Source organism: Ursus americanus, chromosome 35 (assembly GCF_024610735.1).
Source record: "Ursus americanus isolate L20-20 chromosome 35, mUrsAme1.1.p, whole genome shotgun sequence".
Taxonomy (NCBI): Eukaryota; Metazoa; Chordata; class Mammalia; order Carnivora; family Ursidae; genus Ursus; species Ursus americanus.
The window spans coordinates 12,016,395-12,160,573 of record NC_142161.1 but is presented as its reverse complement, the minus strand read 5'-3'; the positions used below and the strand labels follow the sequence as shown (position 1 = coordinate 12,160,573).

Genomic DNA, 144,179 nt, shown 5'->3' with positions numbered 1-144,179 from the left:
TATTTAAAATAGATCAAAAAAACAAATAGCGATATCCCGCAAGGCCACATTTCACAGCACCATACACTACAGACATCTTCCCAAAGTGCATAATGTGGATGGTGGGTTTTCTAATCCTGCCATTTAAAGGAATATTCTACGTTTGAGTTTTAATTACTGGAAATGTGTTACACACAGCTCATCTTTGTAACTAATTTGTGTGCAAGACCAGCCAATTGAATCACCGGGCCTACTGAGACATGAGAATACTGAAAATGGCAGAAATGAAAGAGGAACCCAGGAAGTGCCATTCAGATGACACTCCAGACCCACCCCACCATGGTGTGAAGAGCTTGCCAGAAACCTCCTTATGAAGAATTTAACTTTAAAACAAAGAAAGTGCCCATACTTGGCAGGGTTCCTCCATGTGTATGTTACACACCTGCAATATTGAGAGGACCCAGGGGGTGCCACTGTTCAACATAAGGCCTGAGGTAACTGGTTCTTAAAATACCTGGAGCACAGAACTGCATCCAGAAATTACAGCTGGGAGAAAGGAAAAAGGTAGGAAAGACAATTTTTTTTTTCAAAGATTTTATTTATTTATTCGACAGAGATAGAGACAGCCAGCGAGAGAGGGAACACAAGCAGGGGGAGTGGGAGAGGAAGAAGCAGGCTCATAGCAGAGAAACCTGATGTGGGGCTCGATCCCACAACGCCGGGATCACGCCCTGAGCCGAAGGCAGACGCCTAACCGCTGTGCCACCCAGGCGCCCCTGGAAAGACAATTTTTTTTAAAGAAAGGTAAAAATCATGCCTTTCATACAGATATAAAATGAACACGGATTAAAGGTTTCATTGAATGTATTAATCAATGAAGGTAGATGTTGTAGCAACTTCAAAGGAGAAATTAAAAAATCACAAATCTGTATGAAGTAAAGCAATGCTGAAATGAATGTGCAAATGGAAGCAAAACTAACTTCTTCCATAGTGATAGAAGTCAACTGAACTACTGGTCAGGACAAATTTTGCATGTCTATAAACAAGAATTATTTTGCACCGCTATCAGTTATCTACAATTTACAGAATTTCCACAGAATTGGAATCAGAAAAACCAGGAGGGTATTCTCTGAAGCCTAGACAATGGAGTTGTCCACTTGGGCACAAGTTTTTCTTATACAAGGGATATCTCTCCCCTGAATCCAGAAGACAGGAAATAGAGAAGCATGTGTATGTAGGTAAATTTGTATTTAGGACAAGAAATTAAGGAAGCTCATCTCTGATAATCTCTCTTGGTCTTTTTTGTTTTCCTTCATTGAAAAAGAACATGAGGTTATCTGCTACAAATTAAAGGAACTCGTTGCTGTGAAAGGAATCCATGCATAAAAATATCTCACATCAGCCTTACCACAGCGACTTTCTCATTTCATTTAAAGTAGCCTGTAAAACACAGGTAAGTCATCTGGGAGATACGCAGGATCATGCTTTTAATGCTTTGGCAGAGGCCAATCCTCTGGACACTGTAAGAAGTTAGGTCTAAGAATCTATCACTAGGCCAGTTTGGGAAACAGTGCTCTAGCATATTTTACTTAATGGGGTTCACTAGCAGAGGCCTGAAGAAATAAAACCCAGGACTGGTGAGTTTTTAAAGATCCTTGGAGTTCTTTCTACGTGAGACATTTAGGAGAAGTACTGAGTACTGAGCACTCAATGAGTACAACATGAGAGGAGGAAGAGCCATAAAGGAAGGGAGTAGCAAAGGAAGGGGCCCGGTGGGGAACTCACACAAGCTTCACCTGATGCACGGTGTGTCCAGTGGAAACGAAAGGAGACAAGAGCAAGAAAAGGACGCTGATAAGCCTGAAGCAGATCTGTGAAGGCTGAGAGCTCACAGTAGAGAAAGACGGAGAAACGGAGGACAATTAAATCAGAATTTTCAGGGGAGGGCTCTGGCACTGGTATTTATGAAGTTCTTGTGCTGATTACAACCTGCAGCCTAGGTTGGTAACTTCTGCTCCCCAGCTGGAGTTCACCAAGTAAAGCTGATCATTGATGCTGTGGTTCTAGGTGATTCACCTGTTCCCTACTCAAGAGAATGTGAAGATTTGGGTTGAGTTTCTTCTTTTTAATTAGAGCAAAATTCCCGAAAAGAAAATGACTTGTGGTTTTGCACGTTTCAATTGTGTCATATCACTGAATGTTCTCTTTCTGTGAAAAAGAAAAAGAATAGGTAGACCTTCCACTTATCAGTGAGTACTACTCTTGCGGTCAAACGAGAATTCAAAAATGTGGTTGTAAAAATAGCAGGCTTTAACTCTTTTCTTTCTTCTCTAATAGTAACCTATTACTAATACTACGAATGGTACAGTGGAAAGGGCAATGGGTTTGGCCTCAGAAGATGACAGAGCCACTGACAGTATTGCCCAGAGAAATCATGACACACTTATCCCAGTCTCAGTTTCCTTCTCTGAAAAATAAGATACTACATCTCTTTTGATCTAAAATGCCACTGATTGTAAGATACACCAGTTTTATATACCACTAAATTAGGACAGACATTATTTTATTCCACTGCTAATGTAAAGGGTTGGAATTATTATGACAAGATTTTTGGTAAAGTCCAAATGTTCCAGAATATAACAACAAAACTCTCATTTTTTCTTATTAAAAAATTCGATGAGCTGAGAAAAATCTTATTTTTTCTCAACAAATAAGTAAATATTCTATTACAGTCTAATACATCTCCCCAAAAGGGAGACCCACAGTGATATTTTATTTATTTTTTCAAGATTTATTTATTTTAGAGAGAGAGAGCATGCATGCAAGAGCAGGAGCAGGAGCGCCAAAGGGAGAGGGAGACAAAATCTCAAGCAAACTCCTGCTGAGTACAGAGCCCAACACAGGGCTCACTCCCACAATCCTGAGATCAGGACCTGCTCTAAAACCAAGAGCCAGAGGCTTAACCGACTGGGCCACCCAAAGTGATATTTTAATTGGTTTTTATAAAGTAAAAACTTTTAAATCAATCTCTCCTAAAGTCAATTTGTTAACAATGCCTACTGAGACTTTCTTCTTAAGAGTCAAATCTTAACTCAAGACACAAAAGATTATCTAAATAAAAGATTATCTAAATAAAAAACCACCTCTCTTTTAACTTTTCTATATGACTTCCAAAGATGTGATGAAGAACACTATCTTCCCCTAAGAAAGTGAAGATTTACATATGCCTAACTAGTGATAAGAGCAAGAATTGTTTTTGTCAAAATGTAAATATGGGATCTTAAAGATTTCTTGGCTTAGCAGAAGCCAATAGTGTTAATGTTGCAAATTTGTATTGTGAAGACATGAGAGTAATTATAAATGCAGAGGTGAGCTGGATAACTGTGTTCAGTAGTAAGGTATGCAACTGAGATGGGAGGAGGTACAGGGGAAGAAGAAACAGGAGGAACAAGGCTGTAGGGGAACACAAGAGTGGAAAAAAGGACATCTGTGTAACAGCAACAAGACTAGAGTAACGAAATCTAAGATGTTAAATCTGAATGCCTCTAACACACTGTCCTTCTGGATGAGGCTTTCAATAAAGGGATAGGACAAAAAGCAACATTCATAAAATATCCAGAAAAACACACACACCTTCAAACCTTCAAACAGGGATGGGGCTGGGTGGAGCTATTTTTCTTAACGAACTGATTCTGCACAAGAAAGTATAGCTGAAGGATAAGCAGACCGTGAGGGAGGTGGGACCTAGAGACCCAGCACTCAGGACCAAGGTTAAGTGGCTTGGGAAGAGGCTCTCAGCAGTCAGGAAACAAACAAACAAAAAAAAACAACTTCAATCTGGCCCACAAGTAATTTGTTAGCGCACTTTAAATTATGAAAAGCATAGAATGATCCGCAGACTCAAACAACATCTACCTTCTTCAGTCATTTCTTTTCCCGGTCTTATTCTCTCGTTTTTCTTTCTTGGGGCACAGAACTTGGACACCAGGGGCTTGGGATTTAGGTCCTTACAGCTGATGAGCCAAGGATGAAAAACAAAGCCACAAACGAACCTCCAGACCCTCCTCCTAGACAACGTTCATCACTACACTAAAACCATTCAGTTAAAGATTTCTGGGAAACTATAATGGAGGGTCAGGCGGATGACCTCCCCTGAACCCACTGGTTCAGCCGGAAATTACACGCCTTAAGCCGAGATGGAATAGGAAGTAACACAACCTACCAATTAAGCTCACATGACGAAAAAATGGAACCAGGATCTAATTAGGCCTTTACAGCTAACTAAATTTTCAAGAAACATAGAGGAAAGAGACACGTGTTAAATATCATCGGTAAGAACTGAGCTAAATGCAAGAATTGTTACGGTCCACAGGGTAAGTATCCTGTTTCGCCAATGAGTCCACGGCTTGAAGAGAAATGGGATTTATTAAGAGGATAATAGAGACCTATCGGTATAGCGACCAAATACAATGTGGGACGGGGTCTCCTGTGCGTTATCTATGACCAACCAACAATAAAACGCATCTTCGAAACAATAGTTGAACGGAGAGTGAATATTAGGTGATATTAAGGAATTACCTTAACTTTTCGAGGTGTGATAATGGCGGGTGATTATTTATTTATATATTTTTAAGTACTCCTCGGGATAGTTTTAACAGGAAACGTGCTCTAAAAGCGCGGCGCCGCCCGGACAGGTCGCTCTTCGCACCACAGCGGCCTCACAGCCCGCTCGTCTCCCACTCGCCACGAGGCGCCCCGCTCACTGACGCTTCCGCCGTGCTCGCCGCTCCCGGCATGCTTCGCGGGCCCAGCGCGACGGCCACAGGACCCACAGTCCCAGGCCTGGGTCCCGCGAACGGCCCCCTTACCCAAGGTGCTCCGGGCGCGGCGTTCATTTGCATGTCCCTCCCGACAGGTAAACTCGGCAGGTCGTCGCGGTCTAGCCAGCGTAGCACTAAACGTGCAAGCCTCATGGGTGGCTCCTTGTCACCACAGTTCCCCCCAGGCGGTCCGTGGTCACGGGGGAGGCGCGCATTTCGGTCACCCTAACTTAGAGGGGTGAGAGGTTCTCCGAGCCTTATATATCTGGTGGACGAAGCTAGAACCGTGCTCGCTTCGGCAGCACATATACTAAAATTGGAACGATACAGAGAAGATTAGCATGGCCCCTGCGCAAGGATGACACGCAAATTCGTGAAGCGTTCCATATTTTGGGCACTTTCCCCGCGACCTGCCCTTCTGTGCGGAGTAACTCCGAGGAAAAGGTAATTGGGCAAAATACGTGAATAATGAAATTGTGATATTTCAGTAGAAAAATACTCCTGTACAGCAGCTTATGGAAGGCAAACCAAGCTGAACTGCACATGTAAATTTATGTGCTAACGTGTCTTTTCTACATATCTCGGAAATGAGAAAACTTGCGTTCCCTTATAGAATTAAAAAAATTCTGAAATCGGCTTAGTGTATGATCTTGTCTCCCTCAACAACACAAACTCCAGAGGGGCCAAGAGTATTGGCTATGTTGGGTAGTAGAACACTAGGACATGAATTTGTCCATGAGTCCTTACGAAATCACTTCTAAATTTTTAAATTGCTAAATTATTGCTAAATTAATGAATCCTTGCTAAAGGAAGTAAGCAACATTAGTGCACATTTCTTGAGCCTACGTTGTGACATTCTTCGGTCGTTCTAGACCTGAGCGTAAACGCTGTCACTGCGAGAGGCACTAAAGCAGGGACTTTTACCAAGGAGTAACGGTTACACCAGATGAGATCAATGTTGGCGGCGGCCTGTGGGCCCTGGAGCTCGAGGACTAAGTGAACTGGCTAGAAGCGGCAAGGCCATTCGGATCTGCTTTCACGAGTCTGAGATCGCTTTTGTACGCCTGTTTTCACCTGGCATCTAGGGAGCACTCAGAAATGCTGGTTTGCCTAAATCAGACGGATTCTGTGATGGAAAATTTGACTAAGAGGAAAGTTAGTTGCCCAAACCAAAAACAGATTTTAACCAACGACAACAGGTTTTCGGACGCAGATACCAGAACTGCCTCGGTAACTTAATAGTAGTAACGTGAGGGGCAGCCACGAAGATACCAGGGGGCGGTCGAGGTCAAGTCCCTTCTCCAATGACGGGTTCTGGAAGGCCCGGAGAACCTCGCAGGTGTGCTGGGCTAGTAGCTCCTTGCCCGAATGCTTAATTAAGGTGGAAACAGACCTCCACGGACGTCTTTTCCGAAACCCGTTTCTGGGGCTTAGCCCGCACAAAAGGGCAAGTCGCGGGGAAAGTGCCCAAAATATGGAACGCTTCACGAATTTGCGTGTCATCCTTGCGCAGGGGCCATACTAATCTTCTCTGTATCGTTCCAATTTTAGTATATGTGCTGCCGAAGCGAGCACGGTTCTAGCTTCGTCCACCAGATATATAAGGCTCGGAGAACCTCTCACCCCTCTTAGTTAGGGTGACCGAAATGCGCGCCTCCCCCGTGACCACGGACCGCCTGGGGGGAACTGTGGTGACAAGGAGCCACCCATGAGGCTTGCACGTTTAGTGCTACGCTGGCTAGACCGCGACGACCTGCCGAGTTTACCTGTCGGGAGGGACATGCAAATGAACGCCGCGCCCGGAGCACCTTGGGTAAGGGGGCCGTTCGCGGGACCCAGGCCTGGGACTGTGGGTCCTGTGGCCGTCGCGCTGGGCCCGCGAAGCAAGCCGGGAGCTGCGAGCACGGCGGAAGCGTCAGTGCGCCGGGCGCCTCGAGGGCCGGGGGAGCGGGGGACGAAGAGGCCATCAGTCCGCCGTGGTGCGAAGAGGCGACGGGTTGATGCGACTGAGGCTCCTCTGAGAGCTTGCGAATCGGTGACTTGCTGAGCCACCTGGGCGCGGGGTCGAGCACGGATCCTCCCAGCAAGTCTGTATGTAACGTCACCGATATTTCACCCGTGACATAGGGGACTTATGCCAATTCCTGAAGACTGTGTTGAAATAAGCTCAGCGTCCAACACTCCGGGAGAACAATCTCACCACTGTCTTCGAAACACTGAGCATCACACTTTAGGTTGCCCCGGGCTCTGTGAGGACCTGCACGTGTCTCGGGCCTGAGTTCATTCTGCGCAGGCGCCACGGGGAACCGGGAAGGGCGTGCGGAGGAGCCCTGATGGGTGGCCACGCCCTTCACAGGTGTCTTCTTCCTAGGTCGTCTTGGAGCCAGGCCTCCAACCCGCTGGAACACCGAAGAACGCGATTAAGAGCACCTGTTTGACCTGAAAGGTGGATTCGAGGAATTACACTATGAGAGTAGAACTGGAGAATCATTCTTGTACTTCCTTATACTTCCCACACCCTAACCCTAGCTCTATTATGACACAAACATCAGGACAGACTTACTGGCAGGGAATACTGGAATGTTAGTGTTAAATATTTTAACTACTGCAGAAGCCATACTGCTCAAGTCACAGCCTTGTGTATTGTGAAATGACGGCCAAAGGTGAAAGCCTCTGGTACTAAGGTTACAATACTCCATATATTGAAGTAAAATGAAGGGCATAGGTTTGCCAGCATTGTGTTAAAATGACATCCTTAATTAAGGAATATGCATATTTATATACAATAACTGGAGTTTTGCTTTTTTCTCCTGCTTGTGGTCGTCCTACCCTTTTTCCAAAAATATGATACAATATTTTGAAGTAAAAGCCTGAGAAAGATCAGTAATATTGAGAAGTTTTTAAATTGGTGCCCAATTTTATGATGTACTAAAAGAAAGTAGTGTGAAACCATGTGAAAGTTTCTGGTATTGCTGAGGCAAAAATAGAAAAGAAACAGCCTATAGAGATTATTGGTAAACCTATCTTTCCCTTTATTATTATAATCCTTTCTTTCACAGCTTTTGAAAAGTAATAAAAACACTATGTTCTTCTCCCCCTCAAAAAAAAAAAAATTAGGCAAAAACGAAATGCCTGTTGAGCTAAATTGCCCAATTACAAATAAAATATGCTTTGATATATTTCTTCCAATGGCTTGTCTTTCCAATAAGCCAGTTCGGATTTCAAAGCTATTAAAAAACTAAATTGATGTTCAATTGTATGATTTGAAGAAATATATCAAAACTCTTTCATGTTCTTGCTTTCCTTGGAAACCTTACAACCAAACAGTTTATTGCTGGTTACATGGTTACAGGAATCTATAGTTGGAAGGATGGTCAGAGCTCTAGGGTCATGAACTTGAGGTCTCTACCAATCATAAGCTCCTCCAGTCAGGCCATACTGCAGGATGACCACGTTTAAACACTTTATATTCTAAAAAAGGAAAAAAATGTTGACATATACAGAACAAAAAGCTGAATCTTGACAAGAGATCAAATCGTTTGGGAGAAAAAAAAAAACTTTATAATTGCTTTGAATTATCAGATGTCAGGGTTCCTGAACAATGTGCTGTTAAAGAGCTAGAACAGAATTTCTCAGGCAATTTATGTTTGATCCCTTTTAAAGCAATAAATTCTCTCTAGACCCCTAGTATTCCTAGTATTGCTGAAACTCTATTTTTTGTTGTTGTTTAAATATGTATAAACATAAAACTGGGTATAAACTCCTTATTCTTATAGCTGTTATAAACTCTAAAACCAAAGCAGATTTACAAATTAAATATAAAACTACAAATCACTGCAAGTCGAATTAACAACATTTATTTATTGCAGTAGATGATGTGTTTGGCTGAAACTAAATTACCATTGTTGGGTTTGTTAGGGGAAAGATGTAGCCTCAGGTTCAGTTCTATACTTAATCTGTTTCTGTGTGGTGACAATTGCAGAGAATACTAATTCATATATGTATGTTCTGAGAAAAACAACCTTTATTTACAACCAAATTATACAGAAACTGGAACATACATTTTTTTTCTTAACATCTATGAAATCAGGACACAGTATACAGTAGATGGGTGCTGACAGTCTATGAAATAAGGTAGTTGAAGAAAATCAGGCCTCATACTTCACACTCTGCTAGTGAGAAATCCTTGAATGCCAGTATATTACTTGATGACTCTGTAAAGCTGTATTATTTATTTCAACAAGGAGTTAGCATAACAATATAATTGAAATCACTAAATGTATAATCAAATTTTGCTGAAATCTGAAACAAGAAAAGAATATCCAAAGTTAGTTTTAAATTCATAGAAATATTTTTTAATACTGTTGCTTGTTTTGCTTCAGTCCTGAGCTCATAGTCAGACTGTTGAAGATAAAGACAGAACTAGGCCTCTCACAGTGTTTTATTTTATATCTGTTTGGGACTACATTGGCTAATATTTCAACAATTATTGGCAAGATAGAAAAGAATTAACAGGGAATCTGTATAATCAGAAATGCCCTCTCACCCCCAAAACAAGGCAGACAGGTTCCTACAGCAGAACAAGTCTGACACAGGCATCACAGGCCTTGTGGTTTTTCAAACAGGCTCAGCACTAGGTTTGCCATGAATGAGGCTTGAGAATGCAGAGTTTCACAGAGGCAATTAGTTTTTCATTTACACCATTTCAAAATTGATCATAAATCAGATTTTATTATTATTGCTTCCACTCAGTTTTCAATTTAGAATATTCAAATTACCATTAAATCTTTATTTGTATAGAATGTCCTGAAAGCATTTGGCTTTCACTTTGTAGAAATACATCATTTATATTATTTAGTCTGCCTCTGTTCATTTCCCATTAGCCTCTACAAAATAGTACATTACTCAGTGGCATGTCATTTTCATGATGTGAAATCAAAGTATTGATTTGTTAAAAACGTAAGAAGCTAAAATCTTGGTCATTGAAAATGCTATTTATATTATCACTAGGAAATAGAAACTTAGCCTTCATAGACAACATAAGTATAGTGGCAGGCACTGACCATTGCTATCATTTAACTAGTAGGACACAATAACCAAATACACTGTCACATTGATGGCCCCTTAGCTCAGTAAGATGAAATGGCAAATGTAAATGCAAATTCACATTGGAATCTCATGGCAATGCTTAGTTATAAGCTGAATATAACTTATTCTGATGTGTCAGATTCTGCTTATTTCAATATTTTAAGACAATCATCCCAATAAAAACAGTTTCTTTTAAAAATCCTGTAGAACATCCTTTGACCCTTAAGAATCTGTCTGAAGACTCCAAGAGATTCTAAATATCAATTTTAGAAACACTATAGACTGATGTAGAAAAGTCTAATTTCCAGAGTTTGTGTAGCCTTATATGTATTCTTTCCTTAAAAGAATAAGTCAAGAATTAGAAACAGAAGTTTCAGTAGTCTCAAATCAATCAACACGATACCTCATATCAATAACAGAAAGGATAAAAACCATATGATGATTTCAACAGATCCAGAAAAAGCATTTGACAAAGTACAACATCCATTCATGATAAAAAAAAAATAAAAACCCTCAACAAAGTAGGTTTAGAGGGAACACACCACAGCATAATAAAGACCTTATGTGAAATACCCACAGTTAACATGCTCAATGGGAAAAAACTGAGCTTTTCCCCTAAGATCGAGAATAAGACAAGGTTGTCCACTCTCGCCACTTTTATTCAACATAGTACTGTAAGTCCTAGCCACAGCAATCAGACAAGAGAATATAATAACAGGCATCCAAATAGGTAGGGAAGAGGGAAAACTTTCACTATTAGCAGATAACATAATACTCTATAAAGAAAACCTGAAAGACTCCACCAAGAAACTACTAGAACTGATAAATGAATTCAGTAAGGTCATAGGATACAAAAATCAATGTACAGAAATCAGTTGCATTTCTGGGGCACCTGACTGGCTCAGTCTCTAGAGCATGTGACTGTTGATCTCAGAGTCATGAGGTCAAACCCCACATTAGGTCTGGAACCTACTTTTAATTAATTAATGAATTAATTAATTAAATCTGTTGCATTTCTATACACTAATAATGAAGCAACAGAAAGAGAAATTAAGAGAACAATCCCATTTACAATTGCATCAAAAATAATAAAATACCTAGGAAAAAACTTAACAAAAGAGGTAAAAGATCTGTATTATGAGGATTGATGCTAGAAATTGAAGATAACACAAAAAGTGGAAAGACATTACTGCTCATGGATTATTAGAATTAATATTGTTAAATATTTATACTACTCAAAGCAACCTACACACTTAATGCAATCCCTATCAAAATTCCAAAGGCATTTTTCACAGTACTAGAACAAACAATCCTAAAACTTGTATGGAATCACAAAAGACCTTGAATAGCCAAAGCAATATTGAAAAAGAAAAACAAAACTGAAGATACTGCAGTTCCAGACTTCAAGTTATATTACAAAGCTGTAGTAAACAAAACAGTATGGTGATGGCACAAAAATAGACACATAGATTAATAGAACAGAATAGAAAGCCCAGAAATAAACCCACAATTATATGGTCAATTAATCTTCAACAAAGGAGGCAAGAATATATAATGGGGAAAAGTCTTATTTGCAATGACATAGATGGAGCTAGAAAGTATAACACTAAGCAAAATAAGTCAGTCAGAGAAAGACAAATACCATATGATTTCACTCATATGTGGAATTTAAGAAACAAAACAAATGAGCAAAGGGGGAGAGAGAGAGAGAGTGATAAACTAAGAAAGACTCTTAATTATAGAGAACAAATCAATAGTTATCAGAGGGGATGAGAATGGGGGCAGGGTTAGACAGAGATGTGTATTAAGTAGTACACTTGTCACGATGAGCACAGGTGATGTATGGAATTGTTGAATCACTATATTGTACATCTGAAACTAATATAACACTGTATGTTAACTAACAGAGTTAAAATTAAAACTTTTTAAAAAATGATAGTCTCTTCAACAAACAGTGTTGGGAAAACTGGACTGGAACATGTAAAAGAATGAAACTGGACCACTTTCTTACACCATACACAAAACTAAACACAAAATGGATTAAGGATCTAAGTGTGAGACCTGAAATCATAAAAATCCTAGAAGAGAGCACAGGCAGTAATTTCTCTGATTTTGGCCATAACAACATCTTTCTAGATATGTCTCCTGAAGCAAGGGAAACAAAAGCAAAAATAAACTATTGGGACTATATCAAAACAAAAAGCTCTGCACAGCAAAGGGAACAACAAACAAAACTAAAAGACAACCTACTGAATGAGAAAAGATATTTGCAAATGACATATCTAATAAAGGGTTAGTATCCAAAATATATAAAGAACTTTTACAACTTGACACTAAAAAAAAAGCAAATAATCTGATTTAAAAATGAACAGGGGGTGCCTGGGTGGCTCAGCCAGTTAAGTGTCTGACTTTGGCTCAGGTGATGATCTCAGGGTCCTAGGATTGAGCCCCAGGTCCGGCTCCACACTCATCTGGGATTCTGGTTCTCCCTCTCCCTCTTCCTCTGCCCCTCCCTCCCCCCCACTTGTGTGCACTCTCCCTCTCTCTCTCTCTCTCTCTCTCAAATAAATAAATAAATAAATAAAATCTTTTAAAAAATGAGCAGAGGACATGAATAAACATTTCTCCAAAGAAAACATGCAGATGACCAACAGACACATGAAAAGATGCTCAACATCACTCACCATCAGGGAAATACAAATCAAAACCACCATGAGATATTGCCTCATATGTCTCAGAACGGCTAAAATAAAAAACACAAGAAACAGCAAATGTTGGCAAGGATGTGAAGAAATAGGAACCCTCTTGCACTGTTGGTGGAAATGCAAACTGGTGCAGCCACTGTGGAAGACAGTATGGAGGTTCCCCCCAAAATTAAAAATAGACCTTCTTATGATCCACCAATTGCACTAATGGGGATTTACCCAAAAAATACAAAGACACTAATTCAGAAGTGCCTAGGTGGTTCAGTCACTTGTTCTCAGCTTGGGTCTTGATCTCAGGGTCATGAGTTAAGGCCCGGCATTGGGCTCTGTGCTGGGTGTGGAGCCTATTTAAAGAGACACACACACCAATTCAAAGGATACATGCACTCCTATGTTTATTGCAGCATAATTTACAATAGCCAAATTATGGAAGCAGCCCAAGTGTCCAGCAATAGACGAATGTATAAAGATGTGAGATATATATAAATACACACACACACACACACACACACACACACACACCACTGGAATATTATTCAGCCATAAAAAAGAATGAAATCTTGCCATTTGCAACAACATGGATAAATCTAGAATATAATGCTACATGAAATAAGTCAGTCAGGGAAAGACAAATACCATATGATTTCACTGCTATGTGGAATTTAAGAAACAAAACAAATAAGCAAAGAGGAAAAAGAGAGAGAGAGACAAACCAAGAAACAGACTCTTAACTATAGGGAACAAACGGGTGGTTACAAGAGGAGAGGTGGGTGGGGAGATGGGTGAAATAGGTGAAGGGGATTAAAAGTACATTTTACTCGACGAGCACTGAGTAATATATGGAATTGTTGAGCCACTATATTGTACACCTGAAATGAATATAACACAGGACGTTAACTGCACTGAAATTAAAATTAAAAAAATTTTTTTTTAAAGATTTTACTTATTTATTCGACAGAGAGAGAGACAGCCAGCGAGAGAGGGAACACAAGCAGGGGGAGTGGGAGAGGAAGAAGAAGCAGGCTCACAGCAGAAGAGCCTGATGTGGGGCTCGATCTCACAACGCCGGGATCACGCCCTGAGCCGAAGGCAGACGCTTAACTGCTGTGCCACCCAGGCACCCCTAAAATAAAAATTTTTTAAAGAATTAGAAACAGAAAAGGTGGGAGGGGAGTAATACTTATTGAACAACTACTTGACAGTCATTAAACATAAAAGATTGCATTAAATATTTGCAATTATTCTGAAAGAGACACCCAGGTGACCCAGTCAGTTAAGCATCTGCCCTTGGCTCGGGTCATGACCCCAGGGTCCTGGGATCAAGCCCCCCCATCAGGCTCCCTGCTCAGCAGGGAGTCTGCTTCTCCCTCTCTTTCTCTCTCCCTCTGCTTCTCCCCGTGCTCATGCTTTCTCTCTCTCAAATAAATAAAATCTTTAAAAAAAATATTCTGAGAGGTAGGAATTATCCCATTGTGTAGCTGAGGAAAATAATGCTCAAAGGAATTATGTGCCTTGCTTAAATTCATACGGGTAATAAAAATAGATCGGGGGAGAGACAGCATTCAAACTCAGGATCCTCAGAATCCAAATCCATGCTGTTTCTATTATTCTGTGACTTGATTTAACATTAGAGATATCCTAATATAGCTTTACCCAGGAAAATCTTTATGAACTCTTTTGAAATTCTTGGACAATCAATACAACAGAACATGAGAAGATGAAAAATTTCAGTCAGCTCTAGGTGTACTGTTCTTAGATTATGAAGGAACAAAATTCAATCTCAGACCAGTTCACTTCTATCTTCCAAAATGCTTGTGGGTTACCTTTTCTAGACTAGCGAAGCTTACTAATGAAATAAAAAGTAGTACAATTGTTATAGTCAGAAAATAAAAACAGGAGAAAAAACCTGCAACTATAAAAATAATAATAAAATGACCCAAGACAGGACTTCTGTGCCCCGTTGTCCTCCACTAAAACAAATGATTCAGAATTGTCTTTAGTGTTCATTTCTTTGATAAAATAAAATAACATAATAAAATAAAATGTAGTTCTTGAAAAATAATTGGACAAAATAAATAATAATTCATTATTTTAATGCATGTTTTACCAACAATCAGCCAAATAATTTTCATTAAAGAATCCCAGTAGAGTTATACAGTTCCAGCTTTTCTGAGAGCTCCTAAAAAGGTAGGTAAAACTTGAATGTTGTTTTTTAAGCATGTAAGAAGAACTAATTAGAGATGGAGATACTGAAAGAAAACAGGAAAACATTTTTGCATCTATGGGATTAGCAAAGATTTTGAAGACAGGACACAGAAAGCAGAAGCCATTAAAAACTGATAACTGGACTTCATCAAAATTAAAAATTTCTGCTCATCAAAATACACTTTTTTAAAAAAGTAGGCAACCCAATGACTGGGAGAAAATATTCAGGAAAATTTTGCAATCAAATATCAGGGAAAGGACGTATATATCCAATAAATCAGGAATTCTTACACCTTGACAATAAAGAGTACAAAACCCAAATAAAATATGGGCAAAAGACTTGAACAGACACTTCACACACACACACAAAGATATATAAATGGCTAATAGGGAGGGGCGCCTGGGTGGCACAGCGGTTAAGCGTCTGCCTTCAGCTCAGGGCGTGATCCCGGCGTTACGAGATCGAGCCCCACATCAGGCTCTTCCGCTATGAGCCTGCTTCTTCCTCTCCCACTCCCCCTGCTTGTGTTCTCTCTCTCACTGGCTGTCTCTATCTCTGTCAAATAAATAAATAAAATCTTTAAAAAAAATGGCTAATAGGGAAATAGATGTACAATATCATTAATCATCAGAGAACTGGTAGTTAACACAAAATTATTACTTTTTCACACCTATTAGAATGGCTAAAGTTTAAAAGATTGGTAATACCAAACATTGGCAATTATGTGGAGCAACTGGAACTCATACATTGTTGGTGGGACAATACATACAGTGGGTGGGAGTGTAAACTTGTATAAATTTCAGATAATTGTTTGGCAGTTTTTTTACAAAGATGACATACATTTACACTGTGACTCATCAGTTCCACTCCTACATATTTGTCCAGGAGAAAGTAAGGCATGTGTCTGTGAAGATTCATCTGAGAAAGTTCACAACTGCTGCATTCATAATAGTTCCAAACTAGAAACAATCCCAATGTCCATCAACAGAAAAATGGACAAATTATGGTATATTAATACAAAGAATACTACTCAGCAATAAAAAAGAACACATTACTAAAAAAACACAACAACCTCGATGCATTTCACAGGCGTACTGCATAAAAGAAGCCAAACATGAAAGTGTACATATTGAATGATTCCATTCATATGAAGTTTGAGAACAAGCAAGGCTAATTTAACAGTGATCGAAATCAGAACAGAAGTTGCTTAGGGGAGAGGAGGAAATGGGGAATTGACTAAAAGATGGTATAGAAGAACTTTCCGTTTTTTGTCTTTTTTTTAAAGATTTTATTTATTCGACAGAGATAGAGACGGCCAGCGAGAGAGGGAACACAAGCAGGGGGAGTGGGAGAGGAAGAAGCAGGCTCATAGCGGAGGAGCCTGATGTGGGGCTCGATCCCGTAACGCCGGGATCACGCCCTGAGCCGAAGGCAGACGCTTAACCGCTGTACCACCCAGGCGCCCCAGAAGAACTTTCTGGAATGATGTAAAGTTCTATTATCTTGATCAGTGTGTGAGTTACATATGTATATGCATTTATCAAAACATATCAAGTATACACTTGAGATGTGCGCATATCTCCCTTATAAATTACACTGCAACAAGACAGCCTGCTTCAATGAAAAGGAAGAAACATTGTGGAGGTCCCTTAAAAAGATAAAAATTGAGCTACCCTGTGATCCAGCAATTGCACTACTGGGTATTTACCCCAAAGATACAGATGTAGTGAAGAGAAGGGCCATATGCACCCCAATGTTCATAGCAGCATTGTCCACAATAACTAAATCGTGGAAGGAGCTGCGATGTCCTTCAACAGATGACTGGATTAAGAAGATGTGGTCCATATACACAATGGAATATTACTCAGCCATCAAAAAGAACAATTTCTCAACATTTGCTGCAACATGGACGGGACTGGAGGAGATAATGCTAAGCGAAATAAGTCAAGCAGAGAAAGAAAATTATCGTATGGTTTCACTCATTTATGGAACAAAGGAAATAGGATGATCGGTAGGAGAAGAAAGGGAAGACTGAAGGGGGGTAAACAGAAGGGGGAATGAACCATGAGAGACTATGGACTCTGGGAAACAAACTGAGGGCTTCAGAGGGGAGGAGGGTGGGGGATTGGGATAGACCGGTGACGGGTATTAAGGAGGGCACATTAAGGAGGGCATGGTGCACTGGGTGTTATACGCAAGTAATGAATCATGGAACGTTGCATCAAAAACTAGGGATGTACTGTATGATGACTAACATAATATAATAAAAAATATTATTATTAAAAAAAAAGCATCAGCAACAAAATAACTGTTGCTGAAATCTCATGCTGAAGAGCTTGCTGTTTCTAACCAGTGTAGTATGGCTCCTGGAACTTTATACTCCAGCTATACTCCTTTTCTAAACATATCAATTCCATCTAGTAAGAAAGCATTTAGTAAAGCTGATAGGTGTTGCCACTGTGGAGACTTCAACAAGTTGATTTCAGAAATACATAAATACACTTCTGAAGTAGTGCACTGAATATTTTTCAATTTATATTCATTTCTTCCTGCAATGAGTATTTATTGAGCACCTATTATGTTCTAGGCAATGTGATAGGCTCCAGGGTATGGTAATGGCCAAGTCACTACACCCCTTGCTTCATGGAGTTTCACTTGAATGTGGAAGAGACAGACAATGACAAAGTACACAAATAAGCAAATGAAGTGATTTCAGGTGGTGATAAAGGCAATAAAGAAAATGAACTATTCGGCCGCATTTCATTCATTTCTGAGAAAGCATGTGTGAATTACGTATTTACATGTCAAATTACATGTCATGTTCCGCTCCATTATAATTTCAAAGATCAATTCCTGAATGCTTTTGTTCCCACTATGTGATGAAAACACACTTTCAAAACATGAGAACACGAAGCCCCGTTTCATCCATGCACATTTATGTACATTTTAATTTCTCACACACTCTTAGAAAGGACAGATTGACAATTCACCAGATCATTACACACAAATGATAGAGCATATGGACTGCACATTTAAGTAAAGTACACCACACTGTTAAGATCCACCATCATAATTTCACTGGGATCTCACTTTCTCCTCAAGGCCTGAATATTTAAGGAGTTATACCAATAAGGAACTGGGAATTTTTTTAACACACTAGCTTAAAATGACCCACGAAACTCAGGTTACATACCAACCACTCATTCACCACGTCAAGCATAGTATAGAGTAAAAGTTTCAGACTCTAAAAGTCTGCTGGCATCTAGCACCTTGGAATTGTTTGAGAGTCAAGCAGTTGAGCCGCAGGATTTCACTGGTTTAAGCCTGTTACCATACAATAGTTTTACTTTTGATCTTTAAAGGTTATTTTTGTTCTCATAAGTGGAGAAACAGAAAGAGATGCTAACCATTAGTGTTTTAGCTTTGTCTGACATTGATGAAAAGTTATAACTGTAGTAATCTCAACTATGGCAGATCAATCCCCATCATAAAGCCAGCTTTTGCAAAGCCAGGTAGACCTGTGCAAGTCAAAATGTGGGTGAGACTATTTCCTATAGTCTAGTTTCTACAGTGGTTTATACCATTTTGGAAAATGGTGTTATCTTTCATAAGCAAACCTGCTCAGCATTTTAGGGAAAACAACAGGTGACAAGCATCGCTAGTCGTCACCTGCTTCGAGTCAGAGACTGTTTATTTTGTACAGCCCATTAGCTAAGAATGGTTTTTATAATTTTTAATAATTGAAAATATCAAAAAAGAATAATATTTTGTGACACATGACAACTGTATGAAATTCAAATCTCAGTGTCCATAAATAAAGCTTAATTAAGTTAATAAAGCTTAAGTAACACCACAATGCCTATTTATTTATGTATTTTCTAAAGCGACATACAGCAAAATTGAATAGTTGTGACAGAGATCATTATATACTTCGTAAAGTTTTGTTAACCATGAAACCATTTTGGGGGGACAAATTTGGCCTTCTAGGAGTCCTGCCCCCCTTTTACTGGGGTAGGTGCCCTTTTCTGAGCCCTCACATTCCCTGGGGGAATTGTCTTCAAAGTACTTATAACACTGAATTGTAATTGTCTCCTTACTGGTCTGTCTTCCTCCCTAGATCATGAAAACTTTGGGGATCATGTCTTAGTCTTTTTCTTTTCTTTTTTCCCTCTCTGGTTCCTAGCACAGCACGTGGAACAAAACTGACATATAATAGAATTACATATTTGAATAGAAGAATTAATTTCAGACTCAGTCTATCATACACATTACTGACTTAAATAAGGCTTCATCAATAATATTTAGCCATGCCTGGAGATTAACTATTAAAGCACAGATCTGAATTTGTGGTGAGAGGTTGATAGTACAATTAAACTGAATATCCTGGAAGCAAAACATGAGAGAGTATTGCCTATTATTTGTATAATATGATTTCTGGTAATATGAAAAACAGATACCCTGAGGAACTGTCTCAGTGTATCACACATATTCACACATGCACAGAGAGAGAGAGAGAGAGAGAGAGAGAGAGAGAGAGATGGATAAATCTTATTTAAAAGTCTCCATAAATGCAGAGCTGAACTGGCAAGAAAGTTACCTCCAGATAATGAGCACCGGGGATGATAGCTGCCTGAAGCATCTGACAGTCCCCGGTGATGTAGAGCTTTTGGCTTTAACTGATTGCATGCAAGAGACAGGAGACAAAACTGAGGGCTTATGTAAAGTGGCAAATCAAAATAAGACATTGGCATATAGTTGAGACTCTGAAAAGTGTCATTCTAATGGAAGGATGAACTTGGGGCAAAATCCCTCTACCTAAAGGGAGATAATTAGGAAACACGCCAGTCTCAGCTTTATTTCTGAGCACAGTGGGAAAAACGTTCTCTTGAGGTTTCTCCTAATCACACATCCACCATCATTGGGTACAGGCCAGAATTCACATTAGATAAACTAAAATTACAGTTTAAAGTGATGCCAGATTGTAGTGACTTGTTTAAAAAAGCAAGAGAGTTTTAAGAGTATGCCCAAAGAATAAGAGACTAAAAAACAAGATCAAGAGACTAAAAAAAATGATCAGGTTGATCTGGAAAAAAAAAAAAAAATGAAAGGCAAAATCTAAAAATGAAAAGTGTAACTAAGATAAGAAATTCAATAACTGGGTTAAATGTCAGATTGTCCATAATTAAAGAGAGAATTACTAAAATGGAAGATAGAATTAAAAATCACACAGAATACCGCACAAAGATATCGTGATGGTTAATTGTGTGTGTGTGTGTGTGTGTGTGTGTGTGTGTGCGTGTGTGTGTGTGTTTGATGGTTAATTTTATGTCTCAACTTGACTGGGCTATGGTGTGTCCAGGTTAAACATTATTTCTGGGTGTGTCTGTGAGGGTGTTTTGGGATGAGACTAGCATTTGAATCAATGGACTCAGTAAAGTAGATTGACCTCCCCATGTGTGTAGGCATCAGGCAAACAGGTGAGGGCTTGAATAGAACAAAAAGCTGAAGAAGGTAGGATATATCCCCTCCCTGTTTGCCTCTTTGAGCTGGGACATTGATTATCTCCTGCTCTTAAACTGGGATTTACACCATTGACTTCCCTGGTTCCTAGATCTTTGGACTCCGACTAGAATTACACCACCAGCTTTCCTGGATCTCCAGCTTGCAGATGGCAGACTGTGGGATTTCTCAGTCTCCATAGTCACGTGAGCCAATTCTTCATAATAAATCTCTTCTTTCTCTCTCATTGTCTCTCTTGATCAATATAAATATAAGTGCATCTTATTGGTTATATCTAGAGAGATGGATAGGTAGGTCTTATTGATTCTGTTTCTCTGGTGAATGCTGATGAATACAGATATTAAAATTTATGTAAAGTTCTGGAGGCTAGAAATCCAAGATGAAGGTGCTGTTGGTTTCTGCTGGGGTTTCTCTTCCTGGCTTGTATATAGCTGCCTTCGCTCTGTTTAAGTGCAGAAAGTGAGTTCTGGTCTCTTTTCCTCTTCTTCTTCTTCTTTTTTTTTTTTTTTAAAGATTTTATTTATTTATTCGACAAAGATAGAGACAGCCAGCGAGAGAGGGAACACAGGCAGGGGGAGTGGGAGAGGAAGAAGCAGGCTCATAGCGGAGGAGCCTGATGTGGGGCTCGATCACATAATGCCGAGATCACGCCCTGAGCTGAAGGCAGACGCTTAACCGCTGTGCCACCCAGGTGCCCCTCTTTTCCTCTTCTTAAAAGGACACCAGTCCTATTGGATTAGGGCCTTACCCTTTTGACCCTATTTAACCTTAATTACCCCTATAAAGGCCCTATTTCCAAATATAACCATACTGGGGGCTAGCACTTTAATATATGAGTGTTGGTGGGACACAATTCAGTCCATAAAAGTAGGCAAGACTAGATAGAAGGGGGAAGAGAATATTCAAAGACATGATTGAGAACTTTTAGAACAAATGTTCAGTAAACTTAAAAATCCAAAGCAGCATAAATGACAAGAAATACATGCTTAGACACATCATACTAAAGCTATGGAACACCAAAGACAAAAATAACGTTAAGGGCAGATAGAGAAGATTATTTACAAAGATTAGACTGACAGCTGATTTCTCAGCTTCAACAACATAAAAAGATAATGGCATGATATCTTTAAAATCAACTGTGAACTTAGAAATGTATATTTAGTGAAATATTTTTAAAAAAATAATAAATGCAAAACAAAGATATTTTCCGAAAAACTAAGACTGAGAATTCTCACTAAAAGAAGTCATACAGAATATATTCCAGAAGAACGAAAATGAACCCAGAAAGGTCTGAGATGAAAGAAGGAATGGTGAGCAAAGGAAATAGTAATTATGTGGGTAAATAAAAACAAATGTTTACTGTATAAAATAATAATACTGGGAATTTATTTATAGGGCTATAAATTAAAAACAAAATACTGGAAAACAATAACGTATAGGTGGGGTGGGGCTGATCAGAGTTACAAAGCAAACATTCTAACCGCCTGTGACAATCCAGAAAAGGATAACTGCATTGGTTAACTTTAGAATTTGTTTAAAAAGCATGTGAAAATTTTGAGAATAACACTGAAAGAATAGACATAGACAAAATTTTCCCATTAGTAGAGGCGGAGAAATTAAAAAACAAAACAAAAACAAAAAAAAACAAACCCTCAGTCAAAGCCAAAAGAATGAAAGAAACAAAGACAGAAAGTGGAACAAATGGAAAACATGAAATAACATGATAAAAAGAAATTCAAACATATAAATAGTTACAAAAAATATGGTAGTACATTCCAACTAAAATACAAAAACTGCTGCACTAGGATAAAAAGAAATCCATCTCTATGCCATTTACATAATAAATATCTATAGTTTGAGATAGTGTCAACACAAAGGTTAAAAGTAAAAAATTAAAGGAGAGCCTGGCTGGTTCAGTCAGTAGAACATGTGACTCTTGATCTCAGGTTGTAAATTCAAGTCCCACATTGGGTGTAGAGATTATTTAAAAGAAAATCTTAAAAAAAATATATAAGTAAAGGATTAAAAAAGAGAGAGAGAGACATACCCAGTAAATGCTAACCAAAAGAAAGCAGCAGATCTGTATTAATAAATAAAATAGACGTTAAGGCAAAAAGTATAAACAGAGATGAGAGACATTATAAGATGCTAATAGTATCCACCAAGAAAATTTAACAGCTCTGAACTTTTATGTACCTAATAAATGACTTTTAAATTATGTAAAGTAAAAATAGAACTTTAAGGAGACACAGGCAAATTCCATGTCATAAGGAAGATTTTGACACACTTATCTTAGTAATTGAGAGCAATAGATCCCCCTAAAATCACTAAAAGTATTAAAGATTGAAGCACCACAATTTCATTAAGTTTAGTACAATGAACATGTATAGAATATGAATTGTACCCAAGAATTAGACTCCCCAATTCTTTCCAAATGCCTATAGAAAGAAAATTCATACTATCCATAAAATAGATCTCAACTAATTTCAAATTAGTGTTGTTAGAGAGACTATGATCTTTAAAAAATTCAATTAAATTAGAAATAATACAAAAACATAACTACAAATATTCTATATATAAAATATTAAAAATACTTCTGTATATCAAAATGTGTAGAGTACAGGCAATATGCTACACACAGAGAAACTTGTGGCTTTAAATGCATATTAAAGAGAAAAACTAAAAATGAATGATTTAGAGAAAAATAATACAATAAGCCTAAAGAAAGTAGAAGGAAATAATAGAGATTAAAAGTAGAAAATGAAATAGAAGACAAAGACATCATAAAAGAACCAACAAAGCAAAAAGTTTATTTCTTTGAATATACTGATAAAATTGATAAGCTTTAGACAAGACTAATCAAGACATAAAAAGAAGAGGTATGATTAAGCCATATTCGGAATGGAGAGTGGGAGACATTACAGATAAAGCAGGAAATAAAACAACAATTAAAAAATATGGGGGCACCTGGGTGGCGCAGTCCTTAAGCGTCTGCCTTCGGCTCATGGCGTGATCCCGGCGTTATGGGATCGAGCCCCACATCAGGCTCCTCCGCTATGAGCCTGCTTCTTCCTTTCCCACTCCCCCTGCTTGTGTTCCCTCTCTCGCTGGCTGGCTATCTCTGTCAAATAAATAAATAAAATATTTTTTTAAAAAAATATGAATGTGCTGATGGAATTGAAAGTTTAGATGAAAAGAAAAACTTGGGAAAATATCAGTCATATCAGACTGATATGATTACAGAATGGTATATATTGGAAACTCACTAAGAATATTCAGGCTCATACCAACCAGGGGTGATTTTTTAGATGACCCTTCCAAGATTGTTTGAATACCTCCTGACCAGAAAAAGGAGGACTCTCTGAATTCTCAAATTTCATGCTAAGCCTGTGATGGTATGGTGAAAGACAAATTAAATATTATTTACATAGGCTGGGAGTGGGGTGCGAAAGAGCTAAATATCAGCACCCTAACAACTGTGGAAAGCAATATGAAGTGTGGAATTATATTAGTTTCTATTAAAAGAATGCCCCTACTGCTCGTTTTTATTCATTACTTTGTGCATCAGAAATTCAAGTCTCCGGTGATACAGCATTAACTTTGGAGTTGGAGTTTTTCCCAGCTTGATCAAAACTGGAGTAATATCAACTTTCTAGGCTCCCTGGTGCAGTAAAAACTCATACCACTATGGACTTCACGTGACTGAGAGTTTTCACCACCTTTGCCCAATTAACAAATCAAATGACTGAGAACAGATGAGACTGTGCAAAAACATGGGCTCTGAAGTTAGAACAGCCAGGGTTCAAATCCACCACAGAGTCAGCATGATCTTAAGAAAATTACATTTAATATATTTGCCTCTCACTTACCTCATCTGCAAAATAAATATGGGATTTTTTATAGAGGTACTCAGCCCAGTACAATAACTTTTATAGAGAGTGTTTATTGTAGGGACTTTAGGTACTCTATAATACAGTTCTCATCCCTGACCCCTTCTCAGTGTTGGTGGGTAAAACGTTTCCTTTTTTTTTTTAGATTTTATTTATTTATTTGAGAGAGAAAGACAGAGAGAGAGTGGGTGCACGTATGCACCTGAGGGAGGGGAGGGGCAGGGCAGAGGGAGAGAGAGAAGCAGACTCCCCACTGATCAGCAACCCCAACTGAGGGCTCAATCCCAGGACCCCGAGATCATGACCTGAGCCGAAGGTAGACACTTAAACAACTAAGCCACCCAAGTGCCCCAAAACATAATTTCTAAGTGGATATAACTCATATACATTGAAAATGCTTCTCCCAGGATGTGGCTTAGGAAGTTCTAAACATCATAATCTTTTTGTTTGGACCAAAATGTTCAGTTTTGAGAAATTTTGCATTTTTGGCTTATCATACTTTCCAGGGGGGCTGATCAGCATTTTAAAAGTCTAGGTTTGTATTATGAAAGAGAACGTCCTTCTTTGAAATGGCCGGGGAAGAAGACAACAGAAGGTATCAGGCCATCAGTGAAGTGGTTGGCTGCCCACCCCGATTTGCTGCCCTACTTATGTCTTGCTCATACGTATAAATATATGAAAATAAACTGTTGTGAACTGGCTTGCTTTATACCTTTAAAGATATATTCCCCCAGTGGGAAATGTATTCTCATGCAAACAACTGACTTCCAATATTCATATTTGACAAATTAATCTTTGACTATATATTGATTTTATTGTCTAGAATTTCTTAGATGGTATTTCTCAGCATCGATGTTTTGGTTTCTTTTAAATTTTTGGACCTAACCTATTACTGTGTTGTGAAATCACCTGCTCTGGAGGACTGCAGTAATGATTAGTTGGTTATGATCAATACTGAAAAAATATATAGAAAATGTTAGGCAGCGTTATATACAGTAAGGGATATTTAGGAAACTTTCACATCTGTGTTAAATGTGTGAGTGTCGATGCGAGGATGTACGCACACACAGTGGGTCATGACGTGAAGAGTATCTCTTCCTCTGGGTCCTGGTCAAAATGAGAATGAAAGCTGCTGTCCCGTGTGAACTGGTAGAAAGGTATGGGGCGGGAGCAAAGGGTAAGATTCTCTCCTGGTAATCTGAGACCGCACGGCATACCTCACACACAGACCCACACACACAATAGGCACTTCCTAGTGTTCAAGTTTGTTTTGTAGGTCAGTTTTTGAGGACTCAGAATGCATCATGTAAGAGAAAGACTTATCAAACCAGCTAGAAAATCTTCTTTAACTGGTAATGTACTATAGTCATAGTACTAAACACCCCAACAATTGTGTGTAACAATGCAATCCTTTTCGTTTTATGAAGTAAGATACTGAATAATGTGGAGTAAAAGAGACCTAACTTGGTTGCCACAAACCTACCGATGACTTTGAGTAAAACAGTCATATCTTTGGATTCAGCTGCCTCAGGGGTGAAATGTGGAAGGTCTTTATGGTTTCTTCTTGCTCTGTAGTATGAAGATTCAGTATCTTCCTTAGTGTCCCACCTTCGTCCCTACAGCAGAATAATAGTGGGTGGAGGGAATAGCACAAAATTCACAGTAAGAATAACCTGCCCAGTCTCTGGCTCTTTGGCATTGATCATATCACCAAATCCCTCTTGGCCTCCATCCCGTCATCCATAAAGTATAGATAATAACTTTCATCTATAAAGGATTAAATGTAAAAGCACTTAATAAAATAGTCAATGTTTCCTTCTTTACTTCTGTATTCCCTCCTCTTCTCCACCTGCCAGGCTGTGGAGATGGATCTTTGCTCTCCAACACCCCACCTCTGCTTAAGCAGTGACACTGAAGTGAAAGAAGGGGCTTGGTGGAGGGGGAGGAGCAAAAAAGAAGAAGGAGGGGGAGTGTGGGAGGCCTATCCCAGCAGAACTGAGGGTAGCTGGAGGATCCTGATTGCAGTGGCATCCCTTCAGGGCCTGGCCCTAGATGCCTCCCCAGCTCTTTCCTTCTTCAGGACTACCTCCCTACCCCCACCCCTTGTGTCTGGGCCATGACAACCTTGCAGTAGGAGAAGGAGGACTTGGTAGAAACAGGAAAGGGAAGGAAAGATCCCAGCTGCAGTGCTGGGGAGGGTCTTTATGACAGCCTCTATTTTCAAAGGACTGAGTATTTGTCGTCACCATCCTACACCCTCAAACAAAATAAACAAAAGCAAACAAACTCAGCGTCTCCACAAGCACCAGTGAGCAACAGAGACTTTTATTGGTCTCAGTGAGGGAGATGAGGGAGATCACTAAGGAGGTTTACCTCACAGTGAGCATATTACTGGTATGACAAAAGTCCCCAGCAGACTTCCAGGTTCTTCTCTGAAAGCTCTACGGAGGTTACTGGCTACTTGGTCTCCTTCTCTCCCCTGGTCTCCATTGAGGCAGCCTTTACCTCTCCAGGGCCTCTCTGAGACAGCATTTTAGTTCCTCCAATTTTGTCTCCTCAAACCTATCACTTGACAACATCCTCAGTGAAAAAGCAAATAAACTGCTCCTGTCGTCGTGAATCATTCTCTTTAGAAATTATAAATAATAAACCATTATTTTTCTTAACAAATTTATATACATGTCTGCAAAATCATTTGTTGTTTGCATATTTGGTTGACATTGCACATCAAAGATACATGCTGGAGGAGGAAAGGATGTGGGATAAGAAGCTCCAAGTACCTAAAAAGCTGATAGCATGTCCCAGATGGATGCAGTGGGGCTGGTGGGCTGTTGATATGGGCATGAAGGAGGGCACATTCTTTGTGATGGTCTCAACCTAGACAACTCCCATGCCTAGACTACCACCTAAAGTTCCAGCAAAGTTCCATTACCAAATTAATCTTCTTATAGTCTTCATCTGTTAAAATAAATAATGAATCCCAATTCCCTTTAAAGGGATGGAAATTCAGGCTTAAGGCTCAATTTCACCTGTTGTCTATTTTATAATAAGGTCTTTAAGGACAGGGACTAAGTGATACTCATTTAGGAGCTTACCCTTGCAGGTCTATCATGGTGCCCCTCAAGTAAAAGGCAGCCAAACACTGTGTTGAACTGGATAGACTTTAATATCATAAATATACATAAAATGCTTTTATAAATAGCTATCTATAGAAACCTAATTTTAATTAAACATTTTCTTTACTATTTTCTTCCAAGTTATAATTCAATTTCTAACCTAATCTTAACCCCATTATATGATTACAGAATGCCATCATTTAATCTTTATGGGACTAGAGCTTAATACAGAGAATGCCGTTGGAAGGGCTTTGTCTTGAAACATGGCCCAGATTCAAAAGGAAGGACGTTTATATAACCATCAGTGGCATTAGCCATGAGTCTCTCCGTATATCCACTCTCATTAATTAGTACTCTTCACTCTTTGCACAAAAATCCTGAGTTTTTTTTTTATTACCAATATAAAATGCATTTCTGACTCAAGAGACTATTGCCTAATATGCAGAATCATCAATTTGGCCATATTATAAAATACTTTTGGATAGTGATACTTTAAAATTTTACTTGTATTTAACTAACACTGCCATTCTGGACTGGGAAAATACAAATTAAAGTGCCGGGCATCAAGATTTGAAATGTTCTGTTAGCAAGGAGCTGGGAAGTTTACAAGGCAAGGATAAGAACAAAGAAGATGAAATTAGAATTTGCCCACCTTCAGGGTGCCTGGGTGACTCAGTTGGTTACGTGTCTGCCTTCTGCTCACATCATGATCCCAGGGTCGTGGGATTGAGCCCCAAGTCGAACCCAGCATCAAGCTCCCTGCTCTGCTTGTGCTCTCTCACTCTCACTCTCTCTCAAATAAATAAGTAAAATCTTTAAAAAAAAAATTTCCCATCTTCTAGGCTGGCTCGTATTTCCTGTTAGAAGATAATTGTAAAGAGATTGCATACCTCATGGGTTTGTTATAAGACAGAAATCATTCTGATTTGTTCATGGCCTCACTGTGATCTATGACGCACTAGGATTTTTTATATGAATTGTGTTCTTTACAAACTTGATCCTGCACTCCAGACTATTACCTAAGATGGGCCTCACCTTCACTCTCATAGACTAGGTACATTTAGCTCTCAGGACACTGAAAAAAAACTTTCAATACTCATCATTAGCAGTTGCCTCCCCCTTCCCCCCCCCCCCCAAAAGCTCTCTAAATCCTACAACCGGTGTCATTTAGTTTATGCCTACAGGTTCAGCTTTGCCCCAGGCTCAAGGACAGATGAATTACAGAACCCCATCACTAACATACAACAGTTTTGAATTAATCCAGTCTTACAGATTGTACTACCCCAAATTCTCCACAGCTTCTAGAAATTAGGTCCATACTTGGATCCCTGTGATTAAGCTAGTGCCTAAATTCTAGTGATATCTAAATACATGTGTCCTAGGGACACCTGGGTGGCTCAGTAGGTTAAGCGTCTGCCTTTGGCTCAGGTCATGATCCCAGGGTCCTGGGATTGAGTCCCACATCAGGCTCCTTGCTCAACAAGGAGCCTGTTTCTCCCTCTGCCTGCCATTCCCCCTACTTGTGTTTGCTCTCTCTCTCTCTCTGACAAATAAATAAAATCTTAAAAGAAAAAAAAAAAAACTCTTTCTTTAAAAAAAGAAAATATATCTTTTCTAATCAAAATAAGTCACTTCCCCTTCCAGAGTGGAAAGGGGTGCAAAGTAGTCAACATGCCACCAAGTGGCTGATTGGTTTCCTTCTGAGATGGTACTGGGGGACTCACTGTTGATCTCTGTTGCTGGAAATCTGGACAGGTTGGACTTTTGGAAGTGGTGTAGTTAGATCAGACTTGGGAAGTGGAAGCTTATATTATTAGGCCTGTGCATAGCTTCCACCCCACCATCTTGGTAATTCTGTTTGTATACTCATTGTGTCAACATTGGATAGCTGATGATAGAGCCTGGCTGATGTTAACCAGTCAAGTCATTCTGGCTAATTGGTTGTTTAGTGCCTCTTCCATGGTGTATGCACTCTGGTGAGCATTAACATCCAACACAAAGATCTTCACATCTTGTGCCCACTCTAGTAAGTCCATCCAAATGTTTCTCCCCCAGACATTCTTGCTCCTAAAAGTCCAGTCTTTATCCTCTCTTCTTTCCATTCTGATCATTTGCCACTGCCCATGAGTCTGTATGTACGCAAACTGAGTTCCTTCTCTTTCTATGAAAGTGGATGATCACGTATACCACTGAGTCTCTCTGCTCACCAGGAGGATATCCTCTCATCGCCGTTTAAGGTCATGTCCGAGTGAAGCTAAGGTGAAGCTATAGTCCATTTTTGGTTTGTAGCCACATTCCAAGACTATCCACTTATGAAAAAAAGCCTAGATTCTTTTTTCTCTTCCATCAGCTGATCACAAGTGACCCTCCTACAGAGCCTGTAGGCTCTTTCAGATCCCTTGACCAGTTTGCCAGGCTATTCACCACTGCCTTTATATCCACAGATTTTCTCCCTTCAGATTACTTTTACAAAAAGTGAATGAGCAGGAGCACCACTCATAGTTCCACCCATTTGGAACATTTTCTTATATCACTGTCTTTCAAGACCACTCCCAATGGTGGTTATAATGTAGCCGCATCTATTATTAATTTGTACTCACTTACTGAAATAGCCCATTTATAAACCATGCTTGTGTTTTGTTTTGTTTTGTTTTCCTTCTCCTTCAGCTGGTCATTGGAGGCCCTATTTAGCCATAGGTGTGAGCTGTGCTGGGTAACACAAAGATCTGAACTACTTGCTTAAAAGCTTACTTGTGCTTTCTAGTTTCTCAGGTATGATCCCAAATATAGTATTTCTTACAGTAGAATGCTGCTGGGCCTGCCCATCTTTATGAATTAAGGATCCGACAGAACCCACTCATAATGGGCAGTCCCAGATGCATGGTCACTTGGTGTCCATGGTAGATTGCTCCTTTCTCTACCAGAGCCCAGGAACATGCCGGGAGCTATTTTTCAAAAGACATAGTAATTTATATTCTAGAAGGCATGGCTTTGCTCCAGAACTCCAGGGACCTGAATTCTAATCATCCCTTTAAGACTTTCTATAAACTCTACATTATTATATCTTTCCCACTATTGTTACCTCCAACATCATAGGTCTGCTGGATAGTACGGCCCAAGTAGCAGAGTTGCATATAGCAAAGCCTGTACCCTCTATGGAACTCTTTGGTCTTCAGACCACTCTGAAATCTGGCAGTTTTCCCTTTCACTTGGTATGTGGGTCAGAGCAGAATTTCTAGGTATATAACAATGGTTGTAAACCAGGAATGATTTTGCTCCCGAGGGGCATTTGGCAGTATGAAGCCACTTTTCATTTTCATGACTAGAGTAGGAGTAGTACTATTGGCATCGATTTAGGTAGAGGCCAGGTATACTCCTAAACATCCTGCAATGCACAACTCCCAAAGAATTATTTGGTCCAAGAGTGCCAAAATTGAGAAAATCTGGGGTAGAATATGTTGCCTTCAGAGCATGAAGACTACCAGGTGCTGTTTCCTTATTTGTTGCATGGGATATAAGATGCAGCAAATTTCTCTTATTTTGCAGGGAATATTCAGCCTGACCACTGGACTCCTAAAAACTCTACTGAAGTGAGAGTTCCCTGATCCTTATTGGGTTTATCCCTTTCCTCTGGAGTATATTATCTAATCAAGGACTCCAGCATACTAGCTATCTTTCAGTCAACCTGCCTGATCAGCATGACATCAATAGAATGGATCAAAGTGATGTTCCATAGGATGTCCAGACACTCAAATCTCTTCAAAATGCATTATAACAGATGTTAAGAGAATTAACATCATTTTAAGGTAAAACTGTAAATGAATATTGTCTGCTGTACATGAATGCAAATGTTTGATTCTCTTTCCTAATTGGATATATTCTCATTCTTGCTAAATCAATGTCCACATGAATATGTATCACAAGCCATACTAATCTGCTCCACAATTATATAATGCCTAACATAACAGCTGTTATTAGGGCTACTACTTGGTTGAGCTTAGTAAGTCTACAGTCATTCTTCAGCATCTACCTGGTTTTTTCAGGAGCCAGACTAGTGAATTCAATAGAGATTTTATAGAGACTACCACATTTTGCATTTTTAAGGGTGGCACTAGTCTCTGCTATTCCCATTTCTGGGATGAGAGAATGTATTTTCCTTACTATCTTGGCTAAAGTTTGAAGATAGGACCATATCCTGGCTTTCTCACTATAGTAACTCTTACTCCACAGGCCAAGGACCACATGAGGGTCCAACCACCAAGTATGTCAATCCCAATTACACACTTAGGATCAAATAACCACTGTGGGCGTCTGTTGAAACAGTGGACCCACTATAAGCTGGGACTTTGGACAGAGTACCTCTTGTTACTTGGCCCCTATATACCTCCCATCCTAACAAAGAGGTCTTTAGGCATCAAACATCAACTCAGACCTTGTGTCTAATATTCCTCAAAACGTTTAAGATCCTCCATTTTCCCCAGTGTACAATCAGCTACCTAAATATATTGCTTAGGCCATTTTGGGAAATTACAAGGAAGATCTTCTAATATATACTTGCTGGGATATTGTAGGGTCTTTCCTCGTAGAGATCTGTTCACCTTTTAGGCAGTGGGTTCTGGGTCTGAACACTGGCTCAGTTCAGGGAACTGAACAAGGGATTTTAACTTTTATTGGAGAAATTGCCCTTAGCCTCTGCTTCTCCATACTTGCTCTTTAGGAATATTGTAGATCTTAAGTAGCACCATCACTGAATGTTCATCTCTTTTGCCCAGAGAGTTGCCATGTTCTATTACCAATCTTCACAATTTCCTGGTTAAGCCTTCATGGCTATTTCTCCAACCTTGCAGGTCATTATGGTAAGTATGGCTCTGTGGCTTCTGGAAGTCGAGAGTGCTACCTGCTTTGAGATGTCATTATTCCTATTGCTATGAATGAGCTCAATTCTGTGACCACCTCTCCTACTATCACATCACCTCTACTACTACCAGCCTGTGGATGAGAAAAACCACCAATAAACTCCCTGTGATACCGGCGTCCCTCTCATAAAAACATTCTTGACAGTCAAGAGGCACCTGGGTGGCTCAGTCAGTTGGGCCTCTGACTCTTGGTTTCAGCTCAGGTCATGATCTCGCGGTCGGTCATGGGATCTGAAGCCCTTAGCATGGAGTCAGCTTCAGATCCTTTCTCCCTTTGCCTCTCCCTCTGTACTCTTAGCTCACTCTCTCTCAAAGAAATAAAATCTTAAAACAAAACAAAACATTCCTGATTCTTATAAAATCCAAGGCAACAGGGTCTTTCTTGGTGAATACAGAAATGTCTAGCTCGTAAGATCTGTCCATGCCCACCCACTACTTGATCATTGGCTATAGGTGCCCAAGAATAGTGTGTCTTGGGTTGAAATGTTGCAGTGAATTCTGAGAGTGCAGCAGCTGAGAACAATCAACTGACTGCAATCCTAGAGGCAATTCTTGAATGATTTGAGCAATGCACTTCTATGGCTGCCATCTGGACATGATTTTTAACTGAGAAAGAGGCATGTGGGCAACGGTAATTGTTGAGCTAGGGATCAGGACTACTTGCTTGTGCAATTTAATTGCGTCCTCTGGCATTAATGCCCAATCACAGATGTACTACTTCCATCTTTTGATACATTGCTGCTGGGTCCATCTGACTTTATGACCTGACAGATCTGACAGAACCTACCTTATCTTAGTTCTGGCCACATGGTTACTTGATAGCCATGGTCATACTCTTTTCCAGGGTGTAGAAGCATACAAAGAACTTCTTGAACGGTATATAATTCTCTATAGGAGATGGTGCGATTGCTCCAAAACCCTGAGTCTATGTTGTAATTCTACTGTTGGGGAATTCCATAAACTTCACATTGTCTTTTCCCAACACAGATTCCTCCAACACCATTGAATGTGCTATCGTTGGGGTCTTTTTAAAATATAGGCAACTGCTTATTCTTCTCATACCTTCTCATAACTCATATCTTCTTAAAGATTTACTCTGTACACTTGTTATCTACTTCATTTGTTTTTACTTTTTTCTCCCTGCTGGTATGAATTCAAACCTATGAACTCTGCTTATATGTATGCAAAGCCATAAATCTCCACAATTCAACATAACACAAGATTTGATATTGTCATTATCTTTTAGTTCAAAATATTTCCATTAATTTTCTTTTTCACCCATGAACTTTTTTTTTTACAAATATACGCTTAATTTCCAAACATTCAGGGATTTTCTTATCTTACTGTTAACTTTTATCTTAATTTTAATATAACCAGAGAACAAACTGATTTTAATCCTTTGAAATTTGAGATTACCTTTGTGGTTCAGCATATATTCAATTTTATAGTAGTTTCTTGTAATTATCTACATTTATTGGGTGCAGTGTCTAATATGGGTCCTTTATGTCATGTTTGCTTATCATGTTGAATCTTTGATACCTTTACTGTTATTTTTTAATTTGATTGTCCCATGTGTTAATCTCCTACTGCGATAGAGGAGCTCTAGCTCTCCTTATATTTCTAACATTTGTTTTGGCTTTATTTATTTTAATGCTATGCTACTCGGTGCTTACAAGTTTAGAATTGCTATCTCTTCTGCTGAATTAAACCTGTATCATTATTAAGTGTTCTCTATCTCTAGTAATGCTTTTTACTTTACATTTTTACTGTCTCACAATAGTATGGCAACATCAGCTCTTAGTATTTGCATGATATAAATCTTTTTTATTAAGTGCTTTATACTTATCTATTGACATAGTCATATACTTTTTCTCTTATTCTATAAATGCACATTACAGTGACTGATTTTTAAAAGTTAAACCAACTCTGTATTTTCCTTTTAACATCTTGTTAAATATACTTAAGATTTTTCACTTATATACATTATAGTGCCCTATAATTATGTCATTGCTGAATTTACTTAGCATGTTAGCCTCATAAAATCAATTCAAGTGTTTCCTCTTTTTCAATTTTACTAAAGACATTATAAAAAATTTGTGCTATTTTTTATTTAGTAAAATTCACCAGCAAAGCTATATGGGTCTATGAATGCATGTATACTTTGAAGTTATAAATTCATTTTAGTAGATATCAAACTAGTAGGAATTCCCACTCTTTTCATGTAAGTTTTAATATGTCGTGCTTTGGGGGAATTTTTCTATTTCACTCAAAGTTTCAAATACATTGGCATTCATTTGTTTATAACACCATCTTTTTCCTTTTACTCTTTCTGTATGATTTTTGGTGTGGCCCTTGTAAATGTGATTTTGTCATTTTCTGAATCCAGTCTGACTTCCCATATCACTTATTTAGAATATTAATTTTTCAAATTCAATGTACTTAATGTTTGGATCTAAATGTACCATAATATATTTTTGGCCTATTTGTCTGTTTCCTTTTCTCTTTTTAGGCATTTATTATTCCATTTTCCCCCCTTTCTACTGGCTTCAATGTTAAACTTTCTACTTATCATTAACATTAGATTTACCCACATATTTATCGTTGTTGTTGCTTTCCATTCTTTCCTATATATTAACATTCCATCTGGGGATAGTTTCATTCTGCCTGAGAAACAGTCTTCAGTATTTCATTTTAGGACCATTTTCTACTTTATCTGAAAATGTCTTTTACTTTTATTTTTAAAGGCTATTTTTTTTCTATTGAATTTTAGGGTATTTCACGTTGTTTGGTTTCTAATACTTTGAGAAAGCAGCTTGTAGTCTAAGTGATACTCTTTCAATCCTTTTTTTGTTGCTTTTATCTGATTTTCAGTCTAATTTTCGTTTTATTTTGATCTGCTTCAGTATGTATTTTCCTGCTTTCTGTTGATTCACAGCCCTTGAGTCAGTTGTTTGTGGTCTTGACAGTTGTGGAATGATCTCCACTATTATCTAGTCATATATTGCTTCTTTCTCTCTCTGCTCTTTCCGGAAAGTTCAATTAAACTTATGACAAGGCTTTCCTCTCACTGTATTTTTAATATTTTCAGTTCTCAATCTTTTATTCTATTAACCACTTTCAATTCATGAATTATATTTTCAGCTGTGTCTGATCTGCTGTAAGCCAATCCTTTGAGTCCTTAAATTCAGCTAATATATTTCTGGGTTCTTTAACTTCCACTTGGTACTTTTTTGCACTTTTACAGTCATCTGCTGAAATTCTCCATCTTGACTTTTATTTCCTTGGGCTTAGCATAGAGTCTGTTAGTTTTAATTCATGCTGTCTGTACACATCTTGTTATTTTGTGTAGGTCATCAAATTTGCAAAACTGTAGACATACTTTGAGGTCTTGAAATCTAATTCCTGTCCACTGGTAACTACAGAAGGCCATCAGAAGCATTATTCAGATTCTCAGTTACCTCCTAAATAAGTGGGAGGCCAAAAGCAGGTTTATCTATGTTGCCCTTTTTTCTCCCCATATTGCTGGCTGTAATCCTTCACTATCTTGTTAGCTTTTTTTTTTTTTTTCTTTCTTAAAGTAATCTCTACAACTAATGTAGGGCTTCAACTCATAACCCTGAGATCCAGAGTTGCACACTCTACTGACTGAGCCAGCCAGGAACCCTGATCTTACTAGTTTTTTGATGGCCTTCACATTGATGTTTTGAAGCAAATTTGTCCATTTTTCCCCCTAGGTGTCCTAAGCTGGAGGATTGGTCCAAATGATATCACCTGGCATTACAATAAATCAAAATCCCTTCTTGTTGCTTTATGCCACTTACATTCTAACTATATAGGATTCGGACTTTCTGTAAGGCAAATATAGCATAAGAAGGGTGGGAACTTTGGTAAAAAAATAAACTTGTATAACTAAATTTGGCTACTTCCCTTTCAAATTTCATGTGTTACGTTCACATAAAATGCTTGTTTTCTCTCTCTTTTTTGGAGAGATGGCCCTTGGAGTTATCTACTGTGCCAATTTCACTGTTATTTTATAAATATTTTTTGAATGGTAAACCAACGCTCCATCTTTGGTCATAGCGTATTATCTTTTTTGTATATTGTTAGTTTCAACTTGCTAAATTGTTGGTAAGATATTTTTTTTAATCTATATTCAGGAGATATATTGGTCTGTAGTTTTCTTATAATATTCTTTTATAGTTTTGGTATCAGGGTAACACACTGGCATTATAGAATTAGATGACACAAGGCTCCTCTTCTATTTTCTTGAAGAGACTGTAGAAATAACATGCGGTGAGTTAATGAATTCATGTTTACAGCAGCCAAAGAAATGCGTGCAGAGGAAACTTGTTGAAGACTATTAGCTTTTGGCGAGAACAATTGCTTAGTTTAGAACACTAGGTAACCTCCATTTAAAAACAATGCAAATAATTCCAAGTGGTTTTCTTTGAGTCACAGATCTTACTGATACTGCTCAGTTACTATCTACTCAGTCAATGCTGAGTTTGAACTGATTAAATAACCTTTATGGATGTTTTGTGAAACAACCAAAGAAAGTTGAGAATATGTTCAATACAACCTTAAATAGAATCTGTTCTTACAATTGATGGTGGTAAAATATAGGCAGAGAACAGAAAGCAGCTTTGTTGGACAAATTTATCAAGATTGGCAATGTTAAGGCTTCAAATTTGTGGTTATTCATTGTATTATTTAATAGCAGGTCCTTTACAGAAAATATTTGAACCTACCATGTGTTATTAACCAGCAGTATCAGTGGTGGACTTCATCAATTTTTACACATTTATCCACTGTAAATTTCATGAATTTGTCAGAAGCCACATGCCCTGATTTGCCCTTCCACACAGCAATTCAATTTCTTAGCACTGATAAAGTTTGATTGTCGTTTTTTGAGGTCAGGGCCAGGACTTGAAATTTTTCTGAATGAGAGGACCCACCCCAACCACCACTATTGAACACCAAACTGTTTTCAAAATAAGCTGGTTATTGCTGACTTGATGTTTCTCAATGAATTCAACCTAAAATCACAAGGCAAAGTAGATAATATACAAAATCTATGTTGCAGTGGTCATTTCATGATAATATTGTCTGAATCACAAGCAAATCTCAAGGTGCTTTATACATTTTCTGTACAATCAGAAATTAAAATGAAAAAAAATTCAATTCCAAATTTGTATTAGACATACTTTCCCAGCTCACACTAGAATTCAAGCAGTTTTTGGACCTTGACGGACTTGCAAAGGAAATTTATTTTAAAATCTATCTAACCATGTGGTTGTGCAATTTCGACATAACCTTTAACTGGAAATGGTTAATTTGTAACATGACATCTAAAATTTTTGTCAATAAAAAATTTATGGACATTTGTTTTTTTCTAAGTGTCTACAGAATATCCTTTTTGGCCTCCTGGGCTGCAAAGTATAAAATATTTACTATCTCCTAATGTAACACTGTTTGTCAACTATATTTCAATTAAAAAAAGTATGTTTACCATCTGACCCTTTATAAAGTTTGCCAGGCCACATCCTAATATTTCAAACTGGCAAGTTTTTCCAATGAATTATTACTTAAGAAAAGTGTGGTAAGATGCCCCTTCCTCAAAACATTCTTAGATGTCTCCTCAGAATTTTTCTCACAAGTATATCCAAATAATTTCTGAGCTGCATAAAATCTATGTGTAATTTCATCTGATTCTGTGAGAAGCTTTCTCACCTTAAATATAGATTTTTGTTCATTTATGAATTCTGATATATGCTGCAAACTAATGACAAGGCCTCTCCCACAATAAATGCACCAACAGGGACTCAGGTACTATGGTCCTATCAATCTGTTGGGAAAGGCCTTACACACACACATACACTTTCTCCTGTCAATCTGCTGATGCTGTTATGGTATTTTCTTGAGACGTTATTATATAGTCAGTACATTCTCTTGACATGTATTCAGAACAAGATTTCTCCATGAAAGTGCTCTTATTTTATAAAAACATGTTTTCCACTCCAGTTTTCTTATACTGAGATTTAATCAAGCACTTAGTGTTTTCCAACTCACTAGGTTTCACTGTGTGAATTTTTTTTTTTAAGATTTATTTGACAGAGAGAGAGAGAGAGAGAGAGAGAGAGAGAGAGACAGCCAGCAAGAGAGGGAACACAAGCAGGGGGAGTGGGAGAGGAAGAAGCAGGCTTCCAGCGGAAGAGCCTGATGTGGGGCTCGATCCCAGAATACCGGGATCACGCCCTGAGCCGAAGGCAGACGCTTAACGACTGAGCCACCCAGGCGCCCCCACTGTGTGAATTTTCTGATACACTTGGCATTGTGACTTGAAAATGAAGGAATGTACCATGCATTCATAAAGTATCTCCCCAGTATGAACTTCAGTGTGCAACTATTAATTATCTTTTGCTGTGTAAATTACCCCCAAAACTCAGCAGCTTGAAACACTTAACATTTCTGAGGGTTGAGAATCTGGGAGCTTAGCTCTGGTTATCCTGTGAGATTTCATTCAAGGTGTCAGCCGGGAGCAGAAGAATCAGCTTCCAAGCTCATTCAACATATAGAGTGGGTGCCCAAGAGGGGAAACCACAGTCCTTTATCATCTAGTCTTGGACACAGCATACATACCATGACTTCTGTTGTTTGCTACCGGTCACACAAGCCCAATCTTGGTAGAATGTAGGGGACCATACACACATGCGAACACCAGAAGCCAGGGCCTCAGGGGGCCATCTCGGGAGCTGGTTATCACTCATTAAGTCAGTTTGACTCAAGGTTGATGGACTTTCTAAACTCAGTATGAAATTCTGATGTACACAAAGTTCTGGCTTCTGGGTGAAGGCTCTTTCACTGTCATTGCATTCAAATGGCTTCTTGCCAGTGTGAATTTTCTGAATTCAACCATTGTGTGACTTGAATTTCCCAGTTACCATGTCTCTTTCCAGTACAAATGGTCTCATATTCAAATGGCTTCTGAATGAAGACCTGCTTACATTCTGTACACATGTAATTCTTATATATGAATTCTTCAAAGGAACCTAAACATTGATTGGTGGGCAAGATCTTTCCTACTTTACTTCATCTTGGCCTATTATCCTCAACTCATTTTCCACAGGAGCCTGAAAGAGGTTGGGCTGCCAAGTTTTAAGTTCCGATCAGAGTAGCTGGAAGAGGTGGGTTAGTCTCAGGACTGAGCTCTCGGGCTCTACTTGTTTTTATCTGAGACACCAAAACCTACAAACCTTGAGGGTTTTAGAGGGAACTTGATTTATTGATCAGTCTCTCAGGAACTACAGTTGGAAATCTCAGTGACAAAAGTAAACTGGACTACTTCTGCCTTTCCGTGGTTTTTATTCATTGAAGGCCTACTGGTGATAAGTACCTTACCTTTTGTCTAGAACCATCTTTATTCCACAAGGACCTTTTCTTTGGCAGATACTGCTCCCCCTCAACATACCGCCAGCATTTTAAAGATGTCATTCCATTGTCTTCTGCCTTTGATCATTTCTACTGAGATATCAATTGTCTCATTGGCGCTTCACTGAAGGTAATGTGTCTTTTCTCTAGGTGCTTTAAAAATAAGGCCCGTCTTGAATTTTCAGCACTTTCCCATGGGTACCTAGGCATAGTTTCAAACATTTAGTTCTGCTTGACTGGTATTGGCTGAACTTTAATCTGTGGTTTTTCATCAATTTGCAAAACTGCTAGCCATAACCTCAAACATTGTTTCTGCCCTAACCACTCTCCCCCCGCCCCCTATGACTCCACATTACATCAGACATTTTGAATATATCCTGATTGATATTATCCAGTGAAAATCTTGTCTTATGGTTCACTAATCTTTTTTTCTGGTGCACACTATTTGTTACCTCATTTAGGGAGTTCTTTTCCCCCTCTATTTATGTAGGCTCCATACTCAGCATGGAGCCCAATGCAGGGCCTGAACCCACAAACCCTTAGATCAAGACCCAAGCCAAGATAGAGTTCAAGATGCTCAAATGACTGGGCCTGTCATCTAGGAAGTTCTTAACTTGACTTTTCAGTTCTAGAGGTCCTTTCAAACAAAAATAATTCCTTGATGAAAAATTTCACTATTTTATGTCAACTCTCTCCATTTCCTTTCACATTAAATTACATTTAAAAAGTCATAGTTTTACATAATCTAGATTATTTTGATTCAATCGTACATTTCTTCCCCCTCCTGTTTATCTGTCATATAATTTTGTTGCTTCACATACCTAGTAATCTTTAAACTATATACTGGATATTGTGTATAAAAGAACTGTAGAGGCTCCAAGACAATTTCTTCTTCTTGAAAAGGGATTCCCCTTTGCCTTGTTAGGCAGACTTTTGTTAAGATTTAGCCCAAACTCATCCTTGTGCCTGGAGTACAAGCCTAAAAATTTGGTTGAAAAACTGGATGGACCTTTGCTTCCTCAGTCTTGAAAGATCGCAAGGCATTGTTTTGCCTTTCAGAAATTTTCAGCTTAGTTTTTTAGCCCAAATTTCAATATTTAACAAATACCTTGGTAGAAAAACTGGTTATTCTTTTAAGGCTTTCAAACCTCCAACTTTGCCACTCCTGTCTTATGCAATCAGTAAAAGCATACCTGGTTTCTCTTTCCATAACATGGCCCTTTACCTGGGCCAAATCCAGATGCCCAGACTAAGTTCAGCTTCTATGAAGTATAAACTGGAGTGTAAAAGAGTTTGTGATCTTCCACTAACTCTGAATAGTTCTCCCCTTTACAAGGCTAAGTCTAGTGTACACCTCCTTTCCACATCACACTGATGACTTTAAAGATATGGCTTTTGAAAATTATCCTGCTTAGCAGGTTTTTAGACAGTGTGTTGTTGACCTGGAGTATGCTGTATCATCTCATGTGAAAAACTGAACCTCTACAGTGTTTGTAAGGCAAATAATTAAAAGTGGTAGAAAAATTAAAATGGTGACTTCAGAAAACTCAGAATGTATAAATTTACAATACTGAACACATTCTGCAATGCAAATCACTCTGTATCCTCCAATTCCTTTTGTTATCAGTTTCCTATTTCTTTGATAGAACCTTTTTATTCAAAGAGACTTAAGGGGGAGAAGACACTGTAAACAGTTGAATTTTCTAAGAAATAACAGTAAAAGCTTCTTTAGTAATATGCCCAGATCTTTGCCATTAAAATGTTCAGTTTTGATTGGTTTATTACAACTTATGGTCATAAAATTGCTCAGTAACTATCAAGTCTACATATTGATACAGTTAAGTTTAAATTTGAGTACCAACGCTTTTTCTATGTAACGAACCCTTGTCATATGAACTTTTTCTTCCAGAAACTCCGTTTTGTCTTCCCCAGATGAAATATATATGCACGTAACTGGGAATAAATCTCTTATTCTTGCACCTCAGAGATTTGTATACTTGGATGGCTTCTGGATAGCTTAAATAGTTCCCAGTAGTGATTCTGAGCTTTGGAAACCATGGCTACAAACAGGAAAATACTCAAAAGCCAGCACATTCTTAAAACTTCTAAGGTTATTCTTAGTTGAAGGAACCTGGTTAAATTTGTCTGAATTGTTAAGATTTTGCTGCCTATACACCTCATACGGCACTTAAGTAGACTAAAAACAGCCAAAAAAGATTCAAGCAGAAACTTACATTTTGAAGAGATCATCCAATAAATAGTGGTCGCATACTTCCAGATCCATTATAGACATTTTGGTATTTTAGGGGGAGTAGTTTAAAAATATTAATCATTTCAGTAATGTCACAATTTACTGAAGTATTCAACGTATGCTCACGATTATTGTATAGTGTGTACAAATGCAATTAACACCACTAAAAATATTACTGTAAGGGGCACCTGGTCGGCTCAGTTAACGGTTAGGCATCTAAGTCTTGATTTCAGCTCAGGCCACGATCTCAGGGTTATGGGATTGAGCCCTGTGGTTCTGTGCTCAGTGGGGAGTCGTCTTGAGGTTCTCTTCCTCTCCCTCTGCCACTCTCCCTGCTCATCTGCTAAAAATAAATAAATCTTTAAAAAATACATTAACTCAAGTCACCTTTAAGAACAGAAGGTGGGGCACGCCTGGGTGGTTCAGTCACTTAAGCATCCAACTCTTGGTTTCAGCTTATTATCTCAGAGTCATGGGATTGAGCCTTGCATTGGGCTCTGCACTGGGCATGGAGCCTGCTTAGGATTCTCTCTCGACATCTGCCCCTCCCGGGGCTCATGCTCTGAGTCTCCAAAAAAAAAAAAAAAAAAAAGCAGCTGTGAGTAATTCAATTCTGATATATATATATATATATATATATATATATCACCAGTCCTACACACTGCATGTAAAGTTTTAATAACTTATTATGCTCTTTTAGAGAACTAAGTATTCCACATGGTTCATTTACTTTATTACAACTAAAAAAGATAATCCCTTTGGGGAAAAAGGTGCTATGACAGAGGACAATTATCATCACCCTCTGAAAAATATTACTTTGAGCTATATTATTTGGAGTTAATCTATCATAAATTATTCCACATAATTGGAAACTTGGAAGACTGAATTTTACTAACAATCTATGCCAGCGATCATTTCAGTCAGTCTGCTGCATCTTTTCTAGACAGTTTTACTGGAACAGCCATGTTCATTTATTTCTATACTGTTTATGGCTCTTTTTGCACTACAATAATAGAATTGAGATCATATGGCCTGCTAAGTCTAAGATAACTGCCATCTGCCCTTTGACAGAAAAAGTTTGCTCACCTTGACCTACACCATGAAAATAATTATTTAAATGGATCTTTAAGTAACTTACAACTTTCATTTTTTTAAAATAAGATTTTACTAATTTCTATACCCATTGTGGCACTTGAACTCACAGCCCTGAGATGGAGAGCTGCATGCTTCACCAACGAAGCCAGATGGGTGCCCCACAACCGTCACTTTGTAACTAAAGAATTGGATAAAGCATTTTAGTTTGCATTTGGAAAGGGCATCACTGGTAATCGTTTCTCTCTATAAACCAAAAACATTTAGCAACTGTACCTTCAAGCACCAACAAAGATGAAAAACCTGAAAATGAAATTTCCAAGAAATAAACTTGAGAGGGTATCTAGAGGTTATTTTTTCTCAGCATGGGCTTTGTGTTGTTTTAAAAATCTTTTCAACTACATATTTAAAATAACCTAAATCCTATACAAATAATAACAGCAAGGATAGCATGGATTGCTTCTCATTTTACTTATCATTTTAGGGTATTAAATATAAGGTGGCTTCACTGAACAACTATAAAATTTATTTGGATAAAATGAAATAACAAAAATCTAGAAAAAAAGGGAAAGAAAACCCAGAGCTTCAAATTTAAAATGGGTAAGATCTTTTAAAAACTGGCAAGCACCTAAAACATATTAAATGATTAAGACAAAACATTCAGTTCAAGGTCACAAAAAAATGATCTGGTGAATACAGATACCTCATTACAAGTAACTCGGATGACTTAGTGAAGCATGAATAAATAGGTCAATTGTTAAGCCTACATCACTTGTACTGGAGTAAGATTTAATACAGAATAGAAATAAATCTGAAAAAATAGGTCACAGCACTAACAGAATCTTAACTAAAAATCAAGCAAACTTTCAGAACAGGAGAGCCATTATTAAATTGTTCATTATTTTTACCATGTGAGGCCAATAAAATTCAATAGAAAAATCTACACTGTGGGGATATACAAATGTTATTTCCACAAATTCCATGACAACCACTCAGAGTGTGTATATTGCAGGTCTTAGACTATCTGATCTGTAAAATGACTAAACCTGAACCGCTAGCACTGTATTAAAGGTTTATAATAACTTTATTTATTAAACTTAGTAATAACCGAAATCTTAATTTTGACTATCAATGATTAGCTTTTCAAAATCATTCCTATTGCCTGAAAGATTTCTACAAGAATAATATTAAATACTTTAAGATTTAAATGATATGAGAACTGTGAATCCCCCCACCACCTAAACCCACCTACCAACAAAGAAATAAAACTAATATGGGGTGGAGGGGATAAATGGAATCACACTCATAGGATGATGACAAGGTTCAACTGAATGGTGGATGTTTTTTTGTCCTAAGTTCATTAATTAGATTTTAACTACTTTAAAGAGATCATGGTCCTGGATACCTAATGGCTGGATACTGGGCATGAGATATTAATACTTGTACAGTTTGCTCAACTACACATAAATGTTACAACAAATCGATTTTTGAAGAGTAATTCCTTCCCCTACTAAATCTTAGAAAATTTTATTTCCAGATGTTTGATAAATTGAAAAGGCTGCTGAGAATTCCAAGAGTTCAAATACAATAAAAACAAGACCTATAAAGCACTGACAAAAACCAGAAATTATTCAGCCTAAAAATTAATTAATTAAAATGATTGAATTCAAGATAAACACTAAGATTAAAGTCAAACAAACTTTACCAGATCCATAGAATCTGAGAACATATATCCATAAAGCTGGGCTTAATATTCATAATCCATGAAGAGAAAACAAAAGTATATTCTTCAATGTTAGCAGCTGTTAATAAAATAAAATAGGCTTCAAAATATTTCCAGTGGCTCAAAAGAATGTCTAGCCATAGCTCAAAATTCAGGTCCAGGTAACAGCTGAGTCAGAAATCTGAGCAATCCATCTTTTCTTGAACATTTAAAAATCAAATCTCCACCAGTATGTATACATCCAAAATGAATTTTGGATCTCCTCTCATGGTATAGTAAAAGCTCAATAATATACCTCCCTAATAAAACTTTCATCATATTGACAAATTTATTTTTATTTTCCTATTTTATGCCCAAAAAAAAGGCTTTCACCAATGAAATGGTAAAATCAGAGGCAATTATAACTTAAAATTACACAGCTTCTTAATGTTTTATTCATAGCATTCTTTATACAGAAGCTTCACTGATATTTAATTTACTGCAGCATCCTGTGGGTGAAGCACAAAATTACATTAATTATAAACAAAGAAACAAAGCACTTCTGACTTTTTAAAATTATATATATATATATATACACACACACACACATATATATATATATATATATATCCAGTTGACAAATAGCATCACATTACTGTATAAAAAACTAAAAATCACCATGGAAGCTAAGGCCTAAATTCTTATTCCAATTGTTCCCTTTTGTTTATACCTAAGAGCTATAAGAAATTAAAGTCCAGTACCTCAAAAAAAAAAAAGTTCTACATTATTTACACACAGTATGGAAAATAAAAGCTGCTTTTTGGCTAAGTTAGATTGCTGTTACCTACAGTATATACATCGTAAATTTTAAGGGGGGGGAAGCACTACTAAACAAATACCATTTCAAATGGAAATGTATTCTGCCTAGAATTTTGTTCTAAAATTAATTGTATATCTTAGTGCCTGTCTGTTGAATAGAATGTCTTCCAATAAATCCATTAAAAATTTGAAAAGGAGTACCACTACGCTTCTTTATATTGCTAATCTAGACACTGTTAAGTACAATTATTTTAATAACTATAAGCCCTGAAGCTTAAATGAAACAATGGCAACATGTGTGTAGATGGAATTTTATTTAAAACTGTAAAATATAATGAGCGTTAATATTTACCCATAATTATGAGACTATCTAATATTCTTTTCATCCTTTAAGTCTCATATATAATATGTCCCTAAACAGTGAAACCTTCCAGTAACTTACCAGAAAAAAAGTTTAATTATATTATTCTGTTCTTAAAATTATTTTTCTAATATTTAAAAACATATCTAAACCCTTGGCAAAAACAAACGCAATCAATTCAGTGTAACAGACTGAGCTTTACTGTACTTTAATTTTCAATTAACTGTAACCTACAGGTTAATTGAACCAAATGTAGAATTTTAAATGACCCCTACGAAGGTTTTCAAATCAATCATAGAATGCATAGAAAAGTGGAGATAAGTTTTGGGGAAGGTGTAAGGTAGTTAATGTGGAAAATGGTAAATGCTAGTTTTAATAACAAAAATGGTACTAAATGTACATGAAAGTTAAATTAACACAGTATAAAAGAGAATAGCTTAAATAAACTGGGATTCACATATTACAATAGCAAAGTCATGACCGAATGAACTGAAGAGAAGAACAGTTCTGAAAATTCTCTTTTCAGCCTACTTCCAAAAGAAATAGTCAGGCTTTTTTTCCTGTACATAGTTTTGAGCTTTGTCTATACCATATATAGTAGAAAAATAAATTCTTTAGCAACCTAGAAACAGTTTATAAAACTCTTAAAGTTTAATTTTCTTTGCCAGACATGCCAATGTTAAACTGACAGCTATAAATTAAAGCTATATAGACAATAGGTTATTAAGTAATATAGAACAAGTTAAGAATACTACATTTACCGGATTTTTCTTTTTAAAAATTACTGTACTTTCTTAATTCCTGTGTGCTTTGCAATAGGAATAATAGGGACTTTGTTTTCTTAGAAAAGATAATAACACATAAGAGTATAACACAAATAAGATAATTTATAATATACATGTACTTCAACAGCAGCCTGGTTCATGTTGACATCTTGAATCTGAAATTAAAATTAGAAGTACAATACCTAGGACATAACAATTGGGAAAGACAGTATTTATTTTAGGGAAAAATGAGCAAATCAAACTCTTAGGAGCCTCGAATCTCAAAATCATCTATTTACTATAATACACATAAGACAACCTTAAAATTGTAGTATGAATGAGGATTACAACATGGACCAAAGAATTTCCTCTTCCTACAGAAAAATGTAACCTAAAAATGAAAAACACACCATTTTTTTTTCCTTTCCAGAAAAAAAATGGCATGGTTTGATAATAAACAAATTTTGAATGAAGCCTAAAAATATTTACCTATGCCACCTATTCTGAAATTTTTATCAATAATTTAGTGTTCTGGTTGTATCTTCACTAACAAAATGATTAACCCCCAAAGCAGCAGTCATTTACAGCAAATCTGGTACCACATCAAAAGAAAAAACTGTTTTAAAAAATGGTGCAAAAGCATTTTGATTTTAGTACAACATATCACAGAAAAGAATATGAATACAAGTTTGCAATTTTATATATACACACTCCAAAGAGGCTGTCAGTACCCAAAGTATTTTTATTGCTATATTAGCAATGGATTTTTGGATATGTTTTTAAGGGCCACATAAAAATAGATTCAAGGAACAGATTAAATTGAAGTCCTAGATTAAAATGTTTGGTTTAAAGAATTTTCTACAACAAATTTTATGTTTATGTACGAAAAGTTATATAACCTTATATGAAAATGTCATGAAGTATTTTCTACACTATACTAAATGTATTTCCCAAGAGGGAAAAAATTAAAATATCTAAAATATATTAGATTAAGATTACAAGACCATCATAGATCTTTTGAACATGCATCTGTTTACAGAATTAACAGTATACAAGATGTTTATTTCATTATGGACCATAAAGAAATGAGTTGGTGACAACTATCCTTTGCACAACATTATCAACTCACTTTAGCCACAAGTATGTCCTTGGTATGCGTGTACAAGAAATATGTTCATTTACCCCTCATCGAATCATCCACAGGTTTACTTAGAAGATGAAGGTGCAGAAATATGTTAAGTGTATTTTTCTTTCTTTCAAACAACATCCCAAGCATGGCATAAGAAGCCTGAAATTATAAAATACTTAACTGGGCTTTTAGTTATCTACACAGATTGCTAAAATGTAAATTAAGTTGCTCAAATTAGCACATCAAATAACAAAATCAGCCATAAAGCAGGCTGAAAAGCATTAAATGTTTCATATATGTGAGTTTTAAATCATTTAATTTCTATAGAAAATTTTATTCACAATATAATGTGACAGAAAATGCCACAGGAATGATATACTGATTGCAATAAGGTTGCATGCAACAGCAGCTTTGTATTTTATAGCTATTTTTGTTTATAAAAATTAAACCTCTCCAGTCATGCTTATCACATGGTCTTAGATTTGTAATGTAAGTGAATAAGGAATACCATATAGTTCAAAGAGAAAATGGTTCATCATTTTGAATATGAATTACCTGTAAGAAAAAATCAAGTATACTACTGAACCCTGAAACATGCACGCCTAGATTTGCTTTTTGTCAATTTCAGGCTGTCTGCAATCAATTCCTACTTATATAATACCAAGAGGATCTGTCTGTAACTGTGGTTGAATCAGCTGAGGTTGCAAGGGTGGTGGCAACTGAAGCGGTACCATTGGTTCCACCAACTGTCCTGGGTTTGAAGGTGGTGGAGGAGCGACGGTGTTCACAGTTTCTACAATTTCTCCATTATAAAAGAAAAACTGGCACTGCTGAATGAATGTTTCAACAACAGATTGATGGATCTTAGTGGTAGACAGAAACTCTCGATTTTCAAAATCGGGTCTCATCAAGGTTGGCCAAAAACAGATGGATAAGTTGTCTGCTGTCATTAGGTTGATTTTATTTTGCTGACTAACCCTGAAATTATGATAGGAAAACACAGTTAGAAACCAACCAAAATTCATGACAATTTAAGTATCCTAGATCTCAGATGATTTAGTTTTAAAACTTCTTTTCTTAACTTCAAATTTAAAACATTTTTCTTCTTGTATATTTTAAGATGTTGAACTACATTTAGTAACAGGAGACAGCAATAAAATCCATTCCTTATGAGAACCAAAGATAGTCTTTAAAAAAATGTACCCAGCGGTTTTATAATTTACTTATAGAAGCCTCCTTAATTTCTGTGTGTTTGTGGGGGGGGGGGGAGCCTTTTCCTCAGAGTAAAGAGAACATGTGACAAATTTCAATGAGTTTTTGGCAACAGAAACAGAAAATTCTAATTGCATATACAAATTCCTGGACTATTATGAGAGACAAAGAGACAAACTATGGTATGCCATCTCTTTGAACCTTGCAAAAACCAAACTTCAGAAAAATTACTCTATCATAATGCTCCAACCAAGAGGCTTTTCAACTTACAAAAAAAATTAGGTTCTAGTAATGCAAAAAAGAATTTTTTCAATCATTAAATATTTGTACCTTGCTACAAATTTAATTTGAAAGACAACAGCTCACAGAAACACATTCCACCTTAAAATTCTTAGGATTTAATAATTTACAAATGATCATACATTAGTAACAGATTTACATCTAGTTCTTTAAATATGTGAGCAAGCACTTCTACCATTATCTGTAATAAACAAGAAACATAAAAGGCAAATCTTGAATTATAACTCAAAATTATTAAATTAGGAAAGAATCTTAGTATTTTTATCTGACCCTCTTATTCCACACATAAAGAAACAGCCCAGTATGCAAGGTAGTGGGAAAATCTCATAATTAAGTTTGTACATCAAAATATTTAAAATATAAACCAAAGAATCTCCTTTTCCAAACGATACGAATTGCTCATCTGAGGTAAAATATGTGCCCTAAAAATATGTGTTCTATGGTAAAATTTACTACTATTTGTTAAGAGACAAAATTAGAATATTTAGAATAAAATTAACCTTTTGTTAAAATATAGTGGGCCCAGTCAGGTTTTTCTATGCAGTAGGCAAGTATAGATTCTGAAAAAAGAAAAAAACCCTAAAGTTGAAAGACATGAGAGTATGGGCATCAGGTCTAATTGCTGGGTCAAAAATTATAAAAGAAAGGTACCAAATAAGAGATGAGGGTGGCCAGGGAAGGCTTCTTTTTTTAAGAGGTAATGTTTGATGTTTGAGCGAAGAGTGATGGGCAACTGGTAAAATGGTAGGAAGGAAGTGTAATTCAGTCAAAACAGTGGTTCTTAACTTCAGTGTGTATCAGAACCTCCTGGAGGGCTTGTTAAATCGTTAAGACTGATAATTACGTCTGGGGTGGGACCTGATAATTTGCATTCCTAACAAGTTCTGAGGTGATGTTACTGCTGCTGGCTTGAGGACTGCATTTTGAGAATCGAGGCAGTCACATTAAGACATAATGACAGGCACAAATTGATACTTCTGATTAAGTGTTACTAGTTTAATACAGTTTCCTGATGTATGCTTGGGGGAAATTCAAAGAAGTGTATAACCAAAGAAGTTAGAACCAGACCACTTAAACAGTGTTTTCTACAGGATATAGGATGTTACTCAATCAGAAAAGGTATTTATAGAAAGATCATTCTGACATCAAGATCAAAGGAGGATCAAGAGGAAAACTGGCATGGAGAGCTTAATTACAAAGAGACTAGAGTTACCTAAATGAGAAATGATAATGGCTAAACTAAAGCAGTGGAAGAGGAACAAAAAGTAAAATTAGGAGAAAAAATGGATTTGACACAGTAACTCACAGAATAAGGTGAACGAGAATATAACAAGAGAGTAAGTCCATGGATTAGTTTTTGCAATCTGTCAATCATCCATTATATATTTATTTGTCATTTCTTTTTTTTTTTTTTTAAGATTTTATTTATTTATTTGACAGAGAGAGAGACAGACAGCAAGAGAGGCAACACAAGCAGGGGGAGTGGGAGAGGAAGAAGCAGACTCCCAGTGGAAGAGCCCGACGTGGGGCTCAATCCCAGAACTCCGGGATCACGCCCTGAGCTAAAGGCAGACGTTTAACGACTGAGCCACCCAGGCGCCCCGTCATTTATTTTCTATATTAGAATTTGAGTTCCATGAAATGAGTGACTGCTTTATTCACATACTAGGTCTCTAGCATTTGTAAGAGTATCTGGCACACAGATACACAGATATCTGGCATTACAGTCTACACTACAGAGTCCCACTACAGTCCTTTTAAAATTTAAGTCTGATGATGTTCTTTCTCTGCTCTACTCTCCAGTGGTCCCTCTACCATGAAGAATAACAGGCAAGTAATGCTATTTTCATTGAGAAAGTCTCATTCCCCACATCCCCATAAATGTCAGTTAAGTCAACAATGAGCTTAGTGACATACACCCATGAAGCAACTTCCTTATCAGTAAGACATTTTGAGGATTAAATCTAGTCAAGCGTACACTCTGTGTTAATACTGTCTTATAAGGGGGCGCCTGGGTGGCTCAGTTGTTAAGAGTCTGCCTTTGGCTCAGGTCATGATCCCAGCGTTCTGGGATGGAGTCCCGGATCAGGCTCCCAGCTCAGCGGGAAGCCTGCTTCTCCCTCTCCCACTCCCCCTGCTTGTGTTCCTTCTCTTGCTGTCTGTCAAATAAATAAATAAAATCTTAAAAAAAAAAAAATACCGTCCTATATGACCTCACACTGTCTCTCTTCCCTTTCTGACCTTACCTCTTACTATCTATCCTTCTCTCTACTGGAATCACAGAGTCCTCAGCTATTCCTCAACACATGATACATACTTTTGTTGTGTGGCTGTATTACTGAAGCCAAACACGGAAGTGTCTAAAATAATACGGATTATGGGCTAGCACTGTGATTCTCTGAACACGCTTTTCCCTTTGTCTTTTTTCCCTATTCTTTTAAATGAAGTACAATTCTTACTTCAGCACTTTAATCTGGCCAGACAAGAATATGTTCACAAACTATCCTTACACTCCATATTGGGTAAGGTCTCCGATAGTACCATGTACATACCTGTTATCATTTCAAGAACCACTTGTATGGTAATTTTCAAAAGATGATATTTCACTAATTATATGTCAATACTAGTATGCTGGTATTTTCTCAAGGAGGGAGACTTCAGAGAATGGTTACTACAAATGTGAATATAATTTTATACTACACTGAGTGCAACAATAAACTTTAAACATTGGTTACCATTCTCTTTTAAGAGGTACAAACTGAAATGTACTTGGGTTTCAGCATTGATGTTATTAGTTAAAAAAAACAAAAAACAAACCCCAAACTTCAGTTCATTAAAGTGTCAATAGAAAATATTATGAAGAATAGACTTGAAAAATTAGCACAAATACTAATAATTCTATTTAGTCCCAAGAACAGCTTTGCGAGGTGTTATTTTTCTCATTTTTCATAGTTGAGAAAATGAAGACTTAAGCAAGGTAAGTAATTTGCCTAAGGTCAAAGAACTAATAAAAATGTTTCAAAACCAAGACTGTTTGACTCAAGAGTCTGAGCTTTAAGCTATTATACAATACCGTCTTTCACTTAAGAAATGGCATTGTGAGTAGTATCATTTTAGAAAAAAGAATAAACTTGAAGCTTAACATATCTATAAGGGCTTTTAATACCGGACTAATGTCCTGCATTTCAGGTTAACAGGGTAGGTAATAATATGAATTTAAGTTTCTGACAAAATTTCAGTGTGGGCTATATCCAAACAAAGCAGGCAAGATATACAAAAGCAACACAGTGTGATACAAAAGGCAAATGAAACGTCTTAATAAAGACTCAGGTTCTACTCATAAGATGTGTCACTTATGTGACACTGAGCATATAACGTCCCTCCTTAAACCTCAATTTTTTCAACTTCAAATAGGTTGATTTGGTTAATTATTTAAGAGTCATTTCATACCTAAAATTTCAAGATTCTATAGAAGAGAACTGTTAAAGAATAACAGTAATAAAAAACAGGGAAGAAGTACCTATCATAATATTCATATTATCATTAAACGTACTAAAACAGTCATATACCTTTCTTTAAACAAGTTGATGAAAAATCTATTTTAAAAATCCAGAAAAAACAGAACCAAAATTACTGTATGTTTAAATTAGTCTGCCTCCTTTTCTCTTAAAAAGTCTGAAGTTTGAAATTTATAGTGCATTTGCAAAAACAAAAAATAAAAATACCTGTTTAGATGTGTTATTACGTATCTGAATACATCATAGTTTACAGGATGAAATTTCTTAACAATTTCTTTCAATGCATGAAGACGTTCTGTTTTATCTGGGATTTCTGTAAAATTAAAGTAGAGAGAAATCTGTTGAAACTCATACATTTAAAAATATTTGATAAAGCTTCCTTCTTTGCTTGTTGTAAAAGACAATGAACAATCTCTTTGAAGCACATTAGGATAGGAGGCAAACAAAAACAAAATATTCTAAAGAACCTGCTAAATACATTATCATCTAGTACAACAGACTTTCTGCAAATAAAGCTAATCAGAGAAGGTCTAAGTGACTTGGAGACAGTAAAACAGTAAATGGTTAATACTGACCAGGTACCTATTTTCTCACCTTACTTTTTCAAAAAATGACTGAAGACTCAAGTCCAAAGTTAATTTGACTTTAATTTAAATACACATGTGTACACACCATACACAGGTTAATATTTTACTGAAACACATTACAGATACATTCATTTGAAGAATTCATTTAATTTTCTTAAAAAGCCCCTGAGTTTGAATAAAAATTGCAAATCTCAAATTTCTAGTACAATGATCTTCAAACTTCTAGAAGCACTGAGTCACTTGAGAGAGAGGCTAAAATTAAATATTCCCGAGAACACCCCCCAGATTCTGTTTACCTGGAGGAAAATTGTTAAGAAAGAGTCTTATAAGCTAAATTTTTATTAGGTACATGTTCTAGTGCATGACTGATTTTAACACACAGCAATCAATATATAAAACCCACCATCACCATCCCTCTCCAAAAAAGGAGGCTTATAACTTACTTGCTGCTTCCAGTAACTCTGGATGAAGAGAATATGGAATTAAAGGGTCTGGCAGATCTGCAAAGAAAGCTTTAAGAGCTCCAGCCACAGCATTTACTGTTACTTCCATTGATACTAGACTGATATTATGATCTACAAGACAAAAATTTAAATTTAAATTTATAAAATAAAATTTTAATTTATTATAAGAGAAGTAAGCAAAACAGGTACTTGTAGATTCAAAGACTTTAGAATCTTCTCATCAGCCATGTTTCTTTACAGGCTAATTCATCCTTCACCCACTGTTTTAATATAAGTTTGCGTGACATAAGGGAAGAGAGAACCAAGTAAGTAGCATCTTCTATTACAACGAAAAATGCTGTTAGGCTTATTAGTATGTTGAAGAACATTAGCTTTCACTAACATCTACCTTTTAAAATATTTTGTTTACATAAGCTATTTAAAAAGGCCATAAGAAAACAGACAAGAGACAGGAATTAAGCACGTAAATCCAAGTTTATACGTTCTAGTTTATGCTTAATTTTTTATATGAAATACTTTAATTTCAACACGTATCAGTGAAATTCTGACTTAAACAAACATGGAACATACTAAAGGTGTATCATGAGGTTAATTTGCTATTAAAAGAATATTTTCCTTTCATAAGTACAATGGATACTTAATGATGGAAAATGTACAAACACAGAGCAACTAGAGAAAAAAATTACCTCTGTCACCTAGAGACAATCACTGTTTATACTTTATTTTAGGATATTTCCTTTCAGCCCTTTTCTATTCATTAAAAAAATAAACAAAACAACCAGACAAATCATAAATACATTTTACACTGGGTTTCATTTTTAAGGCACTACCTAAGATTAAAATTTCACAAGCAACTTTTAAAAACTTTTCTGTGTGTTCTAGATAACATTTAACTGTAATATAACTGAAAATTTGAAACACTAGTACTAAGAACCTACATATATCCTTAACCCATTATTAATCTTCTGCCCTAGTTTTAATGATCACAAAACATTCCCCCAGATTTAACAATTTACATAACATTTTATTACTGAACATCTGGATTTCATTTAAAAACATTAAAGATACTATGATAAACACTTTTATACACTAAAGCTTATTTTCTTAGCCTACATTCCTTTTAACAATAGCTATCTGAAGAATATTTAATATGGTCGTACAGAAAACTCCTCATTATCTCATTATTCATCATAGTTCCTCTATCACTCCCCACTGTAAATAAGAAAAAGTTAGGATTTAGAAAAATTAACTTCCCTACAGCAAGAAGACAGTAGTAAGTGGCAGAACCAGAAAACAAAACCAGGAAATCTAATTCAAGAGGCCCTAGTATTGACCACTACCCGTTCCTTCATTATTGTAAGTGAAAATGCACAAATTTGATATTATAAAGTCCAGTTTATCCAACAAAATAGTTTTTAAAAATTAAGTACTATATATATGATATACTTTTAAAGCAAGGCAAACACACACACTACTCAAAAACTGACGTTTTACCATTTTAACACACACAAATCTACGTTATTTTACATGGGTATCTAGTATTCTACTTATAATAAGCACAGTGGGTTAACCCCTCACCTCCTTTTTAAAAAATTTCAGACAATGCTGCAGTGAATACCCTTTCAAGTTTATCTTGGTAAGCTTACACTAAGACTTTTGTAACGTAAGTATTTATAAATGGAATTTCTCTAGCAAAGAGACCTGAATTTTTTTTTTTTTTCGAAGATTTTATTTATTTATTTAACAGAGACAGCCAGCAAGAGAGGGAACACAAGCAGGGGGAGTGGGAGAGGAAGAAGCAGGCTCCCAGCGGAGGAGCCCGATGTGGGGCTCGGTCCCAGAACACCGGGATCACACCCTGAGCCAAAGGCAGACGCTTAACGACTGCACCACCCAGGCGCCCCAAAAGACCTGAATTTTAATAGATCAACATGAATTGCCTCTCAAAAGGCAACATACCTGCTTATCAACAATCTTTTTCATTTATAATAAATCAAAACCAAATCTTTTTGCTTTAATTTTTGTAGCTACAAATCATAGAGACCGAACATATTTTCATAAACGTGGCTGGTCACTTTCTTCTGATGTGAACTGCTTAATCTAGCCTACATAGTATTGCACACCTTCCTCAAGTTTATAGTTCATCTCCTGATTTTGTTTTATCCACTACCTCACAAAGAATTTTTGCATTTTTAGGTAGTTCAATTTATTATCTTGTCTGTGCTTTCTAGGATTCCTATCAAATTTAGGCCTTTCCCTACTCTAAGATTATAAAAATATTCACTCCTTTTTCTCCATAATGCTCACAGTTTTCATTTTTCATACTTAAAACTTTGATTTCTTATAGAATTTATTCTGGGGGCGCCTGGGTGGCACAGCGGTTAAGCGTCTGCCTTCGGCTCAGGGCGTGATCCTGGCGTTATGGGATCGAGCCCCACATCAGGCTCCTCTGCTATGAGCCTGCTTCTTCCTCTCCCACTCCCCCTGCTTGTGTTCCCTCTCTCGCTGGCTGTCTCTATGTCTGTCGAATAAATAAATAAAATCTTTAAAAAAAAAAAAAAAAAGAATTTATTTTGAGTAGGGAGTTGTTTTGTTTTTATTCCTAATGGTTAGTTGGCCCTATAGCATGAAAAAAATTTTCAATTGCATCTTAAATAAGTACTATCTCTGATATACAAAAAGATGCTGGTATGTCATAAGTCAATTTATTGCTTTTCTAATTCTGGTAATGGATTTATAGCTCTTCTATTTCCTGACTGTGATATTTATTCTATCACATACTTCTGTTTCAAAACTCTTTCCCCTCAAAATCCCATATCCTTAGAATATCAATCTTCCCACCATGAAATTTCAATAAGGAAAATACCTTAAAAATTATTTTATTTTATATACCATACCCTGATCAAACTGCTTTTGAATATTGTCTTGATCAGTTTTGTTCCCACTAACACGGTAGAGTCCTTCAGTACATAATCCTAAAAGAAAAAAGAAATATACATATTTATCTACAACAAAAAATATACTTAAGCTTAAAAATCCAGAGATACAATAAGAACTGAAAATTTTAGAACTAAGAAATAACAGAAACCAGAATGGAGATGAGAGAGTAATGAATGAGTGAACTTGAAGATAAATCAATAGAAATTAGAGAGTCTAAACAACATGAAGAAATTATACTGGAGGAGGGGTAGGGAGGGGAGGGGAGGGAAGGAAAGAAGAAAAGCCTCAGGGACCTGTAGACAATAACAAAAGATCTAACATTTATATGTCATTGGCCAAAAGTCAATAGCTGTTCTCTACGTTCAATAGGAAGTTCCTCAAAGCACTTCTAAAAGAATTCAATTTGATAAGGCATTGTACTCTTATGATCACAGGAGTAACAACAACAGAAAACCCCAAAAGAAGCAATCAATGAAAAAGATTATTTCAAACATTCCTTGACCAATGTCACAGCTTTCCTGTGGGATAATGTATTATTAATTCCTTCTACTTTTCCACCTAGTTATTAGAATTACTTTAGTCTTTACAAAGAATACGTAACAACAGGAAAGAACGAAGTGTTTCTCATGCTGGAGGAAAAAAGTTAATATTCAGAACTTCATGAACATAAAAGGGAGCAAAAATCCAATGACAAAAGTTTCATGGGCTAAAGTTGTGTTTTTAAATGTTATAAAATTTTACTGACATAGTAAACATGAATTATTCTGTAATGAATGAAAGAAACCAGACACAAGAATTTATTTTGTATGATTCCACCTCTATCAAGTTCTAAAACAGGTAATACTTACCTGTAAGTGGGGGATGGGGGGAATCAGAAGAGGTTATCTTGGGTGGTTGGAAAACTAATTGGGAAGAGACATAAAGGATGATGATGAAAATGTTCTGTTTCTTGACAGGTAGGTGGATGAAACAGGGGTATGCATTTGTCTCAACTCAATCTAAGTGTATCCTTAAGTTTGGTGCACTTCACTCTATGTAATTGGACCTTAAAAATTAAAAAAAACAAAACAAAACTGCGAGCACTTACTGAACTCTACTTAGGTTTCAAATCTAGAGTGTAATGTATACTTTTTGCACATTCCAGACTTGAGCAAATTAGTAAATATGCAGAGAATAAAAGGAGCAAGGATTCTCAATGGTGGAGAAGGAAGTTACTAATAACAAAAGGGGGACTAGAATTAAATGTACTTTGTGGCATTAGGTTGAAATAAAGTTAACAGCAAAAATTCATGACTTTTAATAGACTGCCACAGAAATAAGCACAGATACAGACATACATATATTTCTTAGCTTTCCTAGCTTTTTCTGCTAAGATGGTCCATAAGCAGCCCCAATACTGGTTTCTAAATAACATTCTCTACTAAAACAAAACCAGAGCAATCTGGAGAAAGGCTGATTCAAAGCTGAATCAGGAAAAGTATAACCCAAGCCTGGTACATCTTGTACCAGAACACTGAAAATCAAGTACTTAAGGAATTATGGGGGCATATCTTAAAAAGACACAGAAGCCATGAAGGAGCCTAAGCTACAATGATCTGAATACCAAAATATATAAAAACATTAATGGATTAGAACTCACGGACTATATACAGTAAGAACAAATGAATCCGTATCAATATAAATAAATAAAAAGTTAATAAAGTTTTAACTTCAGTGATGAAGTCTGGTTGATACAGCACCAAATAATCAAAATTAATATCACCTATATTGGGACAAACTGACATTTTGTCTCAACAGATATGATGTACTTAAAAAGATCTATCACCCTGGTAGTATTTCTAACAAAAAAGCATAAATCAAATCTAATAATGAGGAAACATTACACAAACTCAAATTGAGGAAGAAAGAGGAGTTCGTTTGTATAGTGAAATGTCAACCAATAACCACAGGAGAAATAACAGAGATTTAAAAAAATCAATGAAGACTAAAACTAGTGGTTAAAAGTCTGACGATAGTTTCAAAAATTCTTTTGAATTAAAGGGGTTTAAAAAGCATGAACACTAAATGCGATGCACCTAAATTAAATTATATCCTAGACCGCCCCTCCCATAAAAAATTAAATGGCCCAAATGTCAATAATGCTGAGGCTGACAACCACTGACACAGTGATAAGCATTTAATATTTCTCAGTAAATGAAAATTTTAAGGTACACAATCATACATGCTAAAAATCTTGCCTTCCATTCACTAATAACTAAATGATGTAAAATAAATAAACAAACAGAAAACATCCCCAACTCACTTATCTAGATGTAAATTATCGAAGTTTCACTTGGACTTAAATCACCCAAAGTATCTATTCATGGGCCTCCAAACAATAAAAGCATTAGAAATCTATTCCAAAATTCTAAAACTAAACATAAAAATTTAGAAATTTAGAATGATAACTTTTAACCAAGTATCCCCTTTTTTTCTTTTATTAGAAAAGTACCTAACCCTTGTGCTGTACAAAGTTCTAGGTATCTGAAAATGGTCTATCTGAATTGCTAATACGGATATAAAACAAGAGTTTCACAGACTGTTTCTGTATACCTTCATGCTGAAATAATCCTAAATCGTAAAATAGCTTACAAAGTAAGGTGTATAGATAACCCATAAATTAGAAAAATATGTCCATGGGGAATGGCATTAGTAAGAGATGGAGATGGAAATTTCAGAGCCTGGTTCCCCCAGAAAAGCAACTAATGAGCTGTCAAAAAGTGTCAGAATCCATTTTTGCAGAACTCTGAAATCTAGTTAAAAAAGAAAAAGAAAAGAAAATCACAACCACCAGAAGGCTTGGTGAAGAAAGCAGCTTTTAATTGTCCATCTACCATACCCCTACACTTCAGATTGGCAACAACCATAATAATGTAGCCTGTGCTCTGGGCAAAGGTCGCAAGTGCCAGAGGGAGCAATACAGATCTTACTCGCAAAGAATTGTGGTGATGGGTTTTCATCTGTCTTCCAGATGGAACAACACAAGGGCCTGCTTGTGTTTCACTCAACTTGAAGTGTCCCAAGGGCTGAGGTGGCTTCACTGGCATTTAAAGGCACAAGTATTGGCTGTAGCAATTTGGAGCAAGGGACAACAGTCAGGACAAGCAATGGGAGGGAAAGTCTATGATGGAAGATGTTGGCAAGGGAGACAGTGGCAGATTATGGCTTTTAAAAAGCTCCTACATATACTGGGGAATCAAGAAGCCCACACGCTTGCCCAGGGCTCAATACATCCTCAGAAAATGCCTGACAAGATTCCAAACTTTCGTCGCTAGGCTGAACACAGGCTCTGCTCAAGCTGGAAGTGAAGGCCTTGGGTCAGTGTTGAAAGAGTGCCCCAATACAATCTGCAGACTTGGAAAGGATTTTTTCCAATGACTTCAGGCATTTAAACAAACTGTCAAAACACTAGCTAACCAATAAGCTAATGGAATACAGACTTCAGTGGCCACAAATGACACTTTACAATAGTAGTTTAGGAAAGTCACCAAACTAGCAAACGTTGCCATTAAACAACAACCCATGTTCAAAATAACTGATGAGAGGCCATATGTTAAGAATAAAGAAACAAGGGGTGCCTGGGTGGCACAGCGGTTAAGCACCTGCCTTCGGCTCAGGGCGTGATCCCGGCGTTACGGGATCGAGCCCCACATCAGGCTCCTCTGCTATGAGCCTGCTTCTTCCTCTCCCACTCCCCCTGCTTGTGTTCCCTCTCTCGCTGGCTGTCTCTATCTCTGTCAAATAAATAAATAAAAAAATCTTAAAAAAAAAAAAAAAAAAGAATAAAGAAACAAGCTTTGAAAAGTGAAGTAACTTTCTCAGGGTCACACATTGAACAAGCTAGAGTAATTAGTTTGTTACATTCAACATACGCCTTTCTGCTTCACGGTGCATACTTTCTACCGTTGTGGGCTGGGCCTGGAAAATTCATGTCTAAACACTTTTCTGAAAAAAATAAAAATATAAGCATACAGAAATGTACAACTGCCAGTATTGAACGTTTGGAGGCTTATGTTCAGAAATACAGGATATCTGAATAAACCACGACTATAATGATGTTAGAATATGATAGATAAGTCATAAAATGTAATTCCAAAGAAAACTATCTTATTGCATGGAATGATGTTGCTCATGTACTAAAATTATTACAAAACCATGTTTAATTATCCCTTTTTGAAAAAGCTATGTATGTTTAAAGGTGTATTACCTATGGTAAAAATATATAGAAAAAGAAAACCTTAACTCTTGATCATGATAAAATCACAAGTGATTTTTCATTCTACTTCTTATGGATTTATCTGTACTTTTCTTCTTGCTATAATGAAAGAGACAATTCCTTTCCTTAACAACAAAACAACTCTGATCATCAAAAGTCACCTGTAAGCAGTAATGTAAAGTGGAGCTAGAATCCAACTGTGTGACCTCATATCTATTACTTAATTTCTCTGAGCCTGTTTCTACTTCTGTAAAACATGTAATAATTGTACATATAACTCATACAGGTATGAAAATTACATGAATATACAAGTTACTTTATAGCATACTAAAATTATTATACAAATAGTAAATATTCTGTAAAAGCTGATTATTATATTAGCAAAGTATATTATTTCACCTGAGGAATAAAAAGATTAAGGGCTAGGGTCTCTTCAGACTTGCACAACATTTATTTTCTTGAAGGAATTTCATAATTAAACAAGAAATCTATGTATACATCATCTGGTTGTCAACCACAAAAATGACAGTTTCATGTTTCAAATTTAACTTAAAAAGGAAGCATCTGAAAGAGCTTTCACTTAAGAATAGTCTCTTTCCATAGAAAAACCAGAGAACATCTTACACGTTGTGTATCACCTTTATCCATTACTATTACAATGCAAAACTTGTGTATTTATGATATTATAACTTAGTGGGGCTAAGCATAATGCAAAATATTCAGTTGCTATACATTTAAATTACTGTAAGTCTCACTGCAGCACAAATGTCTCCATTTTGTCATCTTTTGCAATTACCATGCAGTCTTTGTGTTTGTACGAAAAAACAATAAATGCTAATTGTAGTTTGTAAAATAAAGACTGAAATATTATTCATGAATAACTAATGTCACAAGGACAAATACTCAGTTATGAAGTATTTTCATGAAAAAACTGTTACAACATTTATTAAGTAAGGACTTACTTATATGTGCCACAGCCATGGGTTTTAAGACCTAAGGGTCCCTACTCTCATGAAGATTATCGTCTTAGGGCAATGATGTAAAAACAAACAACAACAATAACAAAAAAGCATTACTTAAGACCCAAAGACTAGCTACTTAAAGAAGATAATGTTCCTGCTAATAGATAAAAATATATTTCAGAGCGAGAAACCATAAAAAGTAGTGTTAATATACCAGAAAACCTCAAGGAATTTCTGCTGGACATAACACACTAAAACTATTCTTTGAGAGACTAACTTACAATTCCTGGCTTCTCTGGTTTTGAAAGTGTGCTATCTTCAGAATCTATTTAGGCATTCCTTGGTTAGAGTCTTTGCAATTTTTTTCCTACATTTTACAGTTTTTCTTTTTTTTTTTTAAAGATTTTATTTATTTATTTGACAGAGATAGAGACAGCCAGTGAGAGAGGGAACACAGCAGGGGGAGTGGGAGAGGAAGAAGCAGGCTCATAGCGGAGGAGCCTGATGTGGGACTCGATCCCAGAACGCCGGGATCACGCCCTGAGCTGAAGGCAGACGCTCAACCGCTGTGCCACCCAGGCGCCCCTACATTTTACAGTTTTTCAATTGCCTGCTTTATTGGTAGTGCACCTCCTGCTGTTGATAATCTTATTTTGCTCTTCCAATTTGCCAATGATGTGGACAAATTTGAACTCCTGTACATTGCTGGTGGAAATATAAAATGGTGAATCCACTGCGGAAAATAATTTGATAGCTCCGCAAAAAGATAAACATAGAAATTACCACATGACTCAACATTCAACTCCTGTGTATGTACCCCAAAGAAATGAAAACAGGTACTCAAAACAAATGTTTGTATATGAATGTTCACAGCAGCAGTGTTTACAATTGCCAAAGGGTGGAAACAAACTAAATGTCCGCCAACATATCAATGAATAACAAAATGTGGTAAATCCATACAATTACACATGCTACAACACAGATGAACACTATACAAAGTGACAGATGCCAGAAAAAAGGTTATATATTGTATGATCCCATATATATGAAATATTCAGGGTAAGTAAATCCATAGAGACAAAAAGCAGGTTGGTGGTTACCAGAGTAACTACTTAATGGGTATAGTTTCCTTTAAGGTGATAGAAATCTTTGAAACTAGATAAGGTGGTGGTTGCACAACACCGTACATGCACTACGTATCACTGAACTGTACATTTTTACATGGCTGATTTTATGTCATATGAATTTTATGGAGTAACTACTTAATGGGTATAGTTTCCTTTAAGGTGATAGAAATCTTTGAAACTAGATAAGGTGGTGGTTGCACAACACCGTACATGCACTACGTATCACTGAACTGTACATTTTTACATGGCTGATTTTATGTCATATGAATTTTATCTCAAAAATATTTTTTAAAAAGTATCATTCTAAGTCACCTGACTTCTTTATATTCAATGCTGATAATGATGCTTATTAAAATTTTCCTCCTCTCTGGTGTTTTAGAGCATACTCTTTTGTATAGCCTATTTGCACTGAACTTTTTTTCTCACTCTGTGTACTCACCCTCAATTTCATCAACACACAGCTTACATTAATATCTATACAATGACAATTACCAAAATCTTAAGATCAAACCATTTCCCAAAGATCCATAGCCATACATTCAATGGAGTCTTGGGGCTTTTATATGGATAACCCACAGGGCACCTTAAGATTTAATAAGTACATAATATGAATTCATTACCAAAATGTCATTTCTCCTTTCTTACTACAATTTGTTTTCATTAATGGTATACCTACATTCGCCCTATCAGCAATATGAGGGGTATTTCTGTGTCCTCTTTCAACCTCAGTATCTACCAGGTTTATCATACTAATTCCTCAGAGAAGCCTATCACTCCCTTTCTTTTCAATGTCTCTCCTCCACATTGCCTCTTTTTGCCTACCTTAAACTTACACTTATACTCCAAGGGTCATTTCCCAACTCCACCTTAGCACAACTATCATACAGTACTATTATACAAACTGCTATAGGGACGTCTGATTCCACCATGAAGGACTTAACTGCTATGGAAACTTCCCTCCTATAGTAAAGAACTAAAAACTGGAGAAATTATATAAAACAAGTTTTCAGACATTGCACAACAGTGATCTATTGGGGGGGGGGGAGCAGTAAATAGTTAACTGTCTGAATTACCAAATTTAGTGCCTGGAAACAGTTTATAGATAGTAGTGTGGAGAGGTGGAATCACCACAGAGCACAATGGTCTACCAGAGTTGAGAAAATGGGAGACAAGAGTTCAGAAAGCATGAGAACGTCAAAATTTGAGGGGTAGAATACCAAAAAAGAGGGAGTTACACAGAGAAAGAGCCTCAGAGATGTGCCGAAAAGTCCCTGAAATCCTTGGTTGAATACTCTACATGTGAGAGAGAAAACTTCCTGAGTCCGAGGCAGAACATAGTTCAAATTCTATTCTCAAAAGACCTTTTAATATACAGGGCACTGGGTCAAGTCCTTATCTTACTGTATATCTATACAAACAACAGAATAAAAGCTGCTCTGGATCCACCAAAACAAACTTACATACAAGCCTAGAAAGTATCAAAGTGATTCACAAATACTTAATACATGACAAAACAAACTGAACACTCTTTAAAAGAACACTAGAAAACTCACCTAATAATGTAAAATTCCAAGAGTCTGACATCAAATCAAAACCACCAAAAAGGCAGAAAAGTTACTCATAATTAGGAGAAAAAAAACAGAAATAGATCCAGAAATGAAATATGGCAGAATAGTAAAAAAAAAAAAAAAAAAAAAAGGACTTTTTTTAAGTACCCTCACAAGATGTAAAGGAAAACACCAACATGATGCATAGAAAAATGACACACAGAAAAAAGAGACTTAAATGGAACTTCTGGATTTGACCATATAGGGAAAAAAAAAAAATCAGTGAACTAAAAGATACAGCAATAGATATACAGTATAATCTAAGTGAAACACAGAAAGAAAAAAGGCTTAATAAAACAAACAGCTTTAGTGAGCTGTGGGACAATTTCAAGATGTTTAACACACATGTAGCTGGAGTCTAGAAGCAGAAATATGGTGAATAAGGGGGGGGGAAGATTTCAAGAAATAATGGCCCCAAATTTTACAAATTTGAAAATTATAAACCAAAAAGATACAAGAAGCTCCAGAAACCTCAAGCACAAGTTTGTTTTTTGTTTTTTTAAAGCATACACTAGGGGCGCCTGTGGTTAAGCATCTGCCTTCGGCTCAGGGCGTGATCCCGGCGTTATGGGATCGAGCCCCACATCAGGCTCCTCCGCTATGAGCCTGCTTCTTCCTCTCCCACTCCCCCTGCTTGTGTTCCCTCTCTCGCTGGCTGTCTCTATCTCTGTGGAATAAATAAATAAAATCTTTAAAAAAAAAAAGCATACACTAAGAACATTTAAATAAAACCTCTAAAAAACAGAACAACTTTAAAGGCATCTGGGAGTTGAGGGAGAAAGGAGAACACATCACATACACAGGAACATAGGAAAGAATAACAGCAGACTGCTTGTTAGATATCATGAAAAAGACAAAGCTGAATGAAACGAAAAAAAAAAAAAAAAACCCAGCAGAAAACGAAATCAATCCCATTTACAACTGCATCAAAACCCGTAAGATACCTAGCAATGAACACAACCAAAGAGGTAAAAGATCTATACTCTGAAAACTATAAAACCCTTATGAAAGAAATTGAAGAGGATGCAAAAAAATGGAAAAACATTTCCATGCTCATGGATTGGAAGAACAAACATTGTTAAAATGTCCATGCTACTTAGAGCAACCTACAGATTTAACAGAATCCCTATCAAAATACCAACAGTGTTTTTCACAAAGCTAGAACAAACAATCCTAAAATTTGTATGGAACCACAAAAGATGCCAAATAGCCAAAGCTATCCTGTAAAAGAAAAGTGGGAGGCATCACGATTACGGAGTTCAAGCTATATTACAAAGCTGCAGTCATCAAGACAGTATGGTACTGGCACAAAAACAGACACATCCATCAATGGAATGGAACAGAAAACCCAGAAATGGTCCCACAACTATATGATCAATTAATTTTTGATGAAGCAGGAAAGAATATCCAGTGGGGGGGGGGAGTGTCTCTTCATCAAATGGTATTGGAAAAACTGGACATTCACACGCAGAAAAATGAAACTGACCACTTTCTCACACCATACACAAAAATAAATTCAAACTGGATAAAAGACCTAAATGTGAGACAAGAAGCCATCAAAATCCTAGAGGAGAACACAGGTAGCAACCTCTTTGACCTCGGCAGTAGCTACTTAAAAGAAAGCCACCGGAAGCAAGGGAAACAAAAGCAAAAATGAACTACTGGGACTTCATCAAGCAAAAGCTTCTGCAGAGCAAAGGAAACAATCAACAAAACTAAAAGGCAGCCTACGGTATGGGAGAAAATATCATCTGCAAATGACATATCTGATAAAGGGTTAGTATCTAAAATATATAAAGAACTTATACAACTCAATACCCCCAAAACCAAATAATCCAATTAAAAAATAGGCAGAAGACATAAACAGACATTTCTCTAAAGAAGACATACAGATGGCTAACAGACACATGAAAAGATGCTCATCATCACTCATCATCAGGAAATCCTCCCTGTCAGAATGGCTAAAATCAGAAACACAAGAAACAAGTGTTCATGAGGATGTGGAGAAAAAGGAACCCATGGGCACTGCTGGTGGGAATGCAAACTGGTATAGCAACTCTGGGACAGTATGGAGGTTCCTCAAAAAGTTAAAAATAGAATTACCACCCTACAATCCTCAACTGCACTCTGGGTACCCAAAAAATACAAAAACACAAATTCAAAGGGATACATGACCCCAACGTTTATTGCAGCATTAGTTGTAACAGCCAAATTACGGAAGCAGCCCAAGTGTTCACTAACAGATGAATTCATAAAGTACCGATATGTGTATATATTACAATGGAATATTATTCTGCCATAAAAAGGAATGAAATTTTGCCATTTGCAACACACAGCTAGAATTAGAGAGTAAAATGCTAGGCAAAATAAGTCCGAGAAAGACAAATACCATATGATTTCACCTATATGTGGAATTTAAGAAACAGAACAAACAAGCAAAGAAAAAAAAAAGGGAGAGAAAGACAAACCAAGAAACAGACTCTTCACTATAGAAAACAAACTGACGGTTATCAGAAGGGAGGTAGGTTGGGGGATGGGTGAAATAAGTGATGGGGATTAAGTAGTGCATGTCGTGAAGAGCACTGGGTGATGTATGGAATGGTTGAATCACTATATTGTACACCTGAAACTAATATAACACTGTATGTTAACTACACAGAAATTTTTTTTAAATTGCAGAAGTAAAACGTACAACAATAGAACAAGGGATGGAAGGTTAAACATACTGTTACTAGGTTCTAAATTATACATTATAGTGGTGTAATATTTGACAGTGAGCTGTGATTAAAGATATATATTTCAAATACTAGCATACCACTAAAAAGACCTAAGACAGATATAACTGATAACCCGAATATGGGTTAAAACAGAATTTTTTAAATATTCAATCAATCCAAAAGATGGCAGGAAAAAAAGAAAAAAGGAATAATAATCACATGGACAAAAAGAAAAATAGGATGGGAGATTTAAAACCAATTATATTGATAATTGTATTAAAAACCAATGATCTAATAAACACTCCAATGAACACAAATGAATTATCAAACCCAATGATATGCTGCCTACAAGAAGCTACATTAAATATAAAGATACAAATAGGCTACAAGGATTGAAAAGACATACCACACAAACATTACTCAAGGAAAATATCATTGACTTTTTATACAAAGTGGCTATATTATACAAAGTAGACTTAAGAAGGAATATTATAAAGCATAAAGTGAATGCTTTATAATAACAGCTCAGTTCATTAAGCAGACAATGCTAAATGTATATGCCAACTAAAAGAATTTCAAAACACATGAAGCAAAACCTAACAGAACTAAAAGGGAGAAAGACCTATATAATCATGACTGCAGATTTCAATAGTATTCTTTAAGTTATTAAAAAAAAGTCAAAAGTCAACAAAAAAAATCAGTAAGGATCTATGAGACTTCTTAAAGAATGTGACCTAACTCCCATTTACAGAACGCTTTACCCAACAGCTTAATAAAACATTCTGTTCAAGGTCCCATGGAACATTCTTCGAAATAAGACTATATTCTGGGCTATAAAACAATCTAAATAAACTTACAGTGAAACCAAACTGCTAGTTTTCCAACTACAATAGAATTAAACTAGAAATGAGTAACAGAAAGATACCTGGAAAATATTTAGAACAAAAATATTTCTGGGGAGCCTGGGTGGCTCAGTCGGTTAAGTGTCTGCTTTCGGCCCAGGTCATGATCCCAGTGTCCTGGGACTGAGCCCCACATTGGGCTCCTTGCTCAGTGGGGAACCTGCTTCTCCCTCTCCCTCTGCCTGCTGCTCCCCCTGCTGTGCTCTCTCTCTCTAGTAAATAATAAATAAAATCTTAAAAAAAAAAAAAGAAAAAGAAAATACTTCTAAAATAACTGAGTTAAATAAAAAAAAAAAATCAAAAGGGAAATTACAGACTATTCCACACTGAATGCAAATGTAAACATAGCAAAATCTGTGGTATCAGAATAATGCTTAGAGGAAAATATTAAACATTAAATGTTATAGTAAAGATTGGTCAAAATCATTAATCTAGGCTTCTACTTTAAGACACTATAAAGAAGCCAAATAAAAGCAGAAAAAAGGGAATTAAAAGTAGAATTCACTGAATTAAAAAACAGACAAAAGACCGGAAACAAAAATCAGTAAAACCAAAAGTTGGTTCTTCGAAAAAATCAGTAATATTGATAAACAGCTCATGAGAAGGGAAAAAAAGATACAAATTAGTGACACAAAATCAAAAGAGAAGACATCACTACAGATGCTACAGGCGTTAAAACACTGATAAGGAGATTTATAAACAACCTTATTCCACCTTGGATGAAATGGACAAGCTCCTTGAAAGACACACAAAAAAACCAAAGCTTACTCAAGAAATCAAAAATCTGTACAGCCCTGTATCTACTTAAAAATTTTAATCCATAGTTAAAAACCTCCTCATAAATAAAATTCCAGGTCCAAACAGTTTCAACTGGTGAATTATACTAAAATTTAAGAAAGAAATATTACCAATTCTGTACAAACTTTTTAGAAAACAGACTCAAGTCTGTGATGCCAGTTTTACTCTGATAACCAGAGCCAGACAAAGACATTGCAAGTAAAGAAAACTATAGACCAATATTCCTCAGGAAGCAGAAATCCTTAACATTTCAATAAACTGAATCCAGCAATATATTAAAAAGACAAAACATTATGACCGAGTGGTATTTATCCCAGGGATGCAAGTTTAGTTTAACATTTGAAGATCAATTAATAAAATTTACTATATAAGCAGACTTTAAAAAGAGCCATATGATCACCTCAACAGATGAAAAAAAAAAATCACATGACAAAATCGACATCCATTTTTGATACAAGGAAACAAGAATAGAAGGGAACTTCTCAACCTGATAAAGAGCATCTACAAAAACCCCCAACAGCAAGCTATCAATTATCATTATACTTCACGATGAAACACTGGATGCTTTTTGGGGTAATGAAAATGCTCTATAGCTTGATTGTGGTGGTGCTTAAATGACTGCAGAGTTATCAAAACTCACTGTACAATTAAAATTGGCAAACTTCACCGTATGTATATCATCAATGAAGATGAATTTTAAAACTACCATAATGGCTTCTTCAAGGCTGTTTAAAAAGTTTAGTCCTTTAAACAAGGCCTGCTGATTGATTATAACAGTAAAAGTACTGCTCATTTACACCACTATGTCTATGAATCCCCAAACAACAAAGTACGAGACTTTTAAATAGTTAAGTAACTGATATTTACATTATACGTAAAACCTTCAAAAGATGGTTGTGCTACAAGTGCATATTGGGAATTCAATATTGAACTCAAGCAACTGAGAATTTTCTGCTAATACTCATCAGCTTTAATCAGTAAAATCAAATACACTACCACTACCACCACAAAAGAAATGGGCTTTAATCTTCTATATGACAATTCTTATGATCTTATGATACCTTAGTACACTTCTAACAAAGCACTTAAATATATAAATTACCTGTCAGTTAACTGAATTAATTCAAATTATGCTAAGAATTGGGGTATAATTTCATTTTACCTTACACTTGGAATTCATTCATTTTCCTCATACCAAATCACTCAATTACCATGAAAATTATTCAAGAAATGGGAATTTTTAATTATAAAAATAAATGTACAAAATGCTATCTATTATTACTTTATTTTCTAATTACTAAAGAAAAATATTTCCTAATTTCTCAGTCATATCCATAAAGCCAAATTATTTTACTATAGCAAATGAGAATTCTTTAAGCTCAATGCAGAAAGCTAATATTTTAAGAAACTTTGCACTTCTACCACGCTAAAGATGGACAGAAATATAGACAAGAAATCTGGCTAAAACACTTTGTTGAAGGAAAAAAACAAATGATTAAGAGTGTATCCAAATGTAGGCTCTATAAATTAACACTTATTAATGGAACAGGGAAGATATAGGCTATTTCAACTATAATATTAGCAGATAACAGTTATTGTCCCATATTCCATCCCCTTATTAAAACTTAAAGTCAGCACTTCTCACCAAACAGTCAACCCAATTAGGTATAGAACTGTACATCCAAGTAAAAATGAACTTGACATTTTAGACAGGACAGATATCCTAGTTTTGTCTTTTAAACAATGCTTATTTATCAAAGAAGATCATTAAGAATAAAATTAAGATGGAATTAGTTCATGTTTTCAAACCATTAAATTTTGTAGTCCATTCAATTACTGAGGTTTCATGATTAACTCATGTTTTTAAATGCACATAAACATGATAATATTCTACCTCTATTCCTCAATTTTGACTACTCCAGCCCTCAGGTAATAGTTCACATTGGACAAAGTAAACAACACAGGCTGGTTTTTAAAATAATGAGGGTATCTGCACCCTCCTTAAAAATACAACTCAAACCATATAAAGCACATCAAGATAGTGCTGCTGAATAAATATTAACATCTCAAACAAGCAGCCTTTCATACATTTATAAATACTGCTATGAAATTTGAAATAAAAATTCATGTGTAAAATGGGTAATAGAAATAGTACTAGACTTAAAAAAACTGAAAACTTTCAAATTATTTAAAATCATAACTATGATTAAGTAGTAGCATAATTTAATAATCAAGTTATCCTAAATTTCAGAGTAAGGTAAGTAACATTTTAGCCTTCGACTTACCCATTTATTAGAGAAGTCCAACAAAAACATTAATGGCGAACAACAGCTTTTTTCAAATATCAGATAGTTATGTCTAGAGTTGATACTCAAGACAATCAAACCTAAGAAGAACTATATACACACCTCTATCAAAATTTAGCTTTTATGAATCATGAACATTTGACAAACTGTTAGTATGGCAAAAGTGAAATTTTAAATTACATCTCTTGCAATGATAATTCTATCCTACCTGTATCTTCAATAAATTCCACACATTTTTCAACAAATAGTGGTATGGGCTTCTCCGCTGTAACCAGATCCTGGAGGGGCATCCCAAAGTAATTACTTTCCCAATTCCTACGTGTTGGTGGATTGAAGTTCTTAGTTTTCTTTTTCTGCTATAAGAAAACATATTCAAGTTAAAACTATTAAAATTCCCTTCAGAATAACATTCGTATTTAGTCATGTAAATACACATTTTGTATCAAAGTTTAAGTATTTAAAAGCCACATCTAACCTAAATGACCACCAATATGGGACTCAGTCAAATTCTGCTAAAAGCAACAACTTGAGCAATGGAAAGAAACAAAACATGAACAGAGAAAAAAATGACTGACTAGAAAGAATATTCCTTTTGGAAAATAGGAAAGTGGATAGGTAGGGAAATTAGAAAACATCATTTTTCAATGTCCACTCAAAGGAAAAGTTGGAAGTAAGCAATGCTCAATTTAGTTTAGCTGTAGTCTAATTCTATTTGGTCTTTGGGGCAGGTCCAAGTGAGGTTTTTGTGCATAGCTGTATTTATAAGAACAAAATATAGCTTTAGTTATTGATTATACAATGAAACTATGTAACTTCATGAATTTCAGTCCCATTATTTGTCCCTTATTTTCCCACTTTCTTCTTATCTACTATTTCTTAAATGTTAAGATAATTTTCTTAAGTAATGGCTAAAACATTTTCACAATAGGAAAAACAAAATGAAATACTAATTTTCAGAGTTTAACCTCAATCTAGTACTGGGAGAAAATGGGTTCTTAACCAAGGAGTGAACATCTCAAAAAGGAGGTACTGTCAAGAATTCAATTGCTGAGGAGATTCTGAGTCAATTTTTCTGGAGTAGGATATTGTAAGCATCTCCAAAGATAATTCTATTATGCATCCCTAGTTGAGAATCTCTAAAATAAAGGAAGATGAGTAAATTTTCAGAAATTCAAAGATGCTAGAGCATTTTTATTGTTCTCTTTTCAGTTTATCTACAAACTTATTTTCTCTGATAAATCACGAACCTATACAAATTTGTCGTTAAGTATCATTACTGACTTGTAAATAGGATAAAAGCATACGATTTCTTTTCAGAAGGGGGGGATAGGAGAGGGAGGACAGGAGAGCTTTCTATGCCTAAAGCAATACTCATCTTAATTTCCCATTCTTTATGAAGGAGTCTTTCCTTTGGATGGATTCCCCAATGTATTCTTCCAAGTCTCTGGCTATCTTGAATAATTACCTAAGTCCTTCCTTCATTTCGACTTCAGGCTGCTCCACCTAGCAAACTTCCGGAGCTCATGAAATCCAATTTCTATATCCTCATGTACTATATCTCAAGGATATGGATTATATACAACCCTGATATGTACAGATCACATATAATATAACTAGGTATCTGGAATGTTGCCAACAAAGCACTGGAATGTTTGATCTGGCTCAAAACCTAAACACACGAAGCCAAGTAGTGTGGATCCTTACTCCTTAAATAATCCTTCCACTACCACCACCACCAAAACAGAACAACATGAAAGGAAGTGGAAATGAAAACACTTAGGTAGGACAGTGGCTGAGTCCTCCTTCTCAGGAACATTAAGGTGCTTTCTAGCCTGCAAACTACCAGGTGCAAAATTTGATTAGAAAACTGAAAACTATGGCAAAGATGGATGTATTTTGTTTAAAGAGATAATATAGCAATGAAAGAGATTACACTTCGGAAGATAAATTTAAAAGAGGAATGTTGGCCTATGACAGAAGCAACAGAAACAAATGATAAAAAGATCTTAATAGATCTTTGCCACCTGAAGAACACAGTTACAAGAAAAGTAAGCTAGCTGGTCCTAAATGTTCTAGTCAACTCTTAAGAAATCCTCTTTTTAATACTGCCTTTTAGGAACCAATCTAAACTCTCAGATGACTCTGAAAACATTCCACCCTTATCCTTGGGATCATAGGAAAGAAGAAAAAAAATGAAGTGTAAACTTTATCTAGTAAGCAATTAATACTTGACTAAAATTGGGAGGGTGAAGACAAGGAAACAAAATAAGGTAGATTCTCTGGCTTATGCTCAGGGAACATCCTCCAAGGTCTATAAAATTACAAGGGCAAATTATTTAATTCTGTGGTTATACCAAGATTCAGGGCTAGTAATGTAAGGTAATGAAAGGCTAAGTGTCTTGTAGCATGGAATTTCTGGCAAACTCTAAAGGGATAATTTACTAACAAAGAACTGCCCTGACAGCTCAGGTTATAATTCATATATATTAGGAGGAAAAAAAACGAAGAAGTTATGTGATTTTACTAATTTTTCTACTAACTGGCACTGATATAAAAAAATATTCTATGCAGATAAGGTTTTGGATTAGACATTCCTATACTAGTTTTTATGATGAATAAAAATGTATATAATTCTTTTTTTCTAATGATAGGTCTTAATCATCAGAATTCAGGGAGTTCTTTCAAATATGTGAATTTTGAAAAACTCTACATAATTCTGATATACATCCCTTAGTTAAGAGTTGCTGATCTATAGCTATACATTTATACCAATTCAAAATGAATTTTGTAAGTTAAAGTAAGGTTAAATGATTAAAACCGCTATAAAATGCCATCAAGAGTCTCTGAAATGCAAGAAAAGGATGAGGAGTATAGTTATTTGGTAATTATTTCCATAACTTTTGAAGAAGCACTGTCAGAAACGGCAGCCCCCAATTAAATAATTATGCCAGCAGGAAAACATCTGATTTATAACCCAACTTTTGATTCATACTACAGTCACACTATCTTTATTTCTGCTTAAATGCAAATGCTCAGTCTTATTTTTCTGGCCACTCAGGCAAATCTCATGTCATGTGAGCTACGAATGAATACCCACAGTAAAATAAACATTCCATTCACAAATAATGTATACAGTGTTATCAATTAAGTGTTCAGCAGACATTCAACTATCATTTAGTATAAGAAAACAGGATCAGGAAAAGGTATGTAAATAGCTCTTTCTAGAAACTGCCCTACCACTCCAGTAATATCAGCAATACAACAAAGGAGGGAATCTAAGCAACATCCTCAAATAAATACTGTAATCAATAACATTTAAAAAACATACCTCAACTGCTTCTTTCGCAACCAACTGAAGAAAAAAAGCAGGTAAGGAGGCTTTCAAAGAGCCAATACAGGAAACAAGAAAACTTGGTATTTTCTAATTCTCTTAAATTTAAGATAAGATTCTTGGAGGGGGAAAAAATCGAAAAATGAGACAAAAGGAAGCAAAATGTAAAGAAACTAGAGGGAAAAAACCCATTAAAGAAATGAAAAGCTCTTCAATAAAAGACTCCATGTAACTGTGAAGATCAGAATAAAGTGAAGAAGATATCAGAGTTCCCCTTTACTGTATCATTCCTATGACACATTCCAAAAAATACTTTTGCTTCCATTTTAAAGAGTCTCAATTCTCCTTTCCTTAGCTATTTGCCCCATAATGCTATTTCCTTTTGCAAATACTGCAAAAGTCATATATATTAGATGTTTTTAATTCCCTCTTATATGTACTCAAATTAGTCTATCATCCTCATCATTCCATTAATCTGTTCTTATTAAGGTCACCAATTGATTGTTTTGCAACAGTTCGTTCCCAACTTTCATCTTTACTTGATCTTTCAGCAGTCACTCTCTTCACTGGACTTTGAGAACAGCACTTATATTACCTCACTCACTCTCCCCTTACTATGTCTTCTCTGCTGGTCCCTCTTAGCCGTCCTTGTAATTCTGTGAAAACCCCAGGCCTCAGTCCCTGACCATCTTTTTTTCTTAACATCTATACCCACCCTCTTCATATTGTTATCCATCTGCTGATAACCCAAATACTTCCAGCTCAGCTTTTTCACCTGAACTCTAGATTCATTTGAAACATTCTACTGGACATCTTATTTTCACTTCAGTGTCTAAGAAAGATCTCTTTCTTAACATGTGCAAAACTAAACTGATGATTTCCTTAAAATGTTCCACAACTGCAGCCTTATCCATCTCAGATGCTGACAATTCGATCCTTTAGTACCTCAGGCTAAAAATCTTGGGAGTTATCTTTGATTCCCCTTTTTCTCTCATACCCTACTTCCAATTGCCAAGCAAATGTATTAGATATAGAATCTAACTACTTCTTAACGCTATCATTTCATACATCTAGATTATTACATCAACTGCTCAATCCATTCCCCCCTGGTTTTACCACTGTCCCCTCAGACCATTCTCAACAGAACTGCCAAAATGATAGTGGCTGCCTAAATAGCAGCCTACAAGGCCATATACTATACAGCCAGCATGCCTTGGAGTCTGCTCTTTGTATTCCGACTTCATTTCCCTCTACTTTCTTCATCATTTACTCCTTTCTCCAGCCATATGGCTTACTTGCTGTTTTAACATGCCAGGCATGCTTCTGACTTAAGAGTTTTTTTTAATACTGGCTGTTCTCTTTACCATTTCAATGAAGCCTACAGTGACTACCCTATTAACAACTGTAATCTTAATCCCTGTCTTCTAGCTCCTGTCCAGTATTCCCAATCCTCTTTACTGCTGTTTCTATCTATAACACTACATTCTCTATGTATTATTATTACTGTTATTATTACTTGGTGTCCCCTACTACAATTTAAGCTTCACAAAAGGAAAGGGATTTTTATCTGCTTTGTTCATCAACATACTCCAAAGATCTGAAATACTGCCTGTAAAAAAGAGCAAAGTACAAAAGGATTTGAGGTCTCTTGAAATAACACCAATATGTAGATTAAATGATCTCATCATGTACTAGGAAGATATCAAATAGGAGTGAACCATCAAGTTACAGACATACCATATTCAACTCAGTAAGTTTCAAAGAATCTTAGAAGCATCCAGGCAGAAGAAATAAAGAACAACAGTAGAGGGAATACATCAGGCTAGCTTTAAAGTTTTCAGGAAAACTGGGAAGTCAGAAGACTCATCTATAGGGATATTCACGGGAAAAGAATTGTCAAGAATTCTTAGCTAGTATGTCAATTCGGATGTGCGTTAACAATCAACTATAAATTTTTTTAAAGTTCTCAAATATGTAATATTATTTAAATAACAGCACAAACCCCTGAAAAGAAACACGTGATGAAATAAAATAATAAAAAGCTTTTATGTGGAGAATTTGTGCTATGGAAGAAAGAATGAACATTTTTATATAGTTACACATAGAACTAATCTTAAATTACAGTGGAATGGCTATATAATAAAACAGATTCTACAATTTTGTGGCTCAAGCTACAAAATGTAAAAATAATTTGGTAAGAGGCCAAAATCAAAGGCCTCAATATACCCTAAAAGAGAAGGGGGAAAAAAATAAGAGATCGTGTAATTATGCTAATGCATAACAGAGTATCATGACAGACTACTGGGAGAGATAAGAATGATAAACTGAAACAGAGGTTCAATACATATTTAATGACAAAAAATAAACAGCACACAAACTAACAGTTTCTTCTTTTTTCTTTTACTTTCTTACATTTTTCCCCCCACCTGAAGTGGAATAAAAATAAGGAACAAGACAAAAGCAAACTGATAGTTACAAAAATAAATATAAATGGAGTAAGATCAACTAAAGAAGATTCTCAGACTTGGTACAAAACTAAACCCAACTAGGGGTGCCTGGGTGGCTTAACTGACAGAGCGTCTGCCTTTGGCTCAAGTCATGATCTCAGGGTCCTGGGACCCAGCCCTGAGTTGGGAATCCCTGCCAGGTTGGGAGCATGCTTCTCCCTCTCCTCCTGCTTGTGCTCTTGATCACTCTCTCCTCTCTCTCATAAATAAAATGTTAAAAAACAAAAAGCTCAACTAAACAGATCCCATTTAAACAAAGGGATTCCTGAGAGTTGAAAATAAAAGGATAGGAAATGTAATGACTTTTTTTTTTTTTTTTTAAAGAGCAATGTTAAATTGGAGTTGCCTTCACGGAAAATGCTTTGAACTATACAGTTACCCTATTCTCTATTCCTTGTCTCCTGTGACATTAATTTTTAATTTAAATTCAATACTGATACTTGTCATCTTTAAAAACAAACTTGAAAACCCTCCTCTAACCCCACGCTGACCTCTAGCTACTACCCCAATTCTTGCTTCCCCCCCCCTTGGCTTTTTAAGTTTTTATTTTAAGTTTTTAGTCTAATTCCAGTTAATCAACATACGATGTTATATATTAGTTTCAGCTGTCTTGCTCCCTTTTGTAGCAAAACTTCTTGGAGGTGCCATCTACATCTACTATCTACTTTTCACATCTAGTTCACTCTTCAATCTACTTCCATCAGGGCTTTCTCTTCCATTCTATTTAACTGCTTGTCAAGATCAGATACTTCTACACTATCAAATTAAAAAGAAACATTTCTCTTCACCCTTCTTGATTTCTCTAGAAACATTGTCTCCTGACAACTACTTCCTTAACCACTTGCTCTCTTGGCTCCCATTTCATTACTCTTTGCTCAAAGGATTCCTTTTTCAGTTTCACCTGCCAACAACTCTTCCTGGTTTACCCAAACTCGGTTGTGAGCCCTCCATTCTTCTCTCACTATACTCTATATCCTTAGGTGAATTTATCTAATCCCTAGTTTTAAATCCTGATGCCTCTTTTTCTAAGTACCAGATTCATACACCTAACTTTTATACTTTCATTGGGACCTTGACATAGGTATTTTAAACATAACCTTAAAAGCACAAAATAGATGTCTTGATTTTCTCTGGTCTGAAAGCTTACCCCCTTGTCTTCACTATCTCAGTAAATCTACCCAGTTGCTTAGACCATAAATCTAGGAGTTGATCTTGATTTTCCCTCTTCCCTTACTCTCCACAGCAACTGCATAAGCAGCCCTACTGGAATGACTTCCAAAATATTATGTAGAAACTGTCCACTTTTCCCTTTCTTGGCACCTGTACTGGCAAAGTACCTAGCACACGATAAACAGATGTTCAGTAAACACTGACAGAAGCACACAAAATTACAGGAACCATAGAAGGGCTTTACCATATAAGATTTCGGTTAATAAATACACAAAGTACCATTTGTTGGTTTATTTACCTGTCTATGGAAAGTTTCATTATACCAAATTCTTCCTACTACAGGAGTCACTATATAGGTATACCTAAACTTAAGCATCCAAACCTAATAAAATCAGGATTCATACAAAATAATGATTACACATCATAAAATTACAAGAAAAATTAAAGAGCCAACTCTATGTGAATTCATTTGGATATAAGGTGCTGTACTTTCTTTTTTAATTTAAATTCAATTAATTAACATATAATGTATTATTAGTTTCAGAGGTAGAGGTCAGTGATTCATCAGTTATATAATTCCCAGTGCTCATTATATCACATGCCCTCCTTACTGTACATCACCAATTAACGCACCATCCCCCTTCCCCTCCAGCAACCCTATTTCCCATAGTTAAGAGTCTCTTATGGTTTGTCTCCCTCCCTGATTTCATCTTGTTTTATTTTTCCCTCTCATCCCCTATGATCCTGTTTTGTTTCTTAAATCCCACGAGTGAGATCACATAATTGTCTTTCTCTGATTTATTTCGCTTAGCACAGTACCCTCTAGTTCCATCCATGTCATAGCAAATGGCAAGATTTCATTTTTTTAAATGACTGCATAATATTCCACTGTGTATATATACACACATATACACATGGGTGCGCACGTACTACATCTTCTTTATGCATTCATCTGGACATCATTGACATCTGGGCTCTTTCCATAGTTCGGCTATTGTGAACATTGTGGACATTGCTGCTATAAACATCAGGGTGCGAGTGCCCTTTCGGATTACTACTTTTGTATCTTTGGGGTAAATACCCAGTAGGGGAACTGCTGGATCATAGGGTAGCGCTATTTTCAACTTTTTGAGGAACCTCCATACTGTTTTCCAGAGCGGCTGCACCTGCTTGCTTTCTCACCAACAGCGTAGGAGGGTTCCCCTTTTTCTGCATCCCTGCTAACATCTGTCGTTTCCTGACTTAATTTTAGCCATTCTGACTGGTGTGACGTGGTATCTCATTGTGGTTTTGATTTGTATTTCCCTGATGCCGAGTGATCTGAACACTTTTCATATGTCTGTTGACCATTTGGATGTCTTCTTTGGAGAAGTATCTGTTCACGTCTTCTGCCCATTTCTTGTTTGCATTTATTTGTTCTTTGGGAGTTGAGTTTGGTAAGTTCTTTATAGTTTGGATACGAATCATGGAACACTACAACAACAAAAAAAATAGAGAAATTTTCAAAAAAAAATTTTTTGGATACGAGCCTTTTATCTGATATGTCATTTGCAAAGTATCTTCTCCCTCTCTGTCGGCTGTCTTTTGGTTTTGTCGACTGTTTCCACTGCTGGGCAAAAGCCTTTTATCTCGACAAAGCCCCAATAGTTCATTTTTGCCTTTGGAGATGTGTCTAGTAAGAAGCTGCTGCAGCCGCGGTCAAAGAGGTTGCTGCCTGTGTTCTCATCTAGGACTTTGATGGATTCCTGTCTCACATTTAGGTCTTTCATCCATTTTGAGTCTATTTTTGTGTATGGTATAAGGAAATGGTCCAGTTTCATTCTTCTGCATGTGGCTGTCCAATTTTCCCAACAGTATTTGCTGAAGACTGTCTTTTTTCCATTGGGTATTCTTTCCTCCTTTGTCGAAGATTAGTTGACCACAGAGTTAAGGGTCTGCTTCTGGGTTCTCTATTCTGTTCCACTGATCAATGTGTCTGTTTTTCTGCCAGTATCAATCATACTGTCTTGATGATTACAGCTTTGTAATAGAGCTTGAAGTCCGGAATTGTGATGCCACCAGCTTTGGTTTTCTTTTTCAACATTCCTTTGGCTATTTGGGGTCTTCTCCGGTTCCATGTAAAATTTTAGTATTATTTGTTCCGGCTCTATGAAAAAAGTTGATGGTATTTTGATAGGGACTGCATTGAATGTATAGACTGCTCTAGCATAGACATTTTAATATATTTCTTCCAATCCATGAGCATGGACCATTCTTTCATTTCTTTGTGTCTTCCTCTATTTCTTTCATGAGTGTTGCCTAGTTTTCTGAGTACAGATCCTTTGCCTTTTTGGTCAGGTTTATTCCTAGGTATCTTATGGTTCTGGGTGCAAATGTAAATGGGATCAACTCCTTATAATCCCTTTCTTCTGTTTCACTGTCAGTATACAGAAATGCAACTGATTTCTGTGCATTGATTTCTGTGCATCCTGCCACTTTGCCGAATTCCTGTATGAGTTCCAGCAATTTTGGGGCAGAGTCTTTTGGGTTTTCCACAGAATATCAAGTTATCTGCGAAGAGTGAGTCTGACCTCTTCTTTCCAATTCGGATGCCTTTTATTTCTTTTTGTTGTCTGACTTCTAGTACTATGTTGAAGCGGTGAGAGCTGACATCCCTGCCGTGTTCCTGACCTTAGGAGAAAAGCTCTCAGTTTTTCCCCAATGAGAATGATACTCGCTCTGAGCTTTCTGTATATGGCTTTTATGATATTGAGGTAAGTTCCCTCTATCCCTACACTGTGAAGAGTTCTAATCAGGAAAGGATGCTGTACTTTGTCAAATGCTTTTTCTGCTCTTCATCTATTGAGAGGATCATACAGTTCTTGTCCTCTCTTTTATTAATGTAGGGTATCACACAGATCAATTTGCTGATATTGAACCACCCTTGCAGCCCAGGAATAAATCCCACTTGGTCATGGTGAATAACCCTTTTCATGTACTGTTGGATCCTACTGGCTAGTATCTTGGTGAGATTTTGGCATCCAAGTTCATCAGGGATATTGGTCTGTAACTCTCCTCTTTGGTGGGGTCTTTGTCTGATTTTGGGATCAAGGTAATGCTGGCCTCACAGAAAGGGTCTGGAAGTTTTCCTTCCATTTCGATTTTTTGAAACAGCTTCAGAATAATAGGTATTAATTCTTTAAATGTTTGGTAGAATTCCCCTGGGAGGCCATCTGGCCCTGGACTCTTTTTTGTTGGGAGATTTTTGATTACTGCTTCAATTTCCTTGCTGGTTATGGGTCTGTTCAGGTTTTCTATTTCTTCCTGTTCCAGTTTTGGTAGTTTATACATCTCTAGGAATGCATCCATTTCTTCTAGACTGCCTAATTTGTTGGCAAATACTTGCCCATAATATGTTGTTATAATTGTTTGTATTTCTTCCATGTATTTCATTGATTTCTGCTCCAATCTTATTTCTCTTCTCCTGCTGGGTTTAGGCTTTATTTGCTGTTCTTTCCCCAGCTCCTTTAGGTGTAAAGTTAGGTTGTGTATTTGAAACCTTTTTGTTTCTTGAGAAAGGCTTTTACTGCTATATACTTCCCTCTTTGGACTGCCTTTACTCCATCCCAAAAGTTTTGGACAGTTGTGTTTTCATTTGTTTCCATGAATTTTTAAAATTCTTCTTTATTTTCCTGGTTGACCCATCTATTCTTTAGTAGGATGCTCCTTAGCTTCCATGTATTTGAGTTCTTTCCAAATTTCCTCTTGTGATTGAGTTCCAGTTTCAAAGTATTGTGGTCCAGAAATATGCAGGGAATGATCACAATCTTTTGGTACCAGCTGAGACCTGATTTGTGACCCAGGATGTGATCTATTCTGGAGAATGTTTCATGTGCACTCGAGAAGAATGTCTATTCTCTTGCTTTGGGATGGAATGTTCTGAACATATCTGTGAAGTCCATCTAGTCCAGTGTGTCATTCAAAGCCCTTGTTTCCTTGCTGATCTTCTGCTTAGATGATCTGTCTACTGCAGTGAGGAGGGTGTTAAAGTCCCCTACTATTATTGTATTATTATAGATGTGTTTCTTTAATTTCATTATTAATTGGCTTATATAATTGCACTCCCATGTTAGGGGCATAAATATTTACAATTGTTACATCTTCTGGTTGGATAGACCCTTTAATTATGATATGGTGTCCTTCCTCATCTCTTATTACAGTCTTTGGTTTAAAATCTAATTTGTCTGATATAAGAATTGCCACCCCAGCTTTCTGTTGATGTCCACTGGCATGATAAATGGCTTTCCACCCTCTCACTTTAAATCTGGAAGTGTCTTTGGGTCTAAAATGAGTCTCTTGTAGACAGCTGATCGATGGGTCTTACTTTTTTATACAGTCTGATGATACCCTGTGTCTTTTGATTGGGGCATTTAGCCCATTTACATTCAGAGTAACTACTGAAAGATAGGAATTTAGTGCCATTGTATTACCTGGTAAGTGACTGTTTCTGTATATTGTCTCTGTTCCTTTCTAGTCTGTTACTTTTGGGCTCTCTCTTCGCTTAAAGGATCCCTTTTAGTATTTCTTACAGGGCTGGAACCTTTTTAACTTTCCTCCTATTTTGAATGACATCGTAGCTGGATAAAGTATTCTTGGCTGCATATTCTCCTCATCTAGCACCCTGAATATATTATGCCAGTCCTTTCTGGCCTGCCAGGTCTCTGTGGCTAGATCTTCTGCCAGTCTAATGTTTCTACCCTTGTAGGTTACGCACCTCTTGTCCTGAGCTGCTTTCAGGATTTTCTCTTTGTCTCTGAGATTCGCAAGTTTCAGTATACACAATGTCTATTTCAGGGTGCTGACCTATTTTTATTGATTTTGAGGGGCGGGTTCTCTGTGCCTCCTGGATTTAAATGCCTGTTTCCTTCCCTAGATTAGGGAAGTTCTCTGCTATAATTCACTCCAACATACCTTCTGCCCCCTCCTTTCCTCTTCTTCTGGGATCCCACTTATTCTAATATTGTTTCACTTCATGTATCACTTATCTCTTGAATTCTTCCCCTATGATCTAGTAGTTGTTTCTCTCTCTTTTTCTCAGCTTCTTTATTCTCCATCATTTTGTCTTCTGTATCACTAATTCTCTCTTCTGTCTCATTTACCCTAGGAGTTATAGCCTCCATTTTTTATTGCATTTCATTAACAGCCTTTTATTTCAACTTCATTAGGTTTCAATTCTTTTATTTCTCCAGAAAGGGATTCTCTAAGTGTCTTCTATGCTTTTTTTCAAGCCCAGCTAGTACCTTTATAATCATTATTCTGAACTCTAGTTCTGACATTTTACTTGTATCCATTCTGATTAGGTCCCTGGCAGTCAGTACTGCTTCTTGTTCTCTTTGAGGTGAGTTTTTCCATCTTGTCATTCTTACAGAAAGTGGTCTTGCTATTATAGAGTTGCAGCTATTCTTTTCTTAGATCTCCAGTTGAGTTCACAGGTGTTCAGAATGACTGGATAGCTATCTCGCTAAATTCCTGGTACCAGATGAAAACTAAGGTCTCCTACTCCTCTGCCATCTTGGACTATCTGCCAGTGTTCAGTGATGTACTTCCAATAGTGCGTAAGAACTGAGCACTATTTGCATAGCATCACGCTAGATATTGTGCACAATACAAAAATCAGTGGAAGTAATGTTAATGTTCTCAAGAAATACATTATGGAGGAAAAAAATCTCACTACCTGTCATTTAATTAACAGCACGTATAGAAATAGTACGTGATTACGTGTCAAAATAATTGAATGCACGGCTTAACTTCAGACTTCAAAAGTTAGAACTTAAAAAGGAAGAGATGAGGTCAGGGATATTTCAGAAATTTAGAAAGAATCTGGTCTGTACTTATTCATCTACACACTTGGATGCCTACCATACGTCAGCATAAGCACTCAAGAATCACTAGAAACTGCATTTACTGCTTACTGTATATTAGGTACTTGGTCATATTACATGTATAATCTTAACTGTCACAACAGCTCTCAGACTGCTACTATTTTGCATCTATTTTACATCTATTTCAATACACCTGTAATGTGCAGGAATGAATAATGTGGGCAGAGAGGTATGTAAGGGCCACATTGCCAATGAGTTTAGGTAGGTCCCTAAGAAATCCGAACTTTATACAGGGGCTACAAAATATATTTTACAGGGAGAGAGATTAGGTACTTTATTTTAATATTATCCCTCAGAAAGCAGCACAGAAGAATAGTTGGAAGCAAGAGTAAACAGGAGACACAAAAACTTAAGTTACTGCACCACCTATGCTAGTGAAGCTATGGAGAAACGATCCATCACACATTCCTAGTGGGAATCTAAAATGGTATACCCAATCTGGAAAACAGTTTGGCAGTTTCTAATAACACTAAATATGAAAATACCAAATGACCCAGTAATTGCACTCTTGGGCATTTATCCCAGAGAAATGAAAACTTGTATTTATATAAAAAAATCTGTACTTTATGGTTCATAGGTCCTTCATTCATAATAGCCCCAAAATAGAAACAACAGATGCCCTTCAACAGGTTAAATAACTGTGGTATATCTACAACATAAAATATTACTCAACAAAAAAAGGGACAAACTAATGCTTTATGGCAACAACTTGACTGAATCTCAAGGAAATTATGCTGAAAAAAAAAAAAGTCAAACTCAAAGTTTCATATGGTATATAACATTCTAGAACTGCCAAAATTATGAAATGACAAATGGAAACCAAATTAGTGGTTGCCAGGAGTTATGAATGGGAGTGAAGAAAGAGGAGAGTGTGGCTTATAAAAAGACAACAGAAGAGATCTGTTGGTCACAGAACTGTTTTGCATCTTGTAGTGGTCAATACATAAACCTACCCATGTGAATAACTGAATAGAACTAAATACATGCACACACAACACAAATGAGTACAAGTAAAACTGGGGAAATCTAAGTTAAGATCTGTGAATTGTGTTAACATCAATACGCTGGCTGTGATATTGTACTACAGTTCTGCAAGATGTTACATTTGTGGGAAACTGGGCAAAGGGCATATTGGGATCTTTTGGCATTATTTTACAACAGCATGCCGATCTACAATTATCTCACATTAAAATTACTACTTTAAAAAAAGATCATCACAATAATCCAAATAAGAAGTTATGACAACTTTAAGACTGTGACAATGAAATGTATCAACGTACTTTAGAGCAGAATAAAGATCAGCCACGTAAGATAAACAGCAATAAACAGCATGTAGCTTTGGCCCACAGTAGCTCCTTCCTGAAAACACATTCTCATCCAATCATGATATGCAGAGGGAAGTAAATGCTATGACCTATGAGGAAAATCCTGTCTTTCATAATGAGCAGGCACAAACATGTCTTGTATGACTGACTTCTAGAATCTCACAGGAATTTCCCTAAAGACCATATTCTGTTACACAGGATTTCTCAACTTCAGTATTACTGACACTCTGCGCTGTGTAATTCTTTGTTGTGGGAGATCACCTATGAATTGCTAAGATGTTTAGCAGAAACCCTGGCTTCTACCCAGGAGCTAGCTACCAGTAGCTACTCCCTACCCTAGTTGTGACAGCCAAAAGTGTTTCCAGACATTGCCAGATGTTCCCTGGAGGGCAAAAGTGACCCTGGTTGAGAATGATTGTGCTAGGCTAATAAAAACAAGGACAAAGAACTCAAGTTTGGGAGATAACTACAGATGGATTTCTGGGAAGTCTGAGAATTTTAACTTTAAAAAAAGTCAATACATAACTCAAGGTTGAGAAACATTACTGTAGGGAACACAAAGATGAATGATAATCGTAACTGCCCTCAGCTTATAGTGGAGTAAGAAAAAACTTACTAAACTACAAAGCGATAAAACTACTACAAAGCAATTACTCTAGATGACAGGAATAACATCGGAGCACATACTTATATCCGTGTAAGAAAGAAGGCTTTAATGGGAGCCAGGACTCCAACAAGGTTTACTTAATCCTTTTTAAAGAAGTCTGTAAAAGCTATAGGTACTGACTGAGAGTCCACACTTTGGAAATCAGGGATGGTGTGAAGACTCTTCCACACCCTTTAAGCTAACACTAGGTGAAAAGAGGGAAGAGACAGTAACTGAGGGTAAATAAATGTGGTCTGGGTTCTTGTACAAACTAACAGACAAACTAGTTCTAGCACTGATTCATCTCTAAGATGCCATCTCCCTATAAAGCATTTCAACATAAATGATCTACTTCACAGGTATTTTATTAATGTCATTAACAACTTCACCAACCAAAAAACAAACACGTCATCATCCGGAGAGGGTCCTAGCAAAACATCTAGCTATTCCAATGAATAATGGGTGGATTTCCTCCCAGTTTCCCCAAATATATATTTTTAAGTATATTCACATGAAAACGGATTTTCTGTTACATTCAGTACTTCATTCTTAAAACCACCGATTTTCCCTTTGCTTCATAACTAATCTGTTAAGTACTTTCTGTTACTCTAATGATTGCCAATCAGAGGATCAAGAGAGAAAGAAAAAAATCTTCAGTTTCTCTTCCTCTTTCCTCATTATCAAGAGGTTCTTAAGCTAGAGTCGGCGGCTTTAGAAAGTATATGAAACCCTTAAAACTCCAGTAAAATTTTGTGCGTGTTCATTTTTCCAAGGAAAATACCCAGACTTTTCCTCAAACTTTCAAAGGCTAAGAATGCTTCCCCTGAAGCTCAAAACTGTTACTTTGTACAAAGTATTCAAGGTGTAACTTCCGTTTGGACAAAGTTAGATACAATCACAAGATCACTTTTGTCACACACTTATATTTTGTTCTAAAAATTGGAAACGAAAATTAATACTTCTAAAAAGCAGTCCTGGGGTTTCTCCTTTCGCAGTCATAGATTAAGCCTAATTTACTTGAGGACTCTTTTACAACATCAGCTGGGATGACAAGAAAACATTACAGAGTTAGAAATCATAAAACTATACCTATTGTAGAAATAACTCTCCTAGGATAAAGTGGGACAATTTGCAGTATGCCGAATTTTGGAGTACGTAAAATTGACGACCCTATAAAATTACCCATAAGTCTTGGTATAGTAACAATTGTCCATTGGTATCAAATTATAATAAGAATATTCTATGTAACAGCAGTTAAGTGACTCCTTGATATATTAATATATTCTAACAATTATAATTAAAGTGCTACAGAAAAGTAATTTCAGTATTTGTTGTGTGCCAGTTTTTGCTAAACATTCAAAATACATGAAAGCTAAGAAAAGAAGTTTGAATAGAAAGCCATGGCAAAGAAATTTACATTTGCTTTTAAATTAGTGAAAACAAGCACGCCATTTAAATTAAGCCCCATTAGAACAAAGGAGTAAAATAAATACACCTTAAAAACTGACCATCTAGTTACATTTCAATCTGAATTTGAAAAGTACTAAATCATGGTCAAATGGACAGCACAGAACAAGTTCAAAGGAATAGTAATATACAAATACTCACCTTATATATCCACACCCATATAATATCATAAAATGATATACCCAACACCAGAAATGCCACCAACTTTATGAGAAATTTTAGAAATGCCATATAACTAATCAGGCATAGACCAATTTAGCCAATTAGCCAGTAAGAAAGCAAGTGAAATGGTTACTAAAGAACACCTCACCAAATGCTTTCCAAATGAAATTAGAGATATGAAAGAGCCAGAAGTTTTGCTAAATCTTGCTGAAAATATAAAATGTTTATTTTCAACAAAATCATATTTTACTAGACTGAATTCCTTGACAGCAGAACCCACAACCAATTCACTTCTGTATTTTTTTTTTAAGATTTTATGTATTTATTTGACAGAGAAAGAGACAGCCAGTGAGAGAGGGACCACAAGCAGGGGGAGTGGGAGAGGAAGAAACAGGCTCCCAGTGGAGGAGCCTGATGGGGGGCTCGATCCCAGAATGCCAGGATCACACCCTGAGCCAAAGGCAGACGCTTAACGACTGAGCCACCCAGGCGCCCCTCATTTCTGTATTCTTAGCTTTAAACAGTGCTCAGGCATAGTGGACATTCAGTAAGATGCCCGCTGAATAAAATGACAGTTTCCTTAAGTTAAAATAAATGGTAATTACTTAAAAAAAAAAAAAAAACATACAAATGGTTCTTCTGTCACCACAACTAAAGCCACATACTCATAATGACTTCAACTGACAACAGTGAACATAATGTACCAGGCCATAAAGATTAATTATAAATCTTGCTTGTAACAGATATTATGGTTTTCATCCCAATTTGGGGGAAAGGCAACCACCCAGAGCTCTAGGGATAAAGGCTCAGGCCGAATTCAGTACCATAAACTCTATTTTCCTGGCCAGAGTTCACTGGTTAGGAATGGATATAGAACCCAACTCAAGGTAAATAGGAAAACATGCTGATTGAAGAGTCTGGGACAGCAACCTTCTCATTCTTCTGAACATACTGCCTTTACAAGAGTGACCCACACTCTCCCCCAAGGAAATTCTGCAAGACAATAACAGATATAATGGATACTCTGTCAACTGACAAGAAATCTAACCAAGGTACTCTCCCAGAATAGGTAAAAAAAAAAAAAACTGAAGCTTTCAAGCAGTTCAAGACTATTAAATGACCTTGCTCATTAAACAAAGTCTACCTCTACCCCTTATCTGTATCTGATCTCAAGTATTGCTCTTTCTACAATAAGCTTTTTTAGCATCCAACCTTTATTCAGCCTTCATTAAAATTCTTCCAGATGTGAACACTGACAGTCCATCAAATAACTGTGAGGTTAAATAATATACACTAAAAATGAAAAGCAAACTTACCCTGTAACTTATGCATTTTGATATAGACAAACAATAATTCAATACAGACATGTATCTCATTACTATCTGGAATGAACAATTATGGATCAAGAGAAAATATTGGTCACCACTGTTTGGGTAGGAGTATTTTTAAAAGGTATTTTACTTAATAAAGACTAAGATTCTAGAAGTCAGAAAGTCAAATAATTCTAGACCTAAGATTTATTACATTCTAAAGGATCTACCACACTAATTAGTATTAGGGTATCAATTCACTATTTACTAATATTAAATTAACATTCTGTGACTCAATTTATACATATAGACATCTATCTCTTCACAGTTTGTTTTGAAGGTATTTTGGTATTCTTCCCCAAACCGTGTTACAATGGCTACAGCAGTAGAATCTTCTAAGATATATCTGAGAGGTTTAGTAAGAAGGAAGCAGTAAAACAGAAAAGAATACAGACTGGAAGCAACATTTGAAAATAGGAATTGGTAGTCGCTAATATAAATAAAAGAATGAAAAGATTCAGGACCTGGAAGATAGGAAAACGATTTTAAAAGAAGCTAAAAATGAAAAATCATCATACTACCAACTTACTCTAACACCATAAAATTTACAAAGTATTTTACTATTTCCCGTCTGAATCAAGATAACAGCATTGAAATAGATACTTAAGAGAAACCAAACTGGATTAAACACACTTATACCTCATTTCATTGAATGAGGGTGTTAAAAAACGGCAATTTTGCGAATACAACTCAAATTTCTCATTCAGTTCCTCCTCTTAAGGCACTTTCAATTCAGTAGGTCACAACCAGCACCTCTTCATTTCACTGTAAGACCAGAAAATCAAAATAACATGTACAGTAGCGGCAAGTGTTATTTTTTGAGATTTCATTTACGTAGAAATATTTATATGTGTACAATTTAAACAAAATAATTCCTATGGTTGCAATCAAGAAATGTCATATGAGGTTTGGATCTCTAATACTAAACTCATTTTGGAGTATAAAGGGCAATCAAGCATAAAGCCTTCTTTGAATGACAAGCCCAGTTTAAGAGAAACAGAACCCCGAGCCTTCCTTAGAGGCCACTAGGGCACAAAAGTTATGATTTTCCAGGTGTTAAGAAATCTGAGAAAAGATTCCTGGACTATAGCTCCCATCTTAGAATCAAAGAATGAAGGTAAACAGAATGAGCTTTCCTCTCAGAGGGGGCAAAAAAGCAAAGAAATGCATAAACTCAGGTTCAGAAATCATAAGAGTATTTAATTAAAAAATAAGTCCAGAAACTAATCCAGCATAATGGGACAAAGAACTGTTGTGAAATACAGCCAGAGTATACGGGGATATTTCAGGCCTGATACATACTATACAGCATTTATTAAGCACTGCTACATGGCAAGCATTTCAAACACATTCTGATTTCCATCCCAATTCCAAATATTATAATCACTCATTTACAAGTGAAGGAATCAAGCTCAGAAAGAGTAAGTGTTACTATTACTCTCCGCCTACTGTTCTTAAGGATCACCTCTACTACTTGGCCATTCAACACTGGCAGTTCCTCAAGGCTCACAGGCATTCCTCTGTACCCTCCCCCCAGGTCAATTTCATCTATTGCTATCTCTACTTCATTGTCCCCTAAATATGTTATCTCCAGCTCAGACCTCTCCTGTGAGGAATGGTGCATCTAACTGCCAAATTGACATCTCCACTTGAATTCTAAAGCCAAAGTTTTAATCCCCACTCCCCAACTCCAAACCTGGCAAATTTCTAATGTTCTACATCATAAATAGCATCATCACTGTTGAAGCTGCATAAGCTAGAAGCCAAGAAGGTATCTTTCCTATCTCATTCACCATCCTCGCTCTTCTCCCTCGTATCTTAGGGATTTTAAGTACTCTCAAATTCATCTCATTCTCTCCACTGCCACCATTCTCCCTCCCCACTACAACTACTCAAAGCCTTCATCACGGTTTATTTAGACTACTGTAATATGCCAATTAGTCTTCCATCACTTAACCTAACCCGTTCTCCACACTGAAACAAAGCGATTTCAAATCCATCCACTGTCTAGTTGCAAATTACTCTAAAGCTAAATAACAAAAATGTCTAACAATGCTATAAAGGTCCAAATCTAGCCCCAACTCTCAAATTTCTCTTTGAACTACTCTCTCCCATAGATCAAGGGTCAGCAAACTATGGCCTGGGGACCCAATCCAGCCTGCTCCCTTATTTTTAAAAACAGCCATACTCAATCTGTTTACATACTGTCAATGGCTGCTTTGGTACTGCAACAGCAGATATGAGCAGTTATAACAGAGGCTGATTACCTGCAAAGCCTAGGATACTTACTAACCGGCTCTTTACAGAAAGCATGCCAGCACCTTCATCAGATTAATGACCACCCACAGTGGCCTCTTTAAAGAACATACCACATTCCCTTTTCCAATATGAACACTCTATTCAGCACTAAATAATTCTTCCATCCACCCAACTATTCCCCTAGTTAAGTTCTATTAACCCATCAGATCGGACATAAAATGATACTTCTCAGGGAGGCCATTCCTTACTCTCTAGACTAGCATATATCCCAATTCAGATTAGCTACACTGCAACAGCCCCATATGGGTACTATGTTGGAATAACAGCTCCAAGCCAGAAGACTATGTTTTGAGGTGCTCTATTCAATTCCATTGGTCAGTGTGCCTATTTCTGTGCCAATACCAGTCTTACATGACAAAGGTTTACATTATCTGATAAAATAAGCACATACACCCATCACCACCACTCCACCACTTCCTTTCCTAAGTGTCCTATTCTAGGCTCTTTACTCTTCCATATATGGGATAGAATCAGTGTGTGAAATTACCTAAAAACCTGACAGTTTGAATGAAACACTGAATCCAGAGATTAGTCTGAAGAGCAGTGACTTCTTCATGATATACCACATTCATAGATAGGATGGCACTAGAGTTCCCTATTTCTTTAGATCTTTTTCACTGTCTTTCAATACTCTTATTACCTTTCTACACAGTGGTTTGGGAGTTATAATAACTCCCAGGCACTGGATAATCTACCATACTTTTTTAAGTGATACCCTCGCTATTTTTACTAGTTGTTTATTGCTGATATATAGAGATGCAATTGACTTTTGGTTACTGATATATATCAAGTTATTTTGCGAACTCTTCTATCAACTAATAATTTATTTGTAGATTCTTTTTAGCTTTTACTATAAATTATCACATCAGCCAATAATGACAATTTTGTTTCCTCCATTCCAATATTCATGCTTTTATTTTTTCCTTTGAGTCGCATCTCCACATAATACTGAATAAAGTGGTGATAGTGTGTACATTATCTTGTTCCAGGTTGGAAAAGGAATCCATTTCCCCCATTTAGGATATTTTTTGCAGATTTCACTTGTTTTCACTTAATTTCATATATTGTTGCATGTTTTTTGCTATTACATGGCTAAAATCACTTATCTAAAACCCTTGAGGAAAACAGGTTTTAGAATTTGGGTATTTTTATACATTAGTCATAATGTACAGTACAAAAAATGTCAATTATGTAACCCCATTAAATTGTGGGTAGGTACACTCTACTCAAATACACTAATATTTTTGCAGCGAACTGTACAGAAATTTCTCTATATAAAATAAATAATGGTCAAAATAGCCTCAAATCAGATTCTGCCATCAAGAACAGGTCAAATCAGATTATGCTGCAAAGTTTAAAAAAAAAAAAAGAACAACTTCGTTTTCATTAAGTTGTTGGATTTCAAAATTGCAGTCAAGGGTCTGCGGATCTGTATTTTATTTAGGATTCTTCCATATACACTCCTAAGGAAAACAGGACTATAATTTTCCTTTCTTATACCATCCTTGTCTGGTTCTGAAATTAAGACTAGAGGACTTCATAGAATGAATTAAAGAACGTATTCTTCTGCCTTCTATTTGGTGGAACAGTTTGTAGAACACTGAAACAATCTGTTCCTTGAAAAGTCTTGTGGCAAATGATCTGGGCAGGGTATTTTTGCGCAAGACAGAACTATTACAACTTATTTAATAGTTATAGGATTATTCAAAGCTTTCTTATCTAGGTAAATTATATATTTTTAGGAGTTAATTTTGTTTATACTTTCTAAATGTCTTGACATAAAGTTGTTGACAGTATTCTATTCTTTTTTTAATCTGATCTATAATTATGTTCCCTTTTTCATTCTCAGTATTTAATTATGCCTTGTCGGGGCGCCTGGGTGGCATAGCAGTTGGGCGTCTGCCTTCGGCTCAGGGCATGATCCCGGTGTTGTGGGATCGAGCCCCCCATCGGGCTCCTCTGCTATGAGCCTGCTTCTTCCTCTCCCACTCCCCCTGCTTGTGTTCCCTCTCTCGCTGGCTGTCTCTATCTCTGTCAAATAAATAAATAAATAAAATCTTTAAAAAAATAATAATAATAATTATGCTTTGTCTTTTTTTCTGATCAATCTTGCAGGATGTTTATCTATTTTTCTAGTCTTAAAGAATCAACTTCTAGCTTTACTGATTTCTCATTTGGTCTCTGTACCCCTATAACTTTAAAACTGAGTATGCAGGGGTACATGGCTGGCTCAGTTGGTAGAGCATGTGACTCTTAATCTTGGGATTCTAAGTTTGAGCTCCACACTGGATATAGTATAGAGATTACTTTAAAATAAATTATTAAATAAATAAATAAACTGGGGGCACCTGGGTGGCTCAGTCGGTTAAGCGTCCAACTCTTCATCTCAGCTCAGGTCTCTATCTTAGGGTTTTGAGTTCAAGCCTCACGCTGAGCTTGATGCTCAGTGTGGAGCCCAGTTAAAAAAATTAAAAAATAAATTAAAAAAAACTGTATATGTACATTAGCTTTTCATCTAGACTATGTGATACCAATCTCTTCCCTTCCACCTGAAGTCCAACACAACTTTCCTTGCTCCTCTGGCCTTGCTTAACTAACTGCTTTTGGATTCAAACTAGCTCTTCAGTTTTTATTTTTATAAATGTAATGCTATTTCTCAATACCGAAATAAGGGAAGTTTCCTATCATCTCTCACCTTACTTTAGTCACAATTTTATGCCCCTGTACAAATGTTTCTCCCCACCTAATATATATTTTCTCCTTCTTCAAAGCCAGTCAAAATACCCAAAAGTGGTGATTTACACCTTTCTCTTCATGAAGTTCTCTGAAGTTAACTCTACACACTCTATGGCAATCTCTCTGCCTGTATTCTTTTAATATTTATATTTAAACAATACTATCGCAAAACAGTGAAGATACTTTTTTGTTTAACAAATTTATCAATATGTCGGGCACTGCTGTAAATAAGTATGAACTGTTTTCTCATAGCAGTCCTAAGAAATATGATTACCTCTATTTTCCTAGTTGGAAGTGCAGAGAGGTTATGCACTTACAGTTAGTAAGTGGCAGAGCCTGAATTCAAATCCTAAAAGTCTGGCTCAAGACCATGTGCACTTAGCAATTACACTATGCTCCCTTAAATTGCTCTAGTAGTACTTTCTTAACACTGCCCCAAGCACAAGGTATGATGTCTCAAACTACCATTTAAACTCTTTAAGGGATGCATGTCTTCAACTCTTCATATCCTCAACAGCTTTTTGTACAAACTTTAAGTGTTTAGCTGGTTTTTAATGAATGCTTACTGAACTGAAACATGAGATGGCAATTACTCAAGTCCAGATGACAAAATGAAAATAATTTTTAGGCAAACTAAGTTGTACTAAAGTGCTCCAGCCTTTCTGTAATGCTTAAAAAAAAATACCATGGATAACTGTGATATAATAAAAATAAAACAAGATTAAATCAGAGAGGGAGACAAACCATTAAGACTCTTAACCATAGCAACAAACTGAGGGTTGCTGGGGGGATGGGATAACTGTGCAATGGGTATTAAGGAGGGCATGTGATGTAATGAGCACTGGATGTTATATACAACTGATGAATCACTGACCTCTACCTCTGAAACTAATAATACACTGTATGTTAATTCACTGAATTTAAATTAAATTAAATTAAAAATAATAATAAAGTTAGCCTTGGAGTGAGCTAAAGCATTTCACTGTACATATATACAAAGTCATAAAATCTAACTGTGACACAAAACTGTATCTATGAAATTTCACTGTAATCTGTGTCTATCTTTTTTAGACCACAGGTACAGAAACCAAACACTTATGTGACAACTGATTTAAAAATTACGTATAGATACAAAAGCCTCTAAAATACAATTTCTCCAATTTTCTTAGAATTCAAATACAATACATGAATCCAAAAATTAAGGCAATGTGTTATAGAAATGCAAGGAAATTCTAAAACAGCTCTAAAAGACAGTTGAAACTACTGAGTTAAGGCAACTAAAAGCAGATTATAAATACGACTCAAAGCCAACTCACCACTTCAATGGAAATGAAGAAAAGACAGACACCAAATGAAAAGAGGTATATTAAACAAAAGATTGAGTGGAATCAAATATATGAATGATTTGCAAGTGTGGAGGAAGAGAATCTAGGCCCATTTTTCTCTGTAGAATAAAATTAAAAATTAAAGATGAATTGCTGTAGACAGTAACTTTAAGATGAGGTGATTGTAAACACCACCATTAGTTTAGGTACCAATAAAAAAAAGAATAAAATCCTGTGTTAATTGAGATATGCCATCAATTACTAGACACATCCAGATTTAGGAGCTATAAAACAAACAAAAAACCAACAAAAAACCCCTGGATTTTAGAATCAATAAAATACTTATCTTCCTGAACTTATGATAGGGTTACACCCCAATACAATAAACCCATTTTAAGTTGAAAATATTAAATAAAAAAAGTACTTAATACACCTAACATTCTGATCATACTATAGCCTAGCTTACCTTAAATGTGCTCAAAACACATTAGCCTACATGTGCGTAAAATCATCTAACACAAGCCTATGCTATTAATAAAGTGTTGAGTATCTTGTAATTTACTGAATACTGTACTGAAAGTGAAAAACAGAACGATTGTTTACCCTTGTGATCATCTGGCTGACTGGACGTACAGCTTACTACCATTGCCCTGCATCACAAAAGAGTATTGTACTGCATCACCCTAGCCCAGGAAAAGATCAAAATTCAAAATCCTAAGTATGATTTCTACTGAATGTGTTATTGCTTTTGCACCGTCATAAAGTTGAAAAATCCTAAATTGAACCATCCTAAGTCAGGGACCATGTGTATAGTTAAGTGACAACAAAAGACAAATCAGGTGTGAGGAGATTTAATTCAATAAGGGAACATTATTAATAAACTAACCAGAATCAGAGGCTGTGCTAAAATTTCAGAATATAAACACAAATTTGGCATACTCCTTCCCTGCACAGTGCTCACAGTTAAGAAATTAACACTAAAGGAAGCAGAGTAATAAATATCAAGTCATCGAAATACTCCTGTCTTCAATTTAGTGATTCTATTGCTGTACATTTATCCTAAAGAAATGACTGAAAAGAATAAACTTTTACGCAAACTGGCCACTGCAATAAAAAATGATAGCAAAATTTAAAACCTGGAAGCCTAACCACCCAGTTTTAATATAACTTGCTAAATGGAAAACAATAACCAAAAAGTATAACTGAAACACGATGGACAATATGAAAAAATAGAACTAGGTGAAAAAATAAAAAATACATATACGCTATTGTTGGAACCAAATAAAAACTAGGAAAAATTAGAAAGAAAACTAATGAAAAAGATGTTCAATATGTTCAAAATCTATGTTTTTGATCACAGATTGCATATGAAATAATAATACTGTATCATCAAATTTCTTGATTTTGGCATCTGTACTGTTGTTATTTAAGAGAATGTTCTTATTCTTGGGGTGCCTGGGTGGCACAGCGGTTAAGCGCCTGCCTTCAGCTCAGGGCGTGATCCCGGCGTTATGGGATCGAGCCCCACATCAGGCTCTTCAGCTATGAGCCTGCTTCTTCCTCTCCCGCTCCCCCTGCTTGTGTTCCCTCTCTCGCTGGCTGTCTCTATCTCTGTCAAATAAATAAAAATAAAATCTTTAAAAAAAAAAAAAAAAAGAGAATGTTCTTATTCTTAGGAAATAAAGTATTTAATGGTAAAAAGAGTCCAACATCTCCAACTTAATCTCACACGGCAATAAATACCCATACCAAACAGATCAAGGAAGCAGGGCAAAACGTAAAGAGCTGGTAAATCTCAGTAAAGGGTATATAAAAGCTTCTTTTACTCTTCCTGCCAACTATTCTCTAAGTTGAAATTACAACAAAGAGTTACCAAAATAATTAAGTAGACTTATGATCAAAATTGGAAAAATAACACACGCACAAAAGCAATTTAAAATGGAATGACTATAAATGCTTTATCTTCGTTAATAAGCATTAAGTAGTATCAATAACATAAGCAAATTGAGAAAAAATGCTGAAGTTTCTGGGCAGTGATAAAATGTATATGGAGAACTAGTGATAATAGGTGGAGGATGAAAGATGCCAAAGATATTTAGCTAGTAGCATGTGTTGAGAGTACCTGTAGTAAACATGTATTAAGACTATAAACGTTAAGTGATGAAGAAACTATCAATATGGAGAATAAAAGCCTGCTGAAAGCTATCTTAAAACCATAAAAATCTTGAACAAAGTTTGTGCACACTCAAGAGTCAAGAATACTATAAAAGTGAAGGTGCTGAAGTACCACTGTGACAGATATAATGAAAATGATTAAATGCAACTTAGCATACATATTTAAGTTTTTAGTGCTTAATACCATCAGGTAAATTACTATTTACTGAAAACAGATACTGCTACTTAGAATGCTACAACTCAAACTTCAGAAAATATTCTGCATGTCTTTAGGCAAAACACCACCATCCACAAAAAAGATTCCTAGAACTGTTAGTACATTTCCAATATTACAAATTATTAGTTTGACTCTATTGTTAATATCCTTGAATGAGACAGGTATATCAAATTAATTTTGCAAAACTGATAGGTCAAGAAGGCAAAAAGAGATAAATTTTGTTTGTTTACAAACAAAAAAGAGCAAAATCACTCTATATCTGGGTTTCTATTAGGAAAACAAACATATTCACCTAGAATGATTATAATGAAGAATATGAATTCAAACTTCTACACTAAATAAGGCACAAGTAAAAAGAAGGCAATTTAAAAAGTAATGAAAATAATTCACCCTCACAAAATACTCAGAAAATTAGAGTTGCTAATTATATTTACTGAATCATATAAGGTATCCTAAGTTCTCAATGATGTCAAATTATCTTAAAAAAAATACGTATTATAAAAGGCAAAAACAAACATCTTTATAAATATCACTTACTATGAGTTAAGCTTACCTTTTTATCTTCTTTTACTTTGTGGGTTTTCTTCTTCATTTTCTTATCATCTAACTCCTGGTCTGAAGTGATTGCAGGATTATCAATACCACCTTTCCAAGTTTCAACAGGAGAAAGAAGTGGATCTTCTTCACTTCCACGATGTCTTCCTTTTCTTTTTGTTTTAGAAGTGGTAAAAGCCTCATCATCACTTGCATCTGAATGTGTTCTTCTATAGTACGACTTGGCTTTACTAAACAGGGTTTTAGATTTGTATTTGTATTTTGAAGGTCTCCTTTCCCCATGACTTTTTGACGTTCTATCAGAAAATCCATTTTCTTCATCTCCTTGGGTGTTATTTACAAATGAGTTTCGAATTTTAATAATGCGAGTCTGACTATCATCTGGGACAACGTATGTCTCATCAGAATAGCCCTTCTGTTTGAAAATTGTGTCAATGGGTTCCGCATAGTTATCTGAAGGATCCATATCTTCAGGATGTGCCAAAGGCACCCGGGAAGTCTGTTTTCTTGGATTTTTACCAATACCAGCTTCAATTGTTTTTACAAGATTTGGATCCAGTTTTTTCACATTTGTCTTAGGTACAACTGGTTTAGGTTTAATAGGTGGAGGCACTTTATGGTTGCGTTCATGGTCATGACAGTTTGGGGTGCTATGAATAGGATACTCATTTCCTTCTAAATCTAATCTATATCTAGAACGGTCACTAGGTGTTGGAAGCAACTGTACATCATCTCCAATCGGGCTATAAGGAGGGGGTGCTTCTGTATCATCATCTGAATCAGGGTAGTTGTTGTATGGAAAACAGTCTCTGGGAGATGGTAGAAAAACATCCTCACTTGGATGAGTTGATTCCCTTGTAGTATCAGATAAATAGGAATTTTCTATCATATTTTTTTTCTCTAGAACATCACTGAAAAACAGTGTAAAGACCTCAGTTTGCCGATGATACTGAGATAAAGAATACAGTGCTGTAAATTTAGCAGTGATCTCAGTTGCAATGTGTTCTCCTTCAGTCATTAATTCCTTGATGGCCTCATTTTCAAAAAAATCTGCTTGGCTGTCGGTAACTGCCACCAGCTGTACAGGAATGGTGTCCTGAACTTCTGACAGAAATGCTCGAAGCATGCCCATTGATGCTTTCCGTTTGGCAGAATAAACTAATATATACCCATGAACCAGTTCATCTTTCCTTACTCCAATTGAAGAATGGTATGATAAAATTGTAATCTGTATTCTCCTCCTTTTTTCACCAATTATTTTATCAAGCATTAGGGAATTATTTTGTCCAGCTTGAGCAGCACTACAAGAATGAGAATCAAGGAAGGGTGAAAGAATAAGATCCACACTAAAGGGATCACCACACATGGCACACATGACAATTCTCAGGTCAGCTTCTGATACATCCTTACTGGTGGGAACTGGGCTCACCACATCTAAATTATGCTTAACTGATTCTAATACTCCTCTGAGAGCTTGCTTTATTTGGGTTTCATTAAATTTACGAGGATATGTACCAGGAGGTACATCTACAAAAGGGCATTGTAACTTGTTTGCCAACTGCTGCCCTTGGTGCCTGAGAATTGGTAGATTCTTACTCATAGAATCTCTCTGATTAGCCAGAATTAAAGTAAATGGAAGATTAGCCATGTACTTATCTTTTCTGATCTGAGTAGCTTCAGTTCTTATTTTTCCAATAAATTCCCCAATAAAATTCAGTGACTCAATGGAATTAAATACACAGAAGCACCCATGTGGTTTAAAGGCGGCAGTCCACAATTGACTTAAGAAGTAAGGCGACTTGGCATCAACTGGCCGAAGATCAAGTTCATAAATTTTTCCATCTAAGGCATACTCATCATCAGTGGATTGTGTTCTTATCTCATTTGCTAGTTCTTGAGCAAGGCCATCCTTCCCTAAAATGAAAAGGTTAACTTTATCTATACTGGTACTATCATGATACAACCGTAAGCGGCCATGATCCAACTGTAAAAGTCTACTAGCAAGTAATTGCTCCACTTTGATGTCCGTACAATTTTGGCCACTAAGACAGGTTTCTTTAGTGGGATGATAAACAAACCCTATGTGCTTAAGTAGAAGAGATTCCCTATCAGGTGCAAGTTTCTGTAAAGCTTTATATCTAGGCTCTTCACTCAAAACTGTATGAATTTCACTCATTTTATCTGAACTAGGTGTTGCATTAAGATCTAAATCATAAAAAAGTTCAGAGTGCTCAAAAAGCATTTCCTGAAACTCTTCTTTGGCTTTTTCAACTATTTCTCGCTGATGCCTACCATACACCTCTTTGCTATCAGCCTCAGTGATATATTTGAAGGCTTCATCCTCCATAACAAAGCACATAACTTCTTCCCATGGCTGCCCAGGTGAAATGAATTGAATTTTTTCCAAAGTCTTTTTGAATTTTTCCTTCATTTCTACCCTTCTCTTCTCTGATATTAGATGTTGTACGTGGTTCTGATAAACCTTTTCAGCTTCTAAAGTGCCCAGGAGGTCAAATGGGATTCGTCTATCATTAATTTTATCTATATGGTCAGTTTCATCCCAAGGTGTTTTTTCTAGCACCACAAAACATAACTGAAAATCTGCTCTTTTTTCCATTAACTTCAAAGCTTCTGACCAATTCAAATGTTCAATCTCTTCTAGGTTTGGCAAAAGAGTGTTAAAAGCTCTTGGTAAAGTATTTATATATTCTTCTCTCCTTTTTCTTATATGTTCTTGTTTAAGTTGTTCTATATGTTTTGAAAATGTATTTCTGGCCTTTCTTGTTCCCTCTAAGTTGATGTATTCTTCATAATCAGGATGATTTTTTAATTTATTACTAACAGTTTTCCAAGTTGCATGATAATCTCTCACAGTCTGCACAAGTTTTTCAAACTTATCTGTTGCTGTGACAACAAGTTGTCGCTGTGTTTTATAAGCATCCAGATAGGGAATAATTTTAGGCTTGCCACGAGTTTTATCCAACATTTGTACCAGTGCAGTGAAACATGTCTCAATGTTGACATTAAATCGTGCTGATGTTTCCACTACAAGAAGGTTCTTTTTGTTTGAAGCAAATGCCTGAACTTCTCTAAGATAGTGATCCACGCATTCATCACATTTAGTTGCTGCTATTATTACAGGTTTTTTTGATTTTGATAGTTGGACAAAAAGATTATTCACAAATTTAAGTTGATCATCAAACTTCCTATTGCATCCCTGACTCACATCAATGCACAGTAAAAATCCATCTACATTGAGCTTCCCTTCAGGCATTTGCTTCTGTTCAAAGTCTTGCTCCAAGCCCAGTTGATCAGTGCAAATGTACATTAGTTTTTCTGCTGACTGCAATTTAGAGGCAGCTGCACGTTTTATATATGGTTGCAAATTCGTACTCCGATGAGGCAAGAAAGTCTGGTCATCAATGAACTCTGTTTGTTCAATGACATGAATTTTGCATTCTACTCCATCTTCACCATTTTGTGTTATGTCACCCCAGTACAAAAAGTGATCATTGTTTACTACTCGTCCTCCAAAGTCAATGGTGCTAAGCACAGAAGTATGCTCTGGGTAATATTCATCTGCTTTTGAGCGTACAAATCTATTGCACAAACAAGACTTTCCAACTCCACAGTTACCTTTGTCTTTTTCAGTCCCAGAGAGTCCAACTACACTGATAGTATAGGATGGGGGGCGAGGCTCTTTGTTTTTTGCCATCATAACTCTCTTCTCATGTCTCTACATTCATAAAGATAACCAGATAGACTTCTCATTCTGAAAATAAAATCATCTCAAAATACAGATCCCAAAGTTCAGAACTAAATTTGGTTCTTTGTACTTCCCTCATTTCTGTGCAGAAAGGTCTTCAAGATCATATGGATCATCTTCCTAGAAAGAGGAAAAAAAGGACAAAACTTAATCATGAATTTCACATTACATTATAAACACACTAATGATATTCATAACAAAGAACTATAGACATTAACAACAAATATTACACGTATTTTAGGAAACCACCATAAAGACTGCTTATGATTTACTGTTATAAAGCAAGATGACTTCAAAATTTAAGACAAATCTAACGATTAAAATAACTACACACATAATTTAAGGTAATGTCTCAAAAAATTTAAAATAAGCCCCTATATACCAAATGTGCATTTTGTCTCTACCCCTTCCTATAAGTTTGAAGAAATAACTAGTCTTTTTCTCTCCTTCAATTTTCCTGCCTTCTGTGACTACAGACTATGTTTATTGATAATTAAATGTACTAGCTGCCGTAACAACTCCCTCACAACTTTCAAAAACAACCTGCTTTCTATTACACTGTTCCTCAAAACTTGTTCCCTAACACAGAATCTCATTTAAGAAGATTTTACAAATAAAATTTTTCATAAAGTTTCAACACACTCCTGCAAAATCTATCAAATTTTATGCCCCAAAACAAATTTAAAATATTCAAATACTTCAACAGGAAAACAGAAATGGACAGTTACTACAGATACCAAGAGTATTTAACTAGACCAATGTTTCCCAAACTATCAAAGTGAAGGATCCATTTTTCTTTCATAACTGCAAGTCCAGTTTTGCAAAACCCAATAAATGAAATTTTTAAAAAACTCCAAATCCCAATTAGATTTAAGGGACATAAAATTACTGTCCAACTATTTCTAAATGTTCTTGATTTCTATATTCATTTCCTCTCAAAACAATTACAAAAGCTCATGGACCACATTTTGAGTAGCACCAAGCTAAAGAATTCTGAGATTATATACTTGAGACAATCTTTTAGAATTATTTGATATACCAGTAACATGAAATAACCTTGAAGAGTTGCATGTAATTTAGTTTAGGTTATTTACGTGAAAGCAATGAATCAGTCTTTTATAAAAATTTTATTTGTAGATTATTCACACTCTTTTGAGGTTGAATTAAAATACATCATTTCCACCATGTCAAAGTGTCACACAACAGGGAAAATGTCCAGTCGTGTACATCAATATACATGAAAACTGTCTTCAATCCAGACAAAATAAAGGCAAAGAACATAGAAAAAAAGAACATAGAAAAAAAAAAAGAGGTAAGAAAGGAACCACCATTGACCTCAATTGTAAGTAAACACCTATTCAAATTATACTATACACTTACTATACTAACAACTAATGATTAAATTATTATAACTTAAAATTATGACAAATATTTCTGGTAAAATAATATTAAAAATTAAAATTTCACATTTACTTTTGTATTTCTGAAGTGTATTCTATTAGCCTCAACTACAAATATTAGTAATATCTGCCGTATGATATTCAAGCAAAGCATTTATATCCACTTTCATAATAAAATAATCCTGTTGAAGGAGCAACACAGGAAGTAGAAAACCATGAATAAATATAACTGATTTCAAATCTATTAGTTATGAGTTTATGACACCAGTATAACTGAAACTGCTTTGTGTCATGGTTTCCCCACCTATAAAATGGGGCCGCATATCTATACGAATTTAAGAACTAAATCATTTTTTTAAATGTTAAGTGCCTAGCAAACAATAAGAGTTTTAAGTATTAGAGTTCTGTGTTAGTTTGATTCTTGAGACCAGTGAAGCTGTCAAAAGATTTTTTCTAAAAATGATCAGACTTGTGACTTAAAAATATTTATGTGGCAGCAATATATACAATAATTACAAGTAAAAGAAATTAGGGCAGTCCCATCCAATCCTATTAACTCTTTTTCATTAGTAGAACTTCTAAAAAATCTTAATCTGGCTAAACTGGGTACTTGCACCCAGCACTAGGTTTAACTTTCTTTACCTAAACTGCATAAGAGAATATTTGTATTTACTGATTAGAAAATAAAGTGAATGAACTGGATAACAAAGTTATACACAGTGATAAAAAAGGCAAAACGAAATTAGTTCATGAAAACAGCACAATGATTCTATAACAATTAAGAAAAACATTGAAAACACACAGTAAAACACAAAGTCTACCTTTCCTTCCTACTAGAAAAGCAGAAAACTACAGACAATACACTTTAAGATATACATCAAAAGAAAACATACCTAGTGATTACTCTGGAGAATTTCATAATTTTCATGTTGAACAGTATAAACACTAGCACTACATGTGGCTCTTTATTAAACAAAAATCTATTCTGAAAACTAAGAGCAATTCAAAGACATATAAGATTGTTCCCCTGGGGCGCCTGGGTGGCTCAGTTGTTAAGCGTCTGCCTTTGGCTCAGGTCGTGATCCCAGGGTCCTGGGATTGAGCCCCGCGTCGGGCTCCCTGCTCCGCTGGGAGCCTGCTTCTTCCTTTCCCACTCCCCCTGCTTGTGTTCCCTCTCTCGCTGTCTCTCTGTCAAATAAATAAACAAAATCTTTAAAAAAAAAAAAAAGAGAGAGAGACTGTCCCCCGCCTTTCAGTTTAAGACACACAAAGTTAATAGGAAGGTTATTGGTACAAAGTCATATGAACCTGACTATTAACAGAAAATTCTCTACTACAAACCTAATCCCTTGCCTTAACAGCCACTTCTTTATTCATTTCTCTTAAATGCTTATTCCAAACACATTAAAAGAAACATTCCTGCTCTCCTACAGCATATACCGCAGAATACTGAGATACCTTTCTAAGTTATAGAGTGTAAGCAGAAATGAAAATACTCTTAACACAAAGTGTATTTTAAAAGCTACAGAAAGAAAAGGACCTTAAAATTAAATGAAAATGAGTGGAGGCATGAAGTTATCACCTCTTCCGGAAGGCTTTTTATCTAATGAGAAATAGAACTATTATATTGAGGATAAATTTTAATACTGAGGTTTCAACACACATCCTAATAAATTTGATAGTGGCAGGCTCTGAATCATGAATATTAAATTTTAAATTAAAAACGAAGGTAGCTTTGTGTGACACTTATGGTTTTCACACCAAATTCACAGTAAATTATCAATTACACACTGAGGAACATCCATGTTCTTCTTTCAGGAAGGCTACCTGCTGGTTATTTTGAAATCATCTCCAAAGCTTATGTCATGAGTCACTACAAAGTGATTTCCAAACAGTGGTGGAAATTTTTTTCACCTACTGGTGGTAAAGAATATTGGACAAATAGTTGTTCTCTCCCTCCGACTCAATCATCATAGCAATACATGCTTTATCTGACTTACAGATTTCAAAAGATCTCTCCAAATTTTTTTCCAAAAGCTTTAATATTAAAAAAAAAAAAAAGAAGTTTTTCCAGAGTTTAAAAAAGTTTGAGAAACCAAGAGAATAGAAAAATAACTGTCATCACCTGCCCTCAAAAACATTTTGCTATTTGTTTGGGTGAGTACGGTATTACCAGCTCACGGGAGAAAGAGAGCTTTCATGAGTTTGGCTGTGACAGGTTGTAAGGGCATTTAATTTCAGCCACCTGGAGTATTTATACATACATGAATTATCCACTGGCTCTCAACATCCAGGTCAAAATTACTGTCCATTAACTAACAAAGGTAGTTTTTCTTCTGCACTGATTTAAAAAAAAAAAAAAAAAAAGAATCCCCTTTTTTTGTGTGTGTGCTCCTAGTAATAAACTAATGGCAAATATCTATATGGAGGCCATTTGATTTAATTTGAAAATTCCTTTCAAATGTTTAATGATAATATTTGATTATGTTGATCCATACAACTTTCCGATTTCTGATGTGACTTTACTTTCATGTAATTTGTTCTCATTTTCTCGTATTTTTACCCTTGAAGAAACCATGACAAAAGTAGCAATGATCTACTCAAAACTAACCAGTTTAAAGGAGTCTCTAGATGACCAATCTTTATTTTCTTAAGCAGTACTGCCTTTCAACAATTTGCAATGCAGTATCTTTTTTTCTTTTTAAGATTTTATTTATTTGAGAGAGAGAGAAAAAGGAGCAGGGCGGGGGGGGGGGGGGGCAGAGGGAGAAGCCGACTCCCACCAAGCAGGGAGCCTGAGGTAGGGCTAGATCCCAGGACCCCAGGATCATGACCTGAGCCGGAGGCTGACTCAACCAATTGAGCCACCCAGGTGCCCCAGCAATGCAGTTTCTTTCTCATTCTACCTTTAAGTTTACCTTATAACCATTTCAAGGAAATGTTTAGATTAAGCACCTTCCCAGAAATTAACAGCAATGTATAATTTGAGTATAACTACAGGTGACGGAGAGTTGGAGGGAGAGAGCAACTATCTGCCCAATATTCTTCTTGAGTGGTCCCTAAAATTGTCTTAAAACTGAAGGCATCTATACGACTGAGTTTTCTAAGATATGTGACTAAGCCATTCAAACACAACATGTTCCTTTTAATGAGTTTTAATAACATGAAGTGGCTTTCTGCAAGAAAAATTTTTAAGTTCTACAAGGAACCTAGGAAAAATCTATTCTTAGTAATTCTGGACTTAAACCAAAATTTGTTTTGTACCTTCTCACAAAGCTTGCATTCATAAATAAAAGGTGTGATTTAAAATTATTTTATACCTTTGTTATACTTTGTCAGGAAATTCCCATGGGTCCTATCTTCAAAATATATTGAGAATTTATCACTTCTCATTAGATTTATTGCTCTAATTCTGACCCTATCCATCATCATATCCGGCCCCAGATTATTCCAAAGGCTTCCACTCCTGCTCCCATTCCCCTGTCTATTACTACAAGAGTAGCCAGAGTTTCTTTTAAAACATTAAGTCTGAGCTTCCTATTCTTAGGCCCAAAACCCTCCAGAGGCTCCTAAAAGTCAAAGTCAAATCCCTTCTATGGGATAGTATAAGATATACTTTCTCCAACCATATCTTGCTTTCTGACCTACTCTCATATATTCTCCCATTCTCATTCTGCTCCAGTCACACTGAGGAACCCTGTTTCACAGCATGTCTCTGCCTTCACGCTTACTTTCCCCAATAAGCCCCCAAATCTTCCTTGCCCCTTAATTCCTAAGTTACTGTACAACTTATTTATTACTTGTCATTAACTCTATCCCTCTCCCCACCCCAGACCATATTTAATAAAGATCCACAAAGGCATAAATCTTTATTTCATCAATGTATTCCAAAAGCCTCCAACAGTGCTTCCTACACAGTAGCTACTGAAAAAATGCATGAATCCTAATAAATATTAAAATGAAAATGTTCTTAATTCTTTGGCCAAAAAAAAAAGAGGAAATCACATTATGTTTACTAAATAAGCACTGTAATATACTAATCTAAAAGGTTTTCTAAAGCTATTAATGGAGGGGCATGCGGGTGATTCAGTCAGCTGAGTGTACTGGTTTCAGCTCAGGTAGTGATTTCAAGGTTAGTGAGATTGAGCCCTACCTCGGGCTCTGTGCTAGGCAGAGCATGCTTAAAATTCTCTCTCCCCCTCCCTCTCCTTCTACCCCTCCCCGTGCTCTCATGCTTTTGCTCTCTAAAATAAATAAATCTAAAAAAAAAAAAAAAAAGCTATTAATGGAGGAAATGCACATGTATTTCAACGTCCCAAAAAAGTCAAAAATTAAGCCATCAGAATGAAGACTATGATCTATAATATATTCAGCCAGAATAACCATCTATTTTTTGTTTTTGAAATATTTTTTAGAATCACAAATATTATAATTATTATTACATTTTCAAGACCTAATTACATAGAAGGATCTTTGTAATTACACGTTCCATCTTCTTTACATCAAATAAAATATCCCTTATATAAATAAATATTTGAGAAAACAAAGATTCAAAGCCCAAAGATTGTCATATATTTCACAACCTCAGGCAATCTAGACTAGCTTAATAAAAGTATCACCTGAACTAAGGATGAGTATGGTACAATATTAATATAGTATTACTTTTCTTAATGCTGCTCATTCTCAACAAATTTACCAATGCTGTGAAAAATTAGAAGAGGAAAGCCATTCTAACATACATGATAACTAAGTAAGAACAATGTAATACCTGTAGAAAAGTCAATTATATTCCATAATATTGTCTTTGACCAAGTTTTCTACCACATATGCACATAATCTTAAGGCTGAATGGAATGCTAAAGACATCACTCCTATGAACTGGTCTTTACACAAAACTATAATCAAGTGAATGAAAAGAGAATCTATTAAAAATTTCAACAACTTACGTAGTGACTAAATAACCCGGAAGCATATCTTGGTAGGATTCAGGATTAAACTATGTTGGGATGGAGATTTTATTGTTTTTTTGGTTATAGTTGTTTGTTTTACCATATACCCAACACCCTGAACAGTGTCTGACACATAGTGGGTACTCAAACATTTGATGACTAAATGGGTCAATTTCCAGACTCAGATCCTAAACCACCAGGCAATCCTGAAGCCATATCTGTAGTCAAAATTAAAAATTACAACAATGCTATGGGCCCAAAGACTATTAATATAGCAGTATATTCTAATATAAAAAAGCCACACCCTTTTTTCAAGACCAACAGTCTGCTTGTTAACACAAATAAGGTAAGCCTGAAGACTCAATGGAAGTACCTCCAAGAGGATCCAGGAGGGTCGAAGTAGGCAGTACTCTGGAAGCACCTCAAGCCCTACTCAACAAAGACAATTCTGCTTTTATTCATTTTTATCTTTTGATATTTCAAGTATTTATTGCTTGAAAAAAGGTTTCACTGCAGAAGATATTTGAAAATTGATGACCTAAACTATTTCCAAACAGATTAACTACCCTATTATTTAATCAACACTTTCCTCTAACAACATGTTTTGTCCAAGGCCTTTGGGTGAAGTTATTCTAAACTCTTTCTAGACCATGTCCTCACTCTGTGGTGAAAAGAGAAGAACCAAAGGTCATTTCATTTATATCAACCTATGTAAACAATCCATTAAGTATTTACTGTGCTTAGCTACTATCTCAGCTTTATGTCAGAGGTTTTGAGGGTACAAAGGTATAGTATAGGGAAGTCCACTAAGCTAGCGCTAGGAGTATGTTCACCTCCCTTCCAGAATCTGAGGTCTTCTCACTGGAGAACAGAGAAGTGAGGGGAAGGTCATGATTTGACATTGAAGATTATAATACTATACCAGAGGAAAATCATCATTTTCATTATACAAAATACATTAGGTAAGGCTTAACACTCTTCTTAATGAGGGGAACATTAAGAGGTTGAATAAGAATCTTAGGAAGACATACAGACTAAAAAGAAGGTATAGATTGGGGGGAAAAAAGGCTCAAAAGCACTTTCCCCACAATTTTTAAAGAAACTTTATGGTACCATAGCTGAGAAAACAAAGGCAATGTGCTACACCATGGAACTGATAAATGCAATAGGAATTCAAAAACATGAAGGATCAGTGCAAGTTGGAATAGATTAGCGTTTGGAAAACTTTTTCTGTAAAAAGGCCAGACAGTAAATATTTTAGGCTTTGCATCCCATACGGTGTCTTGTTAGTAACTATTCAACTCTGCTGCCACAGAACAAAAACAGACACAAATGATACTTAAATGAATGACCATGGTTGTGTTTACGAACACAAATTTGAATTTCATATAATTTTAACATATCACAAAATATTCTTCTTTCAATTGTATCCTCAACCATTTCAAAATGTAAAAAGCCATTATACAAAAACAGGACAGAAGGCCAATCTGGTCCAAAGGCCATAACCTGCAGACCCCCGGAATAGATTAAGTTTCAGTGAGGAGAAAGGATCTGAATCAACTTTGAAAAATAAACTGAATTTGAATTTTAAAAAGAAGTAATTTCAGGTGTGTGATTAGGGTGGCGTGGTTAAGCACAGCTGCCATGCTGAAAAGTAGATTTATTTCTTATTTTATTTCTGGAGATACAAGGTATGACTATAGAAGGTCTTCAAGGGCAAGCAGGAGTTAGACCTTGTAATAAGCAGTTAAGAAATCATTATAAGCTAGAAATGGAACACAAAATTAGATTTGCTGAGGCACCAAGCCCAAAAGATGGACAAATACTGGAGGCTTAAAAGCACCTGAACTACCACAGAACCGGAGAGAACAATTCAAGAAAAAGAAATTTGGTGACTGGCTGCTAACTGTGTAAGAAATAAAGACAAATGAGTCAATGTTTCTCAACGAAAAACTAATCAGTTTCAGCAACAGATGGTGGTGTCACCTGAGTTTCAGGTGACAGTATTTCTAAAGAAAAACAAAAATACAGAAATGAAATGAGGCAACATCAAAATTAGTAACATAAATTTCAAGATCATAAACTTAAGAAAATTATTTAAGAGACCATTTAATACTCTCATAAGAAACATCTAGTTACTTAGTTAATAAAGAAGAAAGCTGGATCTTTAAATTCCCCAGACCGTAGAAATGTTCATTTTCCACTAGTTCTCTAAACAGTCAACCAACAATTTAAATATCATTTATGGCTGTTTTTGTTCTGTTATTTATAAATAAATAAAAAGTCTTTATTAGGTTCTGAAAGGTAAGTATAGAAAGAAACAAAATTTTGGATCAGAAAGAATACACGATCAACAGGAAGAAAATAAACTATAGCAGAACCAATGTACAAGTTTTTCCAAGGCTGCCAGTAATGCCAAATACAGCAAAGAAGATAAAGAGTAACACAAAAATGGTTTATTTCCCCAACAGTCCATCTATTAACCTTGTGTTAATACTTCTCCCCAAATCTTTCAATTTCACTCAAAAGGTACAAACTGATGCTCTTAAATTTTTACCTTAGTTTTCCCCTCACCAGCCAATCTATCTTCACTTCCCTGTGCTTTTGGTCCACAGTGCCATTAACTTACTTGTCTTTTTTCTTACTTATCCCAATCTTCCCCAACTTCTAAATCTTATCTCCTTTATCTAAATTCCTTTACACTGATTTTAAAAATCAGTGTGTCCTGTCTTCTATACGGCTCTTCTACTCTATCTTGAGCTGGCATCTACCCATTCTTAAACTGTCAAGCTCTCTCCCCACCAAAGATATAAACTCCTCTAAAGGAGTAACATTTTATATTTCCTTGTATTATTCACAGTGCCCTAGCTGCTCAATAAAATATTGTTCAGGAACAAATTAGATTAAATCTAGTATGAAGCTAGAAAAATGAAAATTCACATTTACCATTAACTCTTCACGATGAAAAAAGCTTGAGAATCTAACCAAGTGACACACACAGGTCATATTTTAACCCTAAAATTATGAAGTTATACATAACTCTTATTCCCAATAGTTCTAAGGAATCAAACACAAAGACAAGACCAAACATTAACAATCTATTTTTACTGCAAATCTAAGGTATCATAGACGGTCAACCCCGAAAATACAATGAAAAAAGACCAACCTTGTTTACCATCTCTCTTATATTCAAACTCCTTTTTGCAATTAATACATCCAACTTCAAATGATTATTCTGTAAATAATTCCCAAAGAGCACCTGAAATAGCTGTTCTCTTTTCTGCACTTCTTAGTACTTATATGTACATATTTTCTCCTTTACAGTTACTACTCCTTCAACTAAAGCTCAAGCTACACAATCTCTAATATCTTAGTATCCCCAAGGCCAGGCACACAGTAAATGCTAAATAAAGGTATTATGAATTAATGAATTACAAATCAAAGGCTTTAAGTTTCCTTTACATGTAGATTTTTTTCAAAGGAATTCTTATATTTAAGTACAATACATTTAACAAACAAAATAGCAGCTGATGGGTTGTCAGAGGAAGTCTCAAGCCATCCAGGAAAAATCCATAAGGGGTTCAAGTAACAGAGTGTTAAGACCAATTAAGTTGATACTTAAAATTCTTAGCACTTAACTATTATTCTTATTTTCTAATATAGTTTTTCCTGGTTTGAGAAAATGATTAACTACAGCCTTCATTTAAACAAATAGGAGCTTGATTACTCAAGTCACCAAATGATGGATCACTTTATCAAGGTTTCTTCACCATTCGTTACAGAAAACCAAGCTCCCCTGGTGTACTTTAAATGTATTTTACAAACATTTTTTAGGAACACAGATATTACTAAAACAAACACCATACAACACTTCTTGAGTCAATTATATTATCTGCATACCTTCCTGGTGTGCAAAGAAAAAATCATGGGTCTCACAGCTCTATAAGGAGTTTAAAAAAAAATCTGTATAGAAACTGTACTTTGAAACTTATTCTGTAGCCACCAAGAAAGCTTCCACTATGCCATTTCATACTAAAAGGCAACACTTACCATAAGGCCTGCTAATGTTGAAAAAAGTTCAGTAGTCTTGAGACAGAACTTTCCTTCAGTATTAAAAAACTGAGTTACAAACTATTTTCTAAGCTGTACCACAACTTCAATTTCAAAAAAGGAATGCAAATAGTCTTTTATTTCTTTAAAAAAAAATCTTAACTTTCCAAGTCAAAATAATTATTTTCTCCAAAAAAGTGTACTAAATCTGCTTTTCAAACAGAAAAAAGTGTATGTGCGTGGAGGGATTTGAAAGCATTTTGGAGATGTGACAGAATTTAAAATGTTAATTTTGCAGTACATTTTTTAAATTGCTAAAGTAATTTAAATGGGGTGAACTGCTTAAAAATGACAAAGATACCAGAATTCTGTGACAATTCTTTCTTATAGCAAAGTGTAACCCACCCATTCCCCAAAGCTTTTATAAGGAACGTACACAAAGAATGGTAAAATAACACATGCTGAAGAGGGTTTAAAAAAATGTAGCCTGCACAGGACAACCAAATTAACTGTCACCTAGTCGTCTGTGTCCTTCTGACTAAAGTCTGCTTTAAGTCAATCAGATCAATAGCGCAACAGCACCTTTCTTGAGAGTTAAATACACAGGTATACCCAGCTTTTCAATCATATATGTTTATTCATAAAGTGCTCTAAGGCCTATGCAAGTTTTTGGTGCTCCACACTTAACACTCTTCCTCTGCTCTACTACAGATATGGGAAATGTGAGTCAATCTGAAAGGATAGATGAAAAGGCCAAAAGTGAGAAAGCAATTTAAAATGGAAATAAAACCCTCAATCTGTAACTGGCCAGTAGGTTACACATATAAAATGTATATCTAAATCTACTCATTAAGAATACATTTTTATCATACTTAAGTCAAATAAACTGGAATGGACAGTAAAACATCTCCAAACATATTTTACTAATACATCTTAACCAAGTATTTTTCCAAATAGTTGCATCTGGATCAAATTTTTGCCAGAAGAACCATTTTAAATGGAGATTTTGAGAAATACTTCCTGAAGTGAATGCAAATGCCCTGAATGCAAATAACTCCCCGCCCCCCATATACTTTGAAATTGAGTACGGGTTTTGGATGTTTAAAGCGAAGACGGCAAACCCCTCCCCTCAACAACCCTCCCCCCACACCTGTAGAAGGCAGCAAAGGCAAAGATCAGTAAATACAACGACGTAGTCCACCGTTTTACACTTGACTGTTCAAAAAATGGTAGTTTCCTATCACAGAAGGGGGGGAAAAAGCAAATTTTCGTTAGGAATTTAAACTTAAAAATGGGCGTACACATAATCTGTATGCCCATCTTGGTCTAGGTTTAAAACACTTACAATTTCCATTTATTAAGCATGAGCCAAAACTGGATTTCTATCATATGGCAAAAGTATAAGCGTCTCCCCACAACTTTCTCGGAATTTTACCAAACATTCTAATAGTTTGTCTTTACTTCCGAGCACCTTTCGGCGCCAGCTACACCCACGGCCTCCACCTCACTTGCATTTCTAATAACGCTGAAGAGGGAGGGTGTGAGGGAGTGAGTATTTATGTGTGGATAAGTGCGCGCGCGCTCCCGCGCGGTTCCCCACCCCCCACCCCGATACTTTTCTTTAGTGCAAAGAGGGAGAATCTAGAGGTTATTCCCGCAAAAACTCAGTATCAAAGCCTCAACCCAGCCGCAGTCAACCGATAAGACTCCGGGTTTTGGTTGCGCAGTGCAACTTCTCACACCCTACCCCGAGCTTTCGCAGCAGATGGGAAATTGGTGAAGAGAACCCAAGGAGTGAGGGAGATCGGGAAAAAGTGAAAGGGCCGATCCTCCTGAAAGGCTCTTAAGTTTGCAACGAAGATTGTCTTTCCGCGAATGTGAGCCCACCCCCTCTCCCCCTTCCAGGTGGAACTCGTTAGCAGCAGCAACCCAGCCAACAGACACCGCCACCTTCCCTCCCCACGTACCCTCGGAGAGCAGGGCAAGTGAGGGCGGCGGGCGAGAGCGGACGCCTGGCGGGGCCGGAGCGATCCCCGGCCACCACCAGGCCTCCGCCGACCCCGGCCGCGTCACCTGTGGAGAAAGCGCCCCCTCCCCCGGCCTCTCTGCCCTTCACGCCGACCGTATCCCCCCCGCAGCAGCCGCTCCCCGCTCGGCCTGCGAGGACTGAGCGCAGCGCCAGGCTCCCCTCCGTGACTGCGGGGCCCCAGCGCCCTGAACTGGTTACAACCGGCGGCGGCGACCGAGCGGGGCAGCGGTGGCGGGAGGGTCCCGGTCAGGGAGGGGGCGACCGGGCAGGCCCAGAGGAGCGGGTATCGCAAGGTCCTACCTAACACCGTCGGTCTCCTCCGTCTCCTCCTCAACGGCAGCGGCCCCGGCGGTGGCGGCGGCAGCGACATTCCTGGGGAGCGCTCCCGCCGCCGCCGCCTCCTCCTCCACTCTCTGCTCGCCTCTCTTCCCCGGCGCGCTCACCAAGCGCCGCGTCCCTTCAGCCACCTCCCCCCCGCCCTCCCCAACACACACGCCCCGAAACCTTAAGCCCTACAGCTCCCGCGGCCGGGTAACCCACCCTCCCACCCTCCCTCCCGCCACCAGCGGCGGCCCCGTCCCTCCCCCCTTCCCCTGCGCCCGCCGCCGCGCCGGGCTCAGTAATGGCGGCCACTCGGGCTCCCTCACGCTGACGGATCTCTCTCCCTCTCTCCCGAACTTTACCTCAGCATCTCTCCCGGCGCGCAGCGCCGGAACGCACGCGCGCGCGCGCAGCCACACACCCGGCCGGGGGCGGAGCGGCGGCGCAGCCTCGACGGGGCGCGCGCGCCCGCGCGCGCACCCGCACCGCCCTCCCCACAATTCCCCGCCCCCGCCGCCCTCACCTCGCGGCGCCTCCCGCGCCGCGCGCACGGCTGGGCCCCGCCCCTGCCCTCGTCTCCGGGGAGCCTGGGAAGGCGCGAGCGCTCGGGCCGGAGGGAGGGGAGCAAGCGCGGGGCCGCGTCCTCGCTCGCGTCCGGGCTCCCCCATTGGCTTCTGCCCCTCCCCCTTCTTCCTCCGCCTCTCCCACCCATTGGTTCCCTCTCCTACTCCATTCCTTCTCACCTTTTCCCTTTTACCCATTGGCGTGGGTATTTTTCCCTCAGCTTTCCCCTTTCTCCGTATTCTCCTCCTCCGTCCCATCCTCCACGCTTTAGAAGCTGCAGACCGTGCAACCCTAAGCGTGATCGTCTCCGAACCTTCCCTGCTTTCTCCCTTTCCTTCTGTTCCGGTTTCTGGCTGAAACTGAGAGCAAACCACAATACTGCAAAGGAACCTGATATTGTGTTAGCTGTTGCAGAACGTCGCACGGGCACCGAAGGATTCTCGATAAATCCCCCTACGGTCTCTGAGCATTAAAGAATTCAAGAGAGAAAAATATGCGCCCTAGCTTGTTCGCGGGGACATGCTCTCATGTCTACTCCTACGTGTGCAGCCAGTTTTCTGCCTGGGGATCGCTCGCCAACTACAGACATCACCCGCCCAGGACCTGGTGCCATGCTCACCCAGAAGGCAAAACTCCATGGGAGCAAGAATCCCTTTCTCCGTCCACACCGAACGGACGCAGACAAGCCCGTGGTTTATTCTGTTCTTATGGAAGTTAAGCGAGATACCAAGATTTAGAGGTTTAGGGTGGACCCAAAGACCCCGGCACACACCACTACCGGCCCAACCTTAGGAACCAGGCTTTTATTATCCTACCTTAAGTATATTAAGTATTTTTTGAGACATGGAAATTTTACAAGTTTGGGGGTACCACTGGGCTTTCGGTGTATTTCTCTTTCGAGCATTGGTATTGAAAGGTGGAGAAAAGACGGACGCTAGAAAAAATGCCTTTCCTTTTACCATTGAAGAAACTGAAGTCTTGTGACTTTCCCAAGGTCATCAGAATCTGTTTTATAGAGAGGTCTTAAGATAGTTGCCAGCAGATAAAAGAATGAGCAAAAACATAAGTCTACCCCAATTTGTAAAGTCTAAAACAAAGAAGTGCTTTGGAGGAGAATTTCTCTTTGGGGAAAAATTTGTTTCCTACCTTGAAAACAGTTCATCATCAGTAAAGTTAACAAATGAAAAATCTTTTAAGTTCCAGTTATTCTTCATTTCTTATGTTACAAGAGGTACTGAAGTTACCCAAGGTTGCTTTTTTGTGTTATAATGATGCAGCTGCTGCCAACAGAAGTACGTTTATGATCTGTTGGTAAGCCAGAAAAACGAAAACTGCCTTTTGGTAAAAATCAGAAAATATTTGTCAGTAAATCTATCACGATATTCCAGCACAAGTTTGTTGCACACCATTGCCCCTCTACTGTCCATATTTCTCAAAGGTAAACTTAATAGACAAAGCAGAAGAGACATGTTTAATTTCTCTATGTCTCTTACTCCTCCCTAATTTTACAAAGGCATCACTGAAATTCCTTACTCCACTTTCTTGCATCTGAATGGTACCAAATAGGTTTTGTAGTTATGTAGGCACTTCTTTCTTTCAATTACAAACCATAGGCATGGAAGGATGCAAAAGAAAACTTGCAATGAAAGTAAATATAGAGAGGAAGGAAAAAGAGGAGAGGAAGAAATTGGGGAAAGGGAGTGGAACCATCCATGTGAGGTACTAATGCCTTAAGTACCCATACCACTTGTGCAGGTAAATGCATTTCTTGACCTTTGTACTAAGAGTCCTTAAAAATACAGTAAGCCAATTCAGACTCACAACTTTGACTCTGAAATGTTAAGTATTATAGAGTGTTCACCCCCAAGATACTTTAAAAATTACTTCCTAAATAATCAGAAATTTCATAACCGTGGACATGTATCAACATAAACCCAAGTCAAATAAATCAGGGCTTTTAAGGGAAGCATCATCATATAAAGAAGGTGAAAATTACACCTTCTTTATACGATAATGCTTCCTTTAAAACAGGACATGATACTAAAGAATCAAGACATGATTCTGGAGGAAAAACAAGACTTGAAATGTCATTTTCTCATAATGAAGACCCAGAAAATGTAACAAACAAGAAAGCCATGATTTTCCTACATCATCCATCTTGATTTAAGGGGTCTGGAACTTCAGAACTTTGCTCCTTATCAATACTAATAGTCTAAGGCTGCTTACCAGTATGAAAAAACTTAACAGATTTTTAAAAATTGTTTTTATATTACTTGCTCTTCTCAAAAAATAAAGCATACGCTTTTATGTACAAATAAACATCTGAACATGGGAATTGGGAGCCAAAGTTCTGAGCTTGAAAATGCTCAGATATCTACAAATAAAAGGCAATAAAGAGGAAAAAAATAGGGGCACCTGGGTGGCACAGCGGTTGAGCGTCTGCCTTCGGCTCAGGGCGTGATCCCGGCGTTATGGGATCGAGCCCCACATCAGGCTCTTCTGCTATGAGCCTGCTTCTTCCTCTCCCACTCCCCCTGCTTGTGTTCCCTCTCTCGCTGACTGTCTCTATCTCTGTCAAATAAATAAATAAAATCTTCAAAAAAAAAAAGAGGAAAAAAATAAAACAAAAACCAAAAAATAAGATGGCATCTTTTAAAGTTGATCAGGAGCCATGCCTTCAGAGAAATAGCTTTAAACACCCACCCTCCCCACCCAAAAGGAGAAATTTTGAGAAAATAAGTAATGTATTCTTTACACACACACACACACACACACACACACACACACACACACACACACACACAAGAGGGGAGAGAGAGAGAGGGAGAGAGGGAGATGGAGTATTACCAAGCTTTCTCAGATCATCTACTCTTCTTATCTAAAATAAAAAAATTAAGCACTTGTTCTGCTGTACCGGATAATTAAAATTACCCGAAGCTCTGTTCTCATCTACTTTGAAAAAATTAGCAGAATAAGATTTTGGTCAGGCATTTCAGGTTTTTAATTTAAATATTCTCCACAAATTTCTAGTTCTTTAACGCATCCTAATAAAGTATTAATATGTGTGGTCTTTCTAGGATCAAAAGAGATGACAGCCATAAATGTTATCAAAATGCCGGCTCTATCATCAGTGATAACACTATAATATTTCAGATGTTTGCTGTGATTTGGCTTCAAAAGAATTTACCCTATAGAAGCAGCTGCACCCCCTGCTGGAAATCTCTGATCATAACTACTTTAGCTTTTATAGACTCTACCAAGAACAAATGAAAAGCCAAATAAAGGGCCTTTGCATTCATAATAAAATTGACCAATACTTTTTGCCCGTCTGATACAAGACAGGCTTCTGGAGTACAAATTACTTCAGAATGTCACCTGATTACAGACAAAATACGCAAAGAAGTTGGAAAATAGCAAAGGCAAATTAGCTAAATAACCAAAACACTAAAAGATTGTTTATTGCATGATTTCCTATTGAATTTCACAACTCATTTCCACCTCCCACCTAACCCCCCACCTCCTGCCTAGAATTCTCTTTTAATCCCTGTACGATACAGTGAGGACTATCAGGTGGACAGAAGGCGGAGTAAGATGGGGTGCTTTCCTCGCAAGTAGGCAAATCGTGATATACCCAGTAACCCCAGTAAGTGAGTTGGGTGGTGAAAGACTTTCTCCAAATTTGTTTTATGGCTACCAATGATATTTTCAGCATGAAGAAAAGGTGCTAATTATGTCTTGGCTGTTACTGTAGAAAATATTTTGACAAGAGTTAAGGTAATTGTGAGCATGGGACTGGAACAGTAGGAAAGTAATGCATTGACTGACCTTCCTGGCATTTTGTTCCACAGAGCCTTGTTCTGTTGATTTTCCAGAATTGTATTTTCAGACTGAAATCCCAAAGATGGTATCAGAGTCTAGCTTCAAAATGTCATGTTCTTGCCACTCTGGTCCTAGGACATAACTGAAATAGTGAAAGCAGAACTCTATTTTGGAATAATTAGTATTTTATAAAGATTATTTGTAATGCAGACTCCTTTTAAAGGGATAACAATTCATTCAGGTCCCACCAGCACAAATACTTTCATTAGACAAAAATCTTCAAGTTATTTTCTCTCACAAAAGGAGATATTATTGGGCCATCTGGACCCTCCATTGAGTTTTCATGAAAGATCGCAGCTTGAATTTAATTAACCCCAATAAGGTTAACCCCACAAAGCTAAAAAATAATTGCAGAGGTTGCTAACTAAATTTTCTCTTTGAGATTGTTGTCACTGTCATTTGTAAATCATTACAATGAGAAACAGGAACTCATATTGCTTGACTATTTAACCATAAGAACATAATTTTTGTGAATGCCCCTTATTTCTGCTCTCTTAAGGCCACATTTGGATTGTGAGCCCCTCTAGGTAAGAATCACAAATAAACATTTGGCCCTATACAATAACTAGAACATGGTTAGTAGAAAGCTCAATGAATGCTTGATGATAATAATAATATGAAACATTCTAGGTTTTATGGATTTCTGTGGATTTATTACTAACAGAAGGCTTTAGATTATATTTTGAATACTAGCTGAGATAATCACTTTGGAAAATACAAATCATTTAAAGAAATCGCTGAATTCGCCTGTGAAAGTCAAGTTAGATGTCCTTCCCTGAGTACAACCCACAGTTCTTCATGTCACATCTCTCTAGAAGGTAAATGTGAGTTACTAGCAACAAATAATGGTGGATCTGAAACATCGGGGAATATCGTAAAGAACTGGTGCAGCACAAGAGTTTCTGAAATCAATGAGAAGCTGTGTAATCACTTCACAATTAAGGCTTTGTTATTTTTCCCTATTATTATAAGCTGCAATAGATGATAAATGTCTGCTTTGCTGATCCATGCTTCTGCATTTTCTTCAAAAAGCCTCTCAAATAATAATGTGGTTTTTCTGATTGGACACACAACTTCTTTCAAACACATCTATTACATAGAGAGGGATAATAATACTCTTCTTTCCCCAAATAGGCTTCCAATCTCTCTTCAGCACAGCCTAGCACAGGACTATAGCATATGCTTCATTTATTTCTAGCTTTAGTACCCACAAGTAATTCTATTTTCTCCTCAAAAAGTACTTACATTAGAAATTCTGAGATTTCACAAACATGGTGATAAAGTAAAAGCAAAGTGCATAAATTCATAGATCAAATTCTTGTAAAATTACATTCAAACGCAGGCAAATATTTAAAATATTTTAAAACTATAGATTTTTGAGGTAGAAAAATATCTACAATGATTTCTGTGAAAAAACTCAGGCTACAAAGAAATAAAGGTAGTATGACTCCATTTTTGTAGAAAGAAAATATTTTGAAAACAAGATTGACAATATTATTGACCAACGTGTTAACAGAGATTTAATTTCGGTGGCCGGATTATAGCTAATATTAATTTTCTCCTTTTTGCTTTTCTGTATTTTCTAATTTTTTATAACAAACATATTATTTCTTGTGCAATACAAATTTGGAGTATAGTGGTGTTGAAAATGGGAGATACAATATATAAAGCAAGATAAGGTAAACTTTCTTGAAGCAATTGAACTGCCTACCACATAAATCTATTTTTTTTTATTATTTCCTTTCTTCTCTCTTTTTTCCCCTCTTACCCCGACTTCAGATTGTTTCTTCTTTCTTCCTTTTTTACTTTTTGAATCTCTATCTGCTTTTTCTTCTCTCTTAATTGTCTCTTGGGCCTTTTACAGGCCACCTTGGGCATTGACTGGTTCCATCTGAGCAACCTCTGATATAATGGAACGCAATGGTCTAGGTAAACATATTATTGCCACTTCTGGATTGTAGCCTGTCTTTGATGACCTTTTTTTTTTTTTTTTAAGGTCTTACAGACCAAAACATATCCAAGAACATACATTTTGTTATATTTAATCACTTTATTTTTAATTATGTAAATCTGCCAATAGTATTGCCTATATTGCTGGTGATCTCATGGCACAGGCTCTATTTTTAAGCTTGTTTCTGCACTAAGACTCTGTTCGAAAGCTTTCAGGTATAGACAATAGACAGTATCTCTAATGCTGAAAATGCTGATCTGATCTTTCCACATGCTCTGGTATTTCCCTTTGGACCACAAGGATTATGATAAAATGTGTTCTATTTGGATGGTTTCCCATGTGGATTTGCTGATACTTAGGTTGCCTTTGGCTTCCATCACCCCAGGGAACTGAGGGTTGCTGTTTTAAGTCAGGGCATTTATCTTGCAGCACTCCTCTTCACTACAACCTCCTTGACACAGTACTATCAATTACCATTTTAAAGAAGAGGCCCAAATGGTCTTACTACAGTGCAAAGGAATGCTGGGGCACAAATTCATCTCCAGTAGAGAGCCCACCAAACTGGGAGTCAGGAGACTTGAATTTGTTTCTCAGGTTTTGCTTACTGTGTGACCTTCAGAAGTCATTGATGCTCCCTGAGCTGAAATTTCTGCATCCACACAATTGTCCCTTTGCCACTCTGACATTATTAAGTTTGAAATTATTTTGCAGGGTTAGCCCAGGAACCAGGCTTCACTTTTTCCTGGTTCACACTTAATTTAACACCCACCCATACCCACCACCACACCCAGGACAAAGCCGTTACTCGGCTTCCCTACGGGTTCTGTCAAGGGCCCTTACTTCATCTCTCCCTACAAAGAGAAAAAACAAAACTGAAAACCAAAAAACCTTCATCCTGATGAAACTAAGTTAATTTACATTTCTCTAAAACTCCTTCCTAAAATCTATTTCATTAGCTTTGAACCTATGGATTTCCCAGAGCAAGCCTGCCCCACCCTTGTTATAAGGTGACTGCTCTTAACCTTCCTTGCCAAAAGGTCACCCTGTGGTTTCTAAGACCACAGTTCTTTATACTCCCACAGTGTATTCATCACTTTGCATACCCCCAAGCAGTATAATCCAGAGCATCCAAGTAGCCAATACTGGGTCCCCACAACCCATGTCTTTTCTCCCTTGTGTCCATGTAGTCAATCCCGCTTCCATCTTCAGCCCCAGACAATCACTAATCTTCTTTCTCTCAGGATTTGCCTATTGTGGACATTTAATATAAATGGAATCATACAACATGTGGTCTTGTGCATCTGGCTTCATTTACTTGCTATTACATTTTTGAGGTCCATCGATATATTAGTATGCATCGATAATTCCTTCTTTATTCATTGCCGATTAGTATTCGATTATATGGATATGCCACATTTTGTTTATTCACTCCTCAGTTAGTTGACATTTAGATTGTTTTCACTTTTAGACTATCATGGATAATGCTGCTCTGAACATACAAATATTTGTGTGGGTATATGTTTCCATTTCTCTTAGATAGATACGTATGGGTAAAATTAATGGGTCATATTGTAAATGTATATTTAATGTTATAAGCAAATGCCAGACATTTTCCAAAGTGGCTGTAGCATTTTACAGTCTTGTCAGCAATGTATGAGGGTTCTAGTTTCTCCACAACCTGGCTTATACTTGTTATTGTCTTGTCTTTTTTATTATAGCCATTCTAGTGAGTATGAAGTAAACTCTTATTATAGTTTGAATTCACATTTCCCTGATGACAAATGATGTTGAGCATTTCTTATGTGCTTACTATCCTTTGGTATCTCTTCTTTGATAAGATATCTATTTAGCTCTTGCCCATTTTTTAATTAGGCTCTTAGCCTTATAATCGAGTTGAGCCTCATTGGATATTAAATTCTTGTATCGAATTTCCTAAAAACAATCTTTAGGATTTTTTTCTTAATGCAATGATAACTTTATTTTAATATTTCCCAATACTTCCCAATCACTTCCTTGTATGATTGTAATGCTTCTTTTTCCCAAATTGCAAAAAGTTGGAAAAGATAAAATGTCACTGAGTAAAATACTTTCTCTTCCAGGGCATTCTTACAGCCAGTTTATTTATTTGGCAACACATTGTTTTTCAGGCTTTCTTTCCCAATCTCTCCTTATTCATACAGGATAGCTTCATGCCAGTTATCCTATTTGATTTTGTTGTTAGAAACAGTATATTCATTCTATCAGAAAAACTGGGTGAAGGATTATGAAACAGTGAGCTTCCTGATCCACAACAATTAGGATCTCAAGAACATGAGTCTTGAGCAGGACTTTTGAGTCATTTCAATCAGAAGTGAGTAACTACAACAAATCTTCCCCTTGGTGCCTAATTCGTTTTCAGTTATAAGTATTTCTGAAAGTGAGTTAACTCTTTTAAGCCAAAGGAATATAATTTTAGAGCACTTCAAAGTGATCTTTTCATTTGATACCTCAAAATACTGCCATGCCTTTTAATATTTTGCAGTGCAAGGCAACTTCTTGGCCCCAAAGAAATCATGTGCCACAGTGATTTAGGGATTAGAAAGAAAAGAGGCTACTGCAGTTCCAATCCTACCTTCTGATTTACTATTTGTACATCCACGTTGTGGCCTGCGGGTTCATGTTACTGTGGTACGCATCCCAAGTGTCATCCTAATTCTAATAAAAGAGCCCTGGCTTTGACAGTGTTCTGTATGTTCACCTTGTATTGGAACAGGCCGCTGACAATTCTTTGAATTTACCTCAGGGTAAAACTCTTCACCTTCCCCAATCGTTTCATCAGTTAAGTCGCCATAATCGGCTGCCACAGCCCACCATTCAGGTACGTATTTTTAGCTAAATCATCGCAATAATAGGTATTTGCAAGGATATTTTTAGATCAGATGCTACCACATACACCTGCAGCATAGAGGGAAGACTTGCCTAAGCATAGAGAACTCTCCTAAGCATAGAGAAGAAATACCGTAAGTTACGGAGATGAAATGTCCTCCTTTAAAAATAGAAGAGTCTTCATACAAAGAGGAAACACTTCAGGAATGCTGACAATCTAGAGATCCAGGAACCTCCTTAGTCTCCCTGGCCCTATGTCACTGATCCAAATCTTATTTGGTTTTATCTTTTAGTTTAGTTTTGTTGAGAGCTCTTATTGTCTGAAAGTGATATTATATTAAGTGTAAGCTGGTTATAGGGTATTTTTAGTTTATTCCCTATTATTTTGTATATGAAATATATTTGGACTTTGATGTATTCTGGAGATTCAATATTATCCCAAATTTGTTCAAATATTAAAAAAACATATGAATACATTTAAGTATTAGGCCTGTGGAAAAACATATAAAAATATTAACAGTAGCTACCTCTGGGTAATTTTTTAAGAAATATTTTCATCATATTTATTTTCTTATATGTTCATCTTATATACTTCCTCATATATACTTTCTCATATATCTACATACTTTCTTAGAATTTAAAATAGAGGATTTTTTTTAATGTTGCACATACTTATACCTTCTCATTCACAACATTCCTTGAAATTACACTGACTGGCAGAATACAATTAACAGGAGTTCTGAAACTTAGGGAGACTCTCTCTTTGGAATACTATTTTGATATATCCTCTCATTCAACAACCATCAATTTGTACCCACTATATGCCAAAGATTGTTCAAATCAGAAATATGAACATGAAAGGCATGGTTCTTATTTGCAATGAGCTCATTTTCATGTCAGGATTGTATCATGTCCTAGAAGTATGACCACAGTTTGCCTCTTCTAATGAAGAGCAAATAAGTCTTTCAATCTCTATTATTCTATAACAGCTTCCTCATTTGCAATTTCTCATTTTAAACATGACAAGCATAGACAGCTAAGTAGGTAGGTAAATAGGTACGTGGGTAGATAAATACATAGATAAACTGCTGAAGAATGACAAATTTGAATGGGCAATAATTTCTTCTTAGTCAAATTAACAAACTAACTTGCTCAAATTACTTTCATGATTAGGATATTTTCAGACTTAGATTCCGAATGTTAGAGGCACTTCGAATCAATTCATTCTTCTCCGCTATTGTCAATTTTGTAGTCTTGTGGCTTTGTTTTTTGCAGTCTTTAGGTTAGTGCCATACCACCAAATGACATACAGGCTGTTCCAAGACTGAGTGAAGTCTTGTTTTAACTGGCATATAACTGTTTTTATTTGGGTTTCTGTGGAATTTGGAAGTCTGCAACTCATCCAAAATAAGGGCATTCCACAAATTCCATTTCTTAAAAGCCATCCCTCCTTCATACGCTGTTTCCATTTCCTTCAATGTAACTAAACTTTTAGCAGGACATTCCCAAAAAAGTGAGAAAGGGAGGTGTTTTAGGACAAGCAAAGCAGAGCTCTTACTCAGCAAGTCCTTTTGGTAGTATATTAATAGTAGCAACATCAGGACCAGTAGTAATAGTTATAGAAAAATAATTGTAATATAAACACTTAAACCACCAACACTTTTAAACAAATCTTGAAAATCCAAGAGTTAAAAATGTCATTTTGTACATGCATTAGTTGATTCAATACAAATAATAGGCACAAATCTTTAGCAATGTGTGCTATTTCTCAAATTATTTAAATAAAAGGTAGGTTTTTCTGGGTTGCCAAATTTTTAGCCTAAAAATCTTAGTTTCTCTTTTAAATGCAAAAGTTTATTTGGACTCCAAGCACTTCAAATGCAAAGAGAAACAGGAACAGAATCTGCTATGGGGAGGAAGCCTTAAGGAAGACCTTGGCTATCATCCCATGTAAGATTACCCTTGTGGCATCTTGTTTCCTGAGAAATAATGCGTAAGGCAGCTCCCCACATACGTGGGTCAGTCTCTTTTGATGTGCGGGTAAAACTCATTAAAGTTAATAGGGATGAGGCGCATACATCAAGGCAAGCATGGAACCCACAGAATATAATAGCAGAGGAGACTCTGAGAACGTTCTGACTGTGAATGAGCAGTGGTTTCTTGAATTGTAATAAGGGCTGTGTTCCGGGTCCTCATTTCATTTGGGAAAGGCTTGGCATATTTTCTCAAACCCTGCCTTTGTGCAGACTCATGGCAGAGTGTTTTGTTCTAGGGATGTGCTGCTCACGGTCTACTCACAGAGCACAATTTAATACAAATACTTTAGAGTGTGCTCCTTTGTGGGAAGTAGGCTCCATTAGAGTTGAAGTAACTTGGATTCTTTTGCTTGAGAAAAGGAAAACTACTTTGAAGCATATAAAGAATGCAGTGAAGAATGAACAAAACGAAATGAGCCTACACGGCCATAAGGTTAAAAAGAGGGAAGACCTGACAGTGCTGATTATAAAAATTAGATACCCATAGGGCTTTGCAGGTTTCTCTAGAGATGTTTAAAAACCAGAGAGAGTAGGGGCGCCTGGGTGGCTCAGTTGGTTGACTGACTCTTGGTTTCAACTCAGGTCATGATCTCATGGGTCATGGGATCAAGCCCTGGGTTGGGCTCCAAGCTCAGCGGGGAGTCTGCTTGGCAATTCTCTCTCCCTTTTCTTGCCCCTACTTGCGTGCTCTGTCTCTAACAAATAAATAAATCTTTAAAAAACCAAACAACAGAGAGAGTCGAGGTGCCACTGGCAAGTCAGGATAAAGGACTAGGTAGGTATTCCTACTCTTCTCAAGTGAAAAACGCCATTAAAATAAAATGTTCCACATATCTTTATATGTGTAAAACAAGGAGATTACCTTTCACTTGACATGAACACATGGTAACTAATCTCCAGTGGCATGGGGTACACACCAATATCAGAGTTACTATTGTCTTCTATTGTTTCATTAGTCTCAGACTCATCTTTTCATCAGTACTACTTGTCCTCTGTTCCCTCAGTTCATATTAATAATAGTAGTAACAAATAAAGAAATCATTATCCTTTTCCAATTTTTGTGACATTTTGAATCATTACAAGTTTTAATAAATAGAGAAGAGAAGGAATATTGTGTCATGAGTCCCAAGCTTCATATTCACTTCAAAAATTTTTGTTGGTTTCCATGTGATATTTTGTATTTTGAGAATCTATTGATAAGACGAATACGAAATGACAACCAAAAAAAACTACCATAGATTTTTTTTATCATTTTTTAAAATGAGTGTATTTTGTTAATCCCTGTGGCATATAGACATTTGAAAAATTGTACTTATGGGACACAATGTGTTAAGTTTCCAGACAATGTTTGGCATACGTATTCAAAGATCCCAACAAAAGTCAGGCCTCTAAAAGAGATAACTACCCAACCCTAGCTAAGGAGATCTGGACCTGCAGTAACTCCTTAAACACATGAGTAAATGTCTTCTCTTTTTTGAACCTTAATTTTCTTATCCATAAAATAAGGAGGTTGGACTAGCTGCTCTTTAAGACTCCTTTGAGCTCTAAAACTTCTTTGATTATATCGGGTCCTTTATTTAGCAACCATATACAACTGGATTTAAATGTCACACGTGGATGTAAATGTCAATGTGTGGCACTATTAATATGCTTTTCATGCTAGGGAAGTTGTTCTTATAAAAAATTTATCAATATTCCTACGTGTTTATGTTTAGTGAACCCATTATAAATATCTAACTTGCCTATTCTTAAATACTGCTTTATTTTTCATATTTCGTTTAGTCAATAGATCTCCAAAACTAGGTTTCAACATGTTTATCCTTATATTATAGATGAGAACAATGAAGCCTGCCCAAACAATCACATAGTAAGTCAATGACATAGTTTAGAATGGAGCTATCAATAGGAGATTATTTCTGCAAAGATTATATTCTGCAAAAAAAAGAATCTGTTTATGCTCTCTTCACAGTAATGAGTGAGTTATTGAAATAATCACTGTAGGTGATTTTCTTCTCCAAAATTATCACTGTCCTAATTACTGATGACTATTAACTCAGTATTTTTCTAGTTTATGCTATTTGATTGGAATTGATTAAAAGATTATAATTCTGCTATATCCAGGTTTGTGTGTTTCTTAAATGTTGAAGCTAAACTCTACCTTAAAATAATTAATATTAATATTATTGCTTCTGTAAATAGCATTTTCAGGAAAATTTTGAGAGTGAATGAGTTAGTGGGAATTCTATTAGGTGCCATCCTTAGTAAATTTCAATAAATACACTTTTAAATTTTAAAATATCAAGTCACATTTTTAATATATATTTTTTACAGATTTTATTTATTTATTTGCCAGAGAGAGACAGAGACAGAGACAGAGCACAAGCAGGGGGAGCAGCAGGCAGAGAGAGAAGTAGATTCCCTGCTGAGCAGGGAGCCTGATGTGGGACTTGATCCCAGGACCCTGAGATCATAACCCAGGCTGAAGGCAGATGCTTAACTGACGAAGCTACCCAGGCATCCCCCCCCTTTTTATATATATTTTTTTTCTCAAGTCACATTTTAATGTTTATATACCTATTTGATATGTTTACTTTTCTTCAGTAATATGATTCTAGGGTTCTTTTTAGCGTTTATTTTATCCTTCTGTTTTTCCTGAAGTGAGGGGGGGAAAACCATATATTTATATGTAATATATTATATGTAATATAATTATATATAATATATAAATATATTAATATAATAATTAATAATATAGTAATATAATAATAAATTACATATATATGTAATATAACCTTATACACAAGTATGCACATATAAGTGCCATGCACATATCTCTTCCTCTTCTTGATCACTTTGAACTCTCAGTGGATATTTTAGGTAGGCATAGGAATAACTTTCATTTGTAATTGCACCATCATTTTAAAGCCTAATTACAGGAAAACATTTTGTTTTAGAATACTGGAAGTCTAGAAATAAAGAGATTTCTCCGTCAAGAAACCTGGGGTAGCCAATGTTTTAAGTGCAACTGAGCACCTAATGGACTTGGAAGAAGAGTAGCTTTCAATTTGGAGCAAGAGAACTCTGTGCAGAACAAACCAGTACCAGTGTAACAAGGGTTTAGTATGTTTACATTTCACCCAGGTATAAAAAATTCTACTGAGTAAGAATCTAAGAAGTCACATCAAGATAAGCATTATAAAGAGGCAGGGGTTTATCTGGCAGGTGGAAAGGAGAAAAGTAGAGCTGAATCACAAAGAACTAAAACCCAGAAAACTTCTGCAGAGCCAGGGAGTGTAGCACTGAGACTTCTGTCAGCTCAACTCTTTCCTCTTTGTATCCTCATCCTGAATGAAGTAGGATGACAGGGCCACATTGCAGGCCCCTCTGAGGGGTTGGCCACCTTCAGTCACTCTGCTGTGTGGATTTGGAAGCATTCATGGAAACTGACTCTGCAAGCTGGAGCAAGCTTTGCACTCTTGATTCAGCACTTGTGAATTCAAGGCTGTTGAGCAGTCTCTTCCTAAAACTTTTCCAGGATTGCTCGGCAGGGTATAGATCTTCCTCAAAAATATACTGATTAAGGAATGGTTGAGATACAGTCTGGAAAGTGCTGCATGAGATAAGTAGGGGCAGCAACAACCACTCAGAAACTCATAAGGGTGGGGCACCTGGCTGGCTCAGTCGGTTAAGCGGCTGCCCTCCACTCAGGACCCTCAGGTCAAGATCCCAGGGCCCTGGTATCTAGCCCTGCGTAGGGCTCCCTGCTCAGCGGGGAGTCTGCTTCTCCCTCTGCCCCTGTCCCTGCCTGTCCCCCTGCTTATGCTCTCTTGCTACTCTCTCTCTCTAAATGAATAAAATCTTAAAAAAAAAAAAAAAACTCATAAGTGTTTTTAAAAATAGGCTCTTGATTGGCCCCTGCATGATGGGAGGACACAAAATGGAAATCTAGACACAGACAAAAAGTTGAGAGACGCGACTATAGTTTCAAGCCCCCCAAAAAAGTTCAGAAATTAATTTCAGCTTTACATAATCACACAGGAAGCAATTAAATGAAACAAGACAACCTGCTTGTTCAGAAATTAATTTCTATGCTAATCTTGAACCCTAAATTTTTGCTAATCCTGTTTCAGTTTAATCATTTTCACAAAAGCACACACCATGTTTCCCAAATGCCACTGTTTAGCAGTTTTCACAATGTATTTTGTTTTGATACAGGTCTTGTCATTCTTGCCCTCAACTTACAAATTAAAAAAAAAAAAAAAGGCAATCAAACCTAAACACAATCACACATAAATTTTGCAATATTTCTTGGTACAAATGTCCCTGAAAATTTTTATAAATTAGTTTGGCCCAGTCCAAATGATCAGAAGTCTCTACAACAAACCTCTGGAATCACTTCCATCGGCTAAGTAAGAATCCAGGAAAATTACCAAATGATGGATGGACAAACGCTGTCATGATGCCTTTTGACACATTAACGAACACCAAGTCACATAGTAGTCATTCTCCAAAGTAAGTTGTTATCACCCCTACATAAAGACTTTAAAGATTCTAAGTAAGACGATTATTGCTTTTACATGGACTCAGGTCCCTTGAGAGGGACCTCTAACCCATCTTTCTCCCAATAGATTGAAATATATTTATGACATCTAATGGCAGACTATCTTCCCAGTTGGTTTATTCAGTCAATTTTCATTCACTCACTCATTTAAACATTTATTGAGAGCTGGATATTGTGTTTGGTACTAGAGATATGAAGAAAAAGACAAATACCCTATCCTCACTGTTTAATAGGAGAGACAAACAGGAGAACCCTCTTAAATTATAGTGATAAACATGATAGAAGAATATTCTCCCCTGGGAGTGAGGATGTAGCAAGGAAGGCTTTTTTTTTCCTTAAGATTTGATTTATTTATTTGACAGAGAGAGAGACAGCCAGTGAGAGAGGGAACATAAGCAGGGGGAGTGGGAGAGGAAGAAGCACGCTCCCAGCAGAGCAGGGAGCCCGATGCAGGGCTCAATCCCGATCACGCCCTGAACCAAAGGCAGACGCTTAATGACTGAGCCACCCAGGCGCCCCGCAAGGAAGGCTTTCAACCAGAGCTTGAAAGAGGAGAAGGAGCTGCAGTGGTGGATAGAGTCAGAAAGGACCAAGGAATGGACACATGTGCAGAGGGCATAAAGAGGGAGGAGTTGGATTTGATCATTCCATTCTCATCAACCATCTTTTCTTAATTACAAAAAAAGGGGAAAGAAACTCAACAGGAATCTTTTGGAAAGACGGATGACATGGGTTTACACTAGATTACAGCTCCAAATTTTATCGCTTCCGGGCAAGAGAAAGGAATCAATGGCCAAGGACTCCTTTTTCATTAAAAAAAAATTTTTTTAAAGATTTTACTTATTTATTTGAGAGAGAGAGCAAGAGAGAGCACGTGCGGGGTGAGGGACAGAGGGAGAAGCAGACTCCCTTCTGAGCAAGGAACCTGATACAGAGCTTGATCCCGAGACTCTGGGACCATGACCTAAGCTGAAGGCAGATGTTTAACTGACTGAGCCACCCTGGCACCCCTCCTCTTAAAGTTTTCTGATTTTTGAAGCTGCAACACAAACTTAACAATAAAGTGTTAAGAAAGGTCAACTGTCTCTTGTGACCATAGCAGTCAGGATAGGTGCAGAAGGGAACTGGGAGAATACAGGAGGGAGTCCAAGAGGAATCATCAAACAACCCATAAAAACCATCATCCAGTAGGCCCTAGTTCCTCAATCCTTTTTGAACATTATTCATAACCTCCTGTTTGAGAGGCTGTGATATATTCCCATTCTTAGAAATCTCCATTGCCTTTTTAAAAGTTAGCTCAAAACATGACCCATATAGGGGTGCCTGGGTGGCTCAGTTGTTAAGCGTCTGCCTTCAGCTCAGGTCAGGATCCCAGCATTCTAGGATTGAAACTCACACTGGGCTCCCTGCTCAGCGGGAAGCCTGCTTCTCTCTCTCCCACTCCCCCTGCTTGTGTTCCCTCTCTCGCTGTGTCTCTCTCTGTCAAATAAATAAAATCTTTAAAAAACAAAACAAAACAAAAGCATGACCCATATAATTGTAGCCTACATTCCTCATTTTTAACACTTAAAAGTTCAGAATTCTTAGGTGCTCCCCTTTCTTCAATTCAAAGGAAATAATGGAAATATTTCTGTCATCACAAAAACAGAAATAAAATAAAACAGAAAATGTACATTAAATTTAGCAGAAGTCATTTTGTAGGGCTCTAATAGAACTGGATTGCAATTGTCTAATATGCTGAGAAGCACTTCATCCCATATTTGCCTGCCCCACCCCTCAAATCTATGACGTGGGATAATTTTTTTACGTGACTACCTATTTAAATAGTTAAAATCTCCCTAGATGTGGCACAAGATAAAATCAACATAAAACTTAAGCTGAGGTTCACCTCGGTGGCTCAGTTGGTTAAGCATCTGCCCTCGGCTCAGGTCTTGATCTCAGGGTCCTGGGATCAGGTCCTGGGATTGGGTCCTGGGGTTGAGCCCTGCATTGGACTCCTGGCTCAGCGAGGAGTCTGCTTCTCCCTTTCCCTTGCTCCCACCTCTCCCACTTGTGCACTCTCTCTCTGTCTCAAATAAATAAATAAAATCTTGTTTAAAAAACTTAAGCTGAACTCATCTTTAAAATGCAACTAGTTATGGTGAAAACCCAAATATCATGACATTAAAACTTCCTGATTAAATTAACATTAGTGGCACAATCTTTCCTTTTCCCCCTTGTTTAATAAACTAAATCTTCTTTGTGTTCACATCTCAATATATTTGAAGGATCAGTTAAAGGGTAGAATTGCAACCTCCTGTAAAATGGAGAAGAATAACAAATAGCAATGGTTACTAACTGTTGCAATAGATTGCTCTAAGTGGCATCAAAAAACAGATGTGCTCTTTAACAGGGCAATTCTACTTCTAGGACTCTGTCCTATGGAGAGGTAAATAGACGAGAATGTCCATGGCTGTATTATTTATATTATGAAAAAGGGAAAACAAACTTATTCTTATTAAAAGAGGAATGGATAAATCAATTATGTTAGAACAATGGTTTAGAATACTATGCAACCATTAGAAAGAATGAGATCTATTTATATGTACTAACGTGAAAAGTTCTCTAAGACAAATTAAGTGAAAAAAGCATGTTGCTTAATAATGCACATGTATATACCTGGATCCTGTTCGTGTATGTGTATGTACAGGTACCTATATCTATACATTTGATATACCGGAGAAGTTGGGAAGGATGCCCACCTGTGGAGGAAATGGATAGAATGAGTGGGAAGGGGGTAAGGAGATGGCAAAGAGGAATTCATTACTTACGCTTTTATGTAGTTGACATTTTTTTTTTAAAGATTTTGTTTATTTATTTGAGAGAGAAAGAGCACAAGTGGGGGAGGAGGGCAGAGGGAGAGGGAGGAGCACGGAGGGAGCCAGATACAGGGCTGGATTCTGGAACCCCAGGATCATGACCTGAGCCGAAGGCAGACACCCAACCGACTGAGCCACCCAGGCGCCCCTGTTGTTGACATTTGTATGATTAAAACTTTTTTAAAAATTAAAAAGAAAACAGTATCCACTGTTACCCAAGAGAAAAGAACAGCAATGCAACAAAAAACCTAAAGTGAAGAAAGTTAAGAGTCTCAGGACACATCAGAGAAAGGGTACTAGAAGTCTATTTGAGCAGACTGAAAACTATCTTGGTAGCAGCTTCTTGTTCTTTTCTTGATATCAGATAAGGTATTTTCAAACAGTGAATTATGTAACCCCAAAGCATAACATCTCTGATTGGTATGCACTGCGACTTTATACCATACAGGTTGTCTCATTTCATAATATGTGTCAAGCACGTCACTAAAAAGGCATGAAACGTATGCTTTTTACCTGTGATAAGTCACCTTGACTAGGTCACAGAATAAGTAGATTACAGACCACAGGGTTTTCTAAGTGCCACATAAGAGCCCTGAAACATGGTGACACTCCTCATTTTGCCGGCATAAGTGACACATGCCATCAAAATCACAGCCCCATTGCACATTTGTTACATTTTTGACAAGCAATTTTCATTCAGTAATGTTTGTTCATATGAAATAGCATAAAACAAAAGGAGACCTATACCAGTCTTTTTCATTTCAAAAGTATGAAAGAGTATTCAACTACATTTTTTTATAATGCCGGTAATTTAGAATTAGTAGAATTAATATAGTAAAACATAAATACTTAAAACACAATAATTTGAATAACTATATAGGGATTTTTGTCCCATGGTACTCATAGTATTTAGTTCCTTTCTCTTCCCTTTCTTCTTGTTTTTCTTCCTCCCATCTTTTCTTCCTGCCTTCCATAATTATGTATTAAACACCTTTAATGTGTCAGTGTGCTGGGTGCTAAGGATCCAAAGAGAAGTATGACAGAATTCCTGCCTTGGGTGGGTTTATAGGAGAGTAAGGTAGACCCATATGCAAACAGGTTAATCTGAATAAAAACATGGTGTTGTAAACAAAATCCTGATGAGAAAGAACATAACACTTACTGGGTGTCTACTATATGGAAAGCACCATATTAGATGTTTTATATACATTTTTCATTTAAATTTCAAATTTAATCTTCATACTTTATACCTTCTTTTTTGCAAATGAGGAACTCGAATTGCAGAAAAAATAGTGTTAAAAAATTTCAAAACATCTGAGAAATAATCAGCAGTGCTATGAAGATGGTAAATCATAAACTTGGCTGGATTAATTGATTTGTCAATAGCTGCTCCTGCACCAGAACTCAAAAATCTTGCTACTCACTGCTAATGCTCAACTTTTAAACGAACAGAAAGAAACGGGCTGAAACAGTATTCATTTTAGTAAATGGGTCTTGAATTTTAAGTAGATGACAATAGTATTATTTGATTAACAATTAATTAGAAAAGAATTGATAATTGGGCAAGTGAATTTTCCTAAAAACAAAAGTGTTGACACTATATACAGAAATGGAAGATTCTAGAAATGCTATTGAATGGCTTATCTGACCCCCATTTTACCAAGTTCCTTTAATTTCACAGTTTATATGTATTCTTAAAATAGGAGATAATTTTTCTTCTGTTTTTTAGGACAGTATTGGTTCAGTTTCTACGGCTAAGAAACACCTAGAGGACTTAAGACTGTTGTTTGTATATATTACATCTAGTAAACATTTTTGGGAGGGAAGAGAGCATGCATTTTATAGCTGGTGAAACCGAAGATACAAGAATATCAACCAAAGTATGAAAGAAAACACAGTTAATGAATCTTCTTCATAAATATGGCTTAACGTTGCCTGTTTTCTTTGTTAATGGATGAATGGTAGTTGTTTGCTTCTTTCTTTCTTCCAACAAACGTATATTAAATACCTACCATGTTTGAGGCTTTGTTCTAAGTGGCGGGGATATAAAAATGAAGTGGCTCACCGTCTAACAAAGACCATATTCCAGGCACTGTATTCTGTGCTTTACATAAATTATCTCATTTAATATCTGAAATAACTCTGTCATTTTGCAAATGAAGACAACAGGGCTAATAGAGGTTAAGTACTTGCCCAAGGTCACACAACCAGAAAGTGGCATTGCTAGGTGTGTTTGAATTTTAATTACTACATGATATTGTTATAATAGAGATATAAACAAAGAGCTATGGGAGCCAAAAAGGCATAAAGGGAAGTGACTGACTTGGCTTCAGGCAGTCCAGAGATGATATATAGAGGAGATATCATGTGAACTTTACCTTGAAAGAAGGAATGGTGGATATTCCCCGGGTGGAGAAGAATGCATTCTAGAAGGGCATTCTAGGCTGAAAAAAAAAAAAAAAAGCCAAAATATGCAAAGGCATGGAGGTGTAAAGGTGCATGGCAAGGTTGAAGAAACAGATCAGCATCAGCAAGAAGTGAGTGAACAGACCTAGAGCTAGAGAGGAAGGTTCACATGCTTCAACAGGGAGCTTAGGCTTTATCCTGTAGGCAGCAGAAAGCTAAGAAGGGAGTGGAAGTGTTTAAGATAATGCTTGTGTCATAGAGTGTGCTGGAGTAGAATGTCTACTTGTAACTGCAATAGTGTATGGGAGAAAGAATGGGCTGCCCTGAGGCTCATATGGGCTAATAAGATTTATAATAAGAAATATATATTTGCTCTATGTCCCCAGGCCCTGACACAGGGCTCCTAAAACCTTTGTAAATTCCTAAGTGACAAGAGCACTGAGAATATCTTTTGTTCTAATGAGGTGACTCTGGGTGGGCTCCTAGATGGCTCCTGGCTGGGGGCTGATCACCGGAAAAACTAAGCCAGGATTAGAAGCTTGGAAGTTGGGACACCTTGGTGGCTCAGTCAGTTAAGCGTCTGTCTTCCGCTCAGGTTATGATCCAGGGTCCTGGGATCAAGCCCCGCCTCGGGCTCCCTGCTCAGCTCCCTTTTCCCTCTGCCTGCCACTCCCCTGTTTCTGCTTGCCTGTGCTCTCTCTCGCTCGTTCTCTGTCTCTGTCAAATAAATAAATAAAATCATAAAGAAAAAAAAAAAAGCTTGGAAGTTTCAGCCCTCCCCCTCCACTTCTCTAGAGAGGGAAGAGAGGTGGGAAATGGAGTTAATATTTGATCATGCCTATATGAGGAAGCCTCCATACAATCCCAATTGTATGGGGTTCAGACAGCTTCCAGGATGGTGAACATATCCACATCAGGAGGGTGATGCACCCCATGTCCACAGTGACAGAAGCTCCTGTACTTGGGATCCTCCCAGACTTCACCCTAAGTATTGCTTCATCTGGCTGTTCATCTGTATCTTTTTGGATTTTTTTTTTTAAGATTTTATTTATTTACTTTATTTGAGAGAGAGAGAGAGAGATCTGGGGGAGGAGCAGATGAAGAGGGAGAGAATCTCAGGCAGACTCTGAGTACAGGGGTGGAGCCCGACATGGGGCTCAATCCCACGAACCCCAAGATCATGACCTGAGCCAAAACCAAGAGTTGGGCACCTAACCCAATGAGCCACCCAAGTGCCCTCTTCATCCATATCCTTTAATAAAGTGGTAAACATAAGAGTTTCCTTGAGTTCTGTGAGCTGCTCTAGCAAATTAATCGAATCTGAGGAGGCGGTAGTGGGAAGCTCCAACTTGAAACCAAGTCAGACAGAAGTTTTGGGTAACCTGGGGACCTACTACTTGAGACTGGCATCTGAAGTGGGATGGGAGCTGTCTTGTGGGAGTGATCCTTTAACCTTGGGATCTAGATACTGTCTCCAAGTAGATTGTGTCAGAATTGAGTTATATCGTAGGACACCCAGCTGCTGTCACAGAGAATTGCTTGTTGTAGGGGAAAAAATCAAACATTTGGTGACCAGAGTATCAAAAGTGAACTGTTCTATGTGAAAGTAAAGGAGAAAGACAGAGCAACTAATTTTTTCCTTAATTTCCTCTAGTTCTGGGCTGTGCAGGTATTCAAGCCGTCTGTACTGTGCAGAGTGCTGAGGGGGTTAAGGAGACCAGGTAATAAGAGAAGCAATTGCATACACACCTTCCATACGTCATGTTATTGTGCTATGCATTTTTATGTATATTAACCACTTGATCCTTACAGCAACCCTCAGAAGTTATTTCTTTATTTTGCGGAGAATTCTGGTTGCTAAGAAAGTTATCAAAGGTCATACAGGTGATCACTGGTAGAGCTGGAATTCACACCAATCAAGTTTGTCTTCCTCCAAAACCCATGGCCCTTCACAGTGGACACACTCAAGGACACTACAGTTTATTTAATGGTTCCATTCATTCCAGTTTGCCTTCACCGAATTTAAAAAAAGTGCCTTCAAGAGCCAAAGTGTTAAAGCAGCAGAGAGAACAAAATAAGGGTCACATAGCGGATCTATAAAATATGGGCCTAGTTGGGGCTCTTTTTAAAAGTATGCTCTATACTTCACCTTTGTTGGCTTACTGCCATTCTCCTAAAAGGGAATTTTCTAGAGATGCATGTGTCATTTGCATTTGTGGTTTTGGAAACTTCCCAGAAAACTATGATCTGAATAAAGGGATGTGGTATTAAGGTAAAAATGACACTTAGCTTTACCTAGCAACCCAACTTCCAGAATTGAGGTTATTACTAAAATGATTTTGAGTAGGCTCAGGCACTTAGATGTACACACACACACACACACACACACACACACACACACAGAGTATCTTTTTAGAAAAACCAGTCTTGCCTGCCGCCCTTAGGCCCTGTTTGTAACATCACACTCCAGTGACTAAATGGCTTTGCTACCATATAATATCAAAACGTGATATATAACATTCACACGGCTGTGGCAAAGTGCCATTAGACTTGTATTATCATTCATCAAGTTTTACAAACAGATTGGAAAAGATAATCTATGTGATATAAGTGCTATATAAATGTTAGTTGCTGCTGCTGTTGTTATCCATCATCGTTTTTGTTATTTTTCCAATCTAACCAGTCACCAGCATTAGTACTGTTAGGAGTAGACCCTAAAACTATTTGGAAGGTCTACCAGTAGCAGGGATCTCATATGCCTTGGACCAAAGAAGTATCTTCTTTTATCTGAAAAAGGCAGGCCTCAGATAATCAGATAGACTCAACCAACCCATCATCCCCTCACCATTTCCCTCTCCCATCTCCCCCACTTCTACTTTCTTTTCTTCAGCAAACATTTAGTAACTCTCATAATTAAGTTATCCATTTACTCGACAAATATGTACTGAATGCCTACTCTATGCCAGACCTGGTTTCAGGTGTGGGATTAGCACAATGAATAAAGCAGACAAAAATACCTGCCCTTCAGAAGATGCCATTGTAGTGGTTCCATTCGACCACACATCTCAACCAGATCATCGGTCAGCCAGGATTCAGTATCAGACATCCTGTCAGGACCCAAGCCTGGCAATAGGTAAAGAATGGGGAGACAAAAAGAGCAGGCCTCCAGACAGCTGACATTCCCCCCCCCACACACACATCCTGCCCCTCACCCCTGCTCTCCTGCTGGAGTCTGACTACATATGGTTAAGAAACAATTTCCCTATTGCTACACTCACTTCTGTGTGATGCTCTGGGTTGTCACCACCTCTGGAATCTCAGTTCCTGTAGCTGAGGCTGTGGCTCTCCTTTCCAACCAGTGGATGCCTAATACCAAGCCCTTAACACCAAGCACCGATACTTTCATGAGGAAAATTCTACAGTTAAAAAACTGAGGACACTTTACATGAAAATCAAGACTCCTGACCACAGGCCCTGCCACGCACCTTACCATTAGGTCTGAGCCTGTACCGAGGAGCTCAGCAAACTAGGAATCCATTGACACACAGTCTACTTCTGTCAAGCTAGAAACTCATGTCAGCAATGCCTGAAGGGCATGACCAGGAAGATTGAATCTGACCTACTTCATACTCTGGCTTCTTCTCGGTAGGATCTTAATGAGTTTTGTTAAACCAAATCTTCTCAGTTTCCCTAAAAAAACCAAATCAAAATGATTCATGTAAAAATGTCCTTTTATCATGCAGTGCTGATTAAAATCACTTTTTCTAATGAGGACATGTAAAGTTATCCATTATAAGAGCAGGAACAGAAACGATCTAAAAAATAGGTAAATTAAACTCTCAGAAAACCAAGAAATGTTATTTTGGCCAGTGATTCAGCCTTTTCCCCTCAAACCAAACCTTTTACTAAAAGTAATAACATATGAGGGAAATGGATGCTTTGAGTCAAATTTCTTATTTTCCCTTTCTTCCTGGTGGAGGTGACAAATGAACAGTGAAATAGCCAAAAGGTAGGCAGAAGGCCACAGAGGAGAGGAGGAGGAGCAAAGGACAGGAATAATCCACAAATGGTAGCTAGGTCCAAAACAATGTAGAATTTAGTGTATTTCCACTTTGCAAGGTACGGGAAGAAGCATGGAAAATCATAGTTATGTTAGCTTAGGTAATGACAATAATTAATCGGTGCCTGCCTCTACTACATGAGGCCCAGTGCCTACCAAGTATTGTATATCCATTGTCTCTCAGCAATCCTGCGAGGGTTGCGTTATTCTTATTTAAAGAAGAAAAACTGGAGGTTCAGAGAGTTAAGTAACTGGCCCAGACCTACACAGTAAGGTGGTAGAGCCTGGATTGGAATCTAAACTCAAGGCCTTTCCCTTTCACCACAGGACTCCTCTGCACTACACCTTAGAATCCACTGCAAAACATTACACCTTTCTCAAATGGGAATATATTATGTTATTACGACAATTTAAAACATATTAAATAAGATTCTAGTGAAACATGTAGGGTATCATTAGTGTATGGAGTGCAAATTGTAGTGTACAGAAAAATTACCTAGAGAGCTTGTTTAAACCACATATTCCTGGGTCCCGTCCCCACAACACCAAGTTTCAATAGGTCTGGGTAGGGCCTAGGAATCTACATTTTTTTTTTTTTTAAGATTTTATTTATTTATTTGACAGAGAGAGAGGCAGCCAGCGAGAGAAGGAACACAAGCAGGGGGAGTGGGAGAGGAAGAAGCAGGCTCCCAGCGGAGGAGCCCGATGTGGGACTCGATCCCAGGACTCCGGGATCAAGCCCTGGGCCGAAGGCAGACGCTTAACGACTGAGCCACCCAGGCGCCCCGGAATCTACATTTTTAACAAGCAATTAGGTAATTAATATAAGTGGTCCTTAGATCAGACTTTAAGAAATAATGTCATCGACCTTATCCCAAATTGCCAAGTCTCAGTTTACTATTCCCGTGCCTTGTCACTTGCTTTGTTCTAAGATGGAGGGTCAGCTGGGTGGCTCAGTCAGTTAAGTGTCTGCCTTCAGCTCAGGTCATGATCCCACATCAGGCTCCCTGCTCAGTGGGGAGTCTTCTTCTCCCTCTCCCTCTGCCTGCCACTCTGACTACTTGTGCTTTCTCTCGCTCTCTGTCAAATAAATAAATAAAATCTTAAAAAAAAAAAAAAGATAGATGGATCCATGCCGTAGTAGTAGTTGTCTGCTGTAGTGGGGAAAAAATACAATACTGGTGGGAGAGGCCTTGGTAGAAAACTTCCGTTACTAACTAGTTGAGTAAACTCAAACAATTCTTTTTTTGAAATATTGTGGGACTTCTTTTTCTCATTTGTAAAATGAAGAGTTTCTAAAATCACACATCTATGATTTCATTTGGCTGAAGGAAGCCAATTTTTTAAATGATAATGATCTACGGAGCCTAAACATTTCAATGGTGGAACGAAAGAAGCAGAGTCTACCTTTTTTATAAATTTTATAACATCAACACAGTGTCTCCAGATACCATGGGTTTGGGGGAAGGGAATGGAACCCAAAAATGAAAGCAGGTATAACTTAAATTATATTTTTAAGACAATTCAGTTGTTTGCTTAGCAACCAATTTCTTCAACCAGGCAGTTGTATCTGTACTCAGGATTCTTCAAGTATATAGTGTTTCCAATCTTAGAAAGCAAGTTGTTACACAATCATTATTCATTCTAATTTTCAGTAGCACTTTGAAGTTCAGAGCTATTTCGAGTTTATTTTTAAAGAACAAAAGACACCCCTTGATTTATATCAATACACCCTTCAATACTGAAAATACAGGTTGAGAACTGCTGATTTATATCTTGTTTTAAAATGTCCAAAGTGTGGAGGCAGTCAGTTAACAGACCGACTCTTGATTTCGGCTCAGGTCATGATCTCAGGATCTTTGGGGCTCGGCACTGGGTGTGGAGCCTGCTTAAGATTCTCTCTCCCTTTCCTTCTGTCCCTCTCCTGCCACTGGTGTGCACTCTCTCTCTAAAATGCCCAAAGTGTGGCTTATTGGATAGTTAGTGTCCATGGAGACAAGCTTAACAAGTGAAATGAGTCACACAAATGAAGACACAAGTTACAAAAGAGAAAGAGGAGCACTGGTGAAATGACTATGGTTACAACTCACCAAGGAAAATCATGACGCAAATTTGCTGCACTTTCAGAAAACCATGTAGATATTTACCTCCTTGTTCCATGACTTATTAACACCTTCCTGGGAGGCATTAATTTGTTAGCTCAACCTAGTCTAGTGACACTTGATTATAGAGAGACAAGAGAAAGGTATATTATTATAGGAGAAATCTGAATCACCAGAAACAAAAGAAACAATTTGCTCAATTATGAATTAAGTTGAGATGCACTACTTATAGCAATGTTGAGGGAGACATTAATTTCACATTTAGAGAGTGTGTAATATTTTCTCCAGCATTTTGAAGTATAATTTAACAGCTCTTATTTAAAAAGGAACTTTTCAACTCAATTGATGCTAGTTTCATCTCCAAAGCTTTCAATTATACCACATTCCCAAATCATCATATTAAGTAAACTCATAATCTCACATAGCCTCTACAGCATAGTAGAGTCACTTAGGGAAGGGTTCTGAGATTATTTCGTGTGTATCCTACGGATAAACATCCTTTTCTATGTATTTTCTAGCTATTTCCTTAGCAAGATCTTGGAGAGTTCATAAATTGGCTTTGACTTCTCCAGTTTATGATTTTGCAGCATCCAAGAAAGATAAAATGTTTTCTGCTGCAGCTAAGGAGTGTAACATTGCTACAGTCTATTTACTTGTATTGCAAGGTAAGCTCAGAAGTTAAAATGAAAAGGTTACTTTTTTAGGTCAAGAATTCTAAGGAAAACAATTTTTTTTATATTCCATACTAATCTTTAATAACATTCATAAATGTTATGACCTAAAAAAACCAAAGTAACTTTTTTTGTCCTGGCTTTAAAAAAAAAAATGCCAGCCAATAACCACTAATCCACACATAACTCAAAATATGAACTTCAGAACCAAACCGCTGACAACACGTCAAAAGCTGGGTCAGCACTAGGCTATGTAGGTGCTCAAGTATCTTCTCCCTTCACATTTTACTACAGCTTCTAAAACAAAGAAAACAGTTCTGTGAGCCTGAAGGGGTCCAGTGGAACTACAAAGCTCTCTCTTCCAAGACGAATGAGAAGAGTATGTATGTCCCTAGTGGGCCAGGGATGTCTATAATCATGACTTTCAGAAATCGTCAGAATGCTAGTTGGCCTGCAAAGTTTGCATTTACCTAATTTCTTAGAGGTTCTGGGCCCACCTAAGTAACTTTGGGTATAATTATGGTATAAGAATATCCTGTCAATGCTGAGAGAAACAGAGATAGGCCTTTATTGGAAATGTGTCTATTTTGTACCTGAAGAGTATGTAGCTTTTTCTAGAATTGTTTAGGCATTCAGAATTTGGGTAGGCTAGATAATTCTCAATAATAATTCCAACTAATAATAATCCTGAATAATCCCACTGTCCAAAAGGTCAGAAGAAGGAATATCGAAATAGATAAATACTTAGTGGCAGCTAAAATTTATCAAGAATTTGACACAAATGATCTCGGTTAATCTTCACAATAATCCTTTGAGGTGTGTACAATTATATATGCCATTTTACAAATGAGGAAACTGAAGTCCAAAGAAGTTAAGTGACTTGCTTAAGGATTCATAGCTGGTAATGGCAGGATAAGAATTTAACACAGGCAGCAGGGTTCCAGATCTGACACGTTTATTTTTATTTTTATTTATTTTTTAAAGAAATCACAGCCCATAGAACG

At 36.9% G+C, this 144,179-nt stretch overlaps 1 protein-coding gene and 2 non-coding genes across 5 annotated transcripts; 1 reads left to right on the top strand and 2 right to left on the bottom strand.

Moving 5' to 3' along the window:
* Nucleotides 1–5,085: 5,085 nt before the first annotated feature.
* On the top strand, nucleotides 5,086–5,192 carry LOC123795809 (U6 spliceosomal RNA). Its single transcript, XR_006780596.1, has one exon. It is a non-coding gene; the product is annotated as a U6 spliceosomal RNA (small nuclear RNA).
* A 1,075-nt stretch (nucleotides 5,193–6,267) lies between these two features.
* Nucleotides 6,268–6,374, bottom strand: LOC123795810 (U6 spliceosomal RNA). The gene has a single exon (XR_006780597.2). It is a non-coding gene; the product is annotated as a U6 spliceosomal RNA (small nuclear RNA).
* A 37,141-nt stretch (nucleotides 6,375–43,515) lies between these two features.
* Nucleotides 43,516–115,720, bottom strand: ARHGAP5 (Rho GTPase activating protein 5). 3 transcript variants are annotated; one of them, XM_045802590.2, is made up of 7 exons: nucleotides 115,585–115,720; nucleotides 98,706–102,593; nucleotides 71,690–71,837; nucleotides 56,765–56,842; nucleotides 53,847–53,978; nucleotides 53,024–53,129; nucleotides 43,516–48,764 (listed from the first exon to the last, which is right to left on the bottom strand). In XM_045802590.2, exons 2-7 carry the CDS (start codon nucleotides 102,423–102,425, stop codon nucleotides 48,437–48,439), a joined length of 4,512 nt encoding a protein of 1,503 aa, XP_045658546.1. In that variant the 5' UTR covers nucleotides 102,426–102,593; nucleotides 115,585–115,720; the 3' UTR covers nucleotides 43,516–48,436. The 3 variants fall into 3 exon arrangements, with proteins under 3 accessions (XP_045658546.1, XP_045658547.1, XP_045658545.1); XM_045802591.2 differs by lacking the exon at nucleotides 115,585–115,720 and adding an exon at nucleotides 115,202–115,515 and having other exon boundaries at nucleotides 71,690–71,834; XM_045802589.2 differs by lacking the exon at nucleotides 115,585–115,720 and adding an exon at nucleotides 115,202–115,514.
* Nucleotides 115,721–144,179: the final 28,459 nt, after the last annotated feature.

Excerpts from the sequence above, each read along its gene's own strand:
- ARHGAP5 (XM_045802590.2), bottom strand. The coding sequence starts at position 102,425 with ATGATGGCAAAAAACAAAGAGCCTCGCCCCCCATCCTATACTATCAGT. Across the intron at positions 53,979-56,764 it reads TCAAAAGCAGTTTGATCAGG|ATCATAATATCAGTCTAGTA; the intron begins GTATGGTATATA and ends TTTGTCTTGTAG. Across the intron at positions 48,765-53,023 it reads GTAATAACACATCTAAACAG|GGTTAGTCAGCAAAATAAAA; the intron begins GTATTTTTATTT and ends TCATAATTTCAG.